The sequence below is a fragment of the Delphinus delphis genome, chromosome 5 (assembly GCF_949987515.2).
Source record: "Delphinus delphis chromosome 5, mDelDel1.2, whole genome shotgun sequence".
Lineage (NCBI taxonomy): Eukaryota > Metazoa > Chordata > Mammalia > Artiodactyla > Delphinidae > Delphinus > Delphinus delphis.
In genome coordinates, this window is record NC_082687.1 from 53,519,614 (window position 1) to 53,663,792 (window position 144,179).

The 144,179-nt window shown below is 36.3% G+C and overlaps 4 protein-coding genes and 1 pseudogene across 4 annotated transcripts; 4 read left to right on the plus strand and 1 right to left on the minus strand.

Moving 5' to 3' along the window:
* Positions 1–13,487: 13,487 nt before the first annotated feature.
* On the minus strand, positions 13,488–16,714 carry LOC132426261 (vacuolar protein sorting-associated protein 45-like). The gene is given in 4 exon segments (XM_069540707.1): positions 13,488–13,984; positions 13,987–14,627; positions 14,629–14,969; positions 16,673–16,714. Coding segments are annotated over 4 exon segments (1,521 nt in total).
* A 3,487-nt stretch (positions 16,715–20,201) lies between these two features.
* TMPRSS11E (transmembrane serine protease 11E) lies at positions 20,202–72,714 on the plus strand. The gene is made up of 10 exons (XM_060011724.1): positions 20,202–20,273; positions 41,944–42,068; positions 46,645–46,763; positions 48,963–49,030; positions 52,508–52,671; positions 60,604–60,642; positions 62,120–62,297; positions 63,151–63,410; positions 64,018–64,160; positions 70,204–72,714. Exons 1-10 carry the CDS (start codon positions 20,221–20,223, stop codon positions 70,363–70,365), a joined length of 1,311 nt encoding a protein of 436 aa, XP_059867707.1. The 5' UTR covers positions 20,202–20,220; the 3' UTR covers positions 70,366–72,714.
* Positions 72,715–76,011: 3,297 nt separating this feature from the next.
* Positions 76,012–76,990, plus strand: LOC132426262 (RNA-binding protein with serine-rich domain 1-like; annotated as a pseudogene).
* Positions 76,991–77,196: 206 nt separating this feature from the next.
* Positions 77,197–100,531, plus strand: TMPRSS11B (transmembrane serine protease 11B). The gene is given in 14 exon segments (XM_069540708.1): positions 77,197–77,289; positions 78,825–78,896; positions 83,757–83,893; positions 91,363–91,448; positions 91,451–91,480; positions 93,415–93,530; positions 93,611–93,642; positions 93,644–93,676; positions 94,874–95,034; positions 96,422–96,460; positions 97,270–97,447; positions 98,975–99,234; positions 99,590–99,730; positions 100,368–100,531. Coding segments are annotated over 14 exon segments (1,542 nt in total).
* An 18,908-nt stretch (positions 100,532–119,439) lies between these two features.
* On the plus strand, positions 119,440–136,041 carry TMPRSS11F (transmembrane serine protease 11F). Its single transcript, XM_060013170.1, is given in 7 exon segments — positions 119,440–119,555; positions 123,462–123,487; positions 126,286–126,487; positions 130,228–130,398; positions 130,400–130,485; positions 131,704–131,846; positions 135,883–136,041. Coding segments are annotated over 7 exon segments (903 nt in total).
* The last annotated feature ends 8,138 nt before the right edge of the window (positions 136,042–144,179 follow it).

Below are 144,179 nucleotides of genomic sequence, written 5' to 3' on the forward strand. Positions count from 1 at the left end.
AAAGAAGACAGTACCATGTAAAACTTCCCATGGATTCATAAGAAAGAACTGCTAACTTGGTGTCAAATCTTGAACTTAGATACAATGGTTTTGAACATTGTTGCTATCTTATTATAGTGGTCATTCAATGGAGGGGTAGTCCTGCCTTCAGAAAGGGTACTGATATTTAGATCATGTCCTTAATGGATTCATTGATAAAGAACTTCATGCATTTGATAGTACAAGAAGATTGCAATTAAACTTTGGAGATGTTGGAAGGGTATAAGTGCACAATAGAATACTGTATGGGTATTCAAAATGATGCTGTAGAAATGAATTTGTTGACATGGGCAGATGTTCATGATATATATACTTAAGTAGACAAAAAGACTAAACTGAATGTGTGAGTTAGGATAGTTTTGGCAGCAAGTAACAGAACATCCAACTCAAAATGAATTTAAAATGATGTATTTATTATTATAATTATTAGATGTGTTAATCCAATTGATCTAGTCCAGAGACAGGGCAGGCTTTACAGTTGGTTGATTCAGTAACCTAACAATGTTATCAAGGAAACCACGATAGGCAGAGCTTGTTTCTCTTTGCTCTATTGCTCAAAATATCTGCTTTATCCTCCAGCTAGTTCTCCAAATAATTGTAAGATGGATTCCAGGTGCCATTTGGTATAACTACTTGATTCCTCATTAACACTCAGAAGGAGAAGAAGAGAATGGCTATCACTTGCTGTAAAGACTGAAGAGGAACCTTTTTAGAAGTCTCTAGCAACCACCTCCTCATTTATCATTGGCTAGAATTGCATCATATTCAGATTTCTAAGCTCATAGTTGGCAAAGGGAATGTGACTCTCTTTAGACTAGTCAGGCTTACTCACTGAGCTAATATCAATTTCCCAAACCAGAGTATTGCCATTCAATGGAGTATAGGTGAAATGCATTTGGAGAGTCAAATACAGTTTTAAAAATATCTATCTAATGTCTATCTTTGAATAGAATAGAAAATTAATCCCACAGTATGATAGCATTGGGCAATGGAATTACATTTCTTTTACATGTTTTCCTTTTCCTTACCTGCATGTAATAGTCTTCTATAACTAAGTATGCATTGTTGTTGTCTCTTTAACCTTTTAGTATGGAAAATTTTAAGTCAATCCAAAAATAAATGAAATAGTATAATGAACCCTCAGGTATCCATCACCTAGCTTCAACAATTATCAACTTGTGACAAATCTTGTTTCATGCATTTTTTTGTAATAAGAAAAAAGTTGATTTTAGTTAAAAAGATGTTAGGATCTAGTCACCTACTTATTTTCTTTAATCCATAGAATTCACCTTTATGCAAATCACTACGATTAAGCTAAGGATAGCCCAATATTGTTTTTACCAGGTGCTTGAGATACTTCTCAAATTGTGCCCAATGTATTTCTTTGAAAGTTTGGTTTTGCTCAGCTTCTTAGTCTGCCTATCCTTCTCAGAAATTTGTGCTGCAGTATCCCCAACATCAAGAGGAAAAGCACATGACTCTAGGAACTTGGTATCAAAATAAAGTGGCTCACTTGAAAGCACAGAGTTCTTTTGAAATTTCATTTTTACTTTTAAAATCCGTGAAAATGTGCATTTTAGTCTATGTTTATTAGAAATAGAATGTTCTAAATTACTCACGGTTTAATAAATTTGATACTGTAGGGAGATGGTCCATGTTGGTCTTATGGCTTCCTGTCTTCCGAGGCACCCTGACAAATACCCCTGTGAACACAAGGTCCCCAGTTTGAGAGGCACAGCCTTTTGAGAGGCGCAGGCTTTTTTGCATTTCAGACCCTGATTCTTCCCTCTGACTTTGTTTCCTTGACTTTGAAACCCCATTCTTTTGAAGGACTTCGGAATTCAGTGTTCTTACTTTTCTCCACTGCAGACCTCCTCAGTTAGTGTACCCTACCCTAGGGACTAATCCTTGGTTGTCAGCCCTACTGACTCATCTTGACCAGGTCTGGCCCAGTATCCTGCAGGAAGATCTTGGACCCACAAAAACACAAGGTTGAAGATATGTGTTCATTTAACAGATCTTTATTGAGTGCCAACTATGTGTCTGGCACTTAGCTAGGCCTTGGGAATAGTGTAGTTAAAAGAAAAGACACAGTTCACTGTCATTAGGGACACAGGAATATACAGACAATTATAAAATGGGCTGAGAAGTGCACATAACATGAAGTATAGCATCCTATGAAGCTCAGAGCAGGGCTCCTTAAGGGGCTCAGGAATGTCTTCCAAGAATGTGATGCAGTATAACGAGAGGGGAGACAAGGAAGGAGTAGCTTGGTGGTAATTTTCTCTATTTGAGTGAAAACTTACTCTGGTTCAACCACACAGAATGGTTTCTTAGAAGTAAAGGGATAGTCAAAAGTGGCATTCAGTATGGGAAATTGTTTCCAGGGTTGCTTATTACACTGATCCAGCAAGAAGGGACTAGCACAAAGACTTTGATTACTTACGGGGAGAAATTAGAAAAAAACAATTGTATTCCTTTCAGACTGAATTTTTTTTGTCAACATCTTACAAGTGTATTGTGTATTTTATTCAAGTCTCAGTACTATTTACTCGTGCTGTTTCTTCTTCCCGGAATGAATTTTTTTTATATCTTGGTGAAATCTTAATCACTGGTGAGTCTTTGGCCTTCTATAAAATCTCTGCCAAGCAGAATCAGTTGCTCCATTCTCTCTTTCTCCTTAACCCTTTGTTTCATAACACAGGTGGAGCTTCCATCCCTATCTGCCTCTCCTCCTATGCCTTCCTGCTTGCAAAAAGCAATTAATCATTCTACCTTCTAACCTCAGAACTCTGTATAGTATTTAAATATAATAAATGTTTTAAAGAAATATGTGTATTAAATGGATTAAAATTTAGTTTAATTTTCATAGTCAACTGATTATTTTGATTACTCTATCTTTAAGACTATACTCTCTCGGTATTCAAAAATTTTGTTTATTTTTTCTTTCTTGTTTCCCAACAAAAGAATGAGGTAGTGGTGGTGACGTTGGCATTTGTTCTGAAATCATCTTGATTAGGTGAATAAGATGTGAGACTGATTTCCCACTGAGTAATTCAGAAACAAACACACCCAAGCAATGGTGAACTCCTCTAAGGCGGAGATAGAGGGATAGGCCTTGTCCATGCAGTTAATCAGGGCTGCGGAATGGAGTCGAATGAGAAAACAAATGAAGAAAGGCCTGTGCCTACCCTTTCCATGCTCTTCTACAGATGTATAGTCCTGCACCTCAAGTTACTTAAGCAAAAGACTGTTCTATATTTGGACTTTTTCTTTTCCACTGTTAGCCCTCCTTTCTCTTCCATTTCAGGTATATATCAGACACAAAAATGCTGTAGAGTGACTCTTGATACTGGATGTTCCCCCTTAAATCTTTTTTAGACAATGAAAAAATGGCATAGCAGTTCTGACAGCCTGTTCAGGTGTTCTATTTTTAATAATTTGTATCTCATACTTCCACATATTCCACACAGAGGGCAGATCTCATTATCACTTGTGTATTTTGTTATAACTTTATTAGGCCCAAACAGAGCCACTAATACGTAGGAAAACATATTACTGTAATAAATTAAGATTTGGGATGGTGACAGGAAGTTGTGGCTTTCAGAGACCAAAATAGCCTTGTTTGTGATCTTAGAGAAAAACCAAGAGTTGTTCACTTAGGGCCAGTTTTAAACAAGCAGAACATCGTATTTTACAACAATATTTCTGGTAATTTTGCAAATGCTTTTGAGTGATCCTGCTGTACTAGGCACTGTGCTAGATGCTTTGCAGAATAAAAGATGAATAAAATAAAGTTATTTCCTTAAAAGAGACTGCAGTATCAGTTAACCTTTCCCTTCACTGTAATCAAAATCATTTGTAACTTCCAAACAGAGACATATGTGCCAAACACAACCTGCTAGAACTTGTTTAAATAGCTATTCTAGGTTCCACAGTTCAAGTTCAATTAATTTAGCATCACTTAACCTCATTTAATTTGGACACTTCTAGTATTAGAAAATATCTTCTATACTATCATCCATCAAATTATTAATATTGTTAAATATCTACTCCTATCTCTTTTTTAGAATGAGGCTTACAAAAAACTATAGGTAAATTTTAAAAAGAAACCAACTAAGACTTTGTATCTTTGGATGTTGAATAGTGAACTCCTCCTCTAAGGCAATTTAGATAATTTACATATATATGTATATGTATATGTATATATATATATATATATATATATATATATATATTCTCCTTATGATTAGATTTATAGATTCAAAAATGGCAATACTTTTGGTCTTGAATTTAATGACTTATCAAACATAATTTAAAGGTGGAAAACCACCAATCTAGAAGGTAAAAGTGCACTATTAAATTATGGTAGTTAACTCAGCCTATAAACTAGAACTAGACTCATTTGGCTCAAATCCAAGATTAGACACCAGTGTGTCACCTAGGTTAAGTTACATAAGTTCTGTCAACACAACCAAAAATAAACAAGTGGGACTACATCAAGCTAAAAAACTTTTGCACAGCAGAAGAAACAATCAACAGAGTTAAAAAACATGAGAGAAAATATTTTCAAACCATTTATCTGATACAGGGTTAACCTTCAAAATACATAAGGAACTCCTACAACTCAAAAGCAAAAATACTAGTAACCTGATTATAAAAATGGGCTAAGTATTTGATACACATTTCTCTAAAGACATACAAATGGCCAACAGATATACAAGATAAAAACATCATTAATCATCAGGGAAAAGCAAATCAAAACCACAATGAGATATTACCTCACACCTGCCTGGATGGCTATTACAAGAGAAAAAGACATTGGTTAGAATGTGAGTAAATTGGAGCTCTGTGCACTGTTGTGGGAATGCAAAATGTTACAGCTGCTATGTAGAAAAGTATGAGGTTCCTCAAAACATTAAAAATAAAACTACCATATGACCCAGCAATCCCATTTCTGGGTATTTATTCAAAAGAATTAAAATCAGGGTCCCAAAGAGATATCAGCACTCTCATATTCATTGCAGCACTATTCACAGTAACCAAGACGTGGAAACAACCTAAGTGTCCATAGTCAGATGAATGGGCAAAGAAAAAGTGGTATATAAATACAACTGAATACTATTCACCCTTAAAAAAGAAGGAAATTCTGAAATGTGTGACAGCATGGGTGAACCTTAAGGACATGATGCTAAGTGAAATAATTCAGTCACAGAAAGACAAATACTTTATTATTCCAATTATATGAGGAATCTAAAATAGTCAAATTCATAGAATCAAAGAGAATAGTGCTTTCCAGGGGCTGGGGGAGATAAGAAGTTACTAATCAATGAGCATAAAGTTTCAGTTAAACAGATGAATAGTCTCTAGAGATGTGCTGTACAATATTGTACCTATAGTAAACAATAATGTATTAGACATTTAAAAATTTATTAAGAGGTAAGATCTCACATTAAGTGTTCTTATCATAATAAAATACAATTTCAAAAAATTACATAAATCTTTGTATCTCAGTACCCTTGTCTGAAAAATGGAGATGGTAATAATGCCTATTTTATAGGGTTGTTGTGAAGATTAAATCAATGAATGTGTGAAGTCCTTAGAAGAGGCTATGGCACAGGTAAACACTCCATAAGTGTTACCTGTTACTATTTTTACTTGAGTGTGTGGGCCTGCTCCCTAATTATACCAGTAGTCTCCCACTGTCTCCCACTGTGACACAAAGTGGCTTTGTGTCACTTAGGTGGCTTCCATGTCCTGGCTATTGGAAATAGAGCTGCAATGAACATTGTGGTACATGACTCTTTTTGAATTATGCTTTTCCCAGGGTATATGCCCAGTAGTGGGATTGCTGGATTGTATGGCAGTTCTATTTTTATTTTCTTAAGGAGCCTCCATACTGTTCTCCATAGTGGCCGTATCAATTTACATTCCCACCAACAGTGCAAGAGGGTTCCCTTTTCTCCACACTCTCTCCATCATTTATTGTTTGTAGATTTTTTTTGATGATGGCCATTCTGATTAGTGTGAGGTGATACCCCATTGTAGTTTTGATTTGCATTTCTCTAATGATAAGTGATGTTGAGCATCTCTTCATGTGTTTCTTGGAAATCTGTATATCTTGTTTGGAGAAATGTCTATTTAGATTTCTGCCCATTTTTGGATTGGGTTGTTTGTTTTTTTGATATTGAGCTGCATGAGCTGCTTGTATATTTTGGAGATTAATCCTTTGTCAGTTGCTTCATTTGCAAATATTTTCTCCCATTCTGAGGGTTTCTTTTCATCTTTTTTATGGTTTCCTTTCTTGTGCAAAAGCTTTTAAGTTTTATTAGGTCCGATTTGTCACTAGGAGGTGGGTTAAAAAGGATCTTGCTGTGGTTTATGTCATAGAGTGCTTTGCCTATGTTTTCCTCTGAGTTTTATAGTGTCTGGACTTACATTTAGGTCTTTAATCCATTTTGAGTTTATTTTTGTATATGATGTTAGGAAGTGTTCTAATTTCATTCTTTTACATGTAGCTGTCCAGTTTTCCCAGCACCACTTATTGAAGGGGCTGTCTTTTCTCCATTGTATACTCTTGCCTCCTTTATCAAAGATAAGGTGACCATATGTGCATGGGTTTATCTCTGGGCTTTCTATCCTGTTCCATTGATCTATATTTCTGTTTTTGTGCCAGTACCATACTGTCTTGATTACTGTAGCTTTGTAGTATAGTCTGAAGTCTGGGAGCCTGATTCCTCTATCTCCGTTTTTCTTTCTCAGGATTGCTTTGGCTATTCAGGGTCTTTTGTGTTTCCATACAAATTTTGAAATATTTTGTTCTAGTTCTGTGAAAAATGCCATTGGTAGCTTGATAGGGATTGCATTGAATCTGTAGATTGCTTTGGGTAGTATAGTCATTTTTACAATGTTGATTCTTCCAATCCAAAAACATGGTATAGCTCTCCATCTGTTTGCATCATCTTTAATTTCTTTCATCAGTGTGTTAAAGTTTTCTGCATACTGGTCTTTTGTCTCCTTAGGTAGGTTCATTCCTCGGTATTTTATTCTTTTTGTTGCAATGGTAAATGGGAGTGTTTTCTTAATTTCTCTTTCAGATTCTTCATCATTAGTGTATAGGAATGCAAGAGATTTCTGTGGATTAATTTTGTATGCTGCTACTCTACCAAATACATTGATTAGCTCTAGTAGTTTTCTGGTAGCATCCTTAGGATTCTCTATGTATAGTATCATGTCATCTGCAAACAGTGACAGTTTTACTTCTTCTTTTCCAATTTGGATTCCTTTTATTTCTTTTTCTTCTCTGATTGCTGTGGCTAAAACTTCCTAAACTATGTTGCATAAGAGTGGTGAGAGTGGGCAACCTTGTCTTGTTCCTGATCTTAGAGGAGATGGTTTCAGTTTTTCACTATTGAGAATGATGTTGGCTGTGGGTTTGTTATATATGGCCTTTATTATGTTGAGTTAGGTTCTCTCTGTGCCCATTTTCTAGAGGGTTTTTTTTAATAATAAATGGGTGTTGAATTTTGTCAAAACCTTTCTCTGCATCTATTGAGATTATCAGATGGTTTTTATCCTTCAATTTGTTAACATGGTGTATCACATTGATTGATTTGCATATATTGAAGAATCCTTGCATTCCTGAGATAAACCCCACTTGATCATGGTGTATGATCCTTTTAATGTGCTCCTGGATTCTGTTTGCTAGTATTTTGTTGAGGATTTGTGCATCTATGTTCATCATAGATATTGGCCTGTAGTTTTCTTTTTTTGTGACATCTTTGTCTGGTTTTGGTATCGGGGATGGTGGCCTCGTAGAATGAGTTTTGGAGTGTTCCTCCCTCTGCTATATTTTGGAAGAGTTTGAGAAGAATAGGTGTTAGTTTGTCTCTAAATGTTTGATAGAATTCACCTGTGAAGCCATCTGATCCTGGGCTTTTGTTTATTTGAAGATTTTTAATCACAGTTTCAATTTCAGTGCTTGTGATTGCTCTGTTTATATTTTCTGGTTCTTCCTAGCTCAGTCTTGGAAGTTGTGGTTTTCTAAGAATTTGTCCATTTCTTCCAGGTTGTCCATTTTATTGGCTTATACTTGCTTGTAGTAATTTCTCATTATCCTTTGTATTTCTGCAGTGTAAGTTGTTACTTCTCCTTTTTCATTTCTAATTCTGTTGATTTGAGTCTTCTCCCGTTTTCTCTTAGGCTAAAATTAGTCTGGCTAATTTTATCTTCTCAAAGAACCAGCTTTTAGTTTTATTGATCTTTGCTATTGTTTCTTTCATTTCTTTTTTCATTTCTTTCTGATCTGATCTTTATGATTTCTTTCCTTCTGCTAACTTTGGGTTTTTTTGTTCTTCTTTCTCTACTTGCTTTAGGTGTAAGGTTAAGTTGTTTATTTGAGATTTTTCTTGTTTCTTGAGGTAGGATTGTATTGCTATAAACTTCCCTCTTAGAACTGCATTTGCTGCATTCCATAGGTTTTGGATCATCGTGTTTTTGTTGTCATTTGTTTTTAGGTATTTTTTGATTTCCTCTTTGATTTCTTCAGGGATCTCTTGGTTATTTAGTAGCCTGTTGTTTACCCTCCATTTTTTTTATTTCTTACAGTTTTTTTTTCCTGTAATTGATATCTAGTCTCATAGCATTGGTGTCGGAAAAGACACTTGATATGATTTCAATTTTCTTAATTTACCAAGGCTTGATCTGTGACCCAAGATATGCTCTATCCTGGAGAATGTTCCATGAACACTTGAGAAGAAAGTGTATTCTGTTGGTTTTGGATGGAATGTCCTATAAATATCAATTAAGTCCATCTTGTTTAATGTATCATTTAAAGCTTGTGTTTCCTTATTTATTTTCATTTTGGGTGATCTGTCCACTGGTGAAAGTGGGGTGTTAAAGTCCCCTACTATGATTGTGTTACTGTCGATTTCCCCTTTTATGTCTGTTAGCATTTGCCTTATGTATTGAGGTGCTCTTATGTTGGGTGCATATATATTTATAATTGTTATATCTTCTTCTTGGATTGATCCCTTGATCATTATGTAGTGTCCTTTTTGTCTCTTTTAATAGTCTTTATTTTAAAGTCTATTTTATGTGATATGAGAATTGCTACTCCAGCTTTCTTTTGATTTCCATTTGCATGGAATATCTTTTTCCATCCCCTCACTTTTAGTCTGTATATGTCCCTAGGTCTGAAATGGGTCTCTTGTAGACAGCATATGTACGCTGTTGTTTTTGTATCCATTCAGCCAGTCTATGTCTTTTGGTTGGAGCATTTAATTATTCATATATATGTTCCTATTACCATTTTCTTAATTGTTTTGGGCTTGTTATTGTAGGTCTTTTCCTTCTCTTGTGTTTCCTGTCTAGAGAAATTTCTTTAGCATTTGTTGTAAAGCTGGTTTGGTGGTGCTGAATTCTCTTAGCTTTTGCTTATCTGTAAAGGTTTTAATTTCTCTGTCAAATCTGAATGAAATCCTTGTTGGGTAGAGTAATCTTGGTTGTAGCTTTTTCCTTTTCATCACTTTAAATATGCCCTGCCACCCCCTTCTGGCTTGCAGAGTTTCTGCTGAAAGATCAGCTGTTAACCTTATGGGGATTCCCTTGTGTGTTATTTGTTGCTTTTCCCTTGTTGCTTTCAATATTTTTTCTTTGTATTTAATTTTTGATAGTTTGGTTAATATGTGCCTTGGCATGTTTCTCTTTGGGTTTATTCTGTAATGTACTCTCTGTGCTTCCTGGACTTGATTATTTTCTTTCCCTTGTTAGGGAAGTTTTCAACTATAATCTCTTCAAATATCTTCTCAGACCCTTTCTTTTTCTCTTCTTCCTCTGGTACCCCTATAATTCGGATGTTGGTGTGTTTAATGTTGTACCAGAGGTCTCTGAGACTGTCCTCAATTCTTTTCATTCTTTTTTCTTTTTTCTGCTCCCTGGCAGTTATTTCCACCATTTTATCTTCCAGGTCACTTATCTGTTCTTGTGCCTCAGTTATTCTGTTATTGATTCCTTCTAGAATATTTTTAATTTCAGCAATTGTGTTGTTCATCACTGTTTGTTTGCTCTTTAGTTCTTCTAGATCCTTGTTAAATGTTTCTTGTATTTTCTCCATTCTTTTTCTGGGATTTTGGATCATCTCTACTATCATTACTCTGAATTCTTTTTCAGGTAGTTTGCCTATTTCGTCTTCATTTATTTGGTCTTATATGTTTTTACCTTGCTCCTTCACCTGTAACAAATTTTTTTGTCCTTTCATTTTTTTTTTTAATGGGTGGTGCTGTATCCCTGTCTTACTGGTTGTTTGGCCTGAGACGTCCACCACTGGAGTTTGTAGGCAGTTGGATAGAGCTGGGTCTTGGTGTTGAGATGAGGACCTCCAGGAGGTCCAGTTGATATTTCCTGGGATCTGAGGTTCTCTGTTAGTCCAGCAGTTTGGACTCAGACTCTCACCACAGGAGCTCAAGCCTGACCTCCAGCCTGGGAACCAAGATCCCACAAGCCAGTCACTGGAGGCTCCTCCCATCCCTTTAAGTGTCCATGGTCCCCTACCGGTGCCTGGTAGGTGCCCTAGTTGTCCAACAAGTATTTGAGTGCTTATGTTTCAGGTGCTCTGTAGGTCCTAGGGATAGAGTCAAAGAGAACAAGATAAAGATTTCAGCTTAAGGGCTTTCATTCTAATGAAGGAAATTGACAATAAAAAAAAAACAAACACATGTATAAATAATTTTAACAATTAATAAGTACTTTGAAGAAAAGGCAGGCTAATGGGATGAAGAGTGATGGGGGGATATTAATGGGACAGACTGTTTCAGATGGAATGGTCAGAACTTTTTTGAGGAGATGATATTTGAGCATAGATATGAGTAAAGTGAGAGAGTAAGTGCTAGGAAAATCAATGAGAAGAAAATTCTAGAAAGTGGGAACAGCAAGTATAAAGGCCATGAGGCAGATCTGAATTCAGGTGTTCAAGAGCAAACAGAAGGCCCATGTGGTGGTAAAGTGAAGTGACATCTATATTTGGAAATGAGGTAGGAGTAGGCAAATAATTTTGGATTAATAGATATATTCAATGAATCAACAAAAATGATGGAGCATTTTGATAAAAAATAACTCAAGAAGTATAAAATATTATAGAAATTAGGGGACATACTAGATATATTTGTAAACAAGATTTTATATTGTTGAGTAGGACTTTTTCTGTTGCTTATAATTGAAAAGAAGAACTAAGTAATACCCTTCGTATGAAAACCTCCGAAGAGATGCCAAAAATTGGGGTCAGTCACTACCCTCCACCAAGGGTAGGCACACTGTGAGGTAAAATAACCTGCTGTCCTAACAAAAACCAGCACTCAACTCCTCATATGTATAAGGAGAAAACGAGGGAGAAGAGTGGTAAGAGCCAGTAACTCCTGAAGATCACAGACCTCAGAGGAAAAGGTTTCTCCTCTTCCCAAGGGAAGAAGAGAGATTATTCTCTTCTCTTCTTGAAGCCAAATTATGGCTGCCCATTGGGAGAATCATGTGTAAAGAATGTTTGTGTGTGTCTGCAAGAAGCAAGAGAGGTCCACCTGGAGCTGCTATGGTAGAGCCCTGTTGTGAAAGTCTTCTTGGGGAAGTTAAGAATTTGCCATCTGATGTTTAAGCACCACATGTGAACCAAAGACAGCTGCTCACTTCTAGTCTTCAGATTTTTGAAGAGGAGGAGCTCACTGCATTAGCTCACATTAACAGGGAAGTAAGGGACTGGAGTTTGTTCCTGAGAGGGAATACATAGCCCCCTCTATCCCATGCTGGTGTTCTGTGGCTCTTGGAGGGTTCAGAAGATGATGTCAGTGGTTACCTTGACTATATTTGAAGCAGCACAGAGGAAAGGAAAGGGGCAAGATAGCTGCTCAGTGAGGCGAGGGAGTCAGGAGCAGAACCAGTGTCAAAGCCCAAAGTGGACATGGTTACTTTTCCCTGAGGGATTCCTCAGTGATTGGTAGGCTCGGATAAAGCTGAACACCATCCAAAGAAAACCAAGCACATCATCAGCAAAGAATTCTCAATAACAGAATCTATTAGCAGTAGACATAACTGGATTGAACCAGAGAAAGACCAGGGACACTTTCCCACACTGACACATAGCTGATTATGTAAAATCTCTACTACCCTATCTCCTCTGTCTGACCCCAAGCTAGAAGAAATAAGCGCTGAGGAGGAGGAGCCAGACCTCCTTCCAACTTCTCTACTTCAAGCAGCCAGTGTCATAGTTTATGCTTGCGTTAAGGGGAAAAGGAGGTGATTGTATTTATATCAGATTCACTATTGAAGTTTTACACTAGACAAAGGTTTAAAATTAGACTATAATTAATAGAAAATGATCGTATGTACCAAGATTTCTTTAAGGAATATGAAAAGGAGATTTGGCACATCACGGATAGAAGCTTTTATTGGAATAAATATTAACCTATGGTGCATTTATGCACCTATTGAGATACATTATAGAATCCAGCAAACTATGAGACATAATAATACAAACTACACAGGAGCTAATAAGGAGTCAAAGTGCACTAATCTAAAATAATAATCTCATGGGGTTTTATGTTATTTAAAAGTAAAGTTTCCTCCAGCTCCTCAGTTTTGATAAAGTATCGATAGTGTCAATTGCCTCTTTGGTGTAACAAAGTAAATTAATCTTCCCTCAATCAGCAATGCATAATCCTAACTCTCCAGGCCTTTGTCAAGAATATGAACTCAGAATCTCCTTTTCTGTTCTTATAAAGGTCTTCTGAGAGAAGTGATATTTAGGAATGTTCATCTAAGGAACATAGTATCCCTAGTTAAGGTAATTCAAGTTCTACCTTTGGATCAAGCTAGACCAAAAAGTTTTTTCTTTTCTATAATGAGAATTATCTAAGTTTCTGTTGTTATCCTTACTGCCAGGAAGTTCAAAGCCAAATTGCCAGCTCTATCAAAGCAAGTATAAACAATATAGAGAGATAGTATATTTGCATTTGTAGTTTTTCTTGAATTTGATCCTTATTTTATCAATATATTTATACATCTTGGGGTGTCTATTTGTAAAGAGGTAGAGTGTAGATAAACACATTTAATTCACATCTCAGGAAGAGTCTGTTCAGAAGACTGAAAGGTGATCCCTCAACATGAAATTCATAAATCTTTTTTTTGTGTGGGCTATCAAATACAAGGAATACATTTATTTATTTGATAAAGAAAACATGAGAAAAGTGGGTTGGAATGGGCTCAGACTTATTCTCAACTCACCACTGGAGTCTTGGTGTCTGTGCCAACAGTTCAGGAATCAGCAGGCTACCTGGAGATGGTTTATAACAAGAAGTACAAAACCCAAGGCTCTTCTCCAACACCCCTCTGGTCAGTGGAGAAAGCCTGCAGTGAGGCAAGAGGGGAAGTTGTGCCATTCTTCTCACCTCTCTATCACCATTTCATCTTCTGCTTGCTAACCTTGATGTAACTTGAGAGCTGTCCTTGCTTCGGCTGTGCAGTCCAGAAGCAAGAACTTCATCTGGGAAACTTTTCGTGTTATGCACAGGGGTTCCCCCCAGGACAATCCTCACTCCGGGAGTGGTGCGGTTCAGGTTATAAACTGTTAGAGCCTCTTCATAGGTGGCTCCTCCAATTATAAACACAATGATATCCTGATGTCTGTCTCTGAGTGTGCTGGGGCCTAGATAAGGATACAGGTTTTCCTTAAGCTTTCCTTTGATGAGATGGTCCAGGTTCTCATGTAAGAAAGGCTGATGCTGAGCATATACATTTTCTACTCCCTTCAATCCTTTGAGGAAATGTTTGGTAATAGCCACAGCGTCTTTGGGGCTGAAGAGGTCACTTCCTCTGACCCGTTTACCACCATATTCAACAACTGTAGACACAAGCTTTCGATACTTCTCAGAAACACCTTTATTCCTAAGGTCCATCATAATCCTGGTAGGCTATTGCTGCTGTGTCGCTCATAATGTAGAGGATAAAGCATCACCAGGCTGCACGCATCAAACTCTGTCACTTTGGGGTTCTGTAGGAGCCTCTTTACATTCTGGAGAGCACTAGAATGGTCATTTTGACAGGCCAGTTCTTGCTCAACCTCCAAAACCTCCAGCAGATTCCACTCACTGACCAACTGAGACAGCTCTCCAACCACTGTCATGTGCTTTGATACAGTCCCAGACATCTTCTTGAATTGTGGGTAATTCTCAACAAAGGCCTTCATGTCTGCTATTGATTCTAGTTTTTGCTGTTCTTTTGGTTTCTTCTTCTGAAAGTCTTCCATGAGATTCTTTATGTTGCAACCAATCTCAGCAAAGTTCAGGTACATATTGTTAGTGTAGAATTCATCATTTTCAGCAGATAGGACCACCTCTCTCATGTCTTTACTGATCCCTGGCACTCTGGAAAGATCAATCCGATTGTTGTTTATGCCCAGTAGTTCATGGACCATGGCCTGATATGTCCACTGGTTTAGCAATGGGGTGATGGCATCATCGCAGCGATCTAAAATAAGTAGCAAGGGAGGAACCTCAGTCTGCCGGAATTCAAACAGTTCATATTCTTTAGTTATCATTTGCTTAACATTCTGCAAGTCTCTTTGCTGCCTCTGATGAAAGCTGGTAATGAATCATGGGACATTTATTCAGAGATAAAAGGAGAGCTGTCAGTCCTTGAGTTGCTCTGGATAGTTGGACTGGATCCCAATTTCGACCCTGGCAGCAACCCAGAATATTGAGGGAAAACAAATGTGGATTCACAGCAATGTAATCACCATAAAATTCCTGAACCTCAGCCACAACTTCCTGTTCATCAGGTTCAGCTAATGACTTCACATTACTCTTGCTGATCACATTACTGAAATAAATAAAATATATACTGTATTTGGGTCTTCAGAGCTCCTGAATCAGATAATCCACACTCTCCTGCTAGTGTGGGATGGTCTCCTGCAGAGGCAGAGGGTGGCTGTGGCTCACCGTGGGGGCAAGGACACTGGCAGCCTGATAAATCTTAAAAATGTTTTTTAAAGACTAATTAAAAAAAATGTTTTAAAATTAAAATGGGTCCAAAAATGTTATCCTCATTCACTCACTAGTTTAACGACATTAACTAGTCTATATTGTATATCCCAATACATTAAACAATAAAGATTGTTTTAGCATTGTTATTGTCTTTTAATTGTAAAAACCATATCTCTGGTTTTTGCTATATGTATCACTATGTATTGTAAAGCTTAGCAGATCCTCATGTCAACAGCCAGGAAAACTATCCCTAGCATAGGAGATAGTTGTAGCAGGTGCGAAACATCTTATAGAGGACTTTGTTTTTCATTTCATAAAACATTATTTGATTAAAAATTTGCCTTTTCTGTGTACACTGGAATGCTTTATTCCCTATGCATTTTACAGAGTTACAATCTCTCATTTTAAATATTACCCCAAAAGTAATTTCAGAAAAAAAAAACGTTTTTTGAAACTAAACTTGACTTTTAAATAATCATATGGACAAACAACTCTCAAACAAAATTGGATTAATAATATTTCTTGCCTGCTTAACTACATGACAGATTTCTTGTCCCAGTCCCCTTTCTCAAAAGAAACATCATGTGGAAACTAAGCTAGAGAAAAGATTCTTCCCTAAGGCAGTTAAGGGAAAGGGAAGGGCCAGAAATTTCTTTGGCAAACAATTATATGCATAGCCATTTGTGTGTAACTGTTTTGCTTCAAGTACAGTACACTCTTTGGAGGGAAGGCGAGATGTTGTTCAGAGTGGGAGTGGTACTCTCCAACCAGCTGAAGTGCAGGAAGTTATCTACAGCCTCTTCCTCATGCTTGTGGCTGCATCCTGGAATCAACTCTGCCAACCCTATGAGTGCAATACCAGGTTAAAAGCCAATGCTAGTTTGGCTGAGATGGTCTCTTCCACTGCAAAACAATGGATAAGATGGGACTGAGAAACAACCACTACATGATGACATTCAATAAAAAAGGTTTAGGGGAGATAAAAAAAGGATTTCAAAGACAGGGACAGATAGGCTGGTGAAAAACAAATCACATTTTTGCTAAGAAAATTAGATAAAGGAGAGTGACAGAATGGTGATAGCTTGTTCCTCAGAGGAGCTCTGCATGATCTCTTTTTGCTGAAATAGAGGCCAAAGGTTAATTAATTATATTAATGCTCTTTGTTTTCTCAGCTTAAACAAACTAAGGTGCATGGGTACCTTCAAAACAATACATGATAGGAGGAAATGGATCCACAAATGACAAAATAGCTATGTTTACTCTGATAACTAGCTCATTCACTAGTCTAACATTGGTCTGTTGTTATGTACAACCCAATAAACTGGCCAATGAAAGGATCGCTTTAGCATTACAGAGACATAATCTAGGTATAACTTTGAGGGTTTCCATAAATTAATCAGATTATTATCCTTAAGCATTCATGCATTGATATTATCAGGCATAAAAGAACTTGGTTCAAGCCAGGGGACTTGAACCACCCATGACTAGCCACACTGGCACTATACCTCTTTAGCATACTCATCCTTGTGGCCATCAGATGCTTCATTGCTATGACATTGCTAAATATGTAAAGAACTATGGAATGGTTTGTTGGCTGGTAAAAATACCTGTGGTCTAGTTGCTATTTTACTAGTTATGCAATGTGACATATCTACTGTAGGTTTCTAAGAGACTTGAATCCACAAATATATTCCTCCTGACTCTGCTTCCACATTGCACAGAAGGACACAGGTAAGACAGATTGTCGTATCTCAGAAACAAAGAGGTGGATAACTCTGAATACATTTTCTTCACACCATAGTTTAGGGCAAAGGATTGAAGAATAAAATTTATGATTTCAGAAAAACAGTATAAAGAAAATAAATATTTGAATGAAAGACAAATTTTTGCTCTAAGATACTATTTTTCCCTCTTAGAGATCAATTAATTTAAAACTGATTGGCTCTAAGAATGACTTTTTTTTAATTTTGAATTTTGTTTTATTTTTTTTTATACAGCAGGTTCTTATTGGTCATCAATTTTATACACATCAGTGTATGCTTGTCAATCCCAATCGCCCAATTCAGCACCACCATCCCCACCCCCCCCATGGCTTTCCCCCCTTGGTGTCCATATATTTGTTCTCTACACCTGTGTCTCAACCTCTGCCCTGCAAACCGGTTCATTTGTATCATTTTTCTAGATTCCACATACATGCGTTAATATATGATATTTGTTTTTCTCTTTCTGACTTACTTCACTCTGTATGACAGTCTCTAGATCCATTCATTTCTCAAAAAATGACTCAATTTCATTCCTTTTTATGGCTGAGTAATATTCCATTGTATATATGTACCACCTCTTCTTTATCCATTCATCTGTCGATGGGCATTTAGGTTGCTTCCATGACCTGGCTATTGTAAACAGTGCTGCAATGAACATTGGGGTGCATGTGTCTTTTAGAATTATGGTTTTCTCTGGATATATGCCCAGTAGTGGGATTGCTGGATTATATGGTAATTCTATTTTTAGTTTTTTAAGGAACCTCCATACTGTTCTCCATAGTGGCTGTATCAATTTACATTCCCAACAGTGCAAGAGGGTTCCGTTTTCTCCACACCCTCTCCAGCATTTGTTGTTTGCAGATTTTCTGATGATGCCCATTCCAACTGGTGTGAGGTGATACCTCATTGTAGGTTTGATTTGCATGTCTCTGATAATTAGTGATGTTGAACAGCTTTTCATGTGTTTCTTGGCCATCTGTATGTCTTCTTTGGAGAAATGTCTATTTAGGTCTTCTGCCCATTTTTGGATTGGGTTGTTTGTTTCTTTAATATTGAGCTCCATGAGCTGTTTATATATTTTGGAGATTAATCTTTTGTCTGTTGATTCATTTGCAAATATTTTCTCCCATTCTGAGGGTTGTCTTTTCGTCTTGTTTATGGTTTCCTTTGCTGTGCAAAAGCTTTGAAGTTTCATTAGGTCCCATTTGTTTATTTTTGTTTTTATTTCCATTACTCTAGGAGGTGGATGAAAAAAGATCTTGCTGTGATTTATGTCAAAGAGTGTTCTTCCTATGTTTTCCTCTAAGAGTTTTATAGTGTCCGGTCTTACATTTAGGTCTCGAGTCCATTTTGAGCTTATTTTTGTGTATGGTGTTAGGGAGTGTTCTAATTTCTAAGAATGACTATTGAAGACATACCTTGAGTGCATGAAAGGCTCCATTCAGTGGATAATTTTGTATAATGTTTCATTCCTCCTTCTTTCCCTGTTATTCTTCAAATTGCTATTAAAAGGTAAGTAATATCATGAAATTTGATGATACACACTGTTAATACTCTTTGCGTAGGGTGAATGAAGGCCTTTTATATAGGAAGGAAATAGTTATGGTTGTATTTTGACCGACATCCACTCATCCTCTATTTACATATCCTTAGTCTCTGGTTTTCTATAATTTCTAGCTTATATTCATAGGGTTTTTAAAAAATTCATGAAAGCCCTCTCATTTTATTTTTCATTTACATGTTCAGGTATACATAAACTTAAGTAACTAGACCATATGAAGGATTTATTTGAGTTTGGAGTCTGGATTTTGGTAAAGAGAAAGAGTCATGGGGTTCTGTTAAAATGAGTCTGACAAGTCTTGGCCCAAAGTCACTCTGAGGAAGAATATGTCTTCCTTTGAAAGCAAGAGTATAATCAATATTTTCATAAAATATTAATATGAAGTAGAATATAGTATGTCAAGCCAGTATTAACATTTCATTAATGAGGATTTCATTTTTTAAAGGCTATATAACAAGGACAGATTAATCTCATAACCTGAAAGTTTTTACTTCATTATTGTTTCTTTATTTCTGGCTAAACTGTACTTTCAAGTGAGTAGACAGAAACATGATATTATATATTAAGTAACTTCAAGTAAATATCCATGTTATTCTTCAGTGTTAAGTGATCTCTTGGCTAATAAAAAGGGTAGATGTGATGCTCTCTCTAGTCCTAAGTACAGTGTGCCCCAATGTAGAGGTTTCTTGAGTTACTGTTAGAGAATGATTCCAATTCTTGGCAGCCTAATCCCACACTTCAGTACGGATCCCAACTTCTACATCTGTTCAGATGAGCCATTGGCTAAATGGCTGTGTAGTAGTATTCAACAATATTTATTTGTCTTCTTTATGGTGATTTTTAGGACTGGTCATACATAACCCCTTCCTCCTTCATCCTCTCTCTCTTTTCCATGCATATTTTTGAGAGCCCATATGTCTTAGGAATAAAGTTACTGTCTGTTAAGAATTCACAGTCTGCTGGGGTTGAGATAAAAATAAAAAATTCTAGTACAATATGATAAGTGTTATGATACCATGAGAACACAGAGGAGAAACACCTTATCTAGTTTATGGGGATTAGGGGAGGCAATTTAAAGATTATACCTGACACAAATACACAGATATTTGCATATACATGTGTTGGCATACATTTTAAAAAACTAGGTTATTATCATCTCAGAAATAAGATAGTAATGCCTCAGTGTTGGCTGATATGCCTGTCTCCACCATAGTAAAAGAAACACACTGTCTTAATTGTGGGTTAATATTTGCAAACTACTTGACTTTTCTAGTAGAACGGTGGCACATAATTTTGAGATATTAATGCTTTTCTAATCTCCGCTGTATTTTCAACAGCTGACTTATAGTAAATACCAAAGTAAAACTTTTATAATATGCATGGTAGAGTGGAAAGCATGTCAGACTAGTTTTAAAAAAAGTAGGTGTTAGTCCTATATAGAGGCATTAACTATGTGATTTTGACCAATTTAACTTAATTAAACCTCAGTTTCTTCATTGGAAACATGAAGAAGCTTAGCAAGATGATTTAAAAAAAGTTTTCTTCTAGATTTAAACATCTGACTTTTATTGAAAAAATCTGGTTTATATTAACATTTTGAAATCATTATAATCAGAAGACAATAGATTTTAAGTTCCCACTCCTAGGAAGTGCTTATATTATTGATGTTCTCTCCCTCCCTATAAAATTTGACTTCATCTTACTAGTCACACAGTTCCCATCATACTAGCCAAGACTTGTCAGACTGGTTCTAGTTAGATCATCAGTGACTTCTTTCTTCACCTCAGTCTAGCCTACAAAGTTGCTGATAGAGCCTGGATACACACACTTGATGGCAGACCTCGGTCTCCACAGGACCATTCCTCGCTGGTCAGCAATGTATCGGTGAGTTTTCTTCTCTTTTCCTTTGTCTTAAGTTAACTTGCTTAAAGTGGCATGAACCACACCAAGGAATGTGTAGATCTCCAATTTATTATTTGCTTAATGTGGAAAAATACTTTTGATATTTAACATGAAATTATGTCAAGAAATAGGTTTCTCTTCTTTCTATACTAGTGTTCCCTGTCCTCTTGTGACCCATCCCAAATGTTTATGTACTTTCAGAAGAGCTCAACAAAAGATAAAGGCACATGGTGTTTAACAACTGTCTTTTAGTTTGTTTTGTTTTGAGAAAAATAGAATGTGTTTTTAGCTTCGGTTTTATTTGTCTCAAGTTTATTATATTATATTATATATTATATTATATTTAATACTCAAAATTATACATGAGAAAAAAATCTAAAACCATGAAGATCAAACTTACACTTCTTTCTGTAAGTAAATAGTATAAACTAAAAAATATATATATATGTTTTAAAAGAACAAGAAACAATTTAAGAAGGCAATGTGATTAAATTATTATAGTTGGATTTTTAAAATAAATCCAGTGATGTACCTGGTCAAAATCAACTTCTCTAATAGAGAAGTCATAATTATTCTGAGGTTGTTTTCTTTAAAAGTTAGAAACTAAACAGTAACAAGATTTCAGTGTACCAGTTTGGGCTCTGAAAATAATTTTATCTTCATGTTAAAAATTCATTTTCTCTGATTGAGATATTCGCATGCTCTTTTTTGTTAATTTCTGTTTTGAGAAGAAAACAGTTTGAAAAGTATAAAGCTTCTAATGGAATCTTAATAGTGAAAAACACTCAGGCTCTGTAGTTGATAGGAAGAAAGTTCTACATAGTCCTCATGAGAAATTTAATACTCTCTATATTTGTTGATGAATCAACTAAGAGCGACAGACATCACAAATTAAATCAGACTTTTCAAGGCTTCCTGCCTTCTGCAAGTACTTCTCTATAATCCATGATGGTTTTGTGCCCTAGCCTTTTTACCTAGATTATCTTTAAGAATATTACTATAGAAAACAGTGCTTTTATTTAAACATATAATTTCTATCAAACTCAAGATTCTAAATTGATTTCAGGCTTTGTCTATGCTAAATCTGAGTGAGTCTGGAGTTTGTGTAGGGGAGTTATAATTTGGAGGTATTGGAACGAATTTTCCTGAGTATAGTCTCTAATTTGAAGCAAAGATGTTTTCAGTCTTGCTTCAGAGTAGATGGAAGATACCTCTCAAGGAAAAACAAACAAACAAAAAACTCCTTCCTGATCTAAAACTTGTATACAAAGTGGAGCATATCGATGTTTGAGTCAGCCTAGGAGATGTTCAGTGAATGGGCTAGAGTGAAAAGGGATTAAATTTATTAGCACATTTGCTGGAATAAGTGTACCAACAAGAATGCTTTGAAAAAAGAGGTATATTGAGATATATAGGCAATTTCTTTTTAAAGCCATTTGCTCATAACTGGGAAGGCATATCAGAAACAGGTGGAGAGTTTTATCAAATGGCATGTTCCTTCCTCTTTGACCAAAATTTTGATAGCCCCTTCCTCACTCCACCTGTTCTAAATGAAAACCACTATGTTAGAATTTAAAGGTTAGAAGAAAGTTAGACCAGGTAAACATTATTCTTCAGATGCTATCATTTTCTCCAAACTGATATTATACTATCCTTTGAATATGAAGAAATCAACACATTAATTTTATAAAAACACATACAACAGAAGGTTAAAGAAGACTTTTTCAGGTATAAGTTTATAGGGAAGAGATTTGAGAAGAGAAGAATATATTTATTAAATATATTTATTATTGATAGGAATGTCTGCCAACTGTATTCACCAGCAACCACTGACAACCAGCAACCACTGACAGCAGACCAAATTTGTAGACATTAATATCTATACATGTTTAGATAGATGAAGGTAAACTGAGTAATATTCAAATGAAACAAAATGGACAACTTTAATTTTTACTTCGTAGGGTAAGCATTATCTCTCAACATGTGACCCATGGACCCCCTCCATTAGATTCACTGGGTACTTATTAAAAACAGAAAAGTCCAGCTCCCATCCAAGAAATTCCCGTGAATCTCTGGTTGAGGCATGGGAATTGTATTAAAAGTTACACAAGGTAATTCTTATTTACTGTACAGTTTGAGAAGAACTGATACAGTACAAAGCCATAAAAAACAGGAACTTGTAAGATAGAAAGAAATTAAAGTGGAAATGAAATAGGTCAGTTTTTGAAGTGGTAGCTTTTTGTTTTATTTAAACTGGTATAATTATACCTCAATGGGAGGTGTTCTCTCGCAGTTTACCTTTTCCTCCAAGGGAGAAGAGTAGTCATTTATGCAACATAGTGATGATTAAGGAAAAGAGGCTAATTTCAGAATGTCTGGAAAACTGAAGGGAGGATACAGACATAATTTGGGTAGTTTGTGTCAGACAGGGAGGGTGGTCTTATTTGGATTAAGAATCTATTTGTTTACAGGGAAAAATCTCAATGTAAAATTAATCTATTGTAGCAACCTCTTCCTTTTTGCCCTGAAATTAGTCAGTAGATAATGATACTGAAGGGTCCCTCTACTGAGGTGCAGGTCCAGAGTTGCTTTATGATAGTGTTCCAAGCGTTTAATGCTGTGCCTCACTTCTTCAGCTAAGATCAGTCCTGGTCCATGTAACAACTTTTAATGAGTTCTCATTGTGTACTAAGTTCTGTATGGAAGAAAACTTTGTTGAGCACCTATTATGTATTGCACATTTTGTAAAATGTTATCTGATTGAATTTTGGCAATACTTTGAGAAACCATTATTGTTATCTCTCCTTAAAAAGATGAAATAACTGCAGCTCAGATTGTCCAGGGTTAGTAAGTGTTGGATCTAGAACCTGACCTTGGCATTTCTGGCTTTAAAGTCTATGTTCTTTCTACTGTAACACACTGTCTTATCATGTGTGGGAAGCTAAAAGAAGAGTCTTTGGAAAGTTTGCCCTCTAACAGAGAAATGGAAAACGTGCACACATGCATATACACACACAGAGAAAATGTGTATGTATATGTAGGCATACATGTTTATATAATGTATAGGCAAAGAAACAGGTCAATACAGGTTAATATGAAAGAATGCACATATATCCTGACGGAGGAAGGGTGGTGGTATAATTTTACTTTCATTGACAGGTCTTTACAAATGTTTTGAAGAATGCACAGACTACCGTTATATAAGTTTCTTAAAACTGTCTCTGTATTTAAACAAGATAAGAACATGACCTAACTTTTCCGCACTATCTCAAAGGTGATCAGTGACTGAGAGTACAGCACGTCAATTATATCATCACTGTTTTCTAAAAAAGATTGCAACATTTGCTATTGTGTGAAAATCAAGTTCATCTTAGTGCAGCATTTTATGGAAGGAATTCATCAGTCTGTAATAATTATAACTGTCTAGTGAACCTTTGTTATTTTTTCATTATTGTCTGCTTTCCTCCAAAAATATAATTGCTTCAATATAATAAGGGAATAAATAGAAACATTCAAGAAAAAAAGCAACATCATGTGCTTCCTTGTCAGCACTGAGATTTATAATTATGCCTGATGCTTTTGTGCCTGAGGATGGGGCTATTGGGCAGTTGTGGAGCAAGTCTTCTAAGATGGTCGGTGGTGAAATGAGTGTTCTGTCTGCGTTTCATGGCTTTATCAGGGTTAGATTTTAGAGGAACTCCACTAAGTACATCTCAAAGCACACTCCTTTGGACATATTCTCATCAAAGATGGTGGATAAGAATTGTGGAGAATGTTCTTACAGTTTCAAGCATAATTTGATAGGTTTGAAATGAGTGGATTAGAGGGTAGGAAAGTTTTAAGAGGTTGAGGAAAAAAAAAATGCGCTGCAGACATACCAGGTCATGCCAGAACCTGCAAGCCGAACCTTCTCCCAGGTACATATATGGCCTGAATGGTTGAGCAATTTCTGAGAATTTTACAATAGTAATTCTGAGAAGATAGAACTAAGTTTAGGGGAATCCAAAGTATCAGTCACCATTAAATTCTATCTTGCAGTCTTTCAACCTTTTACCTGAAGATGTCAGATGATGTCTTTTTTTTGAAGCTGCAAAAGCAAATACAGAAGGATTTAGCACTCTGTTTAAAGTTGAGCTATGATTCAGTGCAGAACAAATAATAATTGCTATCATTTGTTTCACATGTACTGTGTACCAACTACTGTTCTAAAATAGCATGCACATTTAATCTTTATAACAAACAATGGTTATATTATTATACCCATTTCACAGATGAGGAAACTGAGGCTCAGACAGTATTTGCCTAGAGGTGATAATGGCAGAACTGGGAATTAACCCTGGTCTATCTGACTCCAGCCCATGCTCTTAATCACAATGCTATACCATCCCCACAATTCCTCCTTTATCTACCTAGGTGATGCTACTGCTATGCTGACTTAACTGTCTTATTGTGTTAAAAGATATAAAAGTTATATTTACAAGGAACAATGTTATTGTTCAATGGATAATCTTCTAAGTAGACCTCTGAGGATTGTAGACAGGAAGCATCTCTGTGTTCTATAAATTAAGGGATACCACAGTCAAAGATTAGGTAGTTTGCATGTGGTCACAGGAATGGGTGAGTCAGTCAATACTAAAGCTTGAATCTGTCCTCCCAGTTCACCTGTGTACCAAGTCCAATGTTGTCAAGTAGAAGAGTTAAACCAACACAGGTGTCTACCTGACCCAGGAAATATTGTTATTGTTATTACTATTACCATTTGAATTTGTATAGAATTATACGGACTTTTAAAAATTGGTTATTGCACATTAAAAGCTTAGCAGGTCACAGCAAAATTCAGAGAGGGCACATGTAGTAGGATATATATGTATATACACATATATATGTTCTTTACACATAATTCCAACATATATTCTTGTTTGATACCTATCAACAACTGTGAGGCAGACAATTTTAATATTATCATGATTTTACAGATAGGAAAACCAAAGATTAGGAAGACTGAGATTTCCAAATCTCTGAGTAAGTGATTGGTAGAACTGGAGTTTGCCATACATTTCTAACTCTGGTCCTGAACTTTCTAATACTCCCTGCTGCCTCCACTACATCATGATCCCTGGAATCACAAGTGTTCCCCTTGGTTAAGCAGAGATAACTTTCCTTTCTCTTTAAACAATTAGCTTAACCCTTGTGTCTCAACTTTCCTAGTCCAGAAAATACCAAAGATAATAAATAATACATCTAAAATATTTCAAACCAATCTTTCAAACCTTACAGTACATTCAAGTTGTAATTAAGCACTTGGATATATATTACTGGATTCAACAGCAAAGCTAGATTTGGGATTCCTTTTTTTTTTTTTAACATCTTTATTGGAGTATAATTGCTTTACAATGGTGTGTTAGTTTCTGCTTTATAACAAAGTGAATCAGTTATACATATACATATGTTCCCATATCTCTTCCCTCTTGCATCTCCCTCCCTCCCACCCTCCCTATCCCACCCCTCTAGGTTGTCACAAACCACCGAGCAGATCTCCCTATGCTATGCGGCTGCTTCCCACCAGCTATCTATCTTATGTTTGGTAGTGTATATATGTCCATGCCACTCTCTCGCTTTGTCACAGCTTACCCTTCCCCTCCCCATATCCTCAAGTCCATTCTCTAGTAGGTCTGTGTCTTTATTCCCATCTTACCCCTAGGTTCTTCATGACCTTTTCTTTTTTCTTAGATTACATATATATGTGTTAGCATATGGTATTTGTTTTTCTCTTTCTGACTTACTTCACTCTGTATGACAGACTCTAGATCCATCCACCTCACTACAAATAACTCAATTTCGTTTCTTTTTATGGCTGAGTAATATTCCATTGTATCATCTGACACCGGTCAGAATGGACATCATCAAAAAATCTAGAAACAATAAATGCTGGAGAGGATGTGGAGAAAAGGGAACACTCTTGCACTGTTGGTGGGTATGTAAATAGATACAGCCACTATGGAGAACAGTATGCAGCTTCCTTAAAAAACTAAAAATAGAATTACCATATGACCCAGAAATCCCACTACTGGGCATATACCCTGAGAAAACCATAATTCAAAAAGAGTCATGTACCAAAATGTTCATTGCAGCTCTATTTACAATAGCCTGGACATGGAAGCAACCTAAGTGTCCATCAACAGATGAATGGATAAAGAAGATGTGGCACATATATACAATGGGCTTCTTAAGTAGAGTTCTAAATCCTTGCACAAAACTGTATATGTCATGGCTGACCATTGGCTTGATGTATAGATTCTTAGAGCTAAAAAGGTCCAAAGATGAGTAGTTTTACACATTTTCTTTACCAGTTGAATCCCTTTCACACATAAGGCTAATGCAAACCCCTGCTGCGTGGAGCAGTGTTGCTCTGGGTGGAGTGGGAATAAGGCTTGGGAGCCTCACCTGTTCCATCTTCTCCTTATCCCCTTAGTCACATGAGGCAATTTGAGGGATTTTTCAACCTGTTTTGAAAACAAATTAATTCCTCATTATGAAGGAGGAATAATGACAAAGCCAACATTTGCTGTGCATGTACTGTGTACTTGGTATAATGCCAATTGCTCCATAAGCGTTATTCCATTTAATCCTTAGAAGAACCCTATAGTTAGGTTCTATCATTATCCCCATTTATGGGAGGGGAAATGTAGACTTAGAGAAGGTGAGTAACTTGCTTGGAGCCATCTAGCTAGTAAGAGGTAGAGCCGGGGCGAAACCCAAGCTGTTTGACGCAAAAGCCCAGACCTATATCCACTAAGCAAGAAAATAGAAGTCATTTGCTTAAAGTCGTAGAACTTTTTACAATGAGATCGTCGATGAAAACTTGGTCTCCTTATTTATTAGCATCAGATTTATTACTTGTATCTCAAAATTGTGCAGCTAGAAAATATTAAGTAAAAATATTTTATTAAGTAAATATATTTCTTGAATGTCTTCTTCTCCCAAAGATAATTACATAAAAAATCACAATTTACTTTGATTGCAACTAATCTGTTTTGCATATTGCAATAGTATCAGCTTAGATATGAGTGACAGGAAGCTTAGGATAAAGTGGCTTACATAAAATGTCATTTTATTTCAGTTTAATGTAAAACAAGTCTGGAGATAGTCAGGTAGGGGCTGATAGGGAGGTTTACCAAGTAATTAGGAATCTAGGCTTCTACTGCTGTGCTGTCCTATCAACATGAACATATATCCTCCCAATCATGGTTTAGTATGGTTGCCAGAGCTCCAACTAGCACATCAGGATTCTACCCACTGGAATAGAGACTCCATTGGTCAGAACTTATATTCACAGGGAGAGTCATGGATAAAGGACATTATTCTATTTTCCAGGGGGCCATATGCTCAACCAAAAATCAAAGATTCTATTATTAAGGAAAATATTTGGGATAGGCACATATGAGTCTGTAGCACAGACATGCTTAGTTCGAATGATGAGAGGTATATCCTGTTGTGATGAACAGTAGGCAGATGAATATATGGGTCTGAAGTTTAGACAAATAATCTGTATTTATAGATTTGGTAGCCATCAGCATTTAGATATGAATTAAAGACATGGACATTAGTGACTGAAAATATTTAGCCCTTTTGGATAAAATAATACTTTTTAAAATAAATTTATTATTTTTGGCTGTGTTGGGTCTTCGTTGCTGCTCACGGGCTTTCTCTAGTTGGGGCGAGAGGGGGCTATTCTTCATTGCGGTGCGCAGGCTTCTCATTGCGGTGACTTCTCTTGTTGCGGAGCACGGGCTCTAGGCGCACGGGTTTCAGTAGATGCGGCACATGGGCTCAGTAGATGCGGCACATGGGCTCAGTAGTTGTGGCTCATGGGCTCTAGAGTGCAGGATCAGTAGTTGTGGCGCACGGGCTTAGTTGCTCCGCGGCATGTGGGATCTTCCTGGACCAGGGTTCGAACCCATGTCCCCTGCATTGGCAGGCGGATTCTTAACCACTGCGCCACCAGGGAAGCCCTAGATAAAATAATACTTTTATAATTTTATGGTATTTGCACAGTAAATTCTACCTAATTCTAATATGAATCTGAGCATATTTCACTATGTTATTATTAAAATGCCAATATATTAAAGTATAATTAAGTAAATATATTTATATTAAGTAAATATATAATGATCAACTTCACAAATTTGTGTTCCATCCAAAAGTTAAGACTCAATACTTCCATTATATTATAGGTCAACAACTGAGGCAGGAAATTCATTAGTCAAGAAATCCCTCTTTTGGAAGAATAATACAAACACTAACAAGAGTCAATACATTTCCAGTTGTCTCTCATTGCTAAATTAATTCAGATAGGGTTTTACTATATACAGAAATTTCTAGATTATCTGAGGGATTCTTTGTGTATGGCTTACAGTACTTGCCAGGGAAACAGCAGCCAGGAGGACACCACACAGTCTAGCACATGTTGCAGCTGGCACACTCCAATTTTAAGGCCCATCAGTGGCTTGCACAAAATGCAGTTTTACAAGTCTAGGAATTTTAAAACTGGCTTAGGATGCAAGTAGTCAAGAAACTTAATGACTTCCTCATATGAAACTTGGATTATTTCAAATGACTTGCAGACTCTTAATTTGACCATTCCAAATGATCTGGCATGTAGCCATCAGAAAAATAACATGTGAAAAATTATGTTAAAGTTGATTGTTTAAAAAATGCTAAATTTTAATTATAATAATGTTGAGCATTTTTAGGTTATTTGAGGCATGGAAGGTGAGCTTTGGTGGAAACTAAAGAGCAGCTAGATCAATTAAACTTCTCATTGTTTTCTAACAAATGAAGAAAATGAGAGCATACTTTGCATCATTTAAGTTGGGGGTTACAGGATGCTGGAACTTCCGTGATGTTGAATATGCTCTCAGATTTCTCATCTGAGAAACTTAGGACTTAGATGAAAGGACTTAGTCTTTCAATAAAAGTTCTAAGATGGAGACACAGGTCACTAGTCTTCCAGTTCAGAGTTATTTCCACCATATCATGCCAACTTTCATAAGAGGCATCTAGACAAAGTCATGAGAAAGATTTGGTAGAAAGATATCTAATGTTACAAAACAATTTCTGAAAGGGAGTGCTATACATTAGCAGCTTCAAGAGTGTCTCTAGCTCAGGTTTCTCAACCATTTTTTCTTCTGACACAACAGCCACAACATAGTCACACACTCCCTGTTAATGCTTTTTTTTTCCTTCCACATTTTAAAATGCATACAATTCCCTACGACTAGCTGCAACGGTGTCTCTTGTCAACATTTTTGTGGGAAACTGCTGCTTTTAAAATTGCTGACTCAGATCATTTTGACTTATTATCTTGAACTGCAAAGAGTGTGAAGAAAATAAAGCAAATATGTTAGTGTAATTAAGTGTTAAAGTAGCTCACTTTATAATTCTATAGATCCATACCTAATTACTTAATAATATCTTTAAACTTTTTGCACCCCATCTATCTGTGACTGTAAATTTCTAGACGTCAGGCAGAGTGCCAACCTAAATCTCAGTTTGTAGTTTCCTGTGACACATCATATCTGGCTGGGAACTTAATAAAGAGCTAGATGATAACACAGTGGAGACCAGAGACATTCATTACAGTTGAATTGTCACTAATAGTTATATAACACACATGTCCAATAAAAGCCTGATGATACCATATTTGTAATCACAAATTCCTTTTAAAGTAGGTGGGTGGAAACATATTATCACTTGAGTTTTATGGTTAGTTAAATATAGGAGTCGTTAAGCTATCGGTTTTACCTAAGTTAACAGTTAGTGGTAGGGTTTTCTTTCATTCCCAATATTTATTAAAAACTTACTATTGCACTTAGTAATACTATGCTTATTAAAAACTTATTATGGTACTAAGTAATAATATATTTTTATGTCTATGATTCAACTTTTAGGTACTTTATAATGTGAAAGTGCCACACAGAGCCATTTCAATAATTCGCAAAGTGTTGTCAGATATTTAAAAACATTATCTTAGAGCTTGGTATAAATAATTTCACACTGCTTCCCCCACATAAAATTGTTTTTATTGAATAGTCATTGGTGCCATTTTCCAGTATTGAGGGGCATACTAAGAGTATTATAAAACTAATTTTTGTTTCTATGCTAAGAATATTGTGGTGAATAGAGTTCATGATATTACACAGTATTCTTTTTATTAGAATCTGAAAGAATTGTATTGTGGCTAAGTAATTGCTCAGTTTTAATCTTATGGGTGACATGAAGAATGTAACTGAATAGGGTTTAGTTGTTTTCTTGTTTAGTTTTGTTTAGTTTTGCTTTTGAGTTCGCTGCTAGAAAGCTACAAAGTTTGTCATCTGACTTAAGGAAATATCTAGATAGGAATTATGACATGTAGTTTTAGTACTCTTCTCATTTTGTGCTTTCACTTATGTTTTGCTTTATTCTTGCATCTCTATGTTTAATTTAATACCATATATGTAAATGTAATTTAATACTATACATCACTTTATAATTATATAAATGTAAATATATATCTTTATAAGCTACCTTAAATCAGTCTAGAACAAGGTAGAATATAAATAAAAACATTTAGAATAAAAACAATGAGTTTCCCACCATTTGTCTTGGTGCTATTAAAAGAAAATGGAAACAGTTGTCTGGTAATTAGACTACCACCTTATTATGATTGTAACTTCTCTTTGAGAACTATTCACAGTTATTATGGTAGGGAATGCAACCATAATTCAGTCCAAGGGCCTGGCTGATGCTATCAGACATTTTATAGGTATGTTTGTATAACAGTGGACACGGCAGCAGTAGGCTATTTGTAATTTATTTTTTGAATTGTATTTTATTTATTTTTTTATACAGCAGGTTCTTATTAGTCATCAATTTTATACACTTCAGTGTATACATGTCAATCCCAATCTCCCAATTCATCACACCATCCCCACCCCCCCCCGCCGCTTTCCCCACTTGGGGTCCATACATTTGTTCTCTACATCTGTGTCTCTATTTCTGTCCTGCAAACTGGTTCATCTGTACCATTTTTCTAGGTTCCACATATATGCATTAAAATACAATATTTGTTTTTCTCTTTCTGATTTACTTCACTCTGTATGACAGTCTCTAGATCCATCCACATCTCAACAAATGACCCAATTTCATTCTTTTTTATGGCTGAGTAATATTCCATTGTATATATGTACCACCTCTTCTTTATCCATTCATCTGTCGATGGGCATTTAGGTTGCTTCCATGACCTGGCTATTATAAACAGTGCTGCAATGAACATTGGGGTGCATGTGTCTTTTAGAATTATGGTTTTCTCTGGATATATGCCCAGTAGTGGGATTGCTGGATTATATGGTAATTCTATTTTTAGTTTTTTAAGGAACCTCCATACTGTTCTCCATAGTGGCTGTATCAATTTACATTCCCACCAACAGTGCAAGAGGGTTCCCTTTTCTCCACACCCTCTCCAGCATTTGTTGTTTGTAGATTTTCTGGTGATGCCTATTCTAACTGGTGTGAGGTGATACTTCATTGTAGTTTTGATTTGCATTTCTCTAATAATTAGTGATGTTGAACAGCTTTTCATGTGCTTCTTGGCCATCTGTATGTCTTCTTTGGAGAAATGTCTATTTAGGTCTTCTGCCCATTTTTGGATTGGGTTGTTTTTTTCACACACACACACACACACACACACACACACACACACACACACACACTGTATTTTATTTTTACAAGAGCTAAATTAACTGACACCAAGCATTATAAATGGACGACTAAAACAAAAGCAACAATGATTGCATTTACCAAACACAAAACACACTCAAACTATGTCATAATATTGACATTCAGTCCAGTAATCCTCCACTGTAACAGCTCCTTTACTTTGCAGTGAAAATTGATTTGTATATTTTTTGCCTCTGAGTCCTTGTGGGGTTTTTTTGTTTTATTCAAACAGAAATTCACAAAAATTATAATCATCCTCATCAGTTCACTCAGTCCCATGTAATTTTTTTTTCATCTTCATCTTTTGTTAGCACTTTTATGAATTCTTCAGTTTTCCATTAGAGTTCTGAAAATGCTTATTCATTCAGTTCAGCAGTATAGTCAGTTACCAGAAACCTGTACTTGTCAGAGTCTTTTCCATGAATTCCTTGAAGATGAAACCCATTATAGGAACATATTTGCAAAAGCATCACAGTGGGTTGTTTGTTTTTTTAATATTGAGCTGCATGAGCTGTTTATATATTTTCGAGATTAATCCTTTGTCCATTGATTAGTTTGCAAATATTTTCTCCCATTCTGAGGGTTGTCTTTTTGTCTTGTTTATGGTTTCCTTTGCTGTGCAAAAGCTTTTAAGTTTCATTAGGTCCCATTTGTTTATTTTCGTTTTTATTTCCATTACACTAGGAGGTACATCCAAAAAAATCTTGCTGTGATTTATGCCAAAGAGTGTTCTTCCTATGTTTTCCTCTAAGAGTTTTATAGTGTCCAGTCTTACATTTAGGTCTCTAATCCATTTTGAGTTTATTTTTGTGTATGGTGTTAGGGAGTGTTCTAATTTCATTCTTTTACATGTAGCTATCCAGTTTTCCCAGCACCATTTATTGAAGAGACTGTCTTTTCTTCATTGTATATCCTTGCCTCCTTTGTCATAGATTAGCTGACCATAGGTGTGTGGGTTTATCTCTGGGCTTTCTATCTTGTTCCATTGATCTATATTTCTGGTTTTGTGCCAGTACCATATTCTCTTGATTACTGTAGCTTTATAGTGTAGTCTGCAGTCAGGGAGTCTGATTCCTCCATCTCCATTTTTTTCCCTCAAGACTGCTTTGGTTATTTGGGGTCTTTTGTGTCTCCCTACAAATTTTAAGATTTTTTGCTCTGGTTCTGTAAAAAGTGCCATTGGTAATTTGATAGGGATTGCACTGAATCTGTAGATTGCTTTGGGTAGTGTAGTCATTTACACAATATTGATTCTTCCAATCCAAGAACACGGTATATCTCTCCATCTGTTGGTATCATATTTAATTTCTTTAAGCAGTGTCTTATAGTTTTCTGCATACAGGTCTTTTGTCTCCCTAGGTAGGTTTATTCCTAGGTATTTTATTCTTTTTGTTGCAATGGTAAATGAGATTATTTCCTTAATTTCACTTTCAGATTTTTCATCATTAGTGTATAGGAATGCAAGAGATTTCTGTGCATTAATTTTGTATCCTGCAACTTTACCAAATTCATTGATTAGCTCTAGTAGTTTTCTGGTGGCATCTTTAGGATTCTCTATGCATAGTATCATGTCATCTACAAACAGTGACAGTTTTACTTCTTCTTTTCCAGTTTGGATTCCTTTTATTTCTTTATCTTCTCTGATTGCCATGGCTAGCACTTCCAAAACTCTGTTGAATAATAGTGGTGAGAGTGGACATCCTTGTCTTGTTCCTGATCTTAGAGGAAATGCTTTCAGTTTTTCACCATTGAGACTGATGTGTGCTGTGGGTTTGTCATATATGGCCTTTATTATATTGAGGTAGTTTCCCTCTATGCCCACTCTCTGGAGAGTTTTTATCATAAATGGGTGTTGAATTTTGTCAAAAGCTTTTTCTGCATTTATTGAGATGATCATATCTTTTTTATTCAATTTGTTAATATGGTGTATCACATTGATTGATTTACATATATTGAAGAATCCTTGCATCTCTGGGATAAATCACACTTGATCATGGTGTATGATCCTTTTAACGTGTTGTTGGATTCTGTTTGCTAGTATTTTGTTGAGGATTTTTGCATCGATATTCATGAGTGATATTGGTCTGTAGTTTTCTTTTTTTGTAGTATCTTTGTCTTGTTTTGGTAACACGGTGATGGTGGTCTCATAGAATGAGTTTGGGAGTGTTCCTTCCTCTGCAATTTTTTGGAAGAGTTTGAGAAGAATGGTGTTAGCTCTTCTCTAAATGTTTTGATTGAATTCACCTGTGAAGCCGTCTGGTCCTGGACTTTTGTTTGTTGGAAGATTTTTAATCTCAGTTTCAATTTCATTACTTGTGATTGGTCTATTCATATTTTCTATTTCTTCCTGGTTCAGTCTTGGAAGATTATACCTTTCTAAGAATTTGTCCATTTCTTCCAGGTTGTCCATTTTATTGGCATAGAGTTGCTTGTAGTAGTCTCTTAGGATGCTTTGTATTTCTGTAGTGTCCATTGTGACTTCTCCTTTCTCATTTCTAATTTTATTGATTTGAGTCCTCTCCCTCTTTTTCTTGATGAGTCTGGCTAGTGGTTTATCAATTTTGGTTATCTTCTCAAAGAACCAGCTGTTAGTTTTATTGATCTTTTCAATTGTTTTCTTTGTTTCTATTTCATTTATTGTTGCTCTGATCTTTATGATTTCTTTCCTTCTGCTAACTTTGGGTTTTGTTTGTTCTTCTTTCTCTAGTTCCTTTAGGTGTAAGGTTAGATTGTTTATTTGAGATTTTTCTTGTTTCTTGAGGTAGGCTTTTATAGCTATAAACTTCCCTCTTAGAACTGCTTTTGCTGCATCCCATAGGTTTTGGATCATCGTGTTTTCATTGTCATTTGTCTCTAGGTATTTTTTGATTTCTTCTTTGATTTCTTCAGTGATCTCTTGGTTGTTTAGTAACGTATTGTTTAGTCTTCATGTGTTTGTGTTTTTTACGTTTTTTTCCCTGTAATTCATTTCTAATCTCATAGCCTTGTGGTCAGAAAAGATGCTTGATATGATTTCAATTTTGTTAAATTTACTGAGGCTTGATTTGTGACCCAAGATGTGATCTATCCTGGAGAATGTTCCATGTGCACTTGAGAAGAAAGTGTAATCTGCTGTTTTTGGATAGAATGTCCTATAAATATCAATTAAGTCCATCTTGTTTAATGTGTCATTTAAAGCTTCTGTTTCCTTATTAATTTTCTGTCTGGATGATCTGTCCATTGGTGTAAGTGAGGTGTTAAAGTCCCCCACTATTACTGTGTTACTGTTGATTTCCTGTTTTATAGCTGTTAGCATTTGCCTTATGTATTGATGTGTTCCTATGTTGGGTGCATATATATTTATAATATTTGTTATATCTTCTTCTTGGATTGATCCCTTGATCATTATGTAGTGTCCTTCCTTGTCTCTTGTAACATTCTTTATTTTAAAGTCTATTTTATCTGATATGAGTATTGCTACTCCAGCTTTCTTTAGATTTCCATTTGCATGGAATATCTTTTTCCATCCCCTCACTTTCAGTGTGTGTCCCTAGGTTTGAAGTGGGTCTCTTGTAGACAGCATAGATATGGGTCTTGCTTTTGTATCCATTCAGCAAGCCTGTGTCTTTTGGTTGGAGCATTTAATGTATTCCCGTTTACGGTAATTATTGATATGTATGTTCCTATGACCATTTTCTTAATTGTTTTGGGTTTGTTTTTGTAGGTCATTTTCTTCTCTTGTGTTTCCCACTTAGAGAAGTTCCTTTAGCATTTGTTGTAGAGCTGGTTTGGTGGTGCTGAATTCTCTTAGCTTTTGCTTGTCTGTAAAGCTTTTGATTTCTCCATCGAATCTGAATGAGATCCTTGCCGGGTAGAGTAATCTTGGTTGTAGGTTCTTCCCTTTCATCACTTTAAGTATATCATGCCACTCCCTTCTGGCCTGTAGAGTTTCTGCTGAGAAATCAGCTGTTAACCTTATGGGGATTCCCTTGTATGTTATTTGTCATTTTTCCCTTGCTGCTTTCAATAATTTTTCTTTTTCTTTAATTTTTGCCAATTTGATTACTATGTGTGTCAGTGTTTTTCTCCTTGGGTTTATCCTGTATGGGACTCTCTGTCCTTCCTGGACTTTGGTGGCTATTTCCTTTCCCATGTTAGGGAAGTTTTCGACTATAATCTCTTCAAATATTTTTTCTGGTCCTTTTCTCTCTCTTCTCCTTCTGGGACCCCTATAATGCGAATGTTGTTGTGTTTAATGTTGTCCCAGAGGTCTCTTAGGCTGTCTTCATGTCTTTTCATTCTTTCTTCTTTATTCTGTTCCACAGCAGTGAATTCCACCATTTTGTTTTCCAGGTCAGTTATCTGTTCTTCTGCTTTAGTTATTCTGCTATTGATTCCTTCTAGTGTAGTTTTCATTTCAGTTATTGTTTTATTCATCTCTGTTTGTTTGTTCTAGGCCTTTGTTAAACATTTCTTGCATCTTCTCGATCTATGCCTCCATTTTTTTTCCGAGGTCCTGGCTCATCTTCATTATCATTATTCTGAATTCTTTTTCTGGAAGGTTTCCTATCTCCAGTTCATTTAGTTGTTTTTCTGGGGTTTTATCTTGTTCCTTCATCTGGTACATCTTCATCTGGTACAAAAGGCCCTCTGCCTTTTCATCTTGTCTATCTTTCTGTGAATGTGGTTTTTGTTCCACAGGCTGCAGAATTGTAGTTCTTCTTGCTTCTTCTGTCTTCCCTCTGTATTATTTGTAATTTTATAAGTAGTAATTTATTTGTATTTCTTTTAAAAACATAGCAATGAAAACATATGATCCATGAGCACGTATTCAATATTTTAGTTCTGCCCTGGATATTTTAATAGTCTTGTTCAAGACTAAAATAAGAATCTAATAAGATTGAAGATCTCACCAATGCCAGCTGATATGATTCTTCCACAAAGCACAAAGCATCTGAAGTGTTTGTGTGAACAAGACAAGCAGGCACAATCTATAAGGTAAAGAAATGAGCTAGTGCCAAATACTCAACAAAAACTGAATAAATATTTATTAACTAATATTTTAAAACTTAAGCACTGACTTAGGGAATTAGTAATGTCATGAGGTACTATGCTGTTACTTCATTGTGGTATCTTTCCTTATGCTTTTGTTTGGATATTGTAATTATATACAGACATTCAATGACCACAAATAAGAAGTGTCTCCTGAAATTAATGTCTCCTTATTTTCATTTATCACTTTCTGAACTATGATAATACTTCACAGTAGATAGATAAAATCATAGTTGGAAAATTATATATTTTAAACAGGTGAAATAGACATATCAACCACAAAGCTTGATTATTATATAAAGTGTTTTATGGAAATCAGGTTTTACTTAAATAGTAATTATTCTTCACAACGTCTGACCTTTCTTTTCTTTTTGTAATATTCCAAGTTCTTTTCTAAGACTAAGGCAGAACAGAAGTGCTTTGAGAGAGGTTGAAACCCATGTTGTGGTACTGACAAATGGTCAGTTCAATTTGGCTTAATCAACTTCAGTTCAATCCCCTCTGTGAATACATATTGAGCATCAGAGTGGTCAGAGAATAAAGAGATAAGTAAGGCACAGACATTATCCCCAAGGGGTTCAAGATGTATATTATGATGTGATACTTAGGGGTGAATATAGTTTACTGAAATAAAGGGGACTTTTCTGAACTGGCTCTTAAATGCACAAAGGCTTTTATGATGCAAGCAAATTACAGACTCTGAGTTACTCCATATAGGAGGCAGCAGGAACAAAGGCAAAGAGCTAGAAAGCTCGTGGGGAAGAGGGGGAATGCCAGGCTAACTGAGGCCAACTTGGGTTTCAAGTGATCCTAGCCATTGGCTCTATCACTTCCAGAAAGAGCACTTACTGTAATGGATAATGATTCAGAGATTGGGGAGGCAGATGAGAAACCTGTCATCGAGCTGGACGATGAGTTTTAGTGACAATTATCAGAACAAAGTTAGCGGTAATGGGATTGGAGACACACTAAATTAGATTTGCCATGCAGTTGAGACTAAAAAATGAAAAGACTATTTTAACTTCCCAACACAATTATCATTGACTTGTAGGCTATTGCTTATGTCAGCCATCAGTAAACTATGGCCCAAGGGTGAAATCCAGCCCACGACCTGTTTTGAGCTTGAGTTAAGAGTGATTTTTATACTTTCTAAATGGTTGAAACAAATCAAAATTAAAAAAATATTTCATGACAAGTGAAAATTATACAAAAGTCAAATTTCAGTGTACAGAAATAAAGTTTTATTGGAACACAGCCATGTTCATTTGTATATGTATTGTCTGTAGCTGCTTTTGCAGTACAATGGCAGAGCTGACTAGTTGCAATAGGGAGTGTGTCGTCCAGAATATCTAAAATAGTTACTATCTGGACCTTCACAGAAAACTTTGCTGACCTCTGGCTTAAGTAGTTAATGATGAATTAGCATCACCAGCTTTATAGATATTGTGCACATGTTCATTCAAAACAGCTCAGCTGGACTGAGCTGATGAAACATTCCAACTAAGAATATCAGCACTGCTTACCATTACAGAGAATGGGCAATGAGTTGGACATCTACTATTAATCGGTCCATGGTGGTGGTGTTAGGAAAGCGTTTGTTCTGGTAAACTTTCCTCTGAAGCACTGTGAGCCTTGACTTATGGTTCTCCAGTGCTTGCCATGTGGTTTATTTGTGGTAGTATGCTTTTTCCTCTCCTCTTTTTGTTGTTGTTTCTGCTGCTTTTCTTTCTTATACTATTCTAGAAAAAGACACATTAAGAAGTGATAATGATAATGCACCTCTGGACTTGTCTTCTGGTAATTTGGAGATTATAAAAATATAACCATATTTTAACTGCTATATTCACCTGCTACATTCACCGTCTAATTACACATCCTCAATTGAAAAGAAAAATCATAGAAAGAAATCTGATACCACTGAAGCTATTAGAATTTATCCAGTCTGTCTGAAGGTGGTTTTATAAGAGCAGGTTCATGTAAGTTTCAACAGGCCCCAGTAATGATTGGACAAGTGTTTATGTGCAGGAAGAGGTTAGCTACACAAGTGTCTGTTGATATGTAAAATAGATTTATTCCTCCATTTTACTAATTTTTTTTAGCACACTTCTACTACATCTAATTTGGAGCAATTCAGTATGGAATCACTTGCTGAGAGAACAAACAAAAAAAGTAATTAAGAAACAGGGTGAATCAGTTTGAAAAGCAATCTCATACAGACTGGGAAAGGAAGAGATAATGTTTCAAATGAAAAAATCTCAGTAATGTGGTCATTACCATTATTATTAATAATTAAAATAATGATGATAATAATAATAGTCCTTACTATTTGTACAATGATTTTCTACTGGGCAGCTCAAAGTAATGAAATACTTCATCATTTTTATCTCTAAGAGCTCATCAAGTTAGGAAGGGTCTGGAATTCTTATCCTTGTTTTTCATATGGAGAAAATAAGGGAGAGAAGTGAATCTGCTGGTACCACACTATACAGTAGGTTGGTGGTCAGAATCAGAAACATACTCTCTTAACTGTTTATTCAAAGTGTTTTTGATGGATTCTCTTTTTTCTTTATCCCATACTATCCCTATTATTTCCCTCAAAGCCACCAAAGACAGAGCATCCCTAAAATAGTTTTGAAAGGTGGGAGACAGGAAAAGAAGACACAGCAGTACCTCAAACAAGATAGTGATAGGAACTCCATGAAGAGACAATGTATAACCGTCCTCGTTACTTTCTCTCTCTCTTTTTCTCTCTCTCTCATTTAATTCGAAAGCCATGATTTTTTTTAAAATCCATCATAACATAAAAAGTACCTAAATTAAAATTAAAGTTGCTCTCTTACTTCTGTTATTCCACTTCTTACTGTTAAAAATTTTGTGTGTCTTTCTATATACTTCGCTATGCACCTACACATATAGCTTTATCATGTACAAAAACTGGAACATAGCATGCATATTATTCTGCAATATTTTTTCATTAAAATATATCATTGACATTTTGCATGTTAATACGGGTAGCTCTACCTCATCAATTTAATGGCTGCATTGTTTTAATTTTCTGTCTTGATTAAGAGTTACTGTAGAATAAATAGAGCTTCTGTCTTATATTTCACAGTTCTACATATTCTTTTGATGATTATATCAATATCAATTGTTTCCTACATTTACAAATTCATATTCTTCATCTGACATGTGTTGAAACTAGTTGAGAAGCCCTTCCCTCCCCATATTCCCTGCAAACTTTTGCTTATGTCTGCTATATGCATCTCCTTTCTTCTGCAAGAAATGAATAGCAAGCATTCAGGGATGAAGGAACAGGAGTCAATTTATAAGTTTCTTACGCATGTTTTCACGTAAGAAGTGTGCAGAAGAGAAGTGGAGAAGTCTTTTTATATTACAGTAATTGTCATTGTAGGAACAGGTGCTTGGAATCCCACTCAAGGGAGAACTGGAGATGGAAGAGATTGGGGAGAGAAAGATAGTTTCCTCAGCTACAGCCCCATGGGGATATCACAGAAATAAGGGAGGAGACCAAGTAGAGTCCCTGGAGCCTTCCACTACATTCCAGTGACTTCAGCAGGGCAGAGTCATGTAGTGATGAAACTGTTGACTTCTGCAACAGTGTTCCCACCAAACAGGACATTGAGACAGAGCCAAGATGGGATGATGGTATGCCAGGGACCAGAATGATTATGTCACTTCCTGGTCTTGTATTATCAGGAAACAGAGTTCTCTTGATTTCTGTAAGCAACGATTATTTACTGTGAAATGCTTCACAGTTTCCAAGAAGTTTTCACATTCATGATCTCATTCTGGGTCCCACAGTCAACCATGTGCTTTAAACAGAATGGGTAGGCTGTCTCTTATTGACAGATGGACAAACTTAATTCAGAGTCTAAATAACTTGTCCAAGCTGGTAAGGAAAGGGCTGGACTTGGAATTCTCTTTATTCTGAAGCAACCCCAGGTGCTCCTTCAGGATAACACTTCCCTTTCCCTCAGTTCTTGTACCAGACTGCTCTGGAGATAAGAACACATGCCTTGATTCTACCAACGTGCTAAATACCTCAAGAAATTTAAAATAACAGCATCGTATTTAAACAACTTGGCCAACTCTGACTTATTTCATTTTCCCTAACTTTTGAGTTTGTTTAGCAGCTATTTTAACACAAGGGAATGGCAACTTTACTAATCAAACAAAAATCAGGTTGTTCAACATTTTTCAGTAACATGTATTTTTGAAGGCAGAACAAATGGGAGAGGTTGAGGAAGTTTCATGCAGAAGGGATTTCCTGCAGCATTGCTGAAGTTTAGAGGTAAATATTAGCTCAAACACTCAGGTTCTTTAGAAGAGACCTCTGGTTATCTCTTATGTGTATCTTCTAAGTTTGTTTCAGAAAAATAGTAAGAGAATAGAATTAGAAACTCTGCCCTCAACCTAATATGGTTCAAACTGTAACATATATAATAGGCCATTTAAGATTCTACAGTGGAAGTGCCCGACTTGGTATCTTGCACATAGCTGGCTCAGCAAACTTTCTACATGCAAGGCACTGTTGTAGGCACTTTACATACAGTAATTCATTTAATTCTTACAATAATCCTATAAGATTGGTACTATCATTATCATCTTCATTTTTTGAATGAGGAAACTGAGATACAGAGAAGTCAAATTACCTGCCTAAGGTCAAGCAACCAGAGCCAGGAATGGTTTCAGCAGCCAGGGATTAGGGTGTGTTCTAAAACAAAACAGTACTCTTCCTTCTAACTGAGTGTCCTGAATTAGTTCCCCAGGAATATCTACTTCACCTAAGGAGTGGGTATGGGTGTGCACTGTAATATAATCCATCGTTTGCTTTCTTTCTCAGGCCAGCTGTGGTGAGGGCCAGGAGGAGAGCTTGTTTGGAGCCCTGGGTTATTGGCCTCATCACCTTTATATCCCTGATTGTCCTGGCAGTGTGCACCGGACTCATCGTTCATTATGTGAGATACAGTAAGTATGGGTTGCCCTGGCATCAAGTGATTTACCTCAAATATTTCCTGATTATATACCTGTTTTGATTTGCCTCAAGCTTATTCATTCATTTCTATAATTTGTTTGCATAGCTGGTACAAAGAACTCTTCACCAGCCTTGTTACTCATTTAATCCTCACAAGCCAAGGAGGATTCTTTCTTCTATCTTTGATGTAGCAATGCTTCCTGCTGGGAATAGCATGCTAGTTTTCATATTCATTAACAGCAATAATCAAGTCTTAATTAAGGGAAAACCATAGGAAAGCTACAGTCCAATGTTTGGGGTTGTTTGAGGTCATAAGACAATCATCTTGATTTAAAATAACTCCAACTCATTGAAATCCCGACAGCTCAATAAATTGTACAATCAGGGATCATAGGGAAGTAGGCTCTATTTTGTACTAGTAAGTCGGGAAAATGCTTATAGTAATATATTGTTGAATAAATGCCTATTCGTCATTTTAAAATCATCTTGGTATATATTGCAAGTGATTAAAGGAGATAGGATATGCTGAGAATATTAATTACAAAGAGGTTCACTCTGTGGTAATCAGGTACCTCCCTGCTAGATGAACCCTGAATACTGCTATGTTATTAGAAAGGTCCCCAGGGTACTTCAGAACTATTCTTCTAGGGCATAACAACCCTTCTGAAGTTTCCTTCTTACTCTGTCTCAGGTTTTAATTAGTTGACTCCACTTTGACCTATTTGTTTAATATCTCCCTTAGTGACTAGATAATGCTTTGATGTTCAAGACCCTGTAACCAAAGAAGCTAATCACTGGATTCTAATTGAATTGGGAATTTGTAGCAGTTGCTTTTTTGTAAAGAGAGATGGTGATCTGTAAACTGGTTATCTTCTACTAGCAGACACAAATCCAATCTCAATTTCCTAAACAAGGTGGATTATTCCTGAAAGAAAAAGTATTCAAAGATTTTTTTTGGGGGGGGGGTAGAATTTGCCCACATGCAGTTCTTTGAATTTGGACTATCTGCATTTTGATAATTTCTCTGGAGCATGTTTTTTTAGTATAAAAAGAATAGCTAAAATAACTTTATAATTCTACAGTTCTATTCTGAATATATTAAGTCCCATTATGTTGTAAGCATCATTATTCCTCTCCATGGACACCTATGTTTTACTCATTTTTATATTTCTAGAACTTATTAAAGAACTTATTAGGCACATATTAGATAATTAATGTTTACTGAATACTGAATGATAAAAATAAATGAATTATACCTACGATATTTTCTTGGGGCATATTTTGGTTTGTCTGACTTAACAAGGAATTCCTAGTCATGTTAGGGATCTTATTAATTCAGTGAGAGAAAATGTTCTTACTACTTCTCCTTTGCCTCTTCCCAAGCCAAGTATTATAAGGCTTACAAATCTTACTCATATGCATACAATAAAAACCTGGTAAGATTTCAGTAACCTGTTCCTGTGTACCCTATTGTTGGGATGATAAGCTGAGTAATATGGAACACACAACGTTCACTGCCCACACACCACACCTGAATAAACAGCAATTGTTATGATATGTGTTACTGTCATATTTGTGATCTGTCTTTTGTTTAGAGATATAACCTAAGAACAGAGTAGATATAACACATGAGAATTTAGGTGCTGGCATGCCTAGATAACCAAACTGAGCCAAACAAATCTATTGTAGAAACAGGCAGATAAAGATGGAGGTGATCAGACTAAATAACTGCATCATTTTGGCATAAAACCCAGGACAGCATAGAACTGTGTGTTCAGTTTTTATCCAGTGGCCTTTGGGACTGCGTTTCTGTCCCTTTTGTGATTTGACTGACAGCAGGTGAATCTATTATGAACATCATTGTAGGTTATAGAATCACAAAGCTGTTAGAAAATTATCAGCAAACTCATGTTCATCCTTATTTTTCTTCTCTGTTAATATTCTCAATAATATTTTTCAACAACTGCACATGCCATATAATTCTGGTAACTGGAAATATGTTTTGACACCTAGCAACCTATTTGAGTCTATCAGGCAAATTAAAATATTGACTATAGATAAGTTGTTCATTTGGTTGAAGCATATAAAATTGCTGATATTTGACCATTTTTAACCTATATAAATGGCAGTTTCAAATAATTCAATCTAATAACTGAAAAGAAACGGGTCTAAGGATGTAGAAGAGTATGTTTTCCTCCTCTTTAGAACCTTACTATTCAACATGTGGTTAGGTACCAGCAACATCCGCCTCATCTAGGAGCTTGTTAGAAATGCAGAATCTTGGGCCCAACTTTATTTCTTTAATTAATTTTTATTGGAGTATAGTTGATTTACAGTGTTGTGTAGTTTCTGCCGTACAGCAAAGTGAATCAGTTATACATATTCATATATCCACTTTTTAAAATTCTATTCTCATACAGGTCATTACAGAGTACTGAATAGAGTTCCCTGTGCTATACAGTAGGTTCTTATTAGTTATCTATTTTATATCTAGTAGTGAGTATATGTCAATCCCAATCTCCCAATTTATCCCTCCCCCCATTTCCCCCTTGGTAACCATAAATTTGTTTTCTACATCTGTGACTCTATTTTTGTTTTGTAAATAGGTTCACTTGTACCATTATTTAAAATTCCACATATAAGCAATATCATATGATATTTGTCTTTGTCTGACTTCACTCAGTATGACAATTTCTAGGTCCATCCATGTCACTGCCAATGGCATTATTTCATTCTTTTTTATGGCTTTCTTATTCCACTATGTATATGTACCACCTCTTCTTTATCCATTCCTCTGTCAGGATGCTTCCATGTATTGTAACAGTAAATTTACAATACAATACAATTTACAATACAACACAATTGCTATTGCAAATAGTACTGCAATGAACATTGGGGTATGTGTATCTTTTTGAATTATGGTTTTCTCCGGATACATGTTGGGCCCAACTTTAGACCTAAAGTAAACTATTGGTCAATATTTAGATAAATTTAAAATGTTACTTGAAATTGTGTATATTGTGATCTGCTTGCATTTCAGGTCAAACAGTCCTCAGGGCAAGGGCAAGGTCATTCAGTGAAAGAGAGGGAGAAAGGCAAATCCTCCCTAGACCCTCACTTAAGTGCCTAATGCTCAGGAGACCCTGACCTTTCAGTGTCATCCATCTCCTTTATGCATAACCAACCCCTCCCCAGGCCTTGTCCGAGTCTGACCAGAGGTTTCCCTTTCTGTCCCAACAAATCCTCTGGATGGCTAGAATATTCTTTTGGAATTTACTGGTAGTTTTTTTTTTTTTTCTTATATAACTCTCATGTAAAACTAGAGATTTCTCCTATAGCCTCAGTGAGTGTATTTGGTTTTTTCCACTCCAAGAAGCAATATATAATGAAAATTTGTGCTTTGGGAATTAGACCTTAGCTTGAAACCCAGTTCAGTCTTTTCCGGCCAAGTCATGTTAAGGTTGGGCAATTTATTTACACTTCTGAGACGGTAGACCTTATCTGTTAAATGTGGATAATACTACTTTCTTATGGGAGTTATTTTAAATTGAATGAGATATGCAAATATGCTTGGGACACAGGTGTCTAATGTTAGTTTCCTTTCCCTCTGGGGTTTAAGTGAGGGAAAGGATGAGAAGCAAGAGAGCACCTGAGATTGATGAGGCACACTCCATTTTTCTATCATAACCATACGCAACCATCATGTTCCAGATGCTTGGCACAGAGTCTCTCACAGAAAAGATAGTCAACTGAATATTCATGGAATGAATCTTCTGAGCTCTGTGCTTGCTTCATGTACAGGAGGGTAGAGGAAAAGCTTGAATTGTTGCACTAATTCTTCAGCAGACCAAAAACATGGGCTGCTTGAACTGGATGCAGAAAGTGGAGACAATGGCTAAAGAAACAGACAAACCAATTCCTATGGCTGGTGGGAGAAAATAAATAGAGTGACAAGGGAACCAGGTGAAACTAAGTAGTGTCTCTGGAGGGTTATGTCCAGTGGCAACTCTACCTCCTTAAACTTCTATATACTGAGCTCCTAGCATTTTAATCCCTACCCTCATCTCCTTATCCAAAATAAATATTCTTACACTAGAGTCCCTATGGCAAGAATTGATGTGTAGTTTATGGAATTGGAAGAAATCTACTTTTAAAATATAAAAATGCATTTACTCTTGGGAAGCTTCCGAATCTATTCCTGTTGATATGCTCAGATGGTGTGACTTACTGCTTCTTGTGGCTTATTCAGGAATGGATAACACATGACTAATTAGCCTACAGGAACACCAAGCATTTCATATGGCTTTTATACTCTAAATCTTATGATGATGAACGTTGTTGTCTTTTATCTTGAGATAACCATGAAGGTCAGAACAGGGTGATGGATATGTTGACCAGGGTAGCATTGTTCCCTGTCTCAGTCTGTCTAGCAACTACCAAATGGGGAAATGATGATGCTTTACACTGTTTCCTGTCTCAGTCTGTCTAGCAACTACCAAATGGGGAAATGATGATGCTTTACACACATCTGATAAAAAGTATGATGAGTTTTTTCCTCTATCCTTGCAGATAAAAAGACAACCTACAATTACTATAGCACATTGTCATTTACAAGTGACAAACTATATGAGTTTGGAAAAGAGGCTTCTAAAAATTTCACAGAAATGAGCCAGAAAATTGAATCAATGGTAAGCATTTTATTCCCACTTCTAGGGTATTTGCTATCACTTTTTACCATAATTTTTAGTATCCTAGCTTCTCAAACATCCATTCAACTGATCTTGTATATCTTGCAAAATGGGGAGAGGCCCTACCTGAGAGATATATGACAAAACTAACAATACATGAATTGGAGGAATATGCCTTACAGGGCTAAACCTAGTGACTTTTAGCCATTTCTTTTTGTACCTCCTACTCACCCTTCCTTAGCTAGTGCTACAGTATTGATCAGCAGAGTCTAGAAATTCTGAGAATGTTAGGGTGACCCAAGATACAGTTGTTGTATCATTGATTTCCTAAAGAGACCTTTAGCAAAAGGACACAAGATTGAAACTATTCAGACCCATACTTGAGAAGTATCTTAGTATTTTAAAATATCCAACCTTGGACAAGTTTTTGGTACATAAGTCTATAGGAAATCCTTGGATATTCATCTTTATCCTTAGGGCATCAACATTCATCCTGAGGAATGAACTGAATATTTTAAATAGTGGAAAATTTAGCAGTATAGGCCAAAAGAGCAAGAGCCTGGGTGATGACTTCTCTTCATTGTCAGACTACTTAGAGAATAATTTAGACTTTTCCTGGTAGTCTGTGAAGTAATTAGTGAAATGATGTGATGGAAAGCACCCTAAACTAGGAGTTGGGACACCTAGTTCTAGTACCATTTACTAGACAGTGATGTGTCATTGACATATCTCTTTATCATTCTGGAAAAATTCTCTTATGTGAAAATTAAGGCACTAGACTAGAAAATTTTCAAATTGTCTTCCAGTTCCAATATCCTGAGTGAGAACAGAATGGCAGTGGCCCACCTAGAAACTGCCTGGTAGACTAGGAGCCTGAGGATTTGGATACTTTGCTGAGGAGAGGGTCAAATCCTGGTTGTATTTGTACTTGTAAACACCAAACCAGGGAAATATCAAATAAGCTCTTTTTAAGGAGCTATATTTTAGGATATATATATATATATATATATATATATATATATATATATATATCTATCTTCTTAAAATATAACATATATTAAAGGAAAGGAAATAGAACTAAAGAGATCAAGTAAAGATGCAACTATTTTCCTTGTTTTTTGTGCCATTCACTAAAATTTTTATAAGATCCAGACTGACTTAAATATATAGGAATATAAATAAGACTCTAACACTCTTAAAAATTAATAATTTTGAAATTGTTTGATGAAAAATAAACCTTTAAATAAATATTTCCAAGTGAATGCTGTCATTAGAGAACTCATTTGAATTGTGCTGATTTGTCTCATAATTGAAGTAACTTTCCTTGGGCACAAAGACTCAGAAGTCAAACAAAATGTAAGAAAGAATAAAAAGGCTCATTGTTTCTGTCAGTCAATTACCAGCTTGTAGTATCTGTATTTGGTAAATATCCATACAGTGAAAACAAGAAACACTTGCTGTGTTTATCTTGACTTTTAATTTAAAAATTTAAGTTGGCTAGAATTCTTATTTGTAGTAGTAAGAAATACCTCCACAAAATACATTCTTCCACCCTATTAGAATAAACCTTATAGGAGGTATTAGGCTATGTATCCCAGTTCACCTGGGCCTTCCTAAGAGCATCTTGAGTGCTGAATTGAGTGCAGATTAAGACAGGATATTTGGTAACTTTTTCACCAGGTTTGAGAACCATGTGACACCATTATGCGTTCATTTCCCTCTTCCAAGTACTAATCAAGCCCGACCCTGCTTAGCTTCTGAGATTAGATGAGATCCAGCATGTTCAGGATGGTGTGGCCATAGATTGTCCTTATTTTTATGATCTACCACTTGACAGAGCTTTTTCACTTCCTTTGTTTATCTACTGTAAAAATCTGTATCTCACGGTGTGGATGCTTACTCTTACTTTTCAAAACCCAATCTGTTTATTCTCTTTTGTCTCTTTCTGAGTGTAACATAGAAGATGTCACTCCTGGCCCCCCTACTATGGTTCCCCAGTTCCTATAATTCCTAAGGCAGAGTTCAGTTGAAATCACTGAGTAGAATACAAAAAGAGATTCCTCAAGTTTAGCACATTGTGAAATGTCAGTCAATGTGTTTTGTTTTTAAGTTTTTTAAAAATGTTTTTAAGCTTTGAATCAATTTGCAGAATTTCAGAAAATTATCCTTGCTGACGTATTTTGAATATTTTTGGAACAGGTAAATAATGCATTTCATAAATCTTCATTGAGGCAAGCATTTGTCAAGTCTCACATTATCAAGTTCAGGTATGTGGATCTAAAATGCTGACTTCTGAATATAATTTAAAGCTAAAGCTGTTAACCTGGTCAGTAATAAATACTGTCTGAAGTGTTAATGATATGATATAATTCAATTCAACAGACGTTAATTTGGTACCTGCTCTGTATAAGTCATGGGTTACAATGTGCCTTACTCAGTCTTTAAATTCAAAACAAGGCATTTGCAAGATGATTTTGAGGGACAGAAGTGTTATTGGTGGCTATGTTATAGAACTGTTTTTTTGTTTGTTTGTTTGTGTGTTTTTTTGGAATGGCTAATTAGCACAAATAGGGACCTAAGCCACATCCCTCGGTTTAATAGCAAATAAGTGTCCTATGTAAAATAGTGTAGTAGATGAGATTTTTCTTCTCCTCTTGGTTCTCCTTCCTACCAATTTTCTTTCCTTTCTTTCATTCCACTCATTTTTTCTACAAATACTTAAGATCTCAGATCTGATCATCAACCATCAATAAATAGAATCCAGAACATAACATTTTAAGCAAAATACTATATGAGGATCTTAAGTAATGTATCGTCTTAATACAAATTATTTTTATTTTCAAAATAAAACAAGAGCTATTTCCAACATTATTTCAATGACAAAAACTCCAAGTTACTTCTCAGTCTATTACTTAGTTGACATCTCTGAGGTGTTAGTTTGCTCACTCCTGAAAATCCCATACTGTTTGGTGTTTGAATTTTTACTTTTTCTTAGATCTGCTTCTCCAGTTCTTAAATTTTCACTCTCTCAAGGGGACTTCATCCACCCACAACATGGTTTCATGTGCTATTGAAACCCAAGTTTCTATTTCCAGTCTAAACTGTTGTCCTGATTTTTTAGAACTATATGCCTGCCCACGCACACCTCCACATGGAGGTTTCACAGAAAATTCTTAAACTCAAGAAAAACCCAATCACACTAATGAGAAAACTGGAAGTCATCCCACACTCCTCCCTTTCCTGGGCCCCTTGCACTTTATGAATAACTACCAATTCTGTCTTCCAAATAACTTTCTATTTTGTTTACGCCTTCATCCCAGAAATCTTGCTACTCATTCTTTCTTCTGTTACTACAATATGAAGAAGTGTAATTTGTTGGAAAGATAAAGTCAGTCTTAGAGATGTTGATTTGAGGTACTAAGGGAACTTACGAGCCTGAAATATGCGTCTGACATAAGGGAGGAAATGGAAACTGAGCTGAAGACATAAATTTGCTCAACATCAACTCAAAGTATTAGAAAGTGTGGGTGTCAACAGAATTTCTCAGAAAAGGAGTAATGCAAGAAAAAAAAGGATGATGAAGAAAGCTTGAAGAATGACAGTATTTAAGGAAATAGAAGAAAAATAGGAACCTAGGAAATAGGGAAGGAGCAGGAAAAATGAAGAAACAAGAGAGGCACCACTGAAGCTAACAACAGAACGTTTCAGGGAGTGAGTGGTCAGCATCAACAAGACTCCTGAGACGCCAAGTAATGTGACTAGAAAGAATCCATTGGAAATGTCAATGAGGAAGTCATTAGTGTTCAAGCAGAGAAACAACTCAGTGGAACAGAAGGGGAGGATGCAGACTGCAATGAAGTAAATATGAGGCAGAATGTAATTTACCCATTTAAGAAGGTTTTCTGTGATATGAAGGTGTGAGATAAATTGTATAGCTGGGATAGAGGGAGAGTTTTGTTTGTTTTTGTCTCTATTAGCCAGCCAGTATAGGAATAGTTTAAGATAAATAAGAAAGAGTAAGTAATAGATGATAGGGTTGCTGAGGCAGTGAAATGGGATAAGATATATAACAATAATCTCTTTAAAGTCCTATTTGTTTTTTTCAGATTACAAAAACAATAGAAAATTTTATAAAATTCAAATAACACAGTATTACAAAAAATAGAAAGTGAAAGCCCCCTCTCCAATAATTTCACACCCAGAAATGATACATTTTGTTAACAACTTATATTTAACATTTTCCCAATGACTGCATATAGATCTATTTCATTCTTTAGCTGGCTGTATAGTATTTCACTACAAGTATATGTCAAGATTGATTTAGCCAATGCCCTTTTGATGAACACTTGCGTTGTTACATATTTTTCTGATTTAAAAATAAGGTTATGACAACATATGTGTACATATCTCCTTGCACACAAAAGAGTGTATTTGAAAATTAAACTTCTAAAAGCAGAAATGCTGCATCAAAGAAGATGGATAGTCAAATTTATAACAGATAAACTGCCTTCCAAAAATGAGATTCTAATTTATATTCACACTTACAGTTTGGGAGCATAGGAGTTGATGCAGTATACAGTGAGGAGTAAAATTGTTTGGGGTTCTGGTTCAAGATGGTGAAGTAGGAAGAACTAAACTCACCTTCTCCCATGGACACACTGAGTCTGCCGCTACATAAGAAACAATTTTCCCTTAAAAAAAAAAAAGTTGGCTGAGTAAATACTACACATTGGGCAAGTGAGAAGAAAACCACATTGAAGCAGGCTGGAGACAATGGGACACAATTTTGTCATAAACTCCACCCCCGCAGAGCAATCCACACCAGAAGAAAACTCAAAACCCAGAGATTCTCCCTGGTGACTGAAGGGTTCGAACCCCATATCAGGCACCTCAACTTTTAGGATGTGCACCTGAGAGATGAGCCTCCAAAACATCTAACTTTGAAAATAAACAGTGCTTGAGTTCTGAGAACCACAAAACTGTAGCCATCTGGGAGATGGCTCTTAAAGGGCCCATGCACTTAGGCTCACCCATCCCAGGGCCCAGCACTGAGGCAGCTTATTGCACCCAGACTAAAAGGGAACTGATTGCATTTGAAAAGAAGGGGTAGAGTAACTGACAGAGAATGAAAGTGTAGTCAAGGATGATTCCAAAAAAATAAATAAAGGATGATTCCAAAGTAGTAATTCATTCAAATAATGCTAAAGCTAGTGAACACTCTATCTTGGAAATATAATCACGTGAAGTCAAAACAACTTGCTCAAGCTTTCTAATGTCCTTAGGATTGGGAGTTGTTTAGGATAGCCTGAAGGCTGCTTAGGAGAAATCACTGGATTTACTTAAGCCACTGGAAATTAAGCCTGAAAGCCAAAGGCAGAGTTGATTTCATATTTACCATACATTTTATTTGATAATTTTGAATTGTTGACAAGAGAATTATTTTTTATATTAATAACCCAAGTATTTAACTAGATCCTATGGTGGTAAGGGAGATCATGAGCATACTAGTTGCTTATCAGAGAGGCTGAGATGGGAGTTCTATATATGACAAGCAATAGGAGTACAGAAGAAAACAAATTAAAACTTTTAAAATTGCATTTATGGATTTGTTTTGTGTTTGTGTTTGTGCTTCAAATGAATGATAAAGAAAAAAATAGTTTGATATTACCATAAATCTTATTTGGAACTTTATCTTTAAAAACCATCTTTCTCTCTTTTTTTTTTTTTTCCTTTTTGGTCCATAGTCAAGAGGAACATGGAGTATTGGCTCATATGCTGCTGATTTTTAGATTTCCCTCTTCTGAGGATCCTGAAACCGTAAATAAAATTATTCAACATGTTCTACATAAAAAGCTGCAAGATGCTGTAGGACACCCTAAATTCCATCCTGAACTTGTTGAAATTAAAAGTAAGTTTATTTCCTATTATGTAGTTCAATTCTCTTACATAGAATAGCTCCATGTTAAGTTTGGTCTTGGGCACTGATTTTTTAAAACGTTTTTGGATGTCTTTCATTGTAGGGATCTTGCCACCAACAGAATATTTCTTTTGGACTAAATTGGTTCTAATGAAGTTTAAAATTTTTTAATACTACCTTAAACTTACACCACCCATGCAAGTCTGTCATTAACCCCTGAGCCTGTGTTCTTTTTCTATGTTGGGGCTTACACTTTAGCTATAGAATCCAATGATAAATGGAGAAAGTGGCTTTGTGCGTTTATTCCTCTTCTTTTTCTTGTTGCTTACTTTTTATGTTCTGAGTATGATGGATGGAAAGGTTCATGCCATCCACATATTTGCTTTCAAATGTCATTAGCTTCTTTACTTAGGCCCTTTACTGATGAAAAGTTTATAATTTAGTTTCTGGTATAAATTATTTTTGGTACATTTTACAACTAATTTGAAAAATCTGAGGTTTTTGTTTTAGCTTTTTTACTTAGGCCCTTTACTGATGAAAAGTTTATAATTTAGTTTCTGGTATAAATTATTTTTGGTATATTTTACAACTAATTTGAAAAATCTGAGGTTTTTGTTTTTGTCAGGGCAGGGGGACAAGATAGACAGTGATAGGTCCTCATTACTAGAAAGTACAAAAATAGGAGATCCTTAGGGAAAATAAAAGACTGGTTAAAGCTAAGTCATGTGCTATAGAACAATGCTAGTCTGTGGAAATAGTGTGCCAGCCACATGTAGGATCTTAAACTTTCTAGTAGGCACATTAAAAAAGTAAGAGTAAACATGTGAAATGTATTTAAATAATTTATATATTTAACCCAATATATCCAAAGTAGTACTATTTCAACAAGTAGTCCAATAACTGACTACTGGTTGAAATGCTAATGTAATTTACATTGTATTCACAATGTAATTTATATTGACAAATAGCCCATGTAAATATTACTCGTGAGATTTTTTTTTGTAATAAGTCTTTGAAATCTATTGTATATTTTATATTTACAGCGCATTTCAGTCACATCTCAAGAGCTCACTAGGCGCATGTGGCTAGTGAATAGAATATTGGATATGGCAGCACTAGAAACTACAGAATAGGGGACAAGTAGAAAGAATGAATACAAGTGCTGATATAAAAGCTGACAGATGTAACTAGAGGCCTAACCTGGTGGTCAGCCCCTCTACTTGCTTAGAAAAGGAGGCTCACTTGTCAGGGCCAGCTATGTAATTTGTCGGGCCCAGTGCAAAGTGAAAGTGTAGGACTCTTTGAAAAGCAATTAAACAATGCTGTTAAAGGTACTAAGATATAAGACTTTGCTTTCTTTCATGGTCTCTCTCGACTTATCATGGCATTTTTACTTGTTAATTAATGATTTCTAAGTGAAAAAAATCCAAACTTTAAATTACTAGCATGAGTTTTGCTGTTCACCTTTATATTGTGAAATGTCAATTTCAAATGTAAATATAAAAGCATTTAACTTTTATTTGGAATCATGAAAATTATACAACTGTATTTCATAGCTCATCCATGCATGTATTTTGGTTCCATGCAATGGAAACACTACAGAAGTCTAGCTCAACATTTTTTATTTCCCTTCTTGATACAGGCACATTTTACCAATGCTCTCTACCTTCAGCTTATGTGAGGAAGAACCAAAATATCCTTATATGTCATTATTTTCAGCTGAAGCTGTTGGCTAATACTACAGGAGAAACAACAGGAGCAAGAAAGGATATGAGAGGGTCCCTTAGTCATTCATGTTTATTAGAATGCCATTGCCTTCTTTTATGTTCTAAGCAAGTTCTGGTTCAAACAGAAAACAGCCTCCTGAGACTGTCACTGCCCTCTGCTTACACAGTGGTAGACATCACACACTTATACTCACTTTGAGTATGCTAAACATTGTGGGTCCACTGGAATTCTTAGTTCTTAGGATATTGTGCATGATATATACAAATGGGGTAGCAAGAATCCATGGGCACACCTATTGTGTATATCTCCTCTGCCCATGCCATCTCTATTATCCTGTCAAAATTCACTTCCAAACATGTTATGAGATAAAATTATTATGAATTTCAAGACAGTGAACATTAAACCAAGTGAGATGTCATGCTGAGAGCAGGACTCAGTGCAGATACACAAGTCACACACCCATGAAGTCAGCCCTGTTAGTAGTATTGTATGAAAAAAAAAAAGAAATTCAACTAAATAAATTTAAAGATCTAATTGTCTTTATTTAATGATTCACAAATTGTGCAGCATTCCGCCTTAGCAGATAGATAGGAGCTCTGAGGAGCTGTACAAAACGGAAGATTTTTATAGCCAGAAGGAGGTGAGACAAGGAAGCTTTCTAACAGAGTGGACTGTGTCATGAAATGGCAACTTCATTTAGGAGTAGGTGGGGTCTATCAGACAGATTACTTCACTGGTGCCAACCAGGTAATTCCAGATTGACTGATTAAAGGTCACATTCCTGAGACATGCTGAAACTGCAATTAGGCTAGGTATTAGGTAGTTTGCTGATATAGGACTTACAACAAGTCACTCTATTTTGAGTCTCCTTACTTCTTTTTTTAACAGTATCAACATGCAAAGCCATTTAAAGCTTGTGTTTCCATATTTATTTTCTGTTTGGATGATCTGTCCATAGTGTAAGTGGGGTGTTAAAGTCCCCTACTATTATTGTGTTACTGTCAATTTCCCCTTTTATTGTTGTTAGCATTTGCCTTATGTATTGAGGTGCCCCTATGTTGGATGCATAAATATTTATAACTGTTATATCTTCTTCTTGGATTGATCCCTTGATAATTATGTAGTGTCCTTCCTTATCTCTTGTAACAGTCTTTATTTTAAAGTCTATTTTATCTGATGTGAGTATTGTTACTCCAGCTTTCTTTTGATTTCCATTTGCATGGAATATCTTTTTTCATCCCCTCACTTTCAGTCTGTATGTGTCCCTAGGTCTGAAATGGGTCTCTTGTAGACAGAATATATATGAGTCTTGTTAAATAATACAATAGACCAGATAGATTTAATTGATATTTATAGGACATTCCACCCGAAAGTGGCAGAATACTCTTTCTTCTGAAGTGCACATGGAACATTCTCCAGGATAGATCACATCTTGGGTCACAAAACAAGCAGTGGAAAATTTAAGAAAATTGAAATTGTATCAAGCACCTTTTCCAACCAAAATGCTATGAGATTAGAAATCAATTACTGGAAAAGAAACTGTAAAAAAACAAACACATAGAGGCTAAAAAATATGTCACTAAATAATCAAGAGATCACTGAAGAAATCAAAGAGGAAATAAAAAAATACCTACAAACAAATGACAATGAAAACACAATGACCCAAACCTGTGGGATGTAGCAAGAGGAAAGTTTATAGCTATACAGTGCTAAGTCAAGAAACAAGAAAAATCTCAAACAAACAATCTAATCTTACACCTAAAGCAACTAGAGAAAGAAGAACAAAGAAAACCCAAACAGTAGAAGGAAAGTAATCATAAAGATCAGAGCAGAAATAAATGAAATAGAAATGAATAAAACAATAGCAAAGATCAATAAAATTAAAAGTTGGTTCTTTGAGAAGATAAACAAAATTGATAAACCTTTAGCCAGACTCATCAAGAAAAAAAAGGAGAGGACTCAAATCAATAAAATTAGAAACGAAAAAGGAGAAATTACAACTGACACCACAGAAATACAAAGGATTATAAGAGAACACTACAAACAACTATATGCCAATAAAATGGACAACCTCAAAGAGGTGGACAAATTCTTAGAAAGGTACAATTTTCCAAGACTGAACCAGGAAGAATTAGAAAATATAAACGACCTATCACAAGTAATGAAATTGAAACTGTGATTAAAAATCTTCCAACAAACAAAAGTCCAGGACCAGATGCCTTTACAGTCGAATTCTATCAAACATTTAGAGAAGAGATAACACCATCCTTCTCAAACTCTTCCAAAAAGTTGTAGAGGGAGGAACATCCTCAAATTCATTCTATGAGGCCACCATCACCCTGATACCAAAACCAGACAAAGATACTACAAAAAAAGAAAATTACAGACCAATATCACTGATGAATATAGATGTAAAAATCCTCAACAAAATACTAGCAAACAGAATCCAACAACACATTAAAAGGATCATACACCATGATCAAATGGGATTTAGCCCAGGGATGCAAGGATTCTTCATGATACACAAATCAATCAATGTGATACACCATATTAACAAATTGAAGAATAAAAACCATATAATCATCTCAATAGATGCAGAAAAAGCTTTTGACAAAATTCAATGCACACTTATGATAAAAACTCTCCAGAATGGGCAAAGAAGAAACCTACCTCAACATAATAAAGGCCATATATGACAAAGCCGCAGCAAATATTCTCAATGGTGAAAAACTGAAAGCATTTCCTCTAAGATCAGGAAGAAGACCAGGGTGTCCGTTCTTGCCATTATTATTCAACATAGTCTTGGAAGTCCTAGCCATGGCAATCAGAGAAGAAAAAGAAATAAAAGGAATCCAAATCAGAAAAGAAGAAGTAAAACTGTCACTGTTTGCACGTCATGATACTATACATAGAAAATCCTAAAGATGCCACCAGAAAACTACTAGAACTAATTGATGAATTTGGTAAGGCTACAGGACACAAAATTAATGCACAGAAATCTCTTGCATTCCTATACACGAACCACAAAAGATAATAAAGAAAAATTAAAGAAACAATCTCATTTACCATTGCAACAAAAAGAATAAAATACCTAGAAATAAACCTACCTAAGGAGGCAAAAGACCTGTCTGTACTCAGAAAACTATAAAACAATGATGAAAGAAATCAAAGATAACATAAACAGATGGAGAAATATACCATGTTCTTGGATTGGAAGAATCAATATTGTGAAAATACCTATACTACCCAAAGCAATCTACAGATTCAGTGCAATCCATATCAAATTACCAATGGCATTCTTCACAGAATTAGAAGAAAAAGTTTTACAATTTGTATGGAAGCACAAAAGACCCCAAAGCAATCTTGAGAAAGAAAAACTGAGCTGGAGGTATCAGGCTCCCTGACTTCAAACTATACTACAAAGCTATAGTAATCAAGACAGGATGGTACTGGCACAAAAACAGAAATATAGATCAATGGTACAGGATAGAAAGCCCAGAGATAGACCCATGCACATATAGTTATCTAATTTATGATGAAGGAAGCAAGAACATACAATGGAGAAAAGACAGCCTCTTCAATAAGTGGTGTTGGGAAAACTGGACAGCTACATGTAAAAGAATGAAATTAGAACACTCCTTAACACCATACACAAAAATAAACCCAAAATGGATTAAAGACCTAAATATAAGACTGGAGACTCTAAAACTCTTGGAGGAAAACATAGGAAAAACACTCTTTGACATAAACCACAGCAAGACCTTTTTTGAACCACCTCCTTGAGTAATGGAAATAAAAACAAAAATAAACAAATGGGACTAATGAAACTTCAAAGCTTTTGCACAGCAAAGGAAACCATAAACAAGACAAAAAGACAACCCTCAGAATGGGAGAAAATATTTGCAAATGAAGCAACAGACAAAGGATTAATCTCCCAAATATACAAACAGCTCATGGAGCTCAAATCAAAAAAAACAAACAACCCAATCTAAAAATGGGCAGAAGACCTAAATAGACATTTCACCAAAGAAGACATACAGATAGCAGTGAGGCACATGAAAAGATGCTCAACATCACTAATTATTAGAGAAATGCAAATCAAAACTACAATGAGGTATCACCTCACACTAGTCACAATGGCCATCATCACAAAATATACAAACAATAAATGCTGGAGAGGGTGTGGAGAAAAGGGAGCCCTCTTGCACTGTTGATGGGAATGTAAATTGATACAGCCACTATGGAGAACAGTATGGAGGTTCCTTTAAAAACTAAAAATAGAGCTACCATATGACCCAGCAGTTCTAGTACTGGGCATATACCCTGAGAAAACCATAATGCAAAAAGACACATGTACCCCAATGTTCACTGCAGCACTATTTACAATAGGCAGGACATAGAAACAACCTAAATGTCCAATGACAGATGAATGGGTAAAGAAGGTGTGGTACATATGTACAATGGAATATTTCTCAGCCATAAAAAGGAATGAAATTGGGTCATTTGTAGAGATGTGGATGACCTAGAGTCTTTCATACAGAGTGAAGTAAGCTAGAAAGATAAAAACAAGTATTGTATATTAACATATATATGTGGAATCTAGAAAAATGGTACAGATGAACCTATATGCAGGGCAGGAATAGAAACATAGATGTACAGAACAGATATGTAGACACAGGTAGGGAAGGGGAGGGTGGGACGAACTGAGAGATTAGGATTGACATATGTACACTACCATGTGTAAAATAGCTAGTAGAAACATGCTATAAAGCACAGAAAGCTCAGTGCTCTGTGATGACCTAGATGGGTGGGATGTGGGGTGAGTGGGGTGTGAGGGAGGTCTAAGAGGGAGGGGATATATGTATACATATAGCTGATTCACGTCACTGTACAGCAGAAACTAATACAACATTGTAAAGAAAATATACTCCAATTAAAAAAAATGCAAAGCCAGAATTTTCTCTAGGAAAAGCTTGAAATAAAGAACAGGTTATTGAAATAGGGAGACTAGTGGTGGTGTTTTATTTACTGAGAATACATGGTCACTTCTTCCTCATTTTTGTCATTTTCCCCAAATATAGCCAGAACAGAGAAAGTCAGAAAGAAGCCTCTCAAGAATACAGATTTTTTTTTTTTGGTAAATCAATATTATTAAATACTAAAAGAAAAATTAACTTTAAAATTTTTTGCATTTAGAACTCCCATCTTACCAGGTTCTAAGAAAATAGGTTGGGCCATTGGAAATCTACTGAGTCAGGAAATTTGAGTTCTTAAAGTTTTATGTATCTGTCGGTTGGTTTAGTGTTTGGATAGGATTAGGGCCTGATTGTTGACAAGTCAACAAACTAAGGAGCCACTGGCTAGAGTTGAATGACAATTTGAGGGCAAACTGTCTTGCTAAAACTTCAGCAGAAAGAAGACCTGGAAAAGGATAACATTTGCTTTTAAATGGGAATAAGGACAAATTTATGGCCACTGGAATATGTTATACAGATGGAACTATGCCTATGAGTTGGGTAAAAAAAAAAAAAAATCTGAAATAATGGTCAATAAAAATACTATCGCATCTGGGGAATCAATACTCTGGTTTAGAATAGTATGTCCCACGCAAAAGGCTGAACTACCTGCATCTTATTTCCGGCTATAAAATTCAGATTCCTGGGTTTCAGCACAAAGCTACTGAGTCAGAATCACTGGGAAGAGGAACAGGAATTTACAGTATAAAGATGCTCTCTAGGTGACTTTTAGCCACACTAAAGTTTAAGAAACACTGTTCAAATCTCCCTTCTCCCCAAGACAATGAACGTATTCTATCTATGATAAACTAACTGTGTTGCTTTTTTTTTTTTTTTTTTTTTTTTTTTTGCTCTACGCGGGCCTCTCACCGCTGTGGCCTCTCCCGTTGCGGAGCACAGGCTCCAGACGCGCAGGCCCAGCGGCCATGGCTCACGGGCCCAGCCGCTCCACAGCATGTGGGATCCTCCCAGACCAGGGCACGAACCCGTGTCCCCTGCATCGGCAGGCGGACTCTCAACCACTGCGCCACCAGGGAAGCCCTGTGTTGCTTTTTTTTAACAACATAGAGATACTATCCGATAATGGAATTGAGCAACCTTTAGTATTTGAAGTACTCAGAGGCATTATGAAATTCTGATGTGCAGACCCTGTTCTATTCACCATTTCTGTGTGTTTCAGAAATCAACGAGACAGAAACAGACAACTTTCTAAACAATTGTAAGTTTAATATATTTATTAAAATTGCATTACCTGAATGAAAAATTTAACTCTGGATTATTTAGGCTTACTTTGTTGGTATTATAGGGTCAGAACAAAGTTTGATCTGTGCACAGCTCATGGTATTTTATCTTATTTCTGAGGCACATTTTATTGCAAAAGGATAAAAACTGGGAGGACTTTGGAATGGGTGTATGGGGCTTGTGGCAGATGTGTAGTGGAAGATAGTACAGTTGTTAAAGAAAAGGCAAAAATACTTCTCAATGTTCTGATTGCAGATATCTACAATATACTCTCATGAACATTTTCTAAAGATTATACAAAAGTAATCTGTATGTTGCTATTTGTCAGCTAGAGGCAGAAATTTAGTGTTACTCTACACTAAATAAAATCTTGATGTTATTAATCCCTATTGTAAAAATTACAGACAATTACGGGGTTGGAGTATAGACTGATGAAATTATTGAAGGCTCAGATAATATCTTCACCCATATTTTAAAAAAATACTGACTCAAGGCTTAGTATTTCCTTTCCCCTATAGCAGAGTACCCTGCCATGATTTAGAGAATACATTTGATATTTAACAGAATTAGTACACAATACATTTATGTTAAAAGGTGAAAGGAAGTGTGTTATTCACCAGCTCAGAATGTTGGTTAATTCACAAACTTAACTAAACATAAAAACCAAAGGATAATCCCATTACCTAAATGGCATATATTTTTGTCACCAATATTTAGTGGGAACTTGCTATGTGCTAGTGCTGTGCTAGTCAACAGGGATATAAAATGGATAAGATTTACTCCTTGCTTAAGGCAGCTCATACTCAAATGAGACTAGATATATGAGACTAATGCATAAACAGAGTTCTAAAATAATAGTTCTCAAACAGGGGCAATTTGGCCCCCAAGTGACTCTGTCCTATTGTGGCATTTTGGTTATCATGATTGTAGTGGGGGGATGCTACTGGTACTAGTGTATATAGGCCAGGGATCCTTTAAACATCCTATTATGCATGAGACGGCTGCCCACACAAGGAATTCTCCATCTAACAGTGTCAATAGTGCCAAGATTGAGACATCCTGTTATAAACAATATCCCTCATACTAATATTAGACATATATACATACAATAATATAAACTAATATATATTAATCTATTATATAGAGAGATATATATACACAGAGTATTATTATTGTTATTATTATTTTGATGTAAGCATCAAGAAAGTCATAAGTAATCCAGTCTGGAGGCAAGGGAATTATTAGGGAAGGCATCCTAGAGAAGGTCATGACTGATTTAAATCTTACAAGATGAAAAGGAGTTAAATAAATGGAACACTGCAGTTTAAGCAAAGGTAAGAGCAAGAGAAAATATTTGATACTGTTGGAGCACAAAGTATAAGAAATTTGAGACACAGTAACACAATTTGCTACTTAAAAAACAACTGCTAACTAACGCATCATCTCTTTTGCAGGCTGCGGGACACGAAGGAACAAAACTACAAGACAGAGTCTCAGGATTGTTGGTGGGACAGAGGTACAAGAGGGTGAATGGCCATGGCAAGCTAGTCTGCAATGGGATGGGATCCATCGCTGTGGAGCAACTTTGATTAATGACACATGGCTTGTGAGTGCTGCTCACTGCTTTAGAACGTAAGTCCTGAACCTTGAGAATGACTAAGGGTAAGCAAAGTGTACTGCGGCTTGGCAGGAAGGAAATACCTCATGAGAGATGAGTTTAATACAAATTAAAGATCATATACATATGAGAGTGGGAAATTCATAAACCTTAGTAAGAGGTTTTATAGTTTAGAAATGGAAATGGTACCAAAGTACATGTAGATAAATTATCCATTGACAACTACACAATAATTTATCAAAGGAAGCAGGAATTTGAGAGTCATCTATCAGAGATAGAGGCTAGGTGGATTGTAGGTTTGACCCTGATAGGGAAATTCCACGTTGTACGAAAAAATTAAATATGAAGAAATTTGGTAGTAACAAATTATACAACTGAATAGGTCGACTAGTTATATTTCAAGGAATTTCAATTCAATCTTCCAACCCAATGCAAAATGCCTACAGTATACAGGATAAGTAATGCTTTGTTAAATTATTGTATAACATTTTTGATTTTCAGAGAAATGTGTGGATAGGCAACATGGTGCACATAGAATACATTCACTTCTCTCATTCTGTACAGGATATGCTTTCCATATGTCCCCTGGAGTCAACTGATGCCCAGAAATGTCAAAAGGTCCTAGGATCTGGAGTGGGTGACTCAGCATGCTGAGTGGCGTGCATATCCTAAGAAACATGCCAAGGTGGAATTTCCACCTGATCTGACACCTGAGCCTTAGATTGGAAAGAGTTTGTATCTATGCATATAAACCATCATTTTAAAAAGAAAACTTACATTGATACTTTTACATTAAATTATTTAATATAAATAGTTATATTGGTAAAAATGGTAAAGTAGGATTTGTTCCTCATACTTTCTCCTCAGGTATAAGGACCCAGCCAGATGGACTGCTTCCTTTGGAGTAAAAATAGAGCCTCCAAAAATGAAACAAGGCCTCCGGAGGATAATTGTGCATGAAAAATACAAATATCCATCACATGACTATGATATTTCAGTTGCAGAGCTTTCTAGCCCTGTTTCCTACACAAATGCAGTACACAGAATTTGTCTCCCTGATGCATCCCGTGAATTCCACCCTGGTGATGAGATGTTTGTGACAGGATTTGGAGCACTGCAAAATGATGGTGCGCATCTGAGGAGAAAGTCAAATCATAGTAATTTAATTTGGTATTCTAAGGCATTTAAAAAATGGAATGCCATTATGCCAAAATATGTTTGTGGGTTGGTCATATGGACCGGGGCCAAGTCAGGCCCTACTTGTGAACTAAGTCATTTAGAAGACACATAAATTCCTTCAGGCCTTAGGTTACTATCAAATACATCACTACCACTATAGTAATTGTGCTTGGTAAGGTGTCTGAAAGAGTAAATATATCTGAAATTTTTACTAGGGTATTAACCACATAAGAGATTAGGGATCATTAATACATACACCCAGTTGTGAAGATCAGAGAATCATAAAGCCACCATTCTCCCCTGCTGAAATTATCTTCTAAGCTTAACAATGACAGAGAAATTACTTAAACAACTGGAGCTTCTTTCCTAGGCACCTAACTTCATTTAAAATAGTTAGAAAAGAATTCATTTCCTAAATTTTACTGTACCTGAAAAAATATATATCCTAAGATTCTATGCCACCATCTTATCTAATAATTAATTATAAAAGACTTTCTTCAGGTTTATAGAATATATGTAGATTTATAAATATGAAGTCTATTTTTTTTCCTTTAGGAAGTAGTCAAAATCACCTTCGGCAAGTACAGGTGAATCTCATAGACACTAAAATCTGTAATGAACACAAAGCTTACAATAATGCCATAACTCCTAGAATGTTATGTGCTGGATCCTTGAAAGGAAACAGAGATGCGTGCCAGGTAAGTGGTTTGCTACATAATTTTTTGTTCACCTTTTATTTTTAAATAATTACAGCTTTACAGGAAGTTGCAAAGATAGTACAGAGGGGTCTCATCTTCTATCATCACAGAGGTCTGTCTCCCTTTATAATAACATCTATTTCCCTCCCCCAACACTTTATCATCACTAACACCTGGCAATCACCAATCTGTTTGCCCTCTATAATTTTGTAATTTTGAGAGTGTAGCATCATACAGTAACCTTTTTTTAGAATTCCACTTTGATTTATTTATTAGTGTTTTTGACCAGACTCTCTCTTTGTAAGAAAATTGTGTGGTTCCTCTAAGTTAAACACACATAACTTATCACAGTCTACTGGCGTTGAGATTTTACTAGTTTGAGTGGGGTTTAGAATAGAAAATGTACGTCCCTTTAAGTCTCTTTAACCCTCCCTCATTTATAATATTAAATATTAATAAATACAAATATTAAATATTTCCTCTCTATATGCTGAGAGCCACATCAAACAGTGTTTCTGCTTCAAGTGCCAAATGTAACTTAGAAAACTCAAGAGGAGAAGGGAAGTCTATTTACTCATAATTTGTTCTTTCTTTCCCTCTGGTTTTCTAAGATTATTTTTATATCATTTCTTTCCTGTTTCAGAAACTTCCTTTAGCCATTCTTTTAGTGTAGATCTGCTAGTGACAAATTCCCTTAGATTTTCTTTGTTTGCAAAATTCTATATTTCCTATTCATTTCTAAATCATAATTTTGCCAGATATAGAATTTAGGATTGACAATTTTTTTTCCCCAGCACGTAAATCATGGCCTCTGTGATCTCTGATGAGGAATCTGCTGTTATTAGAATTGTTTTTCCCTAAAAGAAGAGGTGTCATTTCTCTTTTGCTGTGTTCAAGGTTTTTTCTTTGTCTTTAGTTTTCAGAAGTTTGATTACGTATCTTGTCATGGATTTCTCTGGGTTATACTGCTTAGGGCTTGCTCAGCTTTTTAATCTGCAGGTTTATGTCCTTTGACAAATTTGGGAAATTTTCAGCCATTATTTATTTGAAAACTTTTTCAGCCTTACTTTCTTTTTTGTCTCTTTCTGGAACTCTAGTAACAGGTACGTTAGCTCTTCCATTATGGTCTCAGAGATCTCTAAGCTTCTGTTCTTTTTCTTTCCACTCCTCTTTCTCTCTGTTCAAATTGAGTAATTTCTATCATTCTGTCTTCAAGTTCATTGATTTTTTTCTTCCATCATCCCCATTCTTCTGTTAAGTACTTCTAGTGAGGTTTTGTGTTTTTTTTGTAGATTATAGTATTTTTCAGTTCTGAGATTTCCATTTGATCCTTTATGTATGCTATTTCTTTACTGAAACTTCTAAATTTTTTCATTTATTTCAAGCAGGTGGTAGTTGCTCGTTAAGATATTTTTGTGATGGCTGCTTTAAAATCTTTGTCAGATAACTCCAACATCTGTGTCATCTCTGTGTCAGTGTCTATTGATTGCCTTTTCTCACTCAAGTCAAAATATTCCTGGTTCTTGGTATTGAGTGATTTTCAGATATATCCTGGACATTTTGGGTATTATGTTATGAGTCTCTGTATCTTCTGTTTCAACAGGGTTCCTCTGACATGACACCAAAGCGGGTAGGGAAGTGCTATCTTAGTCCCACTCATTGTCCTCTGACACCAGGGTGGTGAATAATGCTTTGTTACTGCTGGATGGAGGTGGAATTTCAGGCTCTTCACTAGGCGTGGGTTTTTTTGGTTGTTGTTTTTTTGTTTTTGTTTTTTTTTAAAGGTTAGGGAAACTTATTAAATATAGTTTTCTTTAAATATTTTCTTTTTCCCATCCTCACCAACTTGTTGGATGAATAGAAAACCCCCCACCCCTTCCATTGAGGGGATTCCACATGTAAAGCCTGAGATAGTGAGGATGAAGTATCAATACAAAAATACCACTCTGGATGGGGGCATCTTGTTACTGCTCCCCTTGTGGTCTCCACTGACCTCATGGGGTAGTGGCCTCATCACTGCTTGGCTCTCCACTAGGCCTCTTCTGACATCACCCTACTGGGAGAGAAAGTTATGCCTCCTTACCATTGGGCAGTAGTCCATGCTCCCCAGCTGGTCACCACAGAGGAGGTAGAGGAGGGCTTCATCATCACCTGGCAGGGATGAAAGAGTGGCTCCCCACTCAGACTTCTCTGACATAAGTCTGATGGGGGATTGGGCCTCATTAGATCCTGGTAAGGCTGGAAGTCTAGGCTCCCCAATTGGCCTTTCCTTATGGGGGTTGGAATGGGGCCACAGTTTTTTCTGTTATAGGCTGGAGTGTGTACTCATCACCCAGCTTCAACATTATCAACTCATGGTCGATCTTAGTTCATTCCTATATATTTTAACCCCCCAACCTTCTTCTCCCCATCCTAAACTCTAGATCTATTTTGAAGTAAATCACAGATGTATATGATTTCACTTGAAAATATGTCACCTATTCTACAATGCCATTTTGATAATAGTATTAGATGTGAATGTCTCATAAATTTGGGGAATTAAAGAGGAGAAACCAAGTTTAGCCTTGTGATTATAATATCCTGCTTTTCTATTTCAGGGGGGACCTGGCACTCATTTTCCCCCCTCTTTTATGTCTACTCTCCACAATTTTTGCCACTTTACTGCCTCCATGTATTTTTTTTTTTTTTTTTTTTGTGGTACGCGGCCTCTCACTGTTGTGGCCTCTCCCATTGCGGAGCACAGGCCCGGACGCGCAGGCTCAGTGGCCATGGCTCACAGGCCTAGCTGTTCTGTGGCATGTGGGATCTGCCCGGACCGGGGCACGAACCTGTGTCCCCTGCATTGGCAGGCGGACTCTCAACCACTGCGCCACCAGGGAAGCCCCTTCCTTGTATTTTAATATCTCAAAAATCATTAATAACTTTATATGCAAAAACCTTTACTTGGGTGTCCTACTCCTTCCCATCTCAGTGGCATGTGGCTACCTCCTCTTAAAATATGATCTTTCTTTGGGTTCTATGATCCTGAAATATGGTGATTTTCCCCTCCCTCCTTCTCTAACAACTCATTCCTGGTTCCTTATTTTGGTTTCTCTTTCTCTTCCTCTCTCTCTCCCTCTAAGCCTGGCTGTTCCTCAACACTCATTTTTTTTCCTCTCTATATACTCACTCAAAGAAATTATCTTTTCTTTAAGTCAGCTGTCACTTTAATGACTTCCAAATCTACATCTTCAAAATTAACCTCTTGCCCAAATTCAGTCTCACATTTTCATGTACTCCAAAACCGTTTCCATTTATATGTTTTAAGTTGTTAGTATAAGACTAAAATTTATGTAATTGCCATCTTAAACTCAACAGGCATCACGAAATGTTACCTGTTTTTTCATTTCAAGTTTCTCATTTATGTGGTTGGCTTTCATTATTCTTGGAATCTTCTTTTACTCTTAAATCTCCTTCACATGTAATCAATTAAGTCATGAAATATTTTTCCTCTTTACTATTCCTTCCAAATTTATCTCTTTGTCTTTATTCTTTAAAGACCCTACTCTATTCCTTCATTACTTCATATCTTGATCACTAACATTGGTTTCTAGTTTGGCTTCTTCTAGTTTTAAAAGTTTCTGTTGTGATATATATATATATATATTCTTTTTTAAAAATTTTTTTATTGGAGTATAGTTGATTTACAATGTTGTGTTAGTTTCTGCTGTACAGCATAGTGAATCAGTTATATCAGTTATACATACACATATTCTTTTATTTTTTCTTTGGCTGTGTTGGGTCTTCCTTGTGGCAAGCTGGCTTTCTCTAGTTGCAGCGAGCAGGGGCTACTCTTCGTTGTGGTTCACGAGCTTCTCATTGTGGTGGCTTCTCTTGTTGCAGAGCTCGGGCTCTAGGCGTGCAGGCTCAGTAGTTGTGGCTCGCGGGTCCTAGAGCTCAGTAGTTGTGGTGCATGGGCTTAGTTGCTCCGCCGCGTATGGGACTTTCCCAGGCCAAGGATGGAACCTGTGTCCCCTGCATTGCCAGGCAGATTCTTAACCTCTGTGCCACCAGGGAAGTCCCATACACATATTCTTGAATAAACTTCCTGTTATGTTTCTCACTAAACCACTCACTAAAAATAACTGAATTTATGGTAAAAATAGGGTTAGATACAGACCAACAGACCCCTCAAAGGCTATGCAACTTTGTAACCAGATAATTAACATCAACAACAACAAAAATAATTGTACCTTGAAAAATAACTTAGACAATGTAGGTAGACAGAATGCCCAGGGTGGCTGGTGGCTGACTTAAGGGAAGTTAAAAATGCACAGAAACAATAGAGTAGAAATAACTGACTTGCTGAGGCTGAGACAATGCACATGGGAGTATAGCTCTGGGCAGAGGAGGAACTCCGACCTGCCAGGACCCAAGAATTAAGCAAGCCTGGGCTGTGCCACTCTGGGCAGGGAGAGGGCTTCCTCGGCACAGACACTCTTAACATTTTCTTAAAATAGAGCCTCAAAGGCTTCCGCCTGTGCAATAGCTGAGCTGAGGCCTTTTCTTCTGAAGATTGCAATTCTACTCCCATTATTCTGGCTCCACTGCCTAAGACAAAAACACATATAAGCCATGAAAACTTCCACCTTATCCTGATATAACTCCCCTATTCACCAATCGCATGTGAGCTAACTAATGTTAACAGAACCCACTATATCTTTCTCTATTTGATACTTGCTGGCATTAACTTAGTTTTCAGCTTGTAATGCTGTTAGACTCACTGCTTTCTTTTTTTCCTTAATTACCTTATTCTCAGACTCATTCACTCCTGTCTCTTAAACAAATTTAAGCTTTGTTGTCTCTGGCATCTTCTATTTCTTTTTCCTAATCTGCTATGTCTTCACATATGCCTGGGTTTCAATTATCAAAATGATTTGTTATCAAATAGCTTCATATAATACATTTAATTTCTATAAGCAGATTGTACACTGCTTGAGAGGAGGGCTCATGTGTTTATACTCTTTTTACATCTCCTACCACATATGAGAGTATAAGTAAATACTTATTGGTTAATTGATTTAAAAATTACAAACACATTATTTCTAATTGAGTTATTATTACTATTAGTTAAAATTTTTATGTGGACAAAAGAAAATTCACAAGGAAGTTAGTATAATGTAAGGGGAAAGAAAGCATAGGCTTCTGAGTTAGATCACTCTGGATATTGAGTAGCGTGTGATATCAGGAAAATTGCTTAACTTCTGTTGGCTTCAGTTTCTTCACTGCTAAAATGGAGAAAATGAAACCTAACTCCATGTTTTGTTGCCAGAATTACATGGGTTAATGAAATAATATATTAATTAATAGTTTCATATAGTGCCGAACACTTAATTGGTGGTCAGTAACTAGACACCCCAGGATTTTTCGGGAAGATCAGTCAGCACCTTGTTTTTATGACCTGTATAAAAAAACAGCCCACTGGCTGTTTTTCACAAAGCACAAACAATTGGAATTTGTGGTTATATATAATATTTACTAAGTTCTGTTTTGTGCCAGGCTCTATGCTGAGCACATTGCATACACTGTCTTGCATAATCTTCAAAATTATCATTGAAGGTAGGTATTATTAGGAGCATTACAAATAAGCAAATTAAAGGTCTTAGCCAGCTTCGAAGGGCCAGACTTGAGATTTAAACTCAGGTGTCTGACCCTAATGTCTGTATTCTTTATCAGTAATAAATTCTTCACCCTTCTTTTGGGAGCTGTGTCAAACTGATAAAGAGTATGGGCAGTTATTTTGTCAGATGTATCAGACTAGTACTGTCCTGCCAAGAGGTGGAGTCTTTAATCTCTGTGTACTGAACCCTGAGTCTAAGCTGTTCTCCAGGTAGGGGAGTGCCTCCTTTATGTGAATTACTGGCATAGATAAAAAGCATTGCTTCTCATTTGAGCACACTGAAGATTTTTGAAAACCGCCCCTTTCATTAAACTCATGTTAAAAAACAGCACATTTCTCTGTGAAAAACTGAAATACTAATTACCAATCTCTCCCCTCCTTTAGGGTGACTCCGGAGGACCACTGGTTAGTCCAGATGCTAGAGATATCTGGTACCTTGCTGGAATAGTGAGCTGGGGAGACGACTGTGGGCATCCCAATAAACCCGGTGTTTATGCTAGAGTGACTGCCTTCCGGGACTGGATCGCTTCCAAAACTGGTGTCTGAGAGAGAACAACCTAGAAGAATGGAACACATTTTTGTGTAGAGGCCGTTCTTAGAGATATAGAATTGCAGAAGTCATGCAGATCACCTGGATGTGACTGATCGAACTAAACTATCTGCTATTTCCTTCCTAGCTCTGCTTCACTTAGCATCCTGCTTCTGCCAGATGGATTCTGTCCCAACTTGCAGTCACTTGTTTTCTATCATCAAATTTTGGCTTGTTGACATAAATTTCTCATGCATACATACAATCTGAAGCGATCCCCTCCTTCATTTCCCCAGTTTCTCTCATCTCGGTAAATTTCCTCTTTCAAGGTGCAGGACAAAGAGTAAAAGGAAGTATGAAAAGGAAAGAGCTACATTTTTATGTACAGGAAAGTATTAGGTGTTTTTTTTCTTAATGAAATGAGGAAAGTGATCTTAATCATTATGAAAGCTCAAGCACACAGACAGCGGAATACCAAACACTTCATGACGGCAAAAGAATGGGAACTAAAGTTAAGGAAACAAAGAGAAACCGAAATACAACTTTATTTTCATTTCCAGCAAACAAGAGATAAGTGTGGGGAAGATTCTGTTTTCTTGTGGCCTATAATAATTATACAAACTATATAATGTACTTATTCTAAGTTAAAGCAAATAATATTTATTTAACATTGCACTACTGAGAATGTCAATATATAATAATAAAAAATAAATATCATCAATTTGCTTGATATTATAATATAATAATTCAAGAGGAAGGGGAAGATGGGGAAAATGTCACCAATCAATTTATTGCAAATTCTTTTAAAGTCTGAGGCTAGAATGAAAATTCACTTAAGAACAACCAGCATACCTTATGTGGTAAGATTTTTGTATGGTTGGATAGGAGGAAATAAAAACAGAATCAGTACAAACTACTGAATGAAATGGAATTATCACCAAGTGCTTGTGTATTTGTATTTAAAGCTTTTCCAAACTGCAAGGCCTTGAAGGGGAATAAGGTCCAGGTGTTAGTGTGTAGCTGTAGTTGTGCAAATGAAGCTAGAGGTCAGACCTCTATTTTGAAATGACTGCAGATTCCCCTTCTTACCACTCCCTCCCCCTCCTCCACATTTCCAGTCAGTGCTTGGACCATGGGCCTCTTAGACTCTTCTGGGCTCAGGGGGAAGACATCATCGCGAAAGCTGCCTCCTGCTACCTCTAGCATGACACTGAATTTATCACTGCCTAGATATAAAGTTGATGAGAAAAAGCCTAATATCAACCACCTTCATAATTTCAGCTCTGGTAAATTATTACTGAGTTGTTAGATACACAACATTCAAGTGATCTAGGCACTGTGAAGTTAGGATCGGTGCCATGGCGTACAGGCCTGTTGGTGGTGAGATTTCACGGAATCTTTCCATTACCCTTTCCTCATTGTGTATAGCTACTCGTGTGAGTTCTGTATTGTACCGTAACCACTTTGAAAGAAACATTAGTAGAAAAAGATTGATTTTTATCAACCTAAATAATGCTGGTATATGAACTGATAAAATTTAGGGACTTGGCTAAAATAAGGTAGGAAATATGATATGAACTGACAGCATTAAATATTTTGCAAAAACATATTTCATTTAATGAACTCTTTTGAAAAAAATTGAGGAAAATGTTGAATTTTAAACAAAGACTTAAGTACATTTCAAACTTAATTTCTCTCAGTGTTCTGTTAAAAATTGGTTCCCCTTGTTTGAGTATGTTTTGCAGTTGGGCCTCTAGGTAGCACACAGGTAGATCCAGGGAAGCAAGCCCTTGGGATGTTCAAGTAATAATGAAAACTGTAGTAAAACCGAAAGAATACAATTCATCTTTGCGAAGGCACTTAAAGATGAATCCATATAAATTGACACCATGAGTAGTATATTCCAGATTTCTGGACGTGACTTTCCAAATTAAAATAAATTTTATAATGTGATAATGAGGAATTTCTTTGGCAAACAAACTTGAAGAGATTTAAATTAAGGAGAAATTTTAGAAGTTTAATTTCACAATGGCATCATATTTCTCAGAGAAATATTTCTGATATTTTTTTTTTACAAAAGATTTGAGAAATAGAGGTTAGGCCACAGTGAAAATATGAGCAATAGTTCAAATTTTATGTGCACAGAGAAATAGATAATACTGTATCATATTTTTAAAATAACTTTCTTTGAAAGATAACTTATAAAGGGTTTCAGCATTCCTGGACATGTCTGTTTTAACCATCTCGTTGGAAAAAGTTAAGAAGTCATGACTGAAATAATACTTATTAACTGTGCAAGAGGGCAGGCCATTTCTCAGCGACATCTTTTATCTCTCTTCCCACAGTACCTAATAAAGTGCTCTGTATATAATAGTCTTTCAATAAGTGTTGTTGAACTGACCTTTTATTTTTGTATTATGCAGAAAATATAGCTTTGTTATTATTTACACATTGATTTAACACATTTTTGACCGGAGACATATTACGGCCACAGGCGTTAGTTTCTGCAAAAATCCCCCGGTTAATAATGTGTTAAGAAGTAATCCCAGATTTTACATTGTGTGACTTAATCCAGTTATTTATACACACTAAGCCTCAGTATACTCACTTATAAAACAGGGATAATAATATTTACCTCAAACACCATTGTAGAGATCAAAATGAGATATTTCGAAGTGCTTAGCAAAGTTCTTGGAACATAGTAGGTGCTCAAGAAACAGTGTTATTATAACTGTTGCTGTAACTACGGTCTTATTTTATACAATTGCTACTTGATCACAATAGTTTGAATAAGTATTTTCAAAATGAAGAGATGAGCAGGTCAACAGAATGCACTGACTTCTTGTTTAATTTTAATTCTACAAAAGAAGTTTTATTAGGATCATTCCAAAAGAGATTGTCAAGTTGTTCTCTGTTATTCTAATTTTTCATTTCAACTTTTAAAAATGATAAACCTTATTAGCCATAGAGTTACTGGATTACATGAAGATCTACAGTCTAATTCAAACGATGCCTCCTCCATGAAGCCTTCCTTGACTCCCTCAAGTGGAGATAACATTCTTTTTTCTGAAATTTCTTACCACTTAAAAATAACATTTTTATTTTCAGATAATCATAGACTCACACAGAGTTGTAAAATGTAATACAGAGAGATCCCGTGTATCCTTTATCCAGTTTCTGGCAAAGGTAACATCTTGCTTAGCTATAGTACAATATCACAACCAGGAAGTTGACATTGAGACAATCTATTAACCTTTTGACATTTTATGTTTTTAAAACATGCAGTTATTTGCATGTGTGTGTGTATTTAGTTCCATGTTGTTTTTTATCTCATGTATGGATTTGTGGGCCACCACCACAGTCAAAATGCAGAATAGTTTGATCACAAGGACCCCTCACGCTACCCATGGCCATCTGGCTCCATCCCTACCCCTGTTCCCAGTCTTTAACCCCTGGCAAACATTAATCTGTTCTCCATCTGTATAATTTTGTCATTTCAAGAATGGTATATAAATGGAATCATACGATATGTAAACTTTGGAGGTTGGCTTCTTCACTCAGCATAATTCCCTTGAGATCAATCCAAGTTGTGCGTGCCACACACACACAATAATTCATTCTTATTTTATTGCTGTGTAATATTCCACAGTATGGAAGCACTGCAGTTTGTTTAACCATTCATACATTGAAGGGCATTCAAGTTGTTTATAGTTTTTGGCTACTATGAATAAAGTTACTATAACATTTGTATGTGGGTGTGTAGGTTTTTGTGTGAACCTAATTTTCATTGTATCTTCCCATTTTTTTTTCAATCTTATATAAAGTACTATGCAAACACACATCAATTGTCAACCCTAACCTCCTTTGGTGTACAAATTTTACATTTACCACTGTTCCTGGTGCATCATCCTATGTACTTACACACTTAGAAACTTTGCAGGACCAATTATATGTTCAAATACAATAAGACTATATCTTAATAATAGTGTTATTATCTTAATATCTTTTCATGTAAAAATAGGGAATTTAATAATTAAATTCTGTGACGTTCAAGAAATTCACAAAACATTTTCAAAGAAACAACTTTCAGCAGAAAGCCAGTGCAGCAATAATGTTTTTTAACTCTAGAATATTTCTCTTGTTAGTTCTAGCACTCTGGTGGTATAAATTAACAAACATTACTGATGTTCAGGTTTCTTCCTGCAAAATGAAGCCGCCATACCCTGGATTGGGTGACTAATAAACAACAGAAATGTGTTTCTTGCAGTTCTGGAGGTTGAGAAGCCCAAGATCAAGGTGCCAGTTATAAGACAAATAAGTACTAGAGATTTAATGTACAATATTATTAATATAATTAACACTAAAAAGTAATTTTATATTTAAAAATAAATATGAGGACAGTATTAAATAAATTGCACTCAGGGTGCCATTAAAAATGGATTTTTTAAAAATCTAAACAGACTTTACTCCAAAGAAGACATACAGATGGCCAAGAGGCACATGAAAAGATGCTCAACATCGCTAATTATTAGAGAAATGCAAATCAAAACTACAATGAGATACCACTTCACACCAGTCAGAATGGCCATCATCAAAAAGTCTACAAACAATAAATGCTGGAGAGGGTGTGGAGAAAAGGGAACCCTCTTACACTGTTGTGGGAATGTAAATTAGTAGAGCTACTATGGAGAACAGTAGGGAGGTTGCTTAAAAAACGAAAAATAGAGCTACCATATGATCTAACAATCCCACTCCTGGGCATATATCCAGAGAAAACTATGGTTCAAAAGGATACATGCACCCCAATATTCATTGCAGTGCTGTTTACAATAGCCAAAACATGGAAGCAACCTAAATGTCCATTGACAGATGAATGGATAAAGAAGATGTGGGACATATACACAATGGAATATTACTAACCCATTAAAAATAATGAAATAATGTCATTTGCAGCAGTATGGATGGACCTGGAGATGATCATACTAAGTGAAGTAAGTCAGACAGAGAAAGACAAATATTATATGATATTGCTTGTATGTGGAATAAAAAAATGATACAAATGAACTTATTTACAAAACAGAAGCAAACTCACAGACTTAGAAAAAACAAACATGGTTACTAAAAGGGAAAGGTGGGGAGGAGGGATAAATTGGGAGTTTGGGATTGTGTGAATACACACTACTATATTTAAGATAGTTAACAATCAAGAGCCTGCTCTATGGCACAGGGAACTCAGTATTCTGTAATAACCTAAATGGGAAAAGAATTTGAAAAAGAATAGATATATGTATAACTGAATCACTTTGCTGTATGCCTGAAACTAACACAACATTGTAAATCAACTGTAGTCCAATATAAAATAAAATTTTTTTTAAATGTACTTTTTTAGGTCCGCTCTGCAGCAGGCCCAGTGAGGCCCCCCGGAATTCGGGGCAGCCGGGAACTCGGCCTCTGCCCTCGCGGCCCTCTCGCCGGGGAGACCCAGGACGGCAACGCCGAGCCCTACCCTGGAAGTGCTCACAGCCCGGCGCCTGGACTGGGGACTTGCTGCATTTTGGCGTAAATTGCAATTGATTAGGGATCGTTTCTCAGACTCAAGTTAGAAGTGAGAGTTCAGATAAGTGAGGCCGCCACTGCTGCTTTGAACACCTCAGAAGGGGAGAATGCATTTATCAGGAGTGAAAAAGAAGAGCTTGCTAGGAGTCAAAGAAAAGAATAAAAAGTCCAGCACTAGGGCTCCTTCTCCTACCAAATGCAAAGACCGCTCTGATAAGCAGTCCAAGGATCGCTCTAAAGATAAGGGGGCCACCAAGGAGTCGAGCGAGAAGGATCGTGGCAGGGATAAAACTCGAAAGAGGCGCAGCACTTCCAGTGGTAGCAGCAGCACCAGGTTTCGGTCCAGCTCGACTTCCAGCTCGGGCTCCAGCACCAGCACAGGCTCCAGCAGCGGCTCCAGCTCATCTTCAGCATCGAGCCGCTCAGGAAGTTCCAGCTCATCCCGCAGCTCCAGCTCCGGCAGCTCCCCTGGCTCTCCGAGTCCTTCTCGGCGCAGGCAGGACAAGAGGCGGCGTTCCCGCTCCAAATCCAAACCACCCAAAAGAGATGAAAAGGAAAGGAAAAGGCAGAGCCCTTTGCCTAAACCTACCAAAGTGCACATTGGAAGGCTCACCAGGAATGTGACCAAGGATCACATCATGGAGATATTCTCCACCTATGGGAAAATTAAAATGATTGACGTGCCTGTAGAAAGGATGCACCCGCATCTGTCTAAAGGCTACGCATATGTGTAGTTTGAGAATCCAGATAAGGCAGAGAAGGCGCTGAAGCACATGGACATGGACGGAGGACACATCGATGGCCAGGAGATCACTGCCACGGCTGTGCTGGCCCCCTGGCCTCGGCCAACCCCCTCCCCCAGCCCCCCGGCGATTCAACCCTCCCAGGAGAATGCTGCCACCGCCTCCCATGTGGCGCAGGTCACCCCCACGGATGAGGAGAAGGTCGCGTTCCCCTCGGCGCAGGTCCCCTGGCCGCCGCAGTCACAGGAGCCGCTCCAGCTTCAACTCCTCCCGATACGCAGGGCCACCGAAGCTCTGCCCTGTGACTTGTATCGCATCCAACTCACTTCTGTCATTTTTTTAGCCGAAGGAGGATCGGTAGGAAAGAAATTCCTCACTCAGGGGCAGGCTTCGAAGGTGAAGGCAGTAATTGCCCTGGCGGCAGAGTTCCGGCTGCAGGAGTGTTGTTCGTTTGGGGTCGTGCTTATAAAGATGCCCTCCAGTTTTCTGGCTAGAAATCTTCAACATTTCTAGTTCCTGAGAGTCAGTTTAGTGGCAAAGCCAGCAGGGATGAGCCGGGGGCTCCAGGAGGTGGTACAGCCCCAGACTGGGAGCATGTTTTCCAGTTCCACAGGTGACCTGGGGCGATCTGGTGGCCTGCTCGTGCCCTAACCTGTTGACCTGCAGGGTCCCACAGGAAAGGGTGTGCTTTTATGCAACTGCCGTTCCTGTGAGCCTGGTCCTGCTCTCCTGCTTGAGTCCTCTTCTGACCTCTAGGGCCAAATACCCAAAATGGTTCTTTCCATGTGTACTCATGTGCGTGCACACACAACACACACACACACACACACACATACACACACACACACACGTCTCCCTTTCTCTCTGAAACTGGTAAGCTGAGAGCCATCTCTGTCGGGTCATCACAGAAGCCCCCCGTTGTGTTGGTATTCATGGTGGTCGTGCAGGTTACCTTGGCAACGTGTACATTGTTTTTTGGCTTTTATTGTACAGTCAGTACTATATATGTAGGTAGAATTCTAGATGGTGCTACTAATCTGCAAATCAGAATTTCAGCCAGGAAAGAAGACTTACTGGTCCAGGTGGAATAATTCTGAGGGGAAAATTAGAATATCTATACTTAAAAACTATGATAAAAGAATTCAATTGCTCTTTGTGATTGCATTCTTAAAAATACTCAGGTGAAGTAGTATAAAATATTAGTATTTTCAGGACACTAAAAATATTTTGCAAACCATAAGAAATTATGTAGTATCTACAACTTCAGTAGTTCTTTCCCCAGTAATTTGGAAAGTATTTGCTAAGGATAAATTTGTAATGTTTAATTATACGAACAAAATCACATTTATCACATAAATATATTTATAGTTATAAAGATTTTACAATAGCCAGGACATGGAAACAACCTAAATGTCCAATGACAGATGAATGGATAAAGAAGATGTGGTACATATATACAATGAAATATTACTCAGCCATAAAATGGAATGAAATTGGGTCATTTGTAGAGATGTGGATGGATCTAGAGTCTGTCATACAGAGTGAAGTAAGCCAGAAAGAGAAAAACAAGTATAGTATATTAACGCATATATGTGGAATCTAGAAAAATGGTACAGATGAACCTATTTGCAGGGCAGGAATAGAGATGTAGACATAGAGAATGGACATGTGGACACAGTGGGGTAAGGGGAGGGTGGCGCGAATTGGGAGATTAGGATTGACATATATACACTACCATGTGTAAAATAGTTACCTAGTGGGAACATGCTATAAAGCACAGGAAGCTCAGCTCGGTGCTCTGTGACAACCTAGGTGGGTGGGATGGGGGGACCAAGGAGGTCCAAGAGGGAGGGGATATAGGTATATATACAGCTGATTCACTTCACTGTACAGCAGAAACTAACACAACATTGTAAAGCAATTATACTCCAACTAAAAAAAAAAATTTGAGAGTAGGGGTTTTAAATACCAGCAGTATATTTAAAATTTTACACATTTAGCTATGTAAATAATGGGTACTCATTTTCTTCTTATGAAAACTCCATCTGAAAATGGAGTGCACTGAAATGTGTAACTCTTGACAAGTTTTCTTGGAAAAAGTCATTTAGTTATTATAATAACAATATTCACATATGTTTCAGGTATATTAAATTTCTTATCACATCTAACCTCTTTAGATCGCAGATGCATTCTTTTCTGCATCTTTCATATCTACCTTCACAGCACCTTGCAAGGTGCTCGACAGTGTAGTAAGTTTTCAGTACATATTGTTGACAGGCTCTTTATTTTGCTTTCATACAGAAATAATTTCCTTTTGAATAGCTTACATATTAATTTTTCAGAAATTTTGCTGTGAAATATAACACAGAAACGAACACAGGAAACAAAGGTACAGATCAATACATTGTCACAGAGTGAATAGCCATGTAATTACCACGTAGTCAAGAAATAGTACACTGTCAGCATCCCAGAAAACAGTAACCTAGACTTCTAACTCTATACTCTACATCTAATTGTGTTTGAATATTACAGAAATGAAATCATAAGGTATATATTATTTTGTAACTTTTCATTTGTGAGAATTATCTATGTTTCTGCACGCATCTGAAGTTCTTTTACTTAAAATGCTGTGGAATGTTTTATTATGTAAAAATACCACAAGGTATGGTATTTTGTGGTAATACTTTTTTTTCATTGTGTGAAAACTTTGCTGTCTTCACAATCATTAAGACTATTTCCTAAATTATCTTCTAAAACTTTATTATTTTTCCTTTTACATTAAGATCTATGATCCTCCTATAGTAGAATGCCATGAAGGGACCAAGTATCATTATTGTTTTTCATAGAGATATCCAATTCAGTCATTGGGCATATACTTTCATTTAGCAAATTGCCTTTCAGGAACCCAACTCAAAGCATGTTGGGTTTATCAACCACCCTTACCCAGTGTGGGCCCTGGATTCCAATTTTTTATGCTGTTGCCCTGATATTGTCAGATGCCTTACTCAGCTTTAGCATACTTTTCAGAAATAGCAGCTCCAAATGGCAGGCTAGCCCAACTTCTTTGAGTTTATCTTCGCCGAGATCTTGGCCCTGAAATTTTTATCTTGTTATCTCTATGACCTCGTCAACAGAATTTCTAACTATTTATTTTACCCATCTTTCCTACTATAATTATCAGAAGTGTTGGACTGAATTCCTTAGTCCATCATTACAGGAAATGCCAGACCCATGTATTTTTTTTTAAAGTGTTTATTGAATTTGTTTGCTTCTGTTTTATGTTTTGTTTTTTTGGCCCCGAGGCATGTGGGATCTTAGCTCCCCAACCAGGTCTCGAACCCGCACTCCCTGCATTGGAAGGCGAAGTCTTAACTACTGGACCGTCAGGGAAGTCCCAGACCCATGTATTTTAAAAAAAATTTTATTGGAGTATAGTTGATTTACAATGTTGTGTTAGTTTCAGGTATACAGCAAAGTGAATCAGTTATACATATATCCACTCTTTCTTAGATTATTTTCCCATATAGGTCATTACAGAGTATTGAGTAGAGTTCCCTGTGCTGTACACTAGGTCCTTATTAGTTATGTATTTTATATATAGTAGTATGTACATGTTAGTCTCAATCTCCCAATTTATTCCTCATCCCCCTTCACCCATAGTAACCATAAATTTGGTTTCTACTTCTGTGACTCCATTTCTGTTTTGTAAATAAGTTCATTTGTTCCATTTTTTTTTAAGATTCCACATATAAGTGATATCATATGATATTTCTTTCTCTGTCTGATTTACTTCACTCAGTATTACAATCTCTAGGTTCATCCATGTTGCAGCAAATGGCATTATTTTGTTTTTTTATGGCTGAGTAATATTCCATTATATCTATGTACCACATCTTCTTTATCTTTTCCTCTGTCAATGGACATTTAGGTTGCTTCCATGTCAGTCCCATATATTTTTAAAAAATTAATCTTGATTTCACTACTCACTATCTGGGTGATCTTTGACAAGTAACAAACTCCTTGAAGTTCAATTTCCTCATTTGTAAAATGGGAGTGGCAAAATTTATCTCATAGAATTGTTGAAAAAATTAATATGAAAGGTATATAGAAGCTTGGAAGATGCAATATAAGACTGATAGCATACCTTCAATGAATGGCAGCTATTATCTTTGTCATATTAGTGATGATAATAATTATTAAGATGATGATGAAAACAGTAAGAGTTCTAAGTACCTCTGTCTACCACATTGCCCTATTCTCCTAATCTAAAAGTGGTATAAAGATAATCTCACAACATTTATTTTAAGTGAATCAATATAGTCTTCAAGTAATGATTGCTTCCAGTTTTTAGATTTGCTCAAGACATACTTTTAATAATTTATCCTTGATTTTTTTTTTTACCCAGAATTTTGTCAAACTCAGTGGCAAATGATTTTCAATAACAACTTTTCTCTTTGAGAAGACCTAGAGGGGTGGGATAGGGAGGGTGGGAGGGAGGCTCAAGAGGGAGGGGATATGGGGATATATGTATGCATATGGCTGATTCACTTTGTTGTACAACAGAAACTAACACAGTATTGTGAAGCAATTATACTCCAATAAAAAAATAAACTGTGTTATCTCCACTCTTGTATTCCTCTCATCTTATGATTCATCAAAATTTCATAAACATTAGCTATAATGCTGCACACAGTTTCATTTGTAAGTACTCTTAGTACCTAGGAATGTAATTCATCTTACAAAAGACTGAAACCTATTGAACAGCAGCTTGGTCTCTTACAGTCTTTTTATTAATGTTAGACTTCAGTTCACTATGTTACAAGGGTTGGCAAGGAAAGTCAATCTTCTTTCAACTTTCCTTAGTCTGAACAGAGTATATAATGAAGTTATAGTTTTAGCAAAAAAAATTACCAATGCACAAGAAACGGTGTTTTAATCTAGAGGATTTATAGGAAGTGGGCGGGCACTCAAGTATCAGAATATTTGAATTTGATACATATACATCACTTTTTAACTTTTTAAAAAATTTTTGGCCATGCTTCAGGGCATGTGGGATCTTAGCTCCCTGACCAGGGATTGAACCCACGCCCCTTGCATTGGAGGCACGGAGTCTTAACCACTGGACCACCAGGGAAGTCCTACATCACTTATTGACTAACAGACCTATTGACTAGGTTAATAGGTTACCCAGGTTACTTGAGAATATGAAGGTAGCTTCCTAGTGATGGACTCATGCATTCTATAGATAGGGAATACTGTAGCTCCCATTCTAAGTTAACTACATGACATCTTGGTCAAAAAAATACACCATGAGTTTGATAAATATGAAGTAATTCCCTAGATCTGGATCATGATCGACTATTGATAAAACTGAGCTTCTGGTTTTGCTATTTTGAGAAACAGGTTCTGTTAGAAGTATGCTTATTAAGAAACAGTGTCCTGAAAAAGGCAACTGTTACCTCACTAGATGAGCTAAACCAAATATTATTGTAAATGCAAAAGAAAATACTATAAGAGCCAAATACTATGTAGGAATAAACAAGCAATAAAGAGAAAGGAGAAGAGGTACTTGCTTCCTGTTCCAGACAATGAACCTGTAAGTGCTTATTGAGAACCTGGAATGTGTGAAAAATTAGTAAAATACATAAATCCTGCACTTTAGGATCTTATCATCTTCTTGGGGAAACAAGTATGGCACAAATAGAACAATAAATAGCAATTAGTTGTTGTGAGGTATGTGCAATTTTATGACAGAAAATATTAAAATTAATGTGGACCAGAGTTATTGCAGAAGATTTGGTAGAAAGGTTTAAGGTGGCTTTGAAGGATTTTGAAAATTTTGAAAAGAAATGTATTTGGATGCAAATGTCATGATAATATTTGGGGGGAAATATAAACCCAGGAAGAGGAAGTGCTGTCATGAGATGGATGTCATGTAGCTCAGCTGCTACAGAGCATTTCATTAATTCTTATCCAAGTTTGTTAAGACACTGAGACTTCATAACTGAATTGAAACTGGGACATGCAGCCTATGGGAAATGTATTGGAACACATGTGCATTCTATAATATACTCATTCATGATGAGTTCAACCAGATCATTAATATATAGCATGACATATTGTGATTTTCCATTACAATTGACAGGACTTTTGTGGTTATGGGACCAAGGGGAGAAAAAGTGCATAAGTACTGAAATTTTAGGCTTTGTTCAAGATGGAAGAAAGGCTTATACTGTTTCAGCAGCAACACTGTTTATCCGTGGAAAGTTGAAGAACCACATCATTCGGTAGTTGCTATTTTTGACATTAGAAGCAAATCAAAAGAAAAAAGAGATGAATATGAAATGATTGATATCTAATATAAATATTTTATATACATCAGCTTCAAATCTTTAAGTCTTGTTTTAAAAAGATAAATTGACAGTAAATGTCATATAACATCTCTATGAGTCACGGATCATATTCCTATTAGCTGTTTCAACAAATATTGGGTTGGCCAAAAGGTTCATTTGGTTTTTTCCATAAGATGGCTCTAGTAGCACTTAGTTGTCTTTAACTTCATTCAAAACAGTTTTGTTAGATTGTATGTGACAGCTGTCATATCAGCGTGCATTTAAAAAAAGACTTCAAAATTGGTGAATTTTTGTGTAGCCATTTTAATATTGAAGATGGAAGAAAAAAAGCAACATTTTTGGCATATTATGCTTTATTATTTCAAGAAAGGTAAAAACACAACCAAAACACAAAAAAAGATTTGTGCAGTGTATGGAGAAGGTGCTGTGACTGATCGAATGTGTCAAAAGTGGTTTGTGAAGTTTTGTGCTGGAGATTTCTCGCTGGACAATGCTCCACGGTCAGGTAGACCAGCTGAAGTTGATAGCAATCAAATCGAGACATTAATTGAGAGCAATCAACATTATACCATGTGGGAGATAGCCGACATACTCAAAACATCCAAATCAAGCCTTGAAAACCATTTGTATTAGCTCAGTTATGTTAATCGCTTTGATGTTTGGGTTCCACATAAGTTAAGTGAAAAAAACCTTCTTGACCGTATTTCCTCATGCGATTCTTTACTTAAACGTAATGAAAACGTTCCGTTTTTAAAGCAAATTGTGACAGGTGATGAAAAGTGGATACTGTACAATAATGTGGAATGGAAGAGATCATGGGGCAAGCGAAATGAACCACCAACAACCACACCAAAGACCAGTCTTCATCCAAAGAAGGTGATGTTGTGTATATGGTAGGATTGGAAGGGAGTCCTCTATTATGAGCTCCTTCCGGGAAACCAAATGATTAATTCCAGCAAGTACTGCTTCCAATTAGACCAACTGAAAGCAGCACTCTACGAAAAGCATCCAGAATTTGTCAACAGAGAACGCATAATCTTCCATCAGGATATTGCAAGACCACATGTTTCTTGGATGACCAGGCAAAAACAGAGTTTGGGTGGGAAGTTCTGATTCATCCGCCGTATTCACCAGACATTGCATCTTCAGATTTCCATTTATTTTGGTGCACGTTCAGATTTCCTTTTATTTTGGTCTTTACAAAATTCTCTTAATGGAAAAAATTTCAATTCCCTGGAAGACTGTAAAAGGCACCTGGAACAGTTCTTTGCTCAAAAAGATAAGAAGTTTTAGGAAGATGGAGTTATGAAGTTGCCTGAAAAATGGCAGAAGGTAGTGGAACAAAGGGTGAATATGTTGTTCAATAAAGTTCTTGGTGAAAATTTAAAATGTGCCTTTTATTTTTACTTAAAAACTATAGGTAATTTTTGGCCAACCCAATAAATTTCTGAATCTCAGGGAGTTAGTTTATTTTGACTTTGTGCAAAGTCCAAAGGTGGTATGCTTGAAGGGCAGGTAGCATTTCTTAGAGTGGTGATTACGTCAGTTTTGGAGACTTGAATTTTTTTCTAGGAATTTTTTCACTTGATATAAATTTAAAATTTTATTTGCAATAAAATAGTTACTTTCCAATTTGTTTTATAAGGCCAACATAACCTTGATTACAAAACTTAACAATGACATTAAAAGACAATAAAATTATGTCATTCTTTTTCAGAAGCATGGATGCAAAAATCCTAAACAAAATAAGATATGAAACCCAGTGACACACAAAATGTATCATATTTTATTTGCAATCAAGTTGGGGTTATTCTAGAAATACAAGGTTGGTTTAACATTTAAATATCAATCAATGTAATTCACAATATTGGTCAGATAAAAGTAGAAAAATGATATGATTATCTCAATAAATGCAAAAAAAAGCATTTGGTCAAATTCAAAATTCATTTATTATAAAAATTAGCAAACTAAAAGTAAAAGAAAACTTCTTTAATCTGATAAAATGACAGCAAACATCCTATTTAATGGTGAAATACTGAAAGCTTTTCCCTGAAATTAGGAACAAGAGAAGGATGCCAGCTATCAACCCTTTCTATTCAACAGTGTACTAGAGTTCTATGGTGTAAGGCAATCAATCAACCAAGCAACCAAAAAAAAAAGAAAATATAATCGATGAAAAGGAAGTAATAATACTGTTTTTATTTGAAGATGTAGATGTATGCTAAAAATCTAAAATAATATACAAATAGAGGGCTTCCCTGTGGTGCAGTGGTTAAGAATCTGCCTGCCAATGCAGGGGACACGGGTTTGAGCCCTGGTCCGGGAAGATCCCACATGCCGTGGAGCAACTGGGCACGTGCGCCACACTACTGACCTGCTCTCTAGAGCCTGTGAGCCACAACTACTGAAGCCCACGGGCCTAGAGCCCATGCTCTGCAACAAGAGAAGCCAGAGCAATGAGAAGCCCGCACACTGCAACGAAGAGCAGCCCCCGCTCGACGCAACTAGAGAAAGCCCGCGTGAAGCAAGGAAGACCCATCACATACAAAAATAAATAAATTAATTAAAAATATATATATATATACAAATAGAAAAAATAAAATTAATAAATGAATTAAGTTTTCTCAATACAAGGTCAATAGACAAAAGTCAATTGTATTCTATATGTCAGCAATAAATATAACATGAAATTTAAGGAATAATACCATTTACACCAGGATAGAATAAATCAAATACATGAGACTGAACTTAGGAGAACATGTATAAGACTTCTATTCAGACACTTGTGAAACACTATTGAGAGAAATTAAAGAAAATCTAAATAAATGAAAGACTGTACCAAGTTCACAGATTGGAAGCTTCAATATATTAAGAAGTCAATTCTTCCCCAATTGATCTATAGGTTCAATGCTATATCAACAAAAGTCTAGAGATTTCTTTTTGGAAATTGATCAGTCAATGTTAAAATTTATAAGTAAAGGCAATGGACTAAAAATAGCCAAAATAATTTTGAAAAAGGAAAACAAATATGGGCTTACATACCAGATATCAAGTGTGAACAGAGAAAAACAAGTGTTTTCTACAAGGATTAAGTCATAACCCACTACATCCGCTGACCTACTGCAATCTGAGAAGAAATTAAGAGGATGACAGGATAAGGCTGTCTAGATAAACATCTCCAGAAGAATTTTAATAACCCCGGATTCCTGCATCTTCCCATACATAGAAAAGCACTAAAATCACTGATGAGATATCTGTTCTTTGTGATAGCAGTACACTTTTACCAAGATATATGCTTGATTGCATGTATTTCCCAGCCAAAAATCATATATAAACTGGTTTCTCCCCTACCTCTTTGCAGCAGTTTCCTCAGAGCTAACTGAGTGGCTAGTCCTCAGTAAGACCTTGAATACAACTTAAACTCACAACTCTTATGTTGTGTGTTTTTCTTTAAGTTGACACAAGACATTCTATAACTTCAATAATCAAGGTGGTGTGATATGGCACAGTAATAAAAAAATAAATCAAAGAAACAATAAAAAATTCAGAAAGAGACCTGCATTTGATTTATACTTGATTTATAACAGAGGTGACTTTGCAGGGCAGTAGATAAAGAATTGCACATGCATGATTTCAATAAGATGTACAGGGTCAATTAATAGTCATATGGAAAAAAATGCACCTTTACTCCTACTTCATAATATACACACAAATGAATGCAATGTGAATTGGTGACTTAAATGCAGATGGTAACACATTAAAGTTTTTAAAATAAAACATACAGGTATATCTTTATAAAAGGCAAGGAATTCTTCAACAAACTACACATATATACACATAAAATACTAACCTTGAAAGGAAATATTGACAAATTTTAAACTAAAATTAAGAAATTCTGTTTTTTAAAAGTTACCAATAACTAGTTCCACTTCCAGCAATGGTGAAATTTCTTATATCAAGCCCTTCTAGAGTTAATAGCTATAAACTTTGGAAAAAATATAAAAACCATATGAAGGCAGTACAGAGTGACAAAAAACTGATAAAAACTGTCTCAGAGTCAATTCATGAAGGGAAGGGACTGTACTGGGTAAGGTTTACATACATATGGTTTCTTGCCAGAGGGCACTGGCCAGTCCAGGTGATGTAGAGGAGCTAAAAAGTTAAGCAGAAAGCCACAGTCTCACTGGCTTTAAGAGTCAGAACACAAAAATTGGGGTTGCAGCATGGCTGAAAAGTGAAATATGTAAAATAATGATCACAATGATCATTCTCACTGGTAATAGGGAAATGAAAATATAAACTGCAATTAAATAGAATTTCATTATATCAAAATGATGGCAATATTAGTTATGTTAAAATTGGTACTTTGTGGAAAGTCTTTTGTCAGAAACTTCTACATAGTTACAGATGGTTTCAGTTGAGGAGGAAGAAGCCAGAATGACGGAATTGGTCAAACACAAGAGTTAGGATTATCCTGATTTACCACAAAGCTGTTTCTTGGGTGTGCATTTTAAGTGACTAGTCCAAGACTAGGCTGTTACTTTTTCTAAATAGCCAAGTCAAGGAAGTTTGTCACCCCCTGGATGACTCCTATCTTGAAACCATAGAAATACGACAGTCATTAACACTAATTGGACAAGTTTCATCTTATTTGTTCTCTATATTTCAGCCAGCCCATAAAAACAAACCAACCAACACTGGATGTAGCACATAAACCTGTGAAACACTGATCATCTTAAAAGCTACACCAGAAGGCCCTTATTTTTATTACCACTATCATCATTGCCATCATCAATCACTACCCTTGTCCCTGACATCACCACCACAATCAGAACATTATGTTCAGGTAAATGGGATTTTATTTGGGAGATTAAGTCTATAAAAGCTAACAGGTTGCTACAGAGTATTTTCTAGTTTTTTGTTAATTGGTTGCTTTTTATAATTTAGATTTTTATTTCTGGACCCATGCTATTATTTCTGAGGTCTAGAGGCCCTGTAAAGTCTCTGGGAAAGTTTCAGAAATTTGGAAAAAGAATAATCAAAGTTCAGCAAAATTTTGTTTACTTTTTAAAAGTAATCACTCATAAGAATACTACCATTTTTGTTCTCTAATAGTGTAATTAAAACCATATTTTCTAGCTTGAATGATTTTTAGAAATAATTTAAAAACCTGAATGCCATTATAGATTTTTAGAATAATGTACTTTACAACACAGATCCTAAATTAGCACTTGACAAACTGCAGTGGGCCCACAAAACTTAATAGATTTTCAAGTGAGTTCCTTTCCACCGACTCTTGGCTTTCCTCGAGTTCCAGAAGAAAGTTGGTGGTGGAGGCCATTTGCTTCATTTGATCATTAGTTTCTTTGTTCCTTATTCACAAGCCTCTCCCTAATAATTTAAAGTCCTCTATGAAAAAAAAAAAAAAGGTTTATCTTTACAGAATTTGAGGAATTTTGTTTTGGAATTTTTTTTAACACTTTTCACTGTATAACAGAAATCAGGTTAATCCAATTCAAATGGTTGGAAATGAAGTTTTAATAAATTAAAACTACTGTTTGTAATACTTTGCAGTTCAACTGCTAATGCAGTATCAGAATGTGGCTATAGGGAAGTCTAATCTAGGAAATGATACCTGGTATGGGCTGTAGGAGATAAATTACAGTGAGATTGATGTTTTAAAATTGTGGGACTTCCCTGGTGGCGCAGTGGTTGAAAGTCCGCCTGCCGATGCAGGGGACACGGGTTCGTGCCCTGGTCCGGGAAGATCCCACATGCCGCGGAGCGGCTGGGCCTGCGAGCCACGGCCGCTGGGCCTGCGCGTCCGGAGCCTGTGCTCCGCAACGGGAGAGGCCACAACAGTGAGAGGCCCGCGTACTGAAAAAAAAAAAAAATTGTGAATAATGTAGTTACCATCATTTTTTAACATTATTGTAATTTGATTAAGGTGAATGGTTGATTATACCAGAATAACAATGAGCCCTTCTTTGAAGTAAATTAAATCCAAAAGTGAGTCAGGTATAGTTTAGTTAAGCATATGGAGTTGGTTAAATTCATTGAAGATTAATTTTTAACCTATTCTCTTTGTTAAAAGAGGGGTTCATCCAAGGACTCAAATTCCTACCTTTAAAAAATATTATGGGGCTTCCCTGGCGGCGCAGTGGTTGAGAGTCCGCCTGCCAATGCAGGGGATACGGGTTCGTGCCCGGTCTGGGAAGATCCCACATGCCGCAGAGCGGCTGGGCCCCTGAGCCATGGCCGCTGAGCCTGCACGTCAGGAGCCTGTGCTCCGCAACGGGAGAGGCCACAACAGTGAGAGGCCCGCGTACCATAAAAAAAAAAAAAAAAAAAAAAATTATGGCCCAAAATTTTTTTGATAGATGAGAGAGTAAATTGTTTCGTGAATGGACTTTTTTGGATATTTAGAACATGATTTTAACAATTTCAGCTATTATTAAAAAATAATAATTTTTAGAGTCCATACATCCTATTTACTAGAGGAGAAATTGAATAAATCATAAACTCTTGTGATCTTTTAGATATAAAAAATCTCCTTAATTGTTTTTGACAGGAAGAAATTCACAATGAAGGGGAAAAAACAATATCAGTGCTATAGTCAACAATATGTATTCTTTAGAACTTTCAAGAACATCTAAAAGGGGTCTTCCAAGAAAGGCATTTTATAAACTGTAATATAGTGATTATTTGTATAGAAACCATCTCAGCTACTTTCTGTACTATGTACATAATTTAGGCTACATAGTGTTTGAGTCCCTCAAACTAATATTCATGTCTCAGAAAGACTAAGCTACCAGGCTAAGTTACAACCAGCTAATCCAAAACAAATTTGAGAATTCACTATCACAGTAAATTTTTCTACTCATTAGAAGACACATATGATCAGATATTAATAAGGTTATAAATACTGTTATTATTTACTTTAATTGTATACTCCTTTTAAAGTGTGATTTATCTAGTATAAGATGATGAGATTAAACAAATGAATTCCAGTATAAAAGCATACATGGAATGTGGGGAGTTTCTTTGAAGACCTTTGACAATGTTGGCTCAGGGAAACATTAATTAACAAGTCATCAAAAGATAGAAGGAAGAGTAGGATTAAGAACTGAGAACAGAACAGAGAGGAATAAGACTGGGTGGAGTTGCACAGGTGTGGCATAGGTACTTATTACTCATTTTTTTTTTTTTTTTTTTTTTTTTGCACAGGCTCCGGACACACAGGCTCAGCGGCCATGACTCATGGGCCCAGCCGCTCCGCAGCATGTGGGATCTTCCCGGACCGGGGCACGAACCCGCGTCCCCTGCATTGGCAGGCGGACTCTCAACCACTGCGCCACCAGGGAAGCCCCTTATTACTCATTTTTAAAGGATCTTCTCTACCTAAAAGTTAATTAGTCCTGGAATGATAAGAACAAAAATGTTCTCCTGCTCATAGGAAATATCTAATTTGCCAAATATATCCACTGCTTACAAACTCTTCTGTTTTGTAAGTTTTATTTAGGATAATGCAGAGATTGAAGAGATTGAAGAGCTAGTTGAGGCTATTTTGAAACTTGAAATCAGATTTGTGTGTGTGTGTTACAGCTCTTTGTCCAAATGGACTATTTCATGACATCATGTCTTTCAAGATATGAAGAATAACTAATGTCCAAACCTTATAAAAATTAGACTAAGGGTGGTCATATGACCTAACTCTAACCCTAGACCACTCTATCTGTATGATGCCAAGTCACAATATTTTCTGATTATTTTTAATCTAATTGATTGGTTTTGGTGATGAAACTTATCTGTTAAATTATGTTGTACAAATAATCCTTGTTTATTGTCAAAACATTAGGAAGTATAGTTAAAGAAAAAGTAAACAAAAAGAAAAAAGTCTACCCATAATCTTATAACATGGGAAAGTTGCAATTGACATCATGTTTTCTTACACATTTAATTAAACATATAAATGATGTTATATATGTGTTTATAAATCTATATATGTCCATGTAGATGATGTGGCTATAGTTTGCAAAGATAAAATCAGATCACATGTAATGTTTTGTAACTTTCTTTGGATAAATAAAAAAAGCAAATTAATTTCTCCTCATAAACATGAGTACACAAACCATGCTATTTTGCTCACGGTTGTATCCCTAGCAGCTAACATAGTACTCCAGGATGATTTGTTAAATGAATGAGCATTAGGGTCTATCCTCTTTGACACATTTGAGGCGTCTATGTTTTAAGCTAATATAAAGACCTGATGCATAAGTTATAGATTGTGTTGTATGCGTTGGCAGAGAGACAGATTTAGAATATTTATCATCTGATTTGAGCCACTTTCCTCCTATCGTAGGTACAACATATCTTCCCAGAGAAGATCTTGGCCACTGTGGATGACAATCCTTATTTTTCTTGGAGTGATGACAATCTTGGCAGTAACTTTGGTCTCATTGTCCATTTTCTGGCAGTTGGTCAGTATTGACACTTCAATTTTCACCCTTACTACTAAATCTCTTTTAACTCTTAGAAATTGACAAGAAACAACAGGAATATTAAATTTCTTTATGGAAACTTTCTCATCTACTTACTACTTTATTTCAAAATAATAACTTTATATTATTTGACACCAAAGTTTATAGTATTTTGGAATCAGATGCCTCTTTGATCCAGTCTATAAGTCATATCAACAGTTATGGGAGTATGGGCAAGAATGAAATGCTCAATACTTTGATGCCAATATTCATTGTCAATAAAAGTGCTTATATAGTAGGTTTGTAGTTAAGTTGTACATCTTTTAGTAAATATACCTCAAACTTTGGAGATCCCTACTCTTCTTGGCTCATTTCCAATATTGGTTGTTAAGATATAATTGATAAGCAGCAATGGATAATCCACTAATGACTCTTCTAATAGTGGATAGTCAAGAGTGGTTAAATGGCTGAATGCTCATACTAACTTGATCTTATTTTTAATAACCCTACATCCAGAAAAGCATGTTTTTCCAGCTTATTTTTACCTTTCAGAAAAGTAAACCCTTAAATCTGTGTAACAATTTAATGTTTTTAAAGAAATTTGATATCCATTATTCTGATTGATCCTCATACTAATCCTTTGAGCCTGAGAGGGCAGGTTTTACTATCATCCTTATTCTCATATGCAAGAAACTGAGGCTCAGTAAAGTCAAGTGACTTCCTAGATATCACAGGCTTTTCAGTGGCATAGCTGAGCACAAATCCACATCCTAATACTTTAAGTATATTATTCTATTGACTTTATCATGATTTTTCTGTTTTACTCCTCTGAAATATATCATCCTATACAATAATGCAGTGTGGATACATTTTGCTTGATTCAATGAAAATTCCAGTTCTCTTCCAAACTAACCTCTTCTCCTTTGCTTCTCCCCAACCATCTTAGTTTCAAATTTAAAAACTTATCCTTCAGAAGCATAGTGGTTGTTCAGTCTCTTGCCTGCCATGTCTACCCACGAACTCTCTGTAGTCTGAATCTTTCTATCCTCTTCTTGGCTCTACTCATTAAAAAATAACTTTATTGGGGCTTCCCTGGTGGCGCAGTGGTTGAGAGTCCGCCTGCCGATGCAGGGGACACCGGTTCTGCCCCAGTCCGGGAAGATCCCACACGCTGCGGAGCAGCCAGGCCCGTGAGCCATGGCCACTGAGCCTGCACATCCGGAGCCTGTGCTCCACAACGCGAGAGGCCACAACAGTGAGAGCCCCACGTACCGCAAAAAAAAATAATAATAATAAATAAAATAAAATAACTTTATTCACAAAATTTCCTTATATATAGTGCTCTTGAGTTTTCCAAATCAAACCCTCGTAAAGAAGCCCTGTCAGCATGTTAGTGAGGACCAGTAGCTTAATTAGCTATCCTTCCAAAATATAGTTTGCATTTAACATTGTTTCTTCTTCTGGGGAAACAGTGACTTAGTGGAAAGGAGTGATGCAAAAGGGAGAACTGCAGGCATCCTGGCTTGAGCAGGAAGTGTGTGGATGAGAATTTACTCTTGAATTTCTCTATATGATTAACTATCTACAATTTCAGATATAAGGCTGGACGAGCTTATATTTCCTGAAGTTAAATTAGTTGAACTGGGCTTCTTGAAGTAAAAATAGACACTCAAACTCTGTTGTAAAGGTTGTTTGAAGTCATTTTGGAAGATGGGTTTACTCTAGGATTCTGGCTTAGTAGCTAACACAATCTTTGTTAATACTGACAGTAATTAGAGTTGGATGAAAGCTAGGGGAATCTCTCATTCAAGTGGTAGTAAATTAATTTCCCTGTCTGAGTATATCCATTGAATATTAATTTTGAGATAAAGATATGGAGGGACTTGAGGTCACTTCCTATTTTAAAATTTTCTAAGTATTTCTTTATTTCACAGGAAAGACTTACTATTACCAAGGTGATTTTCATATTTCTGGAGTCATATACAATGATAATTGTGAAAAAGCAGTTTCACAAGTCAGCACAGATCTGAGAAAATATATTGAGACTAAGGTAAGTCAGAGATTTATCTTACTAATTTTACTATAAATTTGATTGAAACATGTGGTGGCTTTGTTTTTTTCTCTTGACAGATGTCTGATGCATTTCAAAATTCTGGTGTATACAGAGTATATCAACTCTCAAGTCATCAAACTTCTGTAGGTACAAATTCATTCAAGATCTTATGGAATAAAAAATAATTAAAAAGAAAGATCTTATGGAATGAGAAGTAGGTAATATGTCATATCAGCTCCAGTTTTAAATAACAACAACAGCAAGAAACAGAAAGAGAGATAGAGGGAGCAAAAGAGAAGGAAGGGAGGAAAGAAGGGAAGAAGGAAGGAAGGAAGGGAGGAAGGAAAGAAGGGAGGAAGGGAGGGAGGGAGGGAAGGGATAAAGAGCTCCCCATAAATTAAAGTATCACTGTATTTAACAAATTTTTATTCAGTGTAGGAAGTGTTCTGTACATATCTTTAATCTCTGTACTTGAAGGAGAATTGTAAGGTTTTTGGTGGCAGTCAGTCCTAACTGATTTCTATGATAAAAGATAACTGTAACTATGCAAAACAAGGAGTCTGATCTGATTGTTTTGCTACCTATATACTAGCCACCTCTTCTCCCATCCATACCCATCTGGCCATATCTTTCCTAAAATAATCCTCTTTTGGTCTCTTTAATAATTACCATCACTGTAATGCCTGTGAACAAAAGTGAATCTTTTGAGATAACATTTGTCTAAATATGTATTGTAAGTGTGCTTGATAGTGGTAGTGGTGAGGGCTGCAGGGAGACAGGTATCACAGGGCATAGGGGATGAGTGATAAAAGAAGAGACAGCTGTAATTTGGTAACTGCCAATATCTATTCTGGGGAAGTCTGAACTCTCCAAACAAAACAAAACAAAAAATCCAGCTAGCCAACCAACCAACCAACCAATCTACTTACCTACAGACAATATCTTTTGAATGCTTCCTGGCCCTGCATTTAAGTTCTCATTTATCTCTTTCTCTAAAATTAAGTTATTAGAAAATATCTGTACAAGAACACTTTTGTTTTTACTGTATTATTATAAAATCTCAAGTCAATTATTTGTTGGTCAGTACTCAGTTTCTCAAATGTGTTTGAAATATTCTGATTTCTAGTTTGTGGTTCATATCCTCTTTCATGAACAATACCTCTTAACCAGTTAAATTTTTAGGGACCATTGCACTTTATTTATACTGGGACAATATCTGTGTATTTTTTTAATATGTATGTGAAGGCAATACAATAATTAAAATGTGGCAAATCCAATGTGTTCATGAAACATCTAAAAAATCAAGAAACAACACACTAGAACATTTCTATTGCTTCTAGTTCTTATCCCAATGGTTCAAGTGTACAGTTACAGTTGACATTCAAGTTTCCTCCAGCAAAAAAGAATAGCATGAGGACTAAAATTAAGGCTATCTTACATCTGATGTTGAAGGACAACATGGCATCTTGGAATGCAGTTCCCACTTCCATCAAACTTATAGGTATTTCACTTATTTTCTACTACTTAACTATCTAGACTATTAAAAAAAGTACTGGAAAAAAAAATGAACCAAGAGTTTCAGGAATTTGCTTAGGAAAAACTAGTCTTCCCAACTGTGGCACTCCTACCATTGAGGTGGTAGTGGAGAAGGCAGTGCTATAGAATCTGTCTGCACAGTGACAGAAATAAGTGTTAAGCTACAGGTATGCTTGTGAGTTTGGAAGGGTTGGCTGTAATGGATGGAAAGGGGGTGAAAAATAATAATTGAAGCATTATTCCTTCCTACTTCTACTTTTGTCAGGAACTCATTATAGGAAACAGACAGGGTTTTCTTGATCATTAAGCGTGAAGACTGCAGAAGTCAGTGTGAAGTTGAGGACGGGGGTTCTCATTGTTTCTTGTGGAAGAATGGAAGTGATACTATTAAAGATAAAATCTGTCTGAAATAATTCCCTAGAAAACAAGGGAAGAAAATGATAGGATTTTGCCCCAGTACAGAAAGTAAAGTTTGTAAACATTCAAAGGTCCTACGAAGTTCTTCAAACATTAAATTGCATTGTTAAAAGGTCTATTAGGTGATAAGCTTGTGTTTCCAGAGCCCAGTTTTGTGCTTCTTCCAGACTGACAGTTGATCCAGAAGCTCTGATGGCTGCCAGCTGCCAGTTACAGCTCTTTTGCCTCAGAACATAGTCCCTGTCACCAATGGGCCACTCATGAGAAGTGAGTTTGAGGTAGAGGTTCTGAAAGGAGCGATACGATTCCTTTGTGGGTAGTCATTGGGAAAGAAGGCTGTACAAGTTACTGCCCCTCTGTATCCCAGGGATTCAGAGTCAGCACTTTCTGATGTGTCTTTTTTTAGTTCTCTCTTCTCTTTCTCTCTAAAGCCTATTCCCAATAGAAAAGAGACTTGAATTTAAGTTAAATTCTCAAAATTTCATAATTCAGTCTTAGTAATGAGATGACTTCTAAAGAGCAGGATAGGTCTAATGAAATGTAATTTGAATTGGGTTTTTTTCTTTAAAATATAGATAACTACATTTCAGAGTAATGAGAATTATCATAGGGAAAAAAAAATCCAAAGATTATGCCCAGTGCCGTTTTTAGTAAGAGTGTCAGCTTCTTACTTCACTAAATATTTTACTTCAACCATCATAAAACTGAGAGCTTTGCTTTTTTATTTCCTTTTCCCTTTTCCTATACTACCTGGTAGAGATGCGGAGAGATGGCCAAAATATAACAAGTAGAAGTGAGAGAGGTTGATAGACAATACATGAACTAGTCTGAATAGTTAAATGTTGGGAGTAATTGGGTTAGGAAATTTAGTCCTCGGGCTGAAGAGAATTGCTTGGTGATATTTTATCAACCTCATGTTTTTATTTTAATTTCAGAAATCAGCAAGGCTAATGCTGAAATGCTTACCAATAACTGTAAGTTTAGAAACTTTATTATAAATTTAACACATTCACAGATAGTTCCCCATTATTTTGCTAAAAAGGATCTAGAAGTACTTAATGTTGGAAATCTATAGTAGTTTTTCAAAATTATTGGATATACCACATATCTATCTGGCATTTCTTTTTGAAAAACACTGACCATTTATAATGGGTTGTCCAAAAGGGTGAAATGAGAACTGTTTCCAAAGAATGGAATCATGAAGAATATCATGTCTGAATTAGTTTTTAAAAAAAAGTGAAGGAAGAAAGAACAACTTAGGATAATAAGAAAATGCAAAACTAGGCTATACCAAATATATTTATTATAAGGTAAATAATAGTTCTGTACCTTTTAAGCAAATTCTCTTTAGAGTATCATGAGGCCTACAGTGTGATACATACATGTATTCATTCGTTCAGTGGATATTTATGGAGTATCTGTTGTCTACATGGGGCTTTACAGACAGCATTGCATATGCTATGCAAGATACAGACCTTAATGAAGCAAAGTCTCCACCTTCAAGAATTATGCAATCTACTTGGGGAGACTAGAGTTATAACAGATAGATACAACAAAAATCAGTAGTTGAAAAATGCTTGAAACTGGAAAAGAGGAAAAGTAAAAGTCACCCAAACAAGGATGGAATGGGCTATCATGATAAGGGTACATTCCAGGAAAGAAACAACACTGATTAGGAGATGCTGGACAATCATTGAAGGGTTTCAAATAATGTTTGAAAATATATTTCTTAAAAAATATAATGAAAGATACATGCTCTTATATAAATAAATCCTTTCTTCAGGTTGTGGGGGACGACTGACCAATAGTATCACAGCAGGCAACCGAATTGTGAATGGGGAAAATGCCTTGACGGGGGCCTGGCCATGGCAGGCAAGCATGCAGTGGAAAGGCCAACACCACTGTGGTGTTTCTCTGATCAGCAGTAGGTGGCTCCTATCTGCAGCTCACTGCTTTGCTAAGTAAGTTTGAAAGTCTGACTAAATGCAGGATTCTGGTTGCAGGCCTATTTGGGAGGTCTGTGGGGTTAACCTAAATGTGCGAGGTTCTGCCAAGACCATATGAAATTTACAACCACTTACATAATTGAAGGGCAGCAAAGACATTTAAATTGGGCAACTAAGGGAAAAATGAATGGAAGCAATTAACATTTTCCAAATAGGGGCTTTGGCCTGATGTTAAGTACTTTACTTACATCATTTTATTTAATCATAACAATAATTCCATATGAAAGGTATCCTTTAACCTATTTAAAGATGAGGAAACTAGGGTTTAGAAATGGTGATGTAACTTGACCAAGATCATACAGCTCTTAAATAAAAGAAACTGAGTGTGAACTTGGGTATGTCTGACTCCAGTTACAGAGTGCTTATTTGTCTTGCCCTCTGGGGGTTTACAATCTAGTTGAAGAAATTTAAACGTGATATATTAAAGGTATAAGGCAGCACAGTGTAGTAAGTGTCACATGTACAACACAGATAGCACGTGCTATGGAAACTTGGTGAAGAAAGAGAACACAATCTAGCTGAGGTATTCAGTTGTAAGATTTGATCTAGACTCTAAAGATATAAGCTTTGATTGACTGGGGTAGGTAGATCAGAAAAAAATAATATGCATTTTGAGTTGGAAAAATAGCCTTCTTCAAATGTGTTGAGATGGAGCAACACAAGTTGTATTCTATGGACAGCAAACAGAAAGAACTATTTGAAGTAGAGAAGATTTGTAAAAGGAAACATTAGAAAATATGCTTAGAAAATGTAGTTTTATTCATTGGGGACACCTCTAAATGACAAGATGCTTACTTACTGGAGAAACACAGCTAATGAATGTGTGGAGTCACTGAAGATTTCAGAAGGAGAGAAGGACTGAAGAGGGTCACAGTTACATGAAGGTCTTGAAACCTTAAAAAAAAAAAAAGGCACCTGACATTTTCAGGAAGTGACAATAGTTAAATAGGATCTTAGGGCCTAAACTGAGAAAGAATCTCAGGGGAACTGGAGAAACTGGTCAGAAAAATCTAAATTAGAAGCCAAGATGCATTGACTTGGTAAACATAATGGGGTGATTGGGTGAGAACAAATTGCAATTGTTTATGTATGCAGACGGATGCCCAGAGCCTGCCACAGGCTCCTGGAGCCCAGGGTATATGGCAGTATGAGTGATTCTGGACTCCATCCACTGAGACTGCTTACATGATTCCTACCCAACTCAAATGCATAGAAACCAGATGGGGCTGAACTAGCAGGAGACATCAGTGACTCTAGTTAGGAGGATTTGAAGAAGGCTGACAGCTGTAATAGTCCTTAGCATTATTTTTATGTGTCTGTAGCATTTATGACATCCCCACATCAAAGACATTTTAAAAATAAGAATTTAAGTGCTTTATAGTGTTGTTTGGGAAACTCACACCTTAAAGTGATAAGATAATCACTGTGAATACCGTTTTGGCCCCCAAACTGAGTGTATTTTAATTAAATTGTGTCCTCCAGGAAAAATAATTCAGAAGATTGGACTGTCAACTTTGTAACTATAGTAAATAAACTATATATGACACAGAAAGTCCAAAACATTCTTTTTCATGAAAATTATAGCAGAGCTGGGGTTCATGATGATATTGCCCTTGTGCAGCTTGCTGAAGAAGTCTCTTTTACAAAGTACATTCATAGGATTTGTTTTTCTGAAGCCAAAATGAAGCTCTCAGAAAATGACAGTGTTGTAGTTACAGAATGGGGAACACTTTATATAAATGGTAAGTTTTTCTGTAAATACGTAATAGCTTCATAAGAATAATTATTTAATCAGTCAATCAATCATTCTTTCACACAATTAACCAGTCCACAAATATACTAAAAAGAAAACCAAGTGATGGGACCAAAGGCATGGTGTTGTCTTCAATTTCTGAAATATCTCTGGGAATAAGAATTGGAAATTTTGGAATTTATGTGTGAGGCAGCCAGCTCTAATAAACATTAGAAAGAAAGCAATCTAGCCTGGGACTGGTCTGGCTCTTGGTGACCAAGAGAATCTGCTTTATTCCATAGACGTTCTTTGTCTAAAAAAACAAGGTTAAGATCTCCATGATATGCAGAATTTATTGCCCTTAGGTTCTCTTCCAGTGATACTTCAGCAGGCTTTTTTGAAGATTACTGATAACATAGTTTGCAATGCTCCACATGCATTGTCTGGCTTGGCAACTGATACAATGCTGTGTGCTGGATTTATGTCAGGAGAAGCTGATGCCTGTCAAATACTTCTAGATACATTATCAAATCATTTTTTCTCAAGTACTAATTCAATGGAAGTTTTTATCACCATAATTTTTTTTGTCTTAATGATTTTCACAGAGTAGCTTCTTATTTCAATCCACATAACAAACATTTATTAATCTCATTAATGTACCAGAACCCAGCTCATAAGCTGGAGATGCAGTGGTGAACACAATCCCTGTTCTCATGGAGTTTTCAGTCTAGGAATCCATAGTTACAAGGTAATAAAATAAATTTGGCCCTATTTTCTGGGCAACCTGCAGAACTAGAATGCTTGCGTCTCTCTTATCAGGAGATGCAGCAGGAGGCTTTACAGGTGCACATGTCATGCATTCCTCAGAGGCTTCATCATGGAGCCTCTGAGTCACTTTCTCCAGAGTTAAGTTTGGACTCATTAAAAAGTCAGCTTCTAGTCTTCCCAATCCACTCCAGTCCAGCTGTAGGTAATATACTCTGGTTTGTAGTTGCCCTGGGTTTTGAAGAAATTCAAGAGTTCCACAGTTCTAAGCCCAAAGAGGGTGGATTGTCTCACTGCCTAGGGGCTGTTGACAACTCCAGAGGAGAGATAGAAAGAAACGTTTCAGGACAAGACACATTTTTTTTCTCTTTTTATTCTAGAATGATTCTGGTGGACCACTAGCTTATGCCAACTCTAGGAATATCTGGCACCTGGTTGGAATAGTAAGCTGGGGTGAAGGATGTGGGAAAAAGAATAAACCAGGTGTCTATACTTGAGTGACTGCTTATCGTGGATGGATTACCTCCAAGACTGCACTCTGAAAGAGAAGTAACTTTGAAATGGAACAAAAAGACAACTATAGGGTATTCTTATCCATTGCTTCAAAATCTTTTTCTTTTGATTGTTGGTATACCAATCATTTTCTTATATACAAATGCATAAAGGTCTTGATTAATGTTTTATTTTATCTAAAACACTATCCATTTATTTATCTATTTAACTAATATAGTAAACAGAAAGAAAAGAAAAAGGCCAAAATATTTTTATTCATAGCCTAGTTCTGATTTATCTTACCTTTATATTTGGAATAGACCTTAATTTATTTTTCAGAATTTAAAAAAATACAGATTTTGTTAGTATGAGAACATGAATGCTGGATCTACCAAATATATTATTTTTAATTCTATAAATCATAAATTTATAGATTTATAATTTTATAAATTATAAATTCATTTTGTTAAACTGGAATATGTAAGGCAAATAATGTACATTCACACTTTGTTTATATTTGAGATAGTTTGTGTATCTTGTAAAATCATATAATCTTGGAATGGAGAAGGGGTAACATAGGTTCAGTTAGACCAAGTCTCTTAATTTACAGAGTGAGGAACACTAAGAAAAACAATTATTTGCTTGAAGTCATTCTTCAGCCTCTCTGATAAGTTGTAACCCTCACATGAATTTTCCCTCATAGAATTTAAATCCAAAATTAGTCAGGAATTTAAAAATGATTTTTAAGTTACAATTATTTATATAATATTTTCTTCATGTCCTTCTTTTGTCATCTGTTTGCATTTTCTTGCAGCAAAAATAATGTGAGGCCCTCAAGGGGAGAGGATGGTGTGGCATCTATTGCAGCAGCTCTCCTGATAGTGCATGTGAAATTGTATGGAGGGCTGATTTTGTAATCTCTGCAAATAATTCACCTTTTAACTCTCCTAAAAATAAAACAAGTACCTTAAAATTTTAAAAACTGCTAAAACATACTAAAAATTATCTTCCTTCAATTGTTCGTGACATTACTTTTATTTTCTCTTTATTATAAATTATTGACTCAGAGCAGAAGCAAGAAGAACTGCAAACCTGCAGCCTGTGGATCAAAAACCATATTCACAGAAAGATAGACAACACAAAAAGGCAGAGTGCTATGTACTAGATGAATGAACAAAATAAAACCCCAGAAAAACAACTAAATGAAGTGGAGGTAGGCAAACTTCCAGAAAAAGAATTCAGAATAATGATAGTGAAGATGATCCAGGACCTTGGAAAAAGAATGGAGGCAAAGATCGAGAAGATGCAAGAAATGTTTAACAAAGACCTAGAAGAATTAAAGAACAAACAAACAGAGATGAACAATACAATAACTGAAATGAAAACTACACTAGAAGGAATCAATAGCAGAATAACTGAGGCAGAAGACGGATAAGTGACCTGGAAGACAGAATGGTGGAATTCACTGCTGCGGAACAGAATAAAGAAAAAAGAATGAAAAGAAATGAAGACAGCCTAAGAGACCTCTGGGACAACATTAAACGCAACAACATTCGCATTATAAGTGTCCCAGAATGAGAAGAGAGAGAGAGAAAGCACCAAGAAAATATTTGAAGAGATAGTCGAAAACTTCCCTAATATGTGAAAGGAAATAGTTAATCAAGTCCAGGAAGCACAGAGAGTCACATACAGGATAAATCCAAGGAGAACCATGCCAAGACACATATCAATCAAACTATCAAAAATTAAATACAAAGAAAAAACATTAAAAGCAGCAAGGGAAAAACAACAAATAACATACAAGGGAATCCCCATAAGGTTAACAGCTGATCTTTCAGCAGAAACTCTGCTAGCCAGAAGGGAGTGGCAGGACATATTTAAAGTGATGAAGGGGGAAAACCTACAACCAAGATTACTCTACCCAGCAAGGATCTCATTCAGATTTGATGGAGAAATTAAAACCTTTACAGACAAGCAAAAGCTAAGAGAATTCAGCACCACCAAACCAGCTTTACAACAAATGTTAAAGGAACTTCTCTAGGCAGGAAACACAAGAGAAGGAAAAGACCTACAATAACAAGCCCAAAACAATTAAGAAAATGGTAATAGGAACATACATATCGATAATTACCTTAAATGTAAATGGATTAAATCCTCCAACCAAAAGACATAGACTGGCTGAATGGATACAAAAACAAGACCTGTATATATGCTGTCTACAAGAGATCCACTTCAGACCTAGAGACACATATAGACTGAAAGTGAGGGGATGGAAAAAATATTCCATGCAAATGGAAATCAAAAGAAAGCTGGAGTAGCAATTCTCATATCAGACAAAATAGACTTTAAAACAAAGACTATTACAAGAGACAAAGAAGGACACTACATAATGTTCAAGAGGTCAATCTAAGAAGAAGATAAAACAACTGTAAATATTTATGCACCCAACATAGGAGCATCTCAGTACATAAGGCAAACACTAACAGCCATAAAAAGGGAAAACAAGAGTAACACAATCATAGTAGGGCACTGTAACACCCCACTTTCACCAGTGGACAGATCATCCAAAATGAAAATAAATAAGGAAACTCAAGCTTTAAATGATACATTAAACAAGATGGACTTAATTGATATTTATAGGACATTCCATCCAAAAACAACAGAAAACAATTTCTTCTCAAGTACTCATGGAACATTCTCCAGGATAGATCATATCTTGGGTCACAAATCAAGCCTTGGTAAATTAAGAAAATTGAAATCATATCAAGTATCTTTTCTGACCACAATGCTATGACACTAGATACTAATTACAGGAAAAAATCTGTAAAAAATACAAACACATGGAGGCTAAACAATACACTACTTAATAACCAAGAGATCATTGAAAAAATCAAAGAGAAAATCAAAAAATACCTAGAAACAAATGACAATGAAAACACAATGACCTAAAACCTATGGGATGCAGCAAAAGTGGTTCTAAGAGGGAAGTTTATAGCAAAACAATCCTACCTTAAGTAAAAAGAAACATCTAAAATAAACAACCTAACCTTACACCTAAAGCAATTAGAGAAAGAAGAACAAAAAACCCCCAAAGTTAGCAGAAGGAAATAAATCATAAAGATCAGAGCAGAAATAAATGAAAAACAAAAGAAGGAAACTATAGCAAAGATCAATAAAACTAAAAGCTGGTTCTCTGAGAAGATAAACAAAATTGATAAACCATTAGCCAGACTCACCAAGAAAAAAAGGAAGAAGACGCAAAATAGAATTAGAAACGAACAAGGAGAAGTAACAACTGACACTGCAGAAATACAAAAGATCATGAGAGATTACTACAAGCAACTATATGCCAATAAAATGGACAACCTGGAAGAAATGGACAAATTCTTAGAAATGCACAACCTTCCGAGACTGAACCAGGAATAAATAGAAAATATGAACAGACCAATCACAAGTACTGAAATTGAAACTGTGATTAAAAATTATCCAACAAACAAAAGCCTAGGACCAGATGGCTTCATAGGAGAATTCTATCAAACATTTAGAGAAGAGGTAACACCTTTCCTTCTTAAACTCTTCCAAAATATAGCAGAGAGAGGAACACTCCCAAACTCATTCTACAAGGCCACCATCACCCTGATACCAAAACCAGACAAAGATGTCACAAAGAAAGAAAACTACTGGCCAATATCACTGATGAACATAGATACAAAATTCCTCAACAAAACACTAGCAAACAGAATCCAACAGCACATTAAAAGGATCATACACAATGATCAAGTGGGGTTTATCCCAGGAATGCAAGGATTCTTCAATATATGCAAATCAATCAATGTGATACACCATATTAACAAATTGAAGGAGAAAAACCATATGCTCATCTCAATAGATGCACAGAAAGCTTTTAACAAAATTCAACATCCATTTAAGATAAAAATCCTCCAGAAAGCAGGCATAGCGGCACCTTACCTCAACATAATAAAGGCCATATATGACAAACCCACAGCCAACGTCGTCCTCAATGGTGAAACCATTTCCACTAAGATCAGGAACAAGACAAGGTTGCCCACTCTCACCACTATTATTCAACATAGTTTTGGAAGTTTTAGCCACAGCAATCAGAGAAGAAAAAGAAATAAAAGGAATCCAATTAGGAAAAGAAGAAGTAAAGCTGTCACTCTTTACAGATGACATGATACTATATGTAGAGAATCCTAAAGATGCTACCAGAAAACTACTAGAGCTAATCAATGAATTTGGTAAAGTAGCAGAATACAAAATTAATGCACAGAAATCTCTTGCATTCCTATACACTAATGATGAAAAATTTGAAAGTGAAATTAAGAAAACACTCCCATTTACCATTGCAACAAAAAGAATAAAATACCTAGGAATAAACCTACCTAGGGAGACAAAAGATCTCTATGCAGAAAATTATAATACATTGATGAAAGAAACTAAAGATGATACAAATAGATGGAGAGATATACCATGTTCTTGGATTGGAAGAATCAACATTGTGAAAATGACTCTACTACTCAAAGCAATCTACAGATTCAATGCAATCCTTATCAAACTACCACTGGCATTTTTCACAGAACTAGAACAAAAAATTTCACAATTTGTATGGAAACACAAAAGACCCCAAATAGCCAAAGCAATCTTGAGAAAGAAAGAAGGAATTGAAGGAATCAGGCTCCCGGACTTCAGACTATACTACAAAGCTACTGTAATCAAGACAGTATGGTACTAGAACAAAAACAGAAATATAGATCAATGGAACAGGATAGAAAGCCCAGAGATTAACCCATGCACATAGGGTCACCTTATCTTTGATAAAGGAGGCAAAAATATACAGGGGAGAAAAGACAGCCTCTTCAATAAGTGGTGCTGGGAAAACTGGACAGCTACATGTAAAAGAATGAAATTAGAACACTCCCTAACACCATATATAAAAATAAACTCAAAATGGATTAAAGACCTAAATGTAAGGCCAGACACTATCAAACTCTTAGAGGAAAAGATAGGAAGAACACTCTATGATATAGATCACAGCAAGATCCTTTTTGATCCACCTCCTAGAGAAATGGAAATAAAAACAAAAATAAACAAATGGGACCTAATGAAACTTCAAAGCTTTTGCACAGCAAAGGAAACCATAAACAAGACGAAAAGACAACCCTCAGAATGGGAGAAAATATTTGCAAATGAAGTAACTGACAAAGGATTAATGTCCAAAATTTACAAGCAGCCCATGCAGCTCAATATCAAAAAAACAAAAAACCCAATCCAAAAATGGACAGAAGACCTAAATAGACATTTCTCCAAAGAAGATATACAGACTGTCAACAAACACATGAAAGAATGCTCAACATCATTAATCATTAGAGAAATGCAAATCAAAACTACAATGAGATATCTTCTCACACTGGTCAGAATGGCCATCATCAAAAAATCTACTAACAGTAAATGCTGGAGAGGGTGTGGAGAAAAGGGAACACTCTTGCACTGTTGGTGGGAATGTTAATTGATATAGCCACTATGAGAACAGTATGGAGGTTCCTTAAAAAGCTAAAAATAGAACTACCATACGATCCAGCAATCCCGCTACTGGGCATATACCCTGAGAGAACCATAGTTCAAAAAGAATCATGTACCACAATGTTCATTGCAACTCTATTTACAATAGCCAGGACATGGAAGCAACCTAAGTGTCCATTAACAGATGAATGGATAAAGAAAATGTGGCACATATATACAATGGAATATTACTCAGCCATAATAAAAAATGAAATTGAGTTATTTGTAGTGAGGTGGATGGACCTAGAGTCTGTTATATAGAGTGAAGTAAGTCAGAAAGAGAAAAACAAATAGCGTATGCTATATATATGGAATCTAAAAAGCAAAACAAAAAATGGTCATGAAGAACCTAGGGGCAAGACGGGAAGAAAGACACAGACCTACTAGAGAATGGACTCGAGGATACGGGGAGGGGGAAGGGTAAGCTGGGACAAAGTGAGAGAGTGTCATGGACACATATACACTACCAAATGTAAAAGAGATAGTTAGTGGGAAGCAGCCGCCTAGCACAGGGAGATCAGCTTGGTGCTTTGTGTCCACTTAGAGGGGTAGGATAGGGAGGGTGGGAGGGAGACGCAAGAGGGAGGAGATATGGGGATATATGTTTATGTATAGCTGATTCACTTTGTTATAAAGCAGAAAGTAACATACCATTGTAAAGCAATTATACTCCAATAAAGATGTTAAAAAAAAAAGGCACTTATAAATGAGCTGCATGAGGCCTGTGGGCTTGAGGGTGCTTATCTCTACTATAAACTCTTTTGTCTGCACTCTTGTAGTCAGCCTACTATGTTAGCTTTGCCAGATGCATATCCTTGATCTTAAATTATCTATAGCAGTGGTTCTCAAACTGTGAGCTCTTAGGATCGATTTATATTCTTCAAAATTATTAAGAACCCCAAAGAGCTTTTGCTTATATAGGCTATAACTACTGATAGTTATCATATTAAAAGTTAAAAGAGAAAAGTATTTAAAATATTTAATCCACTTAAAATAACAATAATAAACTCATTACATGTTAATATAACAGAATTTTTATTTAAAAAATAGCTCGATTTTCCAAGACAAAAATATGAGAAAAATGGCATTGCGTTATAGTTTTGCAAATGTCTTTAATATATAGCTTAATAGAAGACAGCTGGATTCTCATATCTGCTTTTCTATTAAACTTTTTGTTTTGGTTAAAGTACATGAAGAAAATCTGACATTTACACAGGTATGCAGTTGAAAAAGGAAAGAGTATGGCAATAATATTTCTAGATATTCTCCATTGAAAATACTACTCAACAAGTGGTAGTTTCTTCCAATGTGGAATTTAACCTTATCAATGAACGTTTGGTGCTGTTCCAAGTATTGACAGCTTTCATTATATAATACCAAAAAAATCATATTCATCAATATCAGAACCAACCTCATCATAAAGTCTTTCATTATCTGGGGGTTGTCAAGTTCACAGGGGCACATATACATTTACCACAATTCTAATTTTTCACAATAAATCTCAAATTTTATCATTAACAACAAATACTGTTAGTTGTTTTCCTTGTTTACTTTATACATTTTCAAGATAATGTTTACCAAATACTGATTCTAAATAACCATAGTTTTCAGTCATTCTTTTCAAATAAAATGTTGTTGCATTACAAAAGTGGTGACTTCAGCTTATAAACTGTACAATTGCTCAAGTGTTGTCCCTCAAGATAGCCGTTTTAATTTAGTATGCAGCAAAAGTGCTTATGTGTACTTCTCATTTTGTCATTTAGAATATTACAAAGACAGATACTCAGTGTCAAGATTTTATACAATTTATAATTTTTAATGTTTCATTCAGGGCATTCTTGATGAAACTTGATATTTTCCCCTGTGAATATGTGGCAGTGAAAAATACTATGATACAATGACTCCTATTATAGTTTGATTCCACTAACTTGATTTGCTAAAGTACTAGCAGTTTTAGCGGTTACTGCTTTCACACCATTGGTTTAATTTCACAGACCTCTTGAAAGGATCTTAGAGACCCTCAGGGGTTAACAGACCACACGTTTAAAACCACTGATCTATGCTAATTGTTCTCAAGGGAAGTGTACATAACCAATATCCAAAATAATCTTATCAATCCATACAAAACCAAAAATCACTAATCTATATACTCATGTATGACAGAAGCATGTGGAAGAGGCAATTAACCCAGAAAGGGGGATGAGGGCAACCAAAGGTTTATCAGAGGACATGCCCCTGAGATGAACAAGATGAACAAGAAAAATCCAGGAAAAGACTTCCTGGTAAAGGGGTGGAGGTGCTTGGGAATGGCACCCAAAACAGAGAAAACATATTGTCAAACACCGTGACTGGACACACCATCGTGTATTAGTCAAGATAGGCTAGATCATATTGTGCTAATACACAACTAAATCTCCATAGTTTAGCACATCAAATTTATTTCTCCCTCATTGACTATTACCAGTAGGACAACTCTCTAAGGCAACTGGATCAGCAGCCCAGGCTTGTGTTGTGGCTATGCCATGTGAACATGTGGCTCCAGAATCCATGGCAGAGGAGGAGAAAGCTGCTAATAATAGCTCCACTAATAGAACTGAACAAATATCTGCTAATGCTCCTAGACCATTAGCCATAACCCCTCAAATGGCCGCTTCTAACTTTAAGAGGCTGAGAAATGTGAGAGAGGGCTTGGATATTTGGAGAGCCTTACATTTCTATGGCTTAACCTATTTCCTTAAAAGAGATCCCTGGCACACATAATTTCTAAGAGTAAAGAGTTAAGGCCTCTGTTAATCAACCATAATGATGACTAGTAGAAAGATCCACACTGCAGTTTCAGACCAAAAAGGAGTATAAGTAGAGGACGGGAGATCAGATAAAAAGCGAGAGATTCTTTATGGTATAAAGATCAAAATCTCCCTCTGATATTGGAGAGCTAACTTTTTTCTTTAAATGGGTTAAAGAGGGAAAGAGAAACAGGTACTATGTAGAGAGAAGTCTAGAATTACACAAATTTATATCATAATGCTAATAGAAAAAATGTTATACTAAACTATTATGTAGTTTGTCCCTACTGTGTAAAATATGCATAAAAAGACTAAAAGGAAATACAGGATGATTTCAACAATTAATTCTGGTGATATTTCTATTTTGCATAATGAGCATGTTTACATTGTAACCAAGGGAAAAACTTAAGTTTCATTTTAAAAATGCCAATCTAAATGATAACATTTTCTACAAATAAGTCTGATATTGAGATGAGATCTTCATTAATACAGTGATCATACTTTCCCCCACCTTGAATTGGGATGTGTGGCTTGATATAAATTTGACAAGATTGAAAATTTTGCATTAAACAGTCTTGGAAAATCATATGGCTGCATAGCCACAAAGAAATAAAAAGCTGTAATTATTCTTCTTTAAGTGCAAATGGGACATATTTACATATATGTATATATACATAACATACATATAATGTGTATATACATATACATATGTATATATATATATTTTAACATACATCCTTGCTCTCCACAGAGGTGTTACTGAAATTTGTGTTAATCCAATTTCTGTAAACTGAATTATGTTTTAAATCACCAAAATAGCTTGGTATTTAAATAATGCATTATTTTGAATTATTTTTCTATAGAAGATACACACACACACACACACACACACACACATATTTGCTTAAAGGATAATAAGCATCTAATTTTTACCTCTGAAATCTGGGCTTTTTTTTTTTTTTTTCTTTTGCAAACAGGAGAGAACACCTATGTTCTATCATTTCTCCCAGCAGAGGGCACTACAACCCAAGCATCATGCTTCACAAATTAAATCTTTATTTTGGGTAAAGGAGGAATATAAGCTGAGGTGATTTGTGCATATTCTTATCAATTTGTGCCAGACGTCAAGTGTGTGGAGACAGACAGCTAACAGCCCAGAGGGCAAACAGTTTTTAATGAGGGTGTCATCACATCTAGGGAAGGTTAAAAATGGTTCTGGGAAGAAGCACAGGTTAAGTTCATTTTTTAAAATCCACTCTTGCAAAGGACAATATCAAGTTCCATGATAAATAAAGATATATCTATTAAGTAATGGATTCTGTTCTAAAAAACACATGATCTAGTGAAGATAAAGTATAAATACCCAGCAAACTCAGATGCAAGATAGCTGTAATAACTGACAGTTTTAGACCTCTAAATACCATTTAATATCTCTGGACACCCTTGAGGCAGACGCCCCTGCAGGAGAAGACATGGCACAGCGGTGTGTGTTTCTTCTTGCACTTCATGCCCAGGGGACAGCAATCTTTGAGGATGTCGGTGCAGACCTCTGCCTGAGGGACACGTAGACGTGCCTATAGGGACAGTAGCTGTTACGGCAAATCCCCTGAGGCAGGCGCAGTGCTCTCTCCTCAGTTGCACCTGCCCAAGTGGATGTAGTAAGTGCAATACTCCTCCTTCTGCTGCTTCTGCCTGGCCTACCAGATGATGGTCAGGCTGCATTGGCTGGCCTGGCTAGCCAGGGAGCAGCTGCAGGTGCTGGTAGACTCTAACCCACCCGTGTGCAGGAAGGGCCTGCTGCCCCCATTGCAGGTTTACCACCAAGTATTTTCTGAATTTATATTTGTTCAGAACCATAAACATTGTTATTGAATCTGTTGAAGAAGTACAAAATATATTTGTTGCCTACAAACTTGGAGAGTATAAACTAAATACTATATGAAATATTAGTGGACAAAGCAAGGCAGAACAAAGTTGGGAAGTGTACTTTCTGTCAGCATTCTAAGATGGTAAAATCATATCAAGATGGAATAGTTGTCCCAGAATGATTTAAAGCATGAATGTCAGAATCATCAGACCTGAACTGGAATTCTGTCCCTGCTGCCCAGCTGTATGAATTTGGCAAGTTTCTTAAGCTCCACAAGTCCCCATGTCCTTGTCTACAAAGTAGGAATGATAATAGTACCAAGGCTCATAAATAACATAACGAATGTAAAGTATTTAACACAGTGCCTAGTGCCCCACCATACGTGTACGCGCGCGCACACACACACACACACACACACACACACACACACACACACCCGCCCCAAATGGTGATCTACTGTTAGAGAAGCTTTAGGGAAGTTTAGGCCTTGATGGAAAGGGAGAATCTGGACAGGTAGAAACCGTGGGAAAAGGCTGGCATTTTGGGTGAGGGGAATAATGAACTTGAACAAAGCAACGATGGTGGTACATTTGAGCACACTAGGAGAGAAATGCACATTAGGGAGCATAGGGATGGGATCTGGCATATGGGGTTAATCTAGAGAAGGGCTTCTCAGCTTTGGAGCCCTAAAGGAGGGAGTGGGATGTGTAGCTATTATAAGGAATCCTCAAATCTATTAGTGCTCCAAACAATGCCTTAAAGTGAATAATATGTATTACTTCCCACTTCCAAATATGTATAGATGCTATTGAAATTCATAAAATATAAATTTACTTAAAAGAACTGTTGAATTAAAGCTATTTTAACATTTATCAAAGAACACCATTCTTCAGGTCTCAACTTAAATCTCACATCCTCAGAGATTTTTCTCCTCATTCCACTACTTGAAATAGTGCCCAGGTCCTCATCACTTTCTGCCCTCATTTGCTTTAATTTGTTTTTTAGCATCAAAACCAACCTGGAATTATGTGTTTATTTGTTTACTCCCTGTCTCCTCTCTTTGTAAGCTACCATGAAGGCAAGGACTTTGTCGTATTCACTACCAAAACACCAGCACCCAGAACAATGCCTCTACATGGTGGGCTTCCAGTAAATATTTGCTGAATAAATGAACAAGTCTACAAAATACTAGATTCAAATGCATGCTACAAGGCAGATAAATTATGTTATATGCATCATCTTTGTCTTCTCAATGAATAATTTAAAGTAAAATTGCGGCAGAAGACTCTTCACTTCCTCTTTATAGTCATCATCAGCCCTTTTCATGAAATGACGATTTCTTATTAATATAAGAGATGCCACAGAAGAATTGGCCCAATTATGACACACATAAGAGGGAAATGAATCTTTGTTCTAAGAGGCGGCAGCTTAATCATGTGAAAGAATATTGCTTTTGAGATATAAGTATATGACCTAACTATTCATTTCAGTGTTGAAACGATAAAGACATTAATCAGAGTTTCCCCTAACCTCACACAGGTTAAACCTCTACCATATTATTTAAAATCAGGTAATATGTATTGTCACTTGGATGCCTAGTCATCTATTACCAATACATTTTGAAGTCCTGCAACCCCAGACACCTTAAGAAAATGATCGTATGTCATGATATTGTTTAAAGGCGTGATAGAAACAAGATCTGTTATTATATATTAAACAAGCGGGTCATCAAAGGATATACTGAACATTTGATGAGAAATTTGGTGTGATCCAAAGTACTCAATATATAGTATTATGTCAGGAGGCATCTGAATTTTTAATAAAAATGTCATATTATTGTTCCCTGGTCATGTTTATTCATTTCCCTGACCTTTATTCTGACATAATTAGATTACCGCTAATTGTAGGGCAAAAGTTGATAGTTCCATTAAAGTATTTTATGTTACTGAGCTTCCTCTCCCAAGAATTTGACAGGGTTGTTTTCACTTCATTGTCTTCCTATGAGAAGAATGTGAAAATAGTGGTCATGCTGCGCTCTTTTCTTCTCTCTAGTCTGGCTGTTATTATTTAAACACATTACATTAGCAAATTTGCTCTGGTTATTTGGACACGAATGGTGTGCATTAATATTAATCAAATAGTAATCAAATAAACAATTACACATGGGATAACCTGTTTATCTATATACTCACCTATTACTACATCAGAGTTTCTGATATGTCTGTCCCTAAAACATCCTAAACTCTACCTCTTGCAAATCAAGTAAGATTTTTTACAGTGCTAATGACTTGAATAGTTGCACGTATAACTCCCTTCCACCCACCAAACCATCTGTTAACCTATGAAATTTGTCATGGTTCTCCTAGTAGGACAATCTCATCTACTTTCTTGGAGCCCGGTAAATATGATTCTTCTGTTCCTCTTTTCTCTCTCAATAAATTAACTTTAGGTAAGTCCACAAAGATTCTGTTTCTGCAATTTAAAACTATTGCTGATCTTTTTTAATAAGGTGAATAGGACTTGACTCTAGGCAGAAACCCTAATCACAGGGGATCTTAGGATCACCAACTATCTTAGTCTGGACTTCTTAGAAAACAGAGCCTGAAGCAGAAAGCCTTACTTTGGGGGGCTTGCAATTCTAGGGAAGAAAGAGTGAGGGAAAGGGGCCAATGAGCAGGGAGGTATGGAAAACAAATGCAATGAGGAAGATTACCAGTCTGGCTAGAGCTTTATATCAAGCTAATACAATATCTTCAGAATATCTATATGAGTTACTGTGTTTCTGCATAGACTGACCAGGGAGAGAGGAAGATGAGTTTATCCACCTTCTCCTATCTACCTTTGAACAAAGTTCACCATATAGTGAATCAACAGTGACACACTTTTAGGTTGTACCACCTGGTCCTTCCAGTAGCCATGGGAAATCTAAATCCCAAGACAGCAGTGACAGCATTCATAACACCAGCCACACTGCATGAGGTGAGCTAGTGAGCAGAAGCACGTCAGTGATACTGCCTACCTGTCCAATCTCACAGGCCCAGCTGGGCAAGCCAGTGCACCTCCTGTGTGTCTCAGGCAAAGGAAGAGCCCAAATGGGAAGCATGAGGTGTAGTGTAAAGAATGAGACAACATGTTGTCAGTCTTGCTTGAGAATCCCATGAACGAGGGACTGGGAGCAGTCACCCCAATGTGACTGCCTGGCCAAGCAAGCAGAATACCATGAAAACATGGCTCCCACCACAAAGTCATCAGCAAGCTTTCCTCCAACAAAGTCTGAAATTCCTCTTCTATGGTCTATGTTAATGTGTAGGTGCCAGGAAATCTGGAGGATTATTAGGACCAACCAGAGAAAACTATGGTCTAGAATCCAAAGGTTGAACAAAAACTGGGTCTAGTCATAACCCAACAGAACTGGAAGGGAGTAAGCTCATGAAAGAGTATTGCGGCCATTATAAGAAAAACCCCCACTATTTATGGAAATTAAGCTTATAAAAGAAGTAGGGGAATAAGCCACTCTTAATTCTTACCTGTTCAAACTAAGTTCATTAAAGATATCCAACGATTTTGCAGTATTCACTAAAATGAGGCAATGTAAACCAAAGCAAGTAGTACCCCAAAGAATACATACAGATGGCCAACAGGCACATGAAAAAATGCTCAGCATCACTAATCAGAAGAGAAATGCAAATCAAAACCACAATGAGATATTACCTCACACCTGTCAGAATGGCTATCATCAAAAAGACCACAAATAATAAATGTTGGTGGGGATGTGAAGAAAGGGGAACCCTTGTATACAGCTGGTGGGAATGCAAATTGATACAGCCACTGTGGAAAACAGTATGGAGGTTCCTCATAAAACTAAAAAATAGAACCACCATATGATCCAGCAATTCCACTCCTGGGTATATATATCTGAAAAAAAATAAAAACATTAATTTGGAAGGATATATGTACCTCAATGTTTATAACAATATTATTTATCATAGCCAAGATATGGAAGAAGCCTATGTGTCCATCAACAGATGGATGGGTAAAGAAGATGTGGTGTATATATATATATATATATATATATATATATATATATATATATATATATATAAAATATACTCACACACGTGCATACATGCACACACACACCCACAATGGAATACTACTCAGTCATAAAAAAGAATGAAATTTTGCCATTTGCAACATCATGGGTGGACTTGAAGGGTATTATGCTTAATAAAGTAAGTCAGAGGAAGACAAGTACTGTAGGATATCACTTATATGTGAAATCTAAAAAATAAAACAAACTAGGGCATATAGCAAAAAAAAAAAAACCAGACTCACAGATATAGAGAAAAAACTAGTGGTTACGAGTGAGGAGAGGGAAGAGGGGAGGGGCAAGATAGGAGTTTGAGAGGATTGAGAGGTACATACTACTATGTATAAAATAAATGAGCTACAAAGATATATTGTAAAGCACAGGGAATATAGCTAATATTTTATAATAACTATAAATGGAGTATAACCTTTAAAAATTGTGACTCACTATGTTTTACACCTGAAACTTATAGAATATTGTAAGTCAACTATACCTCAATAAAAAAGAAAACAGTACCTGCACCATGGGAAATGTGAGGCACTGTGAGGTAATGAAAAGAAAACTACTTGGAAGTAAGAAAAACTGGATTCCAGTCCCAATTCTGTTACTCATATTGTGGCTTGAGAAGTTTACTCAACTCCCCTGATCTCAGTTTGCTTTCCAGCTTTGTGCTGTACACTTCACAGTGATGTGAGGATTAAAGGAAACGAAGTACTGAAAATGTTCATTACAGCAACAGGAAATCAGCAAATCTTGTTTAAATCAGAAACTGCTCCTGAACTATATTTTGTCACAAATTTTTTTCTTCTCCAATATTTAACTTTACATGCAAATATGTATACTAGTATCTCTCACCATCTATGTGACATTAATTGGTTGGATCTTGCTATGAATTAGTTATTTTGCTTTGAATGAGTGAATTAGTGAAAAATTCAACTGAGGTGTTACAAACATTCTCTGAAGAATGATTGTTCTCAGGCATCAATATCTGGGCACTGACAATAACTCCTCAATAACAATACTTAACTATTTATTGGGCACTTCTTGTGTAACAGGTGGTAACCTAAGTGCTTAATATAGGTAATCTCATTTAACTTCCTAGTAGCCCTGATGTAGAAACAGGTCAGCTACATAATTTGTAAGACCTAATGAAATGTGAAAACTTGAGGTCCCTTAAGCTTTTTCCTCTAAAAACATTTTTTACTGATGAAACATAATAGGGATATTGGTGTTGCGTGAGTAACATTACAAAATAATAAATGGCAAAATATATAATTATTGCTATCACAGTAAATAGCAACACTTTGTAATATATTTGTTATAAAAATTTGGGGTTTACTTTTATAAAAACTCATTTGTTAGCTTATTAAAATTTATACTTTTATCAACCTTGTTTTCAACTGGTATAATTAAAATTTATGTCAGTAGCTCTTGGAAAGATCACAATTTTTTTTCTTTTTTAAAAGGTAAACAATTTAGTTAAAAGTTTATTTTATATAAACATAATTTTTGACAGTTGTACATTTACAGAAAAGTGCAGTGTCCATGTCCCCACACAGTTCTCTCTATTGTTACCATCTTACATTAATATGGTTTATTTGTTATAATTATTGAACCAATATTAATACATTATTATTAAATAAAGTCCATACTTTACTCATATTACTTCAGTTTTTTTTCCTAATGTCCCTTTTCTGTTCTTGGACCCCATCCCAGCTACCATAGTATATTTAATTGTCATGTCTCCTTAGGATCATTTTGTGACAGTTTCTCAAACTTACCTTATTTTGATGACCTTGATAATTTTGAAGAGTACTGGTCAGGTATTTTGTAGAATGTCCCTCAACTAGGGTTTGTCTAATGTTTTTCTCATGATCAGATTGGGGTCACAGGTTTGGGGGAAGGATACCACAGAGGTACAATGTCATTATCAATATGTGCCATTAACGTGATTTATTACCGTTGATGTTGACCTTGTTCAACTGGCTGAGGTAGTGATCGTGTGGTTTCTCCACTGTAAAGTTACTCTTCCTCTTCACCTTCCCAAAGGGTACTCTTTGGAAGGAAGTCACTCTTTGCAGCCTCCCTTAAGGAGTGGAGAGTTACATTCCACTTCCTTGAGAATGGAGTATCTACATAAATTATTAGGAATTCTTCTACATGAGAGATTTGTCTCTTCTTCCTCACTTCTTTTTTTCTTCCAAGCATTTACTTATATCAGTATACACTCATGGATATTTATTTTGTACGTTGAGTTATAATCCAATACTTTGTTGCTCAAATTGTTCCAAACTTAACCTTCGAAGCTCTTTTTTTTTTTTAGTAAATTTATTTATTTATTTTTGGCTGTGTTGGGTCTTCGTTGCTGCACACCGGCTTTCTTTAGTTGTGGCGAGCGGGGGCTACTCTTCGTTGCCGTGCACGGGCGCTTCATTGTGGTGGCTTCTCTTGTTGCGGAGCATGGGCTGTAGGCGCACGGGCTTCAGTAGTTGTGGCATGTGGGCTCAGTAGTTATGGCTCACGGGCTCTAGAGTGCAGGCTCAGTAGTTGTGGCACACAGGCTTAGTTGCTCTGCGGCATGTGGGATCTTCCTGGACCAGGGCTTGAACCCATATCCCCTGCATTGGCAGGTGGATTCCTTTTTTTTTTAAACATCTTTATTGGAGTATAATTGCTTTAAAATGGTGTGTTAATTTCTCCTTATAACAAAGTGAATCAGCTATACATATACATATATCTCCATATCTCCTCCCTCTTTCGTTCTCCCTTCCACCTTGTTACATTCTTTTTTTTTCTTTCTTTCTTTATTTTTATTGGAGTATAATTGCTTTACAATGGTGTGTTAGTTTCTGCTTTATAACAAAGTGAATCAGTTATACATATAAATATATTCCCATATCTCTTCCATCTTGCGTCTCCCTCCCTCCCACTCTCCCTATCCCACCCCTCCAGGTGGTCACAAAGCACCGAGCTGATCTCCCTGTGCTATGCGGCTGCTTCCCACTAGCTATGGCAGGTGGATTCTTAATCACTGTGCCACCAGGGAAGTCCTAGAAGCTCTTTTAGTTGCCTCCTGTGTCCAAACTAGATGACATACTACCATCACGTTTTTTTGTTTTGTTTTTTGGGGGGCTTTGTTTGTTTGTTAGCACTTTCTTTCTGGAATTACAAGGTACTGTGAGCTCATCTCATGTATTTCCTGTCCCAGTCCTAAACTCAGCCGTTTCTCCATGGAGCCCTGGTGACTTTTATTGGACAATGGTATTAGAAATCAAGATCTGGGAGCTAAGTGTGTTTGTGGCTACTGTGTTTCCTTGCTTCTAAATCCTCTCAGCTGAAAGAAGGAGGAAATATGCCTACATATATACATACGTAGTATATACATAGTAAATATATGTTTGTATACATATGTGTTATATACTATGTATACATATTTACAAGCATAGTGTATACATAGTAAATATATGGGTGTATATGTATATATATATATATATATATATATATCCAGTGTATATGTGTCTACAAATATCTCTCTGTGTAGCAATTTGTATCCATATTAAACTAAACATGAATTCATACTTATCTCTCTAAACCTAATCCATTACCACATGGATCTTTCTAGTCTTAAAATTTTTGAGAATTTTTAATTTTGAGAAAGCTCTTTTCACTGATGTGACTGCTACTTGACCTCTTAAGAGTATTTTATACAATCTGACATTTAGATAAATTTCTAATAAATTATTTAAAAATATAAGTTTTAGTATCTCTAGAGCTGATGATTCTCACATAACTAAAAAGATTTTTCTAAAAAGAGTTAACTTTTCGTAGAAATCAGTTCTGAGTAAGTCTGAAATTAATTTTAAATTCAAATTTATACAATGAAATTTTAATGTTTCTTCAGACATTTCTTGTAACTTGTGGAAGCCATACAAAAAATTGAAAGTGGCATCATGATTTGTATATAATTCAAAATGCCTATACAAAGAAAACTTAATTAAAAAAAATTTTTGTTTGTTTGTTTGTTTGTTTTTCTTTTTTTGCAGTACGCGGGCCTCTCACCGTTGTGACCTCTCCCATTGCGGAGCACAGGTTCCGGACGCCCAGGCTCAGTGGCCATGGCTCACGGGCCTAGCCGCTCCACGGCATGTGGGATCTTCCTGGACCGGGGCACGAACCCGTGTCCCCTGCATCAGCAGGCAGACTCTCAACCACTGCGCCACCAGGGAAGCCCCTAAAATTTTTTTCATTAATAATCACTTCATTCAAAGTACCATGTGACAATAGTTTTCTTTTCCATTGAATGAAATGATCTTTAAAGACAATTTCTATTTCTAAGACTATAGGTATTTGTTTTGCAATGGTGGAGCAGTTTTCAAAATTGGAGACTCTATACCTTTTTAAGAATTCTAATAACTTCCTGATATACTTTATTGCAAGGTCCATGTGTATGACTTTATTTTGTAATAATTTACTTGGAAAGTTTATTGATTGAATGCTTGCAGTCCTTCTGACAAAGCTCAGGCTAGAGAGTTAATATTTGTGCAGACTTTGCAGGGAGAGCTCTGGAACAGAAGGATGAGCTGGTCTTCTACCACCGTCTCATCCCTGTGTCCATGTGAGGACCTTTCTTGTGCAATGGCCACTACCACTGCTACTGCTACCTCTATTGCTGCTGCCACAATTGTCACTACCAACCTGAACCAAGGTCCCATTCTGGCAGCCCGCTCAGACATGTACATGTGCTCCAGACAGTGAGGCTCACAGCTTGTCACCTATGCTGCCCGTGGTGCCTTGGGACTTGAGCCTACAGATGTGGGCACTACTGCTTGATCACAATCATATGTGCTCACTGTTACCCAGTGTACTGCCTCTGCTCATGCACATGTTCACAGTTAAAATAACTAAGAATTTCAAGATGGCACAGTAGAACATTAAACCAAGTGGGAGCCCTTCTGGTAGGAAGTGTCCTGTAAGACTATACAAGTTGTACTCTCATGAACCTGTCAGTAGGATAGAGACTCTTAGTAGCCTTGTTTAAAAAAATTAGAAAACTAAGGTTTGAAAACTCACCTGCCCAAGGTTATACAGCTAGTAAACAGCAGAGCTAGGGATTAAACACAAACATATCTAATCCGAAAATTAAATTCTTAGTTATGTGCTGAGCCATATAGAAAAGCTCACTCCGTCATAAACTTCTGGTTGGTCACAGAAACTGCTGATGGCTTATTCTGTTGGAGCAGTAGCACTGTCTTTCTATAGGGTAATGTCTTATTCCTAATTCCAAATAAAAATTAAAATTAAAAAAATAGGTCTGTGGTACTGACATCTTTAGTAGATTAAATGTTATAAAATGAATGCATGGTTGTGGATGTGGCTTATTCCTTCAATTACAGTGGTGGAGGAACCATATAAATCATACTCCAGGGGTGCACTAATCAGATTTGAATCCCAGTGGGGCCACTAACTTACTAGGTGACCTTGGACAAGTTGCTTAATTTCTCTTTGCCTTTTTCTCCCACCTGTAAAATGGTAGGAACAATAATACCTACCTCATAGGGTTTTCACTGAGAATTTAGTGAGTTAATTCCCATGAAGCACTTAGTAAGCTGCCTGGCATATATATTTAAGTGCTTAATAAATGTTAGCATTTGTATATCTTTAATTTTTTATAATAATTTTATATTTGTAGGTATGAGGAGTGAAGAGAAAGAAAAATTCAGGCATAACTCAAAATTTTAACAGCGATTACCTCCAGGTGATGAGATTGTGGATTTAAAATTTTTCTTTACACTCTTATGTATTTTCAAAATTTTGTGTAACATATATACCAATATTATTATAATACAAAGAAAAATAAATTCTATTTTAGAAACTTAAAATAATATTTCTTACACTTACTCCACCTGGAGTCATCTACATTTCATCCCTGTCTCTCTCCACACAAGCGCACACACACACACACACACACACACACACACTCATGACAATACACATCCAGAGAAACATATTCACAGATCAATCACACTCTGTTTAATCTGAATTTCAGTAAACAAAAAATAGTTTTTTAGTATAAGTATATTTCAACTATTGCTTGTCCTTGCAAATAAATGGCTCAGCTGGGTTTCAAACCTGGGCTGTGCAGCTGTGGAATGTGGGAGGATGTCAAATATGGCATAAAATATACTTACACTAAAAATTTATTTATTGTTTATACGAATTTCAAATTTAACCAGGTATCCGACATTTTATCTGTTAACTTAACTTCTTAGGCCCCATTGATAGACTAATTCTGATTTTCCTCTGTTTTTCTAACCAGATCTAAATATAACCAATGGAATGAATTTTTTCAAATCTTTTGATTAGAGTTGGCAGCTCAATATTACTCAACAAAAATAAAACAAAATGCTTCACGATTCAAACATATAATTTTTGCTTCCCCTCCAGCCCTGAGTTATTGTTCTATCATATACACAAACACACACAAAACCACACACTTGGGAACATTTCCCTCCTTCTCCACCACCTCATCATCTCCTCATCTCTTCCTCATCATAATGACCCACCATTTCCATTCTTGTGGTCTATAATATTTTTTTAAGGGAGAGAAGGAAACAGAACTAAAACATCATACTAAGGAAGTAAAGTAAAATAGTTTGAATCAGAGTAACATAACCTGTTTTTCTTGTCCCTTGTGTCTGTGAGGTGTTTTTTCAATTACTTTGTGAGTCATGGTCCTTCCTATGCTTTGCTGAATCACAGATAGTCCTTATGTAAATGCTCTAGTGTCAGTTGTTATACTGATAAAGAACTTTTTTTTTTTTGAGAGCTAAATGAGCCCTGAGCTGAGTTCTTCATTCCTTTGCTGCTTGTTTCTTTGCTTATCATTTTCACTGGTTTCTTTTCAGCTGAAGACTCATGGGCATTGCCATGGGTTTTTAATTTCCCCCCATATATGTATCATCATGTTGGATCTTTTCCAAAACATGAAAGGGTAGGTATTATTTCCACCATTTTAAGGAAACTAGACTCAAGTAAGATGTCAGACATGGGACTAGCAAGCCTTGGGGGAAGAATTAAAGTACAGGTATTCTGACTCCCAGAGGTCTTTACTGGTCAGTTATGGGGGTTAGCTTCTATAGTATCAAAGAAACAGACACCTTTATGAAGGTTGACCCCTGTTGGAAGAAACATTGACATGAACTGTAAAGAGGTTCTCTAGTTTATTTCCAGTTTAAAACAATTTCTTATTCATCTCATCATTGATTCCTCACAACACAAACTCAGAAAAGTTCTCATTTTATTTTCCCCCAAAAGTGGAAGAAAATGAAGTTCAAAAGGTTATGAAACTAAAACTACCTCACAACTGGTTGGAAACCAAACTGAGAGACATTTCTATTTTTCTATGCCAACATATAATTAGAGAAAGTAAAATAATGTGTTTCAAATAACATTGTAAGTGCCAAGGTAAGGGACTGTGTCTTTTTATTTTCTTACTCCTCCCCCTGAACTCTAGTATACGTCTCACAGGCATTAGGTGTTCCAGCTCTGTTCATTGCTTCCAATTAAGTATTTCCAAGTGTAGTTACTTCTGACTTAATACCAAAAAATAAGGCTTGTCCTTTGAACCTAGAGTCTTTTCCCCTCCCAGCAGCCATGAAGTGAAGAAACAGATCATCTAAAGTGAATTTCTCTATTGTTAGACATCAGGAAAATCCTTTAAATACATTTTGAGATAGAATCTCCACACATAATAGTGACAACTTCTTCCTGAAGTAATTAGAAATGATGAAGAGTATGGTATCCACCTTTATTTTTAATCAATTATATTCCAAAGAAAAATATGACATTTTCCAGCACTCTGTAAATGGCAATCTCAAACTAAATCTCAATTCCTAATAATATAATTTCCCTAATACATGATTATATAAGCTAAAGTAAAATATCCATCATAAAAATGTTAAAATTGTAGAGTTTCTTATTTTACAATTTTTAAAAATCACTTTTCGGCCTTCTTGGTCATGTATGCTGACTTTTTACTATAAAGGTTGTTTTAATATCAAAATAATGATATTCTATGACCATCCTCAATAGCCAAAATTCTACCACATATATTTTCTTCTGCCACATACATAGCTCTCATTAAATGAACAGAAGTGAAATGTCCAGGAAATCTATTAATCTATTAATATTCTTTTTCAAAATATCATGTTCCATTTTATCCCAATATTACAATTATTTACCCATCACTAAAGACTCTTGTTATATTTTTACTATTTCTCATTCTTGAGTCTTGATTTAAATTCACCTTTTTGCTTGCTGAACTCTATCTTCAAGTTATTTTTTTTCTTTTTTCTGTTTCTTTTTTTTTAAACATCTTTATTGGAGTATAATTGCTTTACAATGGTGTGTTAGTGTCTGCTTTATAACAAAGTGAATCAGCTATATTCAAGTTATTTTTAAACAAGAAAATTATACAGATGGTATATTTTCTGAGAACTCGCATGTCAGAATCTCTTTCTACTTCCTTTTTCTCATTTTATAGGATTATTGGACCATAAACTTTCCCAAATAATTGTATATACATTATTGCCTTTTATTCTAGTGTTTTTGTTATAGAGTAGAAGTCTAAGGCTGGTGTGATTTTTATTCTTATATAGGTTACCTTTTTGGTTTCTGGATGAAGGTAGGAAATCTTTATCCTATAACTTTTTTTCTATTTTTTTTTTTTTTTTTTTTGCCAAGAGATCTAGATGTGGTTATATTTGGCACTAAACTTTGGGAAATTATGAGCATTTTCAATGTTCTCATGCTGGAAAAATGTTCTTCCTCTATAAATTTGATGATTGATTCTGTTCCAATTGTTCTTTTTTTTCTTCCTCAGGAACACAAATGATTTATTACCTGAATGTCCATTTTCTGCTCTCCATGTCAATCATTATTTCTAGTTCCAGCTCAGGTTACTTTCCTCTGCATTCTGAATGATCTCATCAGATCTATACTCCCAAAAATCACTTATCTCTGTTATTTGGTGCCACTTTTTCTTTTTATTACTTCTACGTGGATTTTATATGTTATGAAATTTCTGTGATATTTTGAATTTTCTTTAGTGACAGACAACTCTTTCGTTATGTGTACTCTTATCACAGCATATTTTCCCCTTATGTTTGGCTACTTTTTTTTTTTTTTTTTTTTTTTTTTTGGTGGTACGCGGGCCTCTCACTGCTGTGGCCTCTCCCATTGTGGAGCAACAGGCTCCGGACGCCCAGGCTCAGCGGCCATGGCTCATGGGCGCAGCCGCTCTGAGGCATGAGGGATCTTCCCGGACCGGGGCACGAACCCGTGTCCCCCGCATCAGCAGGAGGACTCTCAACCACTGCGCCACCAGGGAAGCCCATGTTTGGCTACTTTTGTTTAATAAGATCATGTCTTCTTGCATATCTTTGCTGATACCAAGCACATGTCCTAAAATTTTTTGAAGAAAACTTTCTGAGATATGTCTGTCTTCTGAGTTTATATATCATCTGATTTAGAGGACCTTAACCATGCCATACAGTTAGATGCAGGATTAATTTCTGATCTTACAAAGAGAGTATATGAAAACTACATCAACCACCCATTTTAGAGTACCACCAGCTCCAGCATTCACTGGTGCCAGTGCTCTTTCTTTCTCTGTTTAAATTGCTTTTCATTAGTCCATTCCTTGTGTGATAACAAAATACCATAGATGGGGTAGTTTATAAACGGCAGAAATATATTTCTCACAGTTCTGAAGGCTAGAAGTCTGAGATCAGGGTGCCAGTATGGTCCGGTGAGGGCCCTCTTCTGACTCAGACGTCTTGCTATATAGTCAAATGGTGGAAGAGGCTAGGGATCCCTGTGCACACTCTTCCGTAAGGCCCTAATCCCATTCATGAGAGCTCCATCCTCATGACTTAAGCACCTTCACCTACTAATACCACCACCTTTAAGGGTTAGGATTTCAACTATAAATTTTGGGGTACACATTCAGACCATTTAATAAAATAACTACATTTTCATAGAACTTTTCATCTTTCCTGTGTCCCTAGATAGGATGGTGTGCTGGACAGTGTGGCTTCTTTTGAACACACACAGAGAGAAAAGACTTGATGGGTCACAACTGGATGGTTCAAACTATAGTTTCTATTTGGCTAGCTTTATTCCCTGGGCTAGGGAATCACAATAGCAGTGGCTTTGTCGGAATTGTTGGGGTTCTCCACACAATTCTGGTTCAGGGATATAGCTTGGGTCATCTAAGAAGTTGCTTTTTAAACCAACCAACCGAACACTCCAGTTACTGAAAATTACTACCAGAATTTATAATTTTTCTTATCCTTCCTTAATTTCTGGTGATTTTGCTCCTTTTGCCTTTGAACAATACCATAGACTCAATTTTTTTCATCTGCAATATGAGGATAATAACATCTAACATAGAGGGTTGTTATAAAAATTAGGGAAAATATATGTAACACTATGTACAGGGCCTGGCTCATAACTAGTAGATATTATTTTTATTATTATTATCTTCATGCTTACTTTAAGGGGAAGTTGGGAGAGGAAGTATTAGGCACTACTGATATGACACTCTATTTGTTCAATTTTATGGTCACCTTAAGCTAAAGCTATTTAACATTAAGGGAGTTATGATAAATTTGTAAATATGATTTCAGGCAACTATTTTTTACCTGTTTTTGAATAAAACCCCTTTTTGTAAAAAAAAAAACACTTGTATTCTTAACAAAATATAAATAATTAAAAAGCACATTAATAAAGTATGCTAATATACTTTCAAGTATTACTTAAGGTTGATTTGAAGTCTAATCAATTGAGGGTTTGCTATCAGGGAATCAGAATTTTTTTTAAAACTAGTCTTTTAAATTTTAGAAAAGCAAAAAAGTCATTGTATTTAAGACTTAAATATCAGGGCTTTACAAAGACAGTCTACAGATTCATGTCAAGGCAGAATCATGACCGACATTCAGTGTTGGGCTCTCTCTCAGTAGTAAGAATACAAACTTTGATGTGGATCCTTCTAATTTTATATACAACTCTGTCATTTACCAGCTGGGTGACCTCCAGTAGTTTACGTTCTCCTCCAGAGCCGAGTTTTCTCATTTGAAAAGTATTTTGCTATAAATGTATCTGAAACCCTTAGCAGAGGATCTATACATTTTTATGCTCAGTAATTTATCTACCCACCTGTTTATTCATCCGTATATGCTTTATATGGAGACCGAAGTTAATTCCTGGTTTCGATGCCTTGAAATGTTGGTAAATATTTCTTCTGAACCTCAATAGGATTAGTAGGACCCCTACAGAATAACCCCAGAGACTGAGTGCTAGGAATGGGTTAAAGAATAGCAGGTTCAATGGACTGTCTAACCATCTGCACACAGTGCAAATCAGGATGTGCTTTTCTTCCACTCCTTTTCATGAAAGCAAACTAACACGTTTCTGTGACAGACTGTGGAATAAGGATGACATCTTCATACATGCCATTACCAGCATCCTCTTCTACTGAAAGGGTTGTCCAAGGAAGTGAAACAGCTATGCAAGGGGAGTGGCCATGGCAGGCCAGCCTCCAGCTCATAGGGGCAGGCCATCAGTGCGGAGCTAGCCTTATCAGTAACACTTGGCTGCTCACGGCCGCTCACTGCTTCCGCAAGTAAGTTTATTAGAGCTGTTGCTAGTCTTCCTTACTCAGTTATTGATTACCGTCAATTTAGTGCTGGGAAGAGTTCAATCTCACCAGCTTAGTCTCTACTCCATTCTGGATGGACCCTCTGTCCCCTAAATACATTATGGTTGCTCTATGCCCTAATCATACTCATCCCCTCTCTCCGTATCTATCATGTTTGGTTTGCATCATTCTTATGGCTCTTACCACATATTCTCTTGTAGCATCATGACACCAGTGTGATCTTTTCTACTATACCATAAATTATTTTAGTTTAAAGACTATTATACATGTAACAAATTTAAACTCTTCTACCTATTTAAAGAGAAAATTCAGCCAGTTTAAAAAATATTATTCCATCTATCCTCCAACTATCAACATCCACCATCACTTTAGTAAGTGATGAGAAAAACATCAAATAAGAAAAAAGAAAAAAATCAAAGGTATCACTCTTGAAGCTCTCCCTTCCAATTGCATTATCCAAGAACTGTGTGGGCTTTTATGGACCAGAGAGGTGTGTGGATGGTGAAAGAGACCAGCCAGCCTTTATCACTGCCCTCATAGAATGTAAGACTGATCACACACAATCTAAAAGGAGCTCTCTGCTTGGGCTTTCACAGTTGTAGCTCTTAACACTCAGCTATATCACTTCACATACACAGACATGCACAGGCACGCTATTGCCCCAAGACCAGGGACACACTATCTTTTCTCACTGAGGTTTCACTATCAGGGTACAGAAAGTTTTGCCTTTTAAACCCTCAAAACACAAAAGCTCTGAGTAAAGCCCTGGCCAGTGGCACTGTTCACACACCCTTTCAGAGGAAACTATCCTTGGTGTGTCTAGGAGGTGCTTGGTCATCCTTCTGTGGTAACACCCAAATTGTTTCAAGATGCCTACACCTTTATTTATGGAGCAGACGTGCAATGAGAATAACCTAATGAATTTAAGGTGATTGTCACTCTCTCATGAAAGAAGAGAAAAGGGACTCACACAAATTCACAACCCTGAAAATAACTAGCATCATGCCTTAGATAAACTTGAGTCTCACTAATTTTTCAAGGCTTTCTGATTTTTTTTCATGTTTACAGACTCCTCCAATCTTCACACTTGTGTTTGGGAGTGTCATCTATTTTGCTTTGTAACTGATCTTTGCTTATATAAATTAAAAATAAATAAGCCCAGAATGTCAATGCATTTAGTGAAGAATATAAGCTATAATGACTGAGATACATTTTCGGCAGGTCCAGTGCCATCTCTGTGTGTTGGCAGACCTACATGGGGATCGGCCATTGAGTTTGATAAAAATAGAGATAACTGGTGACCTTGATAAAAGAAACTGTGATTATATGATGGGAATGGGAATGAATTCAAGAGAGAAAAGAAGGAGAAGGATTGGATGTAGTGAGTTTAGATGCCACTTTCAAGGAGTTTTTAAATGAATGGGAGCAGAGAAATTTGACAGTTGGGGGTGGTTGTGGACTCAAAGGAAGGATTTTTTTAAAATATGAGAAATGTAATAGCATATTTTATGCCAGTAATAATAATAATATAAAAGAGTTGGGAAAGGTAATGATCCTGGAGAGAAAGGGTTCCATTTTGCAGGTGATATAATTTCATGTAACCGCATAATACAGTGTACTGTTGTGAAGGAAAAATAAAGATTCTTTGAAGACAATTTCACAATTATCCAAATACTTTTAAATTTTTTATGTTTTTTCCCTACAGAATTAGTGTATTTTAAAAAATTTTGTTTAAGACAAATGTTAGTACCTTTATGTCCATGAAAAATGATGCCAGTCTTTGTGAAACAAGAGTGTGTAGGGAAAAAGTTCTTGACAGGATATCATGAGACCTAGGCCATCTCTCTCTGACAGTAACCAGGTGGATATGTGACTTACCTGGCAAGCCATTTAACTTCTTAGTGAGTCTTAGTGTTCTTATCCACAAAACATATTGAACTGTGCCTAGGAATGGAGACTCCCTTTCTGGTTGATGATGCATGAAGAGATGGGTATTCCTGTTTTGTCCACTCCATTAGCTTACAAGCTCCTTAAGGACTGAAGTAACATATGTCTTTGTAGCTTCCAGAATTCTATTTTTCAAATGAATGCTTCAGCCCTAAGATTTCTGCTTTGAATAAAATCTCCCTTTAAAGTGTAAATAAGTAAAACACATGAGAGGCACTTCCCTGGTGCCGCAGTGGTTAAGAATCCGCCTGCCAATACAGAGGACACGGGTTCGATCCCTGGTCCAGGAAGATCCCATATGCCGTGGAGCAACTAAGCCCATGCACCACAACTACCGAGTCTGTACTCTAGATCCTGCGAGCCACAACCACTGAGCCCACACGCCATTACTACTGAAGCCTGCATGCCCTAGAGCCTGTGCACCACAACTACTGAAGCCCCCACGCTCTAGGGCTTGTGGACCTCAACTACTGAGTCCATGTGCTGCAACTACTGAAGCACGCGTGCTTAGAGCCTGTGCTCTACAGCAAGAGAAGCTGCCCCAATGAGAAGCCTGCACACTGTAGCGAAGGGTAGCCCCCGCTCACCACAACTAGAGAAAACCCACGTGCAGCAATGAAGACCCAACGCAGACAAAAAGAAAAAACAAATTATATACATAACCAAGTGGAAATTAAAAAACAAAAACAGATGAGAGAGGAGCCCTCCCCATATCCCAATCCCTCCACCCCTAGGCTCTGCCTGCTCATCCCTGGGGCAGTGCAGAGTACTCTGAAAACTACTGATCTTTCAGGTTTTTCATTATACTTAAAAGTTATGATTCACCAACACAGTAATCCTGCATGAACAAGGAACTCCCCTTTCTGAATTCTCTTCTGTGTGATTTGCTTTTAAATAATTTTCTTCTACATAGAGAATTTCAAGTTTCTATATATTTCTAGTCATTCTTGAAAGGGATAATTAGACAAAGAGGGAACTGGGCTTTAGATTAGAATAGGGAGGTAAAGAGATGATAGGAGTAGACAGAATTTGCTTGTTATGTAACCTTGTGGTAGAGAAAAGCATCTGTGTTAAGGAAGAGCCTCAAAAATAGTAAGAGGGACTGACTAGGCCAGGTCAAAGGCAGTGGGAGCACTAACAACATGACACTGAATAGGGCTGCTTAGCCCTTGAGTATTGGGGCAGGGTATGGGCCTTGGGTGGAGAAACAATCCTGTGTACATATGAGGGTTTGTGAAGCAGACAAATTGCACTTTATCTCAAAGATCAAGGTAAGACCCAGTAAACAAGAACTGACAGGTGATTCATAAAATAAGAATGGATGGAGTGTCTCATATAGAAGGAAAATATCTCTTATGGTGCATAATATCCAAAACAAATCAAAATTAATTTCTACATACTTCACTGAAATTATAGAAGAAATCAAATTTGAAGAGTTTCTAATAAACAAGGAATTAAAATATTAGAAACTAATTGTATAGTAGCCATTACTATTATTATTCCAAACATAGCATGGAATTCCATTTAGTTACTGTACTCTCTTTAATTTTAGAGTATGTAAAATATTTTAAGGGCTTTCACACTCTCATTTGTATCAATATTTTAACCTCTTTTTTCCATAAGGTCATCAACTGCAAATTCTCTCACCATAGGGATTTTTCAGGAGCATAATTCCAATAGTTGGGGAGAATATGGTCTCAATCTTTTTTTAAAGGATACAGTTAAGCATCACACATTTTACCCTTTATATTTTGCAGACATAAAGACCCAAGTCAATGGATTGCTACTTTTGGCACGACTATAACACCACCCGCAGTGCAACGAAGTGTGAGGAAAATTACCTTTCATGAGAATTACCATAGAGAAACAAATGAAAATGACATTGCTTTGGCTTAGCTTGCTACCCGAGTTGAGTTTTCAAATGTAGTTCAGAGTTTGCCTCCCAGATTCATCCATAAAGTTGCCGTCTAAAACAAGTGTATTCGTCACAAGGTTTGGATCCATTGTAGATGATGGTGAGCTGTTCAACATAATTTACTTAGTACAATTTTATCTTGGGATCTAATGAGGCATCTAGGGGATACCGCTTTAGACTCTTCATTAAAATGTGGATCTTTCTAATGTGTATGGCTCTGACAAGAACAAGGTACTGTGGGTTAAAAAGTAAAAGGAATCAGATACCTGTCCTTGAGGAGTTCACAATTAATTGGAGCAGTGGTGAGGAAAGGGAGAGGTCAATAACATGATGAACAGAACAGACCGTTTTAGATACTATAAGGAACAAAATGCTATGGGAGTACAAGGGAGTAAAGGATTACAAATTGTATATTTGCCAGACGTAAACACTCCCGGCTAGCATATACTTCATATACTTTTTTTGGTATAAATTCTTCCTAATTTTAATGAGGATATATAATGATCATAAACATGAAAGTGTTTTGTAAATGTTTTTAGACTCAGTTGTGTAGTATTCTCTCCTCCTAACCACTGGCCTTACTCTCTGCTGGTGTCATATTGTTGCTGTATCTTGGGCATTTGTTTTGTTTCTCATGTTTTGAAACACCTGAAATAACACGCAGGGGTCCCCAACCCCCAGGCCGTGGCCCGGTAGCAGTCTGTAGCCTGTTAGGAACTGGGCCGCACAGCAGGAGGTGAGCAGTTGGCAAGTGAGAGAAGCTTCATCTGCTGCCCCCCATCGCTCGCATTACCAACTGAACCAACGCTTACACCCACTGGTCCATGGAAAAACTGTCTTCCATGAAAACGGTCCCTGGTGCCAAAAAGGTTGGGGACAGCTGCTATACAGCATAGAGTAGGACAAATAGACCTGTGCAGCTTGTACCCTGGTTTCTTCTTGAGTAGCTTTTGGAAAATCAATGAACTCCTCTGAGCCTCAATTCCCTTACATGGAAAAATGTGAAGTTGGACAAGATCAGTGTGATGAACCCTCTTCTCATGAAAAAAAAGGGCATACACACACAATATTGCATGTAGTTTTGAGGTTCCAATAACTCTTGAAGAGCCACAAATATGATATAATATTGGGTCATGTATGTGTATTGTTCCTTGCACGTAGGCATTTTTGACACAGAAAATAAAATTAGGCAATAATTAAATAATAAAAATCTTAATGCTTTTGTTCCTAGGAATATACAATTTATGTGTCTCTGAGTCTTAGATATAACTCTATTCAAAGGACATGTTTTTCATTTTTACATTTGTTTTTGTAATAGGACCTACACAAAATAGACTTCAGCAAGCCAGGGTGGAAACCATAAGCACTGATGTGTGTAACAGAAAGGATGTGTATGATGGCCTGATAACTTCAGGAATGTTATGTGCTGGATTCATGGATGGAAAAGTAGATGCATGTAAGGTAAGTCCAAAGTCAAGGTCAAAACTTTAAAAGGAAAGTTTCCATTAACTGTTTCTAATTTGGGCATATACTTTACCTGGGAGAAAAAAATGACATGAATTTTACCAAAGACACAGTTTGCTTAAATAGACATGATAACAAAAATGATTGTACTGAGTGTTTACTATGCCAAAACAATGCTAAGCACTTTCTATACATTATTTCATTTAATATAATGAGATTGAAGCATTACTATAATTATCCCTATTTTACAAATTAGGAAATTAAAGTCTATTGCTCTAAATTTCTGGTTCACACAATAACTCTTATGGTCTATTGTTATTTTCTTAAGCAAATTTGGAATCAAAAGACAGAGAAACCTCTCCTCTGAAGACCACTTTATTCAGCTCTATCATCATCTCTCATGCATCTTGTTTTTATTCCCCCACCTCCAAATCTCTCTTTGTCCCTTTCATTCTTTCACGACTGACACCTGAAACAGATTTTGTCTCCATCCCAAGGCCTGCAATATTAACGTCAACTCATTTAAATGCTGGATTCTTAGTTCCTAGATCTCCTAATCTCCAGTGATCTTCACTCCTCCTCAGTCACCTATACTTAGGGTCACACCTTGAGCTTTGTCACCAAAAACTATTCCATTTCCAGCAACACTAAATCCCCAAGTCATCCTATTTAACAACAATCCTCAATCCTTCTGCCTGCTTTTCAACTACTTCTGTTTCTTTGGCCACACTCTGTTACACCCCAACCTTCCAACCCTCACCCCCCAACATACACAACTTACACATATATTCTTTGTGTCCCTTCTCTGTTTTATTTTTATCTTTAGCTCTTGTACCATTCAGCACACAATATATTTTATTTAACTGGCTTATTATCTGTCTCTTTTGCTAACCTAGAATGTGAGCTCCATGAAGGCACACATTTTAGAGCATCTATTTTATTTTACTGCTGTATTACCAACACCTAAAACAGTGCCTGGCACAAATATTTGTTGGCTGAATATCATCCTTCAATTTCATAGAGACCTGTAGAGCACAGCTTCTCTGCTATTTCACATCCCATTAATCCTTTCCTTTCATCTACCATCCACTTGTCCAATTTAGATTTCACTGTGATCTTTTTTTTTTTTTTTGGCCACGGCTTGTGGCATGTGGGATCTTAGTTCCCCCACCAGGGATCAAACCCCTGCCCCCTGCAGTGGAAGCATGGAGTCTTAACCACTGGACCGCCAGGGAGTCCCTGTGATCATTTTTTAAACACTTTTGCTAATACCCCAAGCCCACCTGATGCTCTCTCTTCCCAGTATTTCTGTCTGACAAAGTCCCAAACCTGGAAGAACTCAATTATTTAGTCTCTCTCTCTCTCTGCCTGTATCTGGAAAGTCAAATGCTCCTGGAAAAAATACAAGAGAACCCATGGTTCCACTATAGGTTCCAGATAACAAAACTGACAACCTTACTCTTTTTGTTAGTTTGTTTTTTTCTAAATCTACCTTTCTCTGAATTCTTCCGCCATTTTCTACTTTCCTTAACTTTCAGTTTCTCCTGCCTGTTTATTCTCAACTGATGATTTTGTTTCCCAATTTTCAAAGAAAAATATAAGTCAAAAGAGGGGAGTTTCCCATCTTCCCAGCACCAAGCATACAGACATGCCTTCATCCGGACCCTTGTCATCCACCTTCAGCTTAGATCACAACAGAGGAGCTGCCTCTTCGCTAAGGCTGGTCCCTTCTCCTTTGCTCCATTTCTTCTTCTTGCTGGCCTCTGGGGAACTTTACACTGGCAATTATGTCCTCTCTCTCTCTTTTCAGACTCAACGTTTCTCTTGTAACTAGATCCTTCTCTATTCAGATCTCTTAAGTTAGGGAAAAAAAGAAATAGCCAATTCTTTTTTGACCCATAATGCCTCCAGCTAGCTTCTCATCTTATCTCTTTACCACCAAATATTTGTGAAAATGTCTCTACCCATGGTCTCAATTTCCTCACCTCCCACTAACCCCTCAAACCATTTCAATATGGTTTTTGCCCTATTACTTCATCAAAATCTCTCTTCCTGATGTTTTCAATGAACCACTAATGACGTTATACAAATTTTTTGGTCTTCTTTTTTTTTTTTTAACCTCTTAACAGCATTTAATAATGCTTACCACTCCCTCTTTCTTGAAATATCGTCTTCCCTTGGCTTGTAATGATTTTCATCCTACATCTGTCTGCTCCTTCTCTGTCTCCTTTTCAGGCTCATTCTCTTAATCCCATTTAATACATGTTAATCTATCCTATGCCTGTTTCTTTTTTCACTCTATACTTTCTCCCCAGAGAATCTAATTCTCTCTCATACCTTCAATTATCATCTTTTTGTTGATGTTTCATACATTTATACTTTTAGTCCTAACCTCCTTTTTGATCTCCAGACTTATATATTCTATTCCTACTTGGCAGCTCCAGTTGGATGTTTCAAAGGCATCTCAGATTCAAATGTTGTACATGATTCTGTTCTTATTCCCCTCCCCACCTGATCTTCTTCCTATGTTTTGTATCTCTATGAATGGAATCCCCTTTCATTATGTTAAATAAGCCAGAGTCTAGAAATCATTCTAATTTCTCTCTTTATCCCATATCCAATTGATTACCTAATCCCATGGGTTTTACCTCCTAAAATCTCTCTCCACCATCTCTTGCCTTTCTCTCTTCTCTCAACCTCTCTCTCCTCCCCTTCCCTTCCCTCCAACCCCCAACCACATTAACCATCTAGTTTATCTCCCTTATATTCATTCTTATGCTCCTTTAGTGTATTAGTCAAATGAATGCCAGGACAGTTTCTAACAAGATGTAATCTGATCATGTCAACCCCCTCCTTAAAACACTTAAAACTTCAGTGGTTTACCTTTGCTTTTATCTTATGATAAAAATCAAAACCGTCTGTAAAAGACCCATAGGGCTCCATATAGACTAGTCTCTCCTTACCTCTATGGCCTCATTATGTACCACTTGCCCCGTTGCTGTCTTCTCTCCAGTCCCCCTTTCTACAGGCCTTTGCATATGCCAGGCTCCTTCATGCCCAGAGCATTTGTCATGCTGTTCCCTCTGTCTAGAACACATTTTATCCACACTTTTCTTTTCATGATTTACTCCTCTTCTTTTAGATATCAGCTCAATTACATCTCATCAAGGCAAACATCCCTTTCCTCCCTGACTAGTCGAATCCCCCATTGTATGTTTCCATAGCACTTATCACAGTTGTCATTTTGCATATTTGTAGGCTTATTTAATATTGTGGTTTTTTTAACCTAAATGTCAAGCTCTATGAGCATAGGGACCGTTCATTTTTGGTCATCGTTTTATCCTCAATGTCCATCAGAATGCCTGGGACACATAATAGGAATTCAATAAATAGCTGATAAAAGAAAAAATAAATGAAGGAGGTGGAAGAGGCACAGAGAGGTTACCCTGTGTATCTTACCTCAGGTCACACAACCAGTAATTAATAGAACTAGACCTGAAACTTGGGCAGTTCAACTACTGAGACCACAATTTTAACCTCTACACTTACAACTGTTTATTTACTTAATCTTCCTTGATCCAAAAGAGATTTAATCTATATAAAATTCAGAAAGCAAACATAAATTAGAACTAGGTGAGTAACAGAAAAGGAGACCAGTCAAGCTAAGACATTCAGAAGAGATCACAGAAAATTTCTAACTAGGCACAAATACCAACCTCATGTTAAATATTTTAGATAAATGCTTACTAAACCCCATGCTTAAAGGGTCTAATAAAACTAGCAAAAAAATCTAGGGATGCTGAACCAGAAATAATGTAACCATTCCATATGAATGAATGTTAGTCTTTCTAGAAAACAATTCACTTTAAAGTTCAGCACAAAATTTTAACTCAGTTGAGAGAAACATCATATAATCTATCTCTAGTTTGGCTGCATGTTCTGTGTACCAGTTTCCATTTTTCCTGTGGAAGAGAGATGACTGCAGTGACCTTCCTATTGATGTTAACAATTTTAAATATATTTTTTTCTCTAGGGAGATTGTGGTGGACCTCTGGTTTATGATAATCATGACATCTGGTACCTTGTCAGTATAGTAAGTTGGGGACAATCATGTGCTCTTCCCAAAAAACCTGGGGTCTACACAAGAGTGAGTCAGTATCGAGGCTGGATTGCCTCAAAGACTGGTATCTAGTGTGAATTGACCATGAATTTTATCCACGGCACACAGAGCTAAAACTCCTGCATATTGTGTATTATTTATATTCTTGTGGTTTGAATCAGTGCTTGTGCTGGATGTCAAGAAGTCCTTCAGAGTCAGACCAATCTAATATCATGAGGTGGACTTTGTATACACGTGACAGAAGTATTTCTCTACCCTAAGCAAAGAAGACACAGCAAATGACAAATAGCACCAACTCCTCACTCACAAGAGAAACTGTGATCTTATTAATCAGATGAATATTTATAAATGGTTTCCCCCAAGTGAAGATGGGGAACATCACTTTCCACAGGATATGAAGAGCTGCCAGGGCTGTCAAAATCTTACCTCATACACTACTTGGAGCACTTGGGATTCATATAGCAAAATATTAAACAGCAATCATCCCTGAGGATTCAGGGCTTCAACATTCTAGGACTGATGACTGGACATTCAATGGCTAGAATGGAGAAGTGTGGGATTTGTAATATAATTTGAACTCTAACCTGGGTTTATAAATAGTAATACAGATCATTATCATTAACCATGAGAGTCACCATTTAGAAGATGTTTAAATGTATCTGAACTTGCTGTTAACATTGGGTTATACACACAAGCACTAGCTTCAGGATGCATGTTGTATTGTTACTAAGCATTTCTGATTTATTCTCTAACAGCATCTTGCCATCCATGCATCATTTGGAGTTAGACCAAAAAGGAGAATAAAGACAACTCTTGGGAACACTCTTCCATGGGTAGAAGATAAAAGGAACCAATGGGACCAAGGCTAGAAGAGTTGAGTTTCAAATGATTAATAACAAAACAAGCACTCTAGGGCTTCCCTGGCGGCGCAGTGGTTGAGAGTCCACCTGCCGATGCAGGTGACACAGGTTCGTGCCCCGGTCCGGGAAAATCCCACATGCCGCGGAGCGGCTGGGCCCGTGAGCCATGGCCACTGAGCCTGTGCCTCCGGAGCCTGTGCTCCGCGATGGGAGAGGCCACAGCAGTGAGAGGCCCGCATACCGCAAAAAAAAAAAAAAACAAAAAAAAAACAAGCACTCTAGATTTTTGTTGGGATGAGACATCCAGTTATTTATTAAGATATACCTACATTAGCATATGGTGCTTTTATAAGTCTTCAGTTCTCTGTCAAGTCAGATGCCTACCAGAATGTCAGGTTAGGAGAGTTGATTTGTACAAAGCACTTAGGATAGTGCCTGGCATATATTATACATTATATAAAGGTTTGTTATAATGGAAAGGAATGTCTCTATGAGTTTTAATGTAAATAAACTTAATTTGTCAAATGAGTGAATGACGTTGGGGCTTAAACCAGCCCCAAGTCTAGGGGTGGAGAGCACAGGCTTTGGCACCAGGCTGCCTGAGCTTGAACATTGGCTTTGCCACGTATAAGTTGTGTCCTTAACATCTCTGTGCATTAGTTCTTTCATTTCTGCAGTGAGAATAAAAATAGTACCTACCTAAGATCATCATGAGGATTAAATGCATGCTTACAAGTAAATTACTTGGAACAGTGTCTGTACACAGCAGGCTCTCAATATAGACTAGGGGCTATCAACTATTATTCATTTGTTTAGGACTCAATAAAACAATATACTTTTTAAAAACTGTATCTTTATTCTTTAAAATCATGTACTTGATTTCAGAATACTTAAAATTACATTGTAAAAACAATTAGGTGAATTATTAGGTTTTCAAAATCACTTTTTATGTCTCATTAATGTATGTTGAACCAAGGCTTCTTATACACAAGTAGTCATAGGATACAAGGTCATCTGTCACCAGGGTTGTGACTACAGATGCAGCTATTTTCACATCCAGGTCTCAAATGTAAGACCTCAAACACTAGACTTGTTGCTCTGATTTACTGGAGAAAAATTTAGCCTCTTAGTTTCTTTAATAACTAAAACTTTTAATTTACATGTATATGTGTTATATGTAATATATGCAAACAAGATAAATATAACTAAAAAACTCCTAGTTATTATTTAATATCAATATTAAGATATAATAAACATGAAAGGGTCATCATACACACTTTTGAAAAGAAAAGGTCACCAAATTTCTGAGTTGATGACTACTAACAATTAAATATCAACAGGAAAAACAGAGTAAAAATTTAAATTCTTATGCTTCCTTTTGTACGTAGAGAAAAAGCCAAAGCTTTCTGGAGAATATTTAGCATATTCAAGATGTGTTTGACTGATGATATATCTTTTTTTATGTTAAAGCCTAATGCATCATTTGGTAAAAACAGGAAAACAAATCTGCCTACAAAAAAATTATTTTCTACTAATTAATTTCTATAAGAATGGATATGTGCTTTTGTGTACCTCTATTTATATTTCAGAAGACTGTGATAACTTTTTGCAAATATCTGTGAAACTATATACTTATTTAAATAATTATATGATTAGTTTAATTCAACTCAATGACATTTTAACACAAATGAGAAATGCAAAAGGCTACAGGAAAATCTAAGAAATGGAAAAGTAGATTTTAAAATAGGATTTATGTATCCTATTTCTAGTTTGATCCTGACTTATTGAGTGGTGTTATGGGAATCATGCGATAACTTTTGACTCATATTTTCCATCTACCATAAGGGACATTAAGCTATTTACCCCATGGTATTGTTTTGAGGCTTTCCTGTTGAATAATAAAGTTGAAAAGTCAAATATTTAAAACCTGCTCAAAAACTGCAAAGTATATTATTGCAAACTGATATCAGTACAGATGATGCTGCAAATGCATTAAGATTATAAAGAAGGTGACTTTTTTGTTTTTTAGTGTTAGCATTTTTATTTATCAGTATTATTGCTTGGTGAATTTTACATATATATTGTGGTTAAAAAAAAAAACCTGGGGGGTTTCCCTGGTGGCGCAGTGGTTGAGAGTCTGCCTGCCGATGCAGGAGACACGGTTTCATGCCCCGGGCCGGGAAGATCCCACATGCCGCAGAGCGGCTGGGCCCGTGAGTCATGGCCCCTGAGCCTGCGTGTCTGCAGCCTGTGCTCCGCAACGGGAGAAGCCACAACAGTGAGAGGCCCGCGTACCGCAAAAAGAAAACAAAAAACAACAAAAAAACCCCCTGGGTTTTGTCTCTTATGCTGTGAATGCTATAATGATATATCTTTTCATAGGTAAAAAACTCTACAATTTGACTCGTTTTAAAAGACAGGTCAGGGCTTCTGTGGTGGTGCAGTGGTTGAGAGTCCACCTGCCAATGCAGGGGACACAGGTTCGTGCCCCGGTCTGGGAAGATCCCACATGCCGCAGAGCGGCTGGGCCCGTGGGCCATGGCCGCTGAGCCTGTGCGTCCTGGAGCCTGTGCTCTGCAACGGGAGAGGCCACAACGGTGAGAAGCCCGTGTACCGAAAAAAAAAAAAAAAAAAAAAAAAAAAGACAGGTCAAATTCATTAGGTTGACAGTAAATGATACAGCACATAATCTCTGTGGAATGCCATGAGAACTAAAGGGTTAGTTTTTAATACTAGAGTAAGAATTGAACAAAACTTATTGTAATGCTTAACCACCTCTCAGTTAAATCTTCATGATTCAATAAAAATAAGAACAAAAATATATTAATAGCAATCGCCCAGTGAACTTATTGCTTTGTTCATATATTTATTTGACAGAGAGGGGATGTGTGCAAGGCATTCCTTCATGCCATCATGGAAATGAAAAATAAACTTGTTACAAATTATTGAAGTTAATGCCAGAATTATAGCTGTTAGAGCTGGGAGAGACCTAAAAGACTGTCTATATCAACCTCCTTTTTTGACTCATGTGAAATCAAAGCCAAGAGAATTTCCCCGAAGAATACAGTAGGTGATAGCCAGTAGAGGAACAGAATCCAGGAGCTCTTTCATCCAGTTCAGCCTTCTCTGCACTACTCTGTGTTATGCACATTCACTAGCCAGGGATATTGCAGTTCTAGAAGTCACTGGGATTAAATGATTGTTGCCAAACAGATGTTTCTCCTTGGAAAAAATGTAAGTTAAACTCACATGGTGTTTAGCAAAGTATATTATTTAACCAAACCAGTTTTATGGTTAAGACAAATAATACCACTTAAAACTATATCCAACTATACCTAAGGAAATGAAGGATGATTTTAACATAGGCAAAGCTGCAGAGCCAATTAAATTGGCAGGTCAGAACACTCCATGGAAAGTTTAACCTCCAAATCTATATCTTACCCCATCCCTTTCTCACCCTCCACACTAAGCTTATGAAGTAATTTAAAGACTTGATGTTGTGTAAATTATATACCGTATTTTAAAATAAGGAGCAGCAAAATAGTTCAAACCCTGCTGAAACAACAAAAGTTTGTTTTGAACTTTGCTCTTTTTAATGCCTTATTAGAAAATCTGTTTTATAAACAAAACTACAGGAAGCACACTAAAATGCAGCAAACTAAAAAGTTTTGATTAAGGTGATTTTGTAAATACTTACAATAAACATTCTTTTACAGGTTTCAGTATTTTTCTTGCCTGAAAGTTTTAACTATGGCTAATAAGAAATGAGAAAAATGTAATCTTGTCACACAATTAAGAAGAGAAATACATCTTTACTCCCAACTGTCCTTATCCTGTTAAATGGAACTTAATCTATCTCCTCACGATGTTATGAGGCTTTCCTCTTGAATAATAAATTAAAGTCCAAATTCAGAGAATGTTTCAAACTGTTTGAAAAGTGCAAAGTATATTATTATAAATTGGTATCAGCACAGCTGATGCTGCACATGCACTAAGATTGTCATTGTTTTTATACAATGTCAGCATTATCATTAGTATTGCTTTATGTATTTTGCAAACACCACTGTTTTGTTGAAATTATATTTAGCATCTTCTTGAAGAGAAATAATATATAATACAGCTCATATGGTTAATATTAATTTATCACAAAAAGAAAAGTACCAAGCAAATCAAATTAATTGTTGTTCACTTGATAGCTTTAAGACTGAATATAGTCATAGGAATAAACCTACCTAAGGAGACAAAAGACCTGTATGCAGAAAATTATAAGACACTGATGAAAGAAATTAAAGATGATACAAATAGATGGAGAGATATACCATGTTCTTGGATTGGAAGAATCAACATTGTGAAAATGACTCTACTACCCAAAGCAATCTACAGATTCAATGCAATCCCTATGAAACTACCACTGGCATTTTTCACAGAACTAGAACAAAAAATTTCACAATTTGTATGGAAACACAAAAGACCCCGAATAGCCAAAGCAATCTTGAGAACGAAAAATGGAGCTGGAGGAATCAGGCTTCCTGACTTCAGACTATACTACAAAGCTACAGTAATCAAGACAGTATGGTACTGGCACAAAAACAGAAATATAGATCAATGGAACAGGATAGAAAGTCCAGAGATAAACCCACGCACATATGGTCACCTTATCTTTGACAAAGGAGGCAGAAATGTACAGTGGAGAAAGGACAGCCTATTCAATAAGTGGTGCTGGGAAAACTGGACAGCTACATGTAAAAGTATGAGATTAGATCACTCCCTAACACCATACACAAAAATAAGCTCAAAATGGATTAAAGACCTAAATGTAAGGCCAGAAACTATCAAACTCTTAGAGGAAAACATAGGCAGAACACTCTATGACATAAATCACAGCAAGGTCCTTTTTGACCCACCTCCTAGAGAAATGGAAATAAAAACAAAAGTAAACAAATGGGACCTAATGAAACTTAAAAGCTTTTGCACAGCAAAGGAAACCATAAAGAAGACAAAAAGACAACCCTCAGAATGGGAGAAAATATTTGCAAATGAAGCAACTGACAAAGGATTAATCTCCAAAATTTACAAGCAGCTCATGCAGCTTAATAACAAAAAAACAAACAACCCAATCCAAAAATGGGCAGAAGACCTAAATAGACATTTCTCCAAAGAAGATATACAGAGTGCCAACAAACACATGAAAGAATGCTCAACATCACTAATCATTAGAGAAATGCAAATCAAAACGACAATGAGATATCATCTCACACCAGTCAGAATGGCCATCATCAAAAAATCTAGAAACAACAAATGCTGGAGAGGGTGTGGAGAAAAGGGAACCCTCTTACACTGTTGGTGGGAATGTAAATTGATACAGCCACTGTGGAGAACAGTATGGAGGTTCCTTAAAAAGCTACAAATAGAACTACCATATGACCCAGCAATCCCACTACTGGGCATATACCCTGAGAAAACCATAATTCAAAAAGAGTCATGTACCAAAATGTTCATTGCAGCTCTATTTACAGTAGCCCAGAGATGGAAACAACCTAAGTGTCCATCATCGGATGAATGGATAAAGAAGATGTGGCACATATATACAATGGAATATTACTCAGCCATAAAAAGAGATGAAATTGAGCTATTTGTAATGAGGTGGATAGACCTAGAGTCTGTCATACAGAGTGAAGTAAGTCAGAAAGAGAGAGACAAATACCGTATGCTAACACATATATATGGAATTTAAGAAAAAAAAAAATGTCACGAAAAACCTAGGGGTGAAACAGGAATAAAGACACAGACTTACTAGAGAATGGACTTGAGGCTATGGGGAGGGGGAAGGGTAAACGGTGACAAAGCGATAAAGAGGCATGGACATATATACACTACTAAACGTAAGGTAGATAGCTAGTGGGAAGCAGCCGCATAGCACAGGGAGATCAGCTCGGTGCTTTGTGACCGCCTGGAGGGGTGGGATAGGGAGGGTGGGAGGGAGGGAGACGCAAGCGGGAAGAGATATGGGAACATATGTGTATATATAACTGATTCATTTTGTTGTGAAGCTGAAACTAACATACCATTGTAAAGCAATTATACTCCAATAAAGATGTTTAAAAAAAAAAAAAAAAGACTGAATATAGTCCCAACTCATTTTATTTACAGCATATTTTATGACAACTTGTTGGAGAACTCTATAATCAATCACTGTATAGCATAGGGAACTCTACTCAATACTCTGTCATGACCTATATGGGAAAAGAATCTAAAAAAGAGTAGAGATATTTATATATAATATATTATATATATGTATAACTGATTTGCTTTGCTGTACACCTGAAACTAACACAACATTGTAAATCAACTATACTCCAATAAAAATTAAAAAAAAGAAAAAGTCAACCAGGAACATTGTTAAAGATATTACATAGCTGACAATGGAAAATACCAAAATCATTCCAAAGTCAGAATTTAACAAAGTATATTTTAAAGACTCTGCTTAGTAATATCTTAGTCTACATTCTGAATTATTAAAGATTCTTTAACTTAAGTCACAGAGCTATGTAATTGTGAGTATGCTAACCAGATGTCATAGGTTTCCTGTGAAGTTCTATTTTTATACATTTTGTTCCATTGTCAGAATCTATGTCCCAACTTTTATTTAAAATTTAGTTTTGGAGATGAGGAGATCACCCTGTTAGATCTTTCTTCTCTTTCCATTCCCAAATGTCAGTGCTCTCCATGAAAGATGTTCAGATGCCCCCCTAAGAAATGTTTTTAGGAGGAGAAATTTCAGAAATGCATAGGATTACCTTCCTAATGGTTTCAGCTACCCTTCATCTGTGTTAAAAACTAGTACTTTCTGCTGAACCTCAAACCCATATTTTCCTGTTTAGATCTAGGTGGAGATTACTGAATTCTTGGGATAATTTTTTAAATCCTCTAGTGTTTGTCCTACAAGTAATAATCCTTAGGGAAAGAGGATTAGGAAGTTGAATGAATAGGCTGAAAGGCACTTTGAAGAAAAGAAGAATTTAAAAGTGGAGAGGAGAAATAAATAGAACCTGAAAGTTAAGGCCATTGGAAAGACAAATATTAAGCCACAGCCACTTTATAGAAGTTTCGTAGGAAAAAACATAGTTGCATTACAGAATAAAAGTTTTTTTTTTAATTAAAGGAAATTAATGGGATTTACTTATCCCACTACACACAAAAAAAAAAACCCTGTGGGAACATTATAACTAATACTTTTTAGAAGGAGAGGGCACACAATTGTATCAACTTACAACTATTTTTATTTTTTACCTTCCTATTCTTGTATATATACCTACATATATTTGACAAAATTGACATAATAGCATATAT

Excerpts from the sequence above, each read along its gene's own strand:
- TMPRSS11E (XM_060011724.1), top strand. The coding sequence starts at position 20,221 with ATGGCAGACCTCGGTCTCCACAGGACCATTCCTCGCTGGTCAGCAATG. Across the intron at positions 60,643-62,119 it reads AGACAACTTTCTAAACAATT|GCTGCGGGACACGAAGGAAC; the intron begins GTAAGTTTAATA and ends TCTCTTTTGCAG. Across the intron at positions 64,161-70,203 it reads GAAACAGAGATGCGTGCCAG|GGTGACTCCGGAGGACCACT; the intron begins GTAAGTGGTTTG and ends CCCCTCCTTTAG.